We start from the raw sequence: 144,179 nt of genomic DNA on the forward strand, positions 1-144,179 counted from the left end.
ATTGCAGGCAGACTGACACTAAATATAAGCTATGTAAATCTTAGATCTAATAGGTAGAGTACCCATTTCCAGATGCCAATAGACGCCATCTAACTCAGCCCCTACCCTTATATTTAAATATATATAATGTATTTATATATATGTATATATTCCAAAAGCTAAGGAAAGTCTGCAAACATTATTACAAGCAGACCCAATCACATAAACATAGTTGCTCCTTACCTACAGACCATATACCCTAAAGGTGCGATTAAGTAAAAGATAATAGGTGACTTAGAAATTTACATAGTTAAAAAAAACAAAAAAAAACAACAATATCAATAATATCATAGCATTTGCATACAGTGAACCCCAAACATAAAGTTGTATAGAAACATTTAAAAGTAATATAACTATGGGTGTAACTGAAAAAAAAAACCTTTATATCTATGAGCATAAGTCTCAGTATAGTGTCCAAAAGTCCCAGTCATCCAACAACCTGGTACGGGGATAAGGAAGCAGGGCCTCATCTGTATGTCATCCAGAATTAGCCCATTTAGGGGATAAATGATATTCTATTTGAATTGCTCTCCAACCTGGAACATAGACCCCTAGTCCAGCACTAACTCTGAGATGACGTCTAAGGGGTGAATAGAGTAGTGACCGGACCGCTGTACCTCCAGAGGCACACGCACTTGCAAATCGCATAGCTGACTCAAAGCTCATCTGCTTTCCCGGCAAAAACTCCTCACCTTCGTTCCTCTTCACATTGCTGGCCGATAAGGTCAGTGCTGCTGGCTGCGCATATATTGCCGAAAGGCTCCTTTTCTGGATGTCAGTGTCGTCCTCATTACCCCTGCAGGGACCGGTCGCATCCCCTCCCAGGGGGGCCGAGGACACCAAGGAGCAGTCTGTGTATAGGTTCTTATACATTTGGCCCTTGAAAGCTTGAAGATGAGGCGTTAGGTCAGGTCTGTGCAATGCCGTGCTCGTGTATGGGCTTGTCAGATTATCAGTCCATTCCTCCACTCCACCCACCACACTGTATCTCTGCGTCTTAGAAAGCAGACTCTCCGGTCGTGTGACTTGGCATTCAGCCCTCAGATTCATAAACCTGCAATCAATTAAGCGTTCCAATGCTTCTAGCGTAGATAGAATCGCAGCACAGGAGTCCTCCATAGTGACAACTTTATGCGTTGTTCTGGTTAGTTTAGCAAAAAGTAGCAGATGAATACTGCACTACTCGAGTAAAGTGTGTACTCGAGGAGGGGGGTGATGTTTGCGTATGATGAAAGTGCAGCCTACCTACCAGGTCCTTACCGTGAAGACCTAGTATAAGATATCCTGCATATTAAAGCATCTTTCAGCTCCTTGTCTTCTCCAGTGTGTGCTCTTTGGGTTCCAATGTAAGAAGTCCAATTTGAGAGAATAAATTCAATAGATATTTATATGAGTTTGAGGAGCTCCATAAGATTGCTTCTGATCATGGCCGTCTCCAAGTCACGCCCCCCCCCCCCCCCGCAATTAATACATATTTTAACCACTTTTGGAATAAGGATTACTGTATGTAGCAATGATTAAAGGACTTGTTTTTATATCATTGTTTGTGAATCCTTAAAACAAGTGAGCAATCTCATTACCATTCCATTGGGGGAAACAATTTGTAAGCCGAGTATCCCTGACCGCTGCTTGGAGGAGCACTATTGGAGGAAGCAAGCTACCAGGAGAGTGTTCACCGCTGCAGGGAGAGTGTTAAACTGAGAGAGCAAGCTGGTTTGCTCCGATAACCAGTCCGTTTCTACCAGCACATTGGTGTGCTCAGCAAGAGTGTGAGTACCCTGGGCATAGAATACTGGTGCTTGTTTGGGCTATTATTGCTGTGGATACACACATTGGTCGCTTCTGTTTGTCTCCCACCTCCACAGATTTATCTGCTGCTTGAGAGGGAAAGAATGAGTCTGCAGAGATCTGTTTTCCATCGTTGTCGACAGGGATTTCTTTGACTAATTATGGACTGGTCCTTCTAGATCACATTTTTGTGGACTGATTTATAATGAGATATTAAAATTTAGTGAGGGGCCACCATCCATTCCCACATTGCACTTACTAATTTAGACGGGTACTGGATATTCCATGGTAATCTGTTGTATACCTGTTTTAATCAGTATATATCTAGCGTCCTCTTGTTGTGTTTACACATTCTTTTGTATTATCTCATAGCTTTTCTAGAGCTTATGGTTTAAGAGGAGCAGCTTCTTATTTTTAATATTATTTATTTTTAATTCATATATCGATAGCAATAGCGCTATTAATTTTTTGATCCCATTAAGGGGGCATATTGTTCTATATTAGTTATTTGAATGTGTGGAATATTACATACTATTGTAAATATTTATTGTGAGTTCTACCTTAGGGATGTTTCAACATTTTAAAGTAGCATATATTGTCCTATAGCACCCTCTAGTGACTACTGTCACATCTATTAATAAAGACACAGGGTAAGCTCCTATCAGACGCGTTTCGCACATGCTTACATGCGCTTCACTGATTATGGGTGAATTCCTAGATTAAAAAGGTTAGCGAGTGCTGAATGAAAAAATGACAAAAAGTTACACAAAGTAATGCAAAATATCTGCCTTCTTGGACCTAGGGTGAATCTTAAAGAGACAATAAATAGAGTAAAATGAAAATCAACAAATACATTAAAAAATACAATGCAAAAGCACTTAAGGCCCGATTATCTACAGGTCTCTGGGCTGGCAAGATTATTTAAGAATGCTCGTCAGTACTTCTTTTTCCTTGGCGGAAATTCTCTAAAACCCCTTTTTAACCTGAAAACAGAGTCACGCTAAGGGGTGATACTGCATTTTCATAAGGGAAGGAGATGCAACATTGCAAAAATACAAATACAATGAAAATTGTAAATTAAAAATCTTACAAAACGAATAATTGAACCATTCAGTCATAAATACGCAGGAGAAAATTGTATTGTTAAGGTGCATCAAAAAGTGTAACAAAATTGTTCACCAAAAATCGTATTTTTTTTTGTTTTTTTTTTGTTTTTGTTTTTTTTGTTTTCAAAACAGCTTTATTGAACAAAAAAAAAGGTCAAATTACAACTTGAGTATTACCATGCACAGAAAATAGAAATGGGTAAAGAAGATTACAAACAAATTCACGTACATAGCAAAGTCCAAGTGATTGTATCTCCTGATGCTGTTGGGTTTCACATTGATAAACATAGTTTCATATAACATTAAGTCAGAATTTTGAACAATTTTACAATTTTACAAATCAACAGGTAGCTGCCTCTCCCTATTGTTACGCGCAGAGTGGAAAAAACGTCAAAGGCGTCACATGACCCATATAGCTCGCAGAATCCTACTGGGATGAGAGAGTTGGTGTTTAAGTTTGTGTTATGTTGTTAGTGTATGACTCCCATAATATCTTCATCTGAATGTATTTGTCTGCTCTTTTGTGTTTCATGTAAGCATATTCTTCTAGTTCTAGTACATGATGCATCTTATGATGCCATTGAGCTAATGTGGGGATTTCCCTACTCTTCCAGTTCCTAGCCACTAAAGATTTGAAGCTATTACTTGCAATATATAATAGGTTCCTCTTATAACCCTGAAATCTCCCATACACAATGTTAAATAACCATATAGTTGGCTCTGCCAATACCTCCATTTCCAACAGAGTTGAAGTTTCCCTAGCTATTCTCCCCCACATTTCCTGTAAGGGCGGGCATGTCCACCATATATGTGTCATGTTCCCTGGAGTGGCCCCACATCTCCAACATCTATCATTGCTGGCTGGAAAAATCTTATGTATTTTTGAGGGTGTGAGATACCATCTCTGAATAATTTTGAGATTTAATTCCACCAGCTTGCTGGATGCTGAGGTTTTATTTATGGATGCGAACATGTATGTCTTGTCTTTGTGTGAAAGCTCAATGTTAAGCTCTCTCTCCCAGCTATCAATGTAATGTGGTGTATTAGAGGTCGCTTGTAGAATGGAATATGTGAGTGAGAGAGTTCTCCTGGTTGGAGAAGCTGTTGCACACAATGTCTCAAATGGAGTGAGTGTACGTAGCAGATTTCTTTTATCTTTGTGTTTGTATATGTAGGAATGACATTGTCCCAATAAGAACCAATCACCAAAGACCGTGTATCCCTCCTCTATCAGATCACTCGGGGGTTTCAAGCTCTGTTCATTTCCTAGGTGTAACATCATTATAGCTCTCTGGTTATTCACGGCTTGGGGATCTCTTAGAATTTTTGCCCCTGGTATGAAGTCTGTATTGTCAGTAAGTGGTGTCAGTGGAGAAAATCTAGACGTTACATGTGGGTATTCTATGATGAGTTTGTCCCATATTTTAATGGTTTCTGAGATAATTGCGTTTTGGGAAATGTGCGCTGGCAAACCCACTCGCCGTTGCCAGCACAATGTCCCCAGATGTCTCTGCTCAGAGATATCATGTTCTAATTTTACCCAGGCCTTGTTATCGTAATTTGTGAACCAGTCTACCACCCTTTGCATAAAGACTGCTTGTCTGTATTTTTTGAGGTTAGGAACCCCCAGCCCTCCATTTTTAATATGTAAGAACATGAGTTTTTTGTTAATTCTGGCCTTGTGTCTGTCCCAGATGTATTCAAATATGTTGTTTTGGAGGGTCGTCAAGTAGTTAATTGGCAATGGGATGGGTAATGATTGTAATAGGTATAACAACCGCGGCAGAATGTTCATCTTTATTGCGTGAACTCTACCCAGCCAGGTGATGTGCTGGGAGCGCCATGAGGACAAATCATTAACAATGATCTTTTGTAAGGATTGATAGTTAAGTAGAAACATTTCCCGTATGGAAGGGGCCAACATAATTCCCAAGTATTTTAGACTAGACTTCTGTATCCTGAAGGAGCATATCTCCTGTATATGTGTTTTAAGATCTTCGTCGCCTTGCAGTATTAACATTTCAGATTTGTTTTTGTTCACTAAAAAATTGGAGGCTAGGTGATAGTGATCTAATTCTTGCAATAAATAGGGGATTGACACTAGTGGGTTTGTGAGGAAAAATAGGATGTCATCTGCATATAGCAATGTCTTGTGTACTGTATCTTTTATGTAGATCCCTGAGATGTCTGTGTTAGTTCTTATTTTTGAGGCTAGGACCTCCACCGCACAGGCAAACAGCAGGGGTGACAGGGGGCACCCCTGTCTGGTCCCATTGGAGATGTGGAATATGTTTGATAGGACACCATTCACTCTCACCCTTGCCGAAGGGGCAGAGTATAGGGCAAAAATCCTGGATATGAAGACATCATCTATCCCAAATTTTTGGAGAGTCTGACGTAGGAAAGCCCAACCGACGCGGTCGAAAGCTTTCTCCGCGTCGGTTGAGACCACCACTGTTGGCATATTGTGTGTTTGTATATAGTTAATTAGGTGAAAAGCCCGGACCGTGTTGTCTTTCGCCTCTCTTGAGTGTATGAAGCCAACTTGGTCATTGGATATTATGTGGGGAAGTATTAATTTAAGTCTGTTTGCAAGCATTTTCGCATAGATCTTTATGTCTACATTCAGCAGAGAAATAGGGCGGAAATTTTCAGGTCTATCGGGGGGTTTTCCTTGTTTAGGGAGAACTGTTATGTGGGCTTCTAATCCCAGCGGTGTGAAAGGTGAATCTTCTGTTATGTTATTAAAGAGGGATAACATATAGGGAATCAAAAGGTCTTTAAATTTTTTAAAATATTGGGCAGTGAATCCGTCAGGTCCCGGGGCTTTGTTGGATGGGAGTTGGGTTATGACATTTTTGATTTCGTTGAATGTAAATGGTTCAAGAAGTGTTTGGTTTTGTTCTGTGGATAGCTGTGGAAGGATTATATTTTTTAGGTAATCTCGAATACTTTTATCTTTGTTTGCTGGATGTATTTCTTCCCTGTGTAGGTTATAAAGTTGTTCATAGTATGTCCGAAAGGATTCTGCTATTTGCTCAGACGTATGTACTGCTTTGTTTTGTTTATTATAAAGTGTCAGGATATAATTTTTATTAATCCTCCTTTTCAGTTTCCTAGCTAGTATGGGGCCACTTTTATTATCTCCCTCGTAGTATTTTTGATTTAACTTTAAAGCCCGTTGTTTACATTCTTTGCCTAATAACAGATTAACCCGTGTTCTACCCTCTGTGATTTTTTGCAAGATATCTACTGATGTGGGGTGTTCCTTAAGTTGGCCTTCTAATAGTGCTAGTGAGTTAAGAGTATCATTTAGTAATTTGTTAGCCTGCTTGATTTGATAGGAGTGAATACTGATAAATTCACCTCTAATAACTGTTTTGTGGGCATCCCAGAGAGTTCTACTATCTATAGCAGGCTGGGGGGAGGCATTAATAGAAAAGTATTCTTTAATGGATTTTTCAATCCTTTGGAAGTGTATAGGATCTTCTAAAATACTGTCCTCCAGTCTCCATACATATTGTCGGTTAGGGATATATGGCCATTTAAATTCGCATCTAACCACAGAGTGGTCAGACCAAGAATTAGGAAGGATCTTCATGTGTGTGACCCAAGCTAAGCTTGTGACGTCCACCATGAAATAATCAATGCGGGAGAGTCGATTATGTGGATTGGAATAAAAAGTAAACTCCCTACTGTCAGGGTAAAGTATTCTCCAAGCGTCATGCAAGGTCATATCCCTCATGTGTGTCTTAATAGAGTTGATAATCCTATGCGGTACAGAGGAAGTTTGTGTGGAATTGTCCAGTGCAGGATTTAGTGTTAAATTAAAGTCCCCTCCCATTATTACTGCCCCTTTTGACATCTCTAAGACCAAGTTGGATAAATGTTTAAAGAATTTATCTTGTTTTGTGTTTGGGGCATATATATTTATTAGTGTAACCATGGAGTTGTAAAGCTTTCCTATCAAGATGAGGTATCGCCCATCTTTGTCAGTGATCTTCTTAATTAAAGTGAATGGTAACCTTCTGTTAATGAGGATGCCCACCCCGTTCGTCTTAGTAATATTGGATGCATAATATGTAGGGCCAAATTTGTATTCAAAAGTTTTGGGTTCCCTTCCCCTCATGAAGTGAGTCTCCTGTATAAAAATCACATCACCTTTCTTTTGTTTAAAGTCCCTCAATGCTAAATTTCGTTTATATTGGTTATTGAGTCCCTTTGTATTGGCTGTAATAAAATTCAGATTACCTGTATGTTGTGCCTGCATTCTACATTACTGTAAAACGTACATAATATGTGAAAAGGAATATTATTACCTGAAAAGCGGAGTGAGTAACAAACCCTATAACCATCTTTTGTGTAGAGAGGGCCCAGCGGGTCATGATGACGCCCTTGCAGAGAAGGCCGCACCTGCGTTGATATGGAGGCATGAATTTGCTCATATTCTGACAATACACATAAGCTAGTGAGAAAATAAAACAAAGAACAAAGAAAACAAAGAACATACAAAAACATAACAAAACATAGAACCTCTTGGTCATATCCACCAAGTGAGGTAAGCATCGTACTGAGGAGTTTGCTCAATACCTATTCCCTTATTATAATAACATTTTCTTTGTTGTGAAACAGTGAGTATAACGAATATTAACCTAAAGCTGTTGTAGCAGCTCATAAGAACATGGCTAAATTTAAACTTAAATCTATACTTCAAACTAACAACTTCCCCTCTCTCCAACCTCTTCCTATAGTCAAGAAAAGCTTCAACTTAAACTAAACAAGTCCTGAAGAAGTAAGTTTTATGGGACTCAACTTAAAGGACATCATATTCATTTTGTCCCTAATGCATTACCACCAGGGAGGACGGTGCATCACCGGAAATATCCCCTGCAGTATCATTGTTGTGGCATCCCCGGCCTGTCCCAAGGCTAGAAATTAATGTCATATGTTGACTTTATCTCCAATTCAGATCGAGACTGCTGGGGTTTTTTGTTGTTTTCTCTGTGGGGGAACTTTTGTCCAGCTCTGAGATGAACCTTTGGCTAGTTGGTGCTGTTTATGTGATTCTGAGCCCTCCAGTCGGACATCCGATGGATGGGGTTGTTGGAAAGAAAGGCCCAAAGTCTCAGAGAGGAGTGGTAAGTCCTGTTCGTTTCTGTAAGTAATAGAGCGTCCTTCATGGGTCACATTCAGGCTGAACGGGAATCCCCATCTGTATCTAATGTGTTTGTCTTGCAAGACTTTAGTGATGTATCGTACTTCTTTTCTCCTCTGGACAGTAGCAGGACTTAAGTCCATGTAAATCTGTAAGCTATGGTCCAGGTATTGAATAGTAGGTGTCGAGCGGGCCGCCTGCCACACCTTCTCCTTATCAGTGTAGCGCAGGTATCTTAATATAATGTCCCTGGGGGGAGCGTTGGGAGGAGGAGGTGGTCTTAAAGCCCTATGTGCCCTATCAAGTTCCATATCTGGAGCCTGTGGATCCTTTAGTAAAAACTTGAAAAGGCCCTGTAGATAGTCAATCATATCCTGTTGTAACACTGACTCTGGGACCCCTCTGATCCGCAAATTGTTACGGCGCCCCCTGTTGTCTAACTCTTCGACTTTGTCCTGTAGTGTTTCTATTTGGGCGTACTGAACATTGGCTTGAGTGGAAATATTATCAATTATGGAGTTTACAGTGTTTTGCGTTTCCTCCACACACTCAATCCTCTGCCCTATTTCATTTATGTCCCTCTTCATATTTGCCAGATCTGAGGTAATAATGTCCTTGAGGGCGTCAAAATCTGCCTTTGTGGGAAGATTGGCAATATCTGCTTTAATCTGAGCTGCATAGTCTGTGGGAAGATCATTCAAGTTAGAGGGTGATGAAGCAATGTTGTTAGATTGCTGTGAGCAAGTGTCTGTATCATTGCTATTGTTAGATGAACTCTGGAAAAAGCTGCTGACCGAAGTTGGCAATAAGGTCTGGTTTTTAGTAACTTTGTCCCCTTTCGCCCTTGATTTGGTAGTCATTTTTATGCTGTAGTAGTGTCTGTGACACTTGTAAGGTTAGGTGAGGGAGTAAAGGCCCAAAAAAAGGGATTTAAGTGGCCCAGCACGACAAATTAATTCTGTTTCCAAAAACTCTGATCGTAATTGCAGAGCGTAGCATTTGTATCACTCAGGTATGCCCCCAACCTCCATTACTATAGTTATCGTGTATCAGGGCCTGTTGCGATGACCTCTCCTCTTAAAAAGTTGCGTTTCATCTCTTATTATATAGGAGTGCCTGTTCTGAGTAACGTGTTTGACAGACCCGGTTTACTTTAATAAGCCCTGGTACCTCATATTTGTGCTCCGTGCCTGAGGATGTTGTGTACTGCCGGCCACGTGGGTTGTAATGGCGTTGAGCTACAGCGGGTAAAGTGATTTAGAGAGCTTGCCGCCTCCCGCTCTGATAGTCGATCCGAAATTCACCTCCTTGCGTCTGTTGTTTCCACTCGTGGTCACATAGGTGCAGAGGAGCTCCGATGATCACCGCCAGTCGAGCCCGGTCTCGCGCCGTAAGTTACATGCGCTCGTGGGCCCAGGTCTGCATATTATAAAAGCCTCGGGTGCCTCTGTATCTGTAAATCTGCGGTAATGCTTTCACCCAGGCGTGCCCAGCCTGTTGACGAGTGTTAAACAGCACAAAGCAGGGTTGTTATGCTCTGTTTCACCGTATCTTTTAACTCGGGAATGGTAATTGTGCCCGGAGCTTTAGTCACCAGCAGCCATTCCTCTGCCTGGCCAGGCTCCGCCCTCACCAAAAATCGTATTTTATTAAAATAAAATTGTTTGTAAATTATACAGGAATATAATTGTATTAAATATGCACAGTGTAAATCATCATTTAAGTATGTGCAAAAAACACATTGAAATGTGTACTTATCGTCGTGTATGAAATGATATCTCAATCCAAGCGTTTTGTGTTATGTATATGTATGATACCATAAAATACTATAATATGTATTTAAAGTCATTTCATGATTTAACCCCTTCACTACCAGGACTTTCAGAGAAGAACTTGCCCAAAATAGTGGAGATTTTTTAGCATTTTTGCCATCACTCTATTTAAACAGAAATAGAGCTTTGGGGTAGATTTATTATGCTGTGGATGCAGCTGTTTCCGCCCGAGTCTTCAGGCCGGAAAGAAAAGTTAAGAAGCAGCGGTCTCACCCACCACCTCTGAGATGGTGGACTGATACCCCCTGCTAGAGGCTGATTGGCTGCAAATGTGCAGGGGGGGCATTGCACAAGCATTTCACCAGAAATGCTTGTGCAATGTTAAATGCCGACAGCGTATGCTGTCTGCATTTAGCGATGTCAGGCGGACATGTTTGCCACATCGAATCTAGTCCGTCCGAAATGTCATAAATCTACCCCTTGTTTGTTTTTTATTTCGCTGTCAAAACTATATATTTTTTTTAAGTAGACAACCCAAGGTATTGATCTATGCCCATTTTGGTATATTTCATGACACCATTTAACCGCTAAATGCGATCATAAATAAAAACTTTTTCACAAACTTTGGGTTTCTCACTGAAATTTATTTACATACCACTTGTGCAATCATGGCACAAATGATTGTAAAAGCTTCTCTGGGATCCCCTTTATTCAAAAATAGAAAATATATATGGCTTTACCATATATATATATATATATATATATATATACACATCCATTTGGGTGAAGAGGTTAAAATACCACAGCTAAAGCCTGCATGTCAATCTGTAACAGCCTATTTTCCAATGACAACTGCAGGGAGAGCACTGGTAATCACTTTCTTCATTATCCTTAAGAAAGGAGGAGAGAAAGAAACAGCGATACTAACAGAATCAATTGTGGTTCTCACTGAAAGTCGTCCATATTCATAGAGATCTTAATCTCAGCTGATCCGTGTAAACCACTCAGCTCTTCTCTCTTCATGCAACGTTACTCCCCCGTCGCTGGCTGATGACTCATACAGTCAGGCTCGGTGATAAAACAAGAACTGTATTCCATGAGAAGGGACTAACAGGTCAACAAGTAAAGGGCTTAAATGTAATTACCTTATCTGGAAATACCTTAACTGATGATTAGATATCTGTATTCAAGATAGGTTTAAATTTTGTTCCATCAGTGCAATTTAACATTTTTTATACCATTATGAATGTTTATAGGTTTGTGAGATAATTCACCCTTAGGAAATATTTTAAATCAAAAGGTGAATGAAGAATATTTGATCGAACAACAACAGATAAAAGTCCCAGTTAAGACTATTTTGACTTTAGGGATGCTAGTGACTTTCTCAATTTGTACTCCTTGGTACGGGAGAGCCACTTAAACAGTCTAAAGCATCCCATGTAATTTTTAAAACAAAGTCCATTTTCTATCCTACCCTGGTGAGGGTATCAATTTTCAAATCCTTCTATAAGCGCATGAAAGAGGATTTACTCCTGTAACAAAAACAAAAGAGTAGGACAAAGGATAATTTAACCCCTCAACTGAAAGTACCTTTGAAAAAATTGCAGAGAAGTAGTAGTGATGAAACAATTTGATAAAGGGGGGATCAGTTGTTCTAGATAAGGATCAATATATTTGTGAGGCACTAAGACAGCTTAGTGATACTGAAGTATATATCATGTCACCTAGAGATCCTACCAATGAGTTTAAATTGAAACTTAAAGACCTTCTAGATGAAGGTGTTTTGTATTCACCAACATTTGATTACCTCTATTTTGGCCAAGCTTTAGCTGTTGGACAGATGGCTCTAGAATACGTTGGTATACAGAGGAGTTCATGGTTGACTCAATGACTGCAAATTGCCCAGGTCCTGTGACTACAAAACAAGCCCAAATCATCACTCCTCCACCACCATCCTTGACAGTTGGTATGACATGTTTGGCCATAATGCACAGTGCCCTGTTTGGCAAAAACCAAACACAGCATATCAGCACAAACATCTCCACTTTGGTCTCATCTGTCCAAAGGACATTGCTCCAGAAGTCTTGTAGTTTGTTCAGATACAACTTTGCAAACCTAAGCCATGCTGCCATGTTCTTTTTAGAGAGAAGAAGATTTCTCCTGGCAACCCTTCCATACAAACCACACTTGTTCAGTCTTTTTCTAATTGTACTGTCATGAACTTTAACATTTAACATGCTAACTGAGGCCTGTAGAGTCTGAGATTTAACTCTAAGGTTTTTCTGAATTTTAAGGTGAATTTACTGGGACGATTGGCAACTGCCTTGAATATTTTCCACTTGTGAATAATCTTTCTCACTGTAGAATGATGTACTTTAAATTGTTTGGAAATGCCCCTATAACCCTTCCAAAATTGATGGTTAGCAACAGTTGCTTCTCTAAGATCATTGCTGATGTCTTTCCTCCTATGGAAGCAGTAAGGGTGTAGTTAGTTTTTCACACATGGCTTCTCCAGTTTGGCTTGTCTTGTTTTAAATAAATCATGACACTGTGTAATATGTCATGTGTTGTTGTTCATCTGAGGTTATATTTACCTAATTTTAAGACCTGCTAAGAACCAGATGATTATTATGTCCTTATACGTAAAACCATAAGATTCAAAGTGGGTGTACTTTCTTTTTCACTTGAGATATATATATTTAGACAGTGGGTATTGAAAAGAATCACCCCCCCCCCTTGAAAATAATCACATTTTGTTGCTTTGCAACCTGATATAAAGACTTATCTTTATCCAGTTGTATTTACTCAGTGCAACTAATAACATCCAAGGGAAAGATATAACACGAACATGTCAGGAAAAAATGAAGACAATTCAAAAACAGAATCACTGAGTTGGAAAAAGCATCACCACCTCCTAAAATTACTTGTAAACTCAATCAGATGTAGCTAATCACCTTCTCAACGTCACGCACAAAGCCATTTGACCTTCAACTGTGATAAGCTTTGGGCATATTGTTTAGCTCAGCAGGAAAAGCGCTTTCCTGGAGCATCTCAGTCCCTGGTAGTGCAAATGAAGCAAACAATCAACTATGGGTGGCAAGGCACTGTTAAAAGATGCAAAACAGGGGGGCGGAGCTTAGCCGCTCTGGAAAATGGCTGTGTGAAAAGACAACTCCCAGGCCCATGCCACCTAAGCCCATGATATAAAGCCAGCCAGCAACTTTTAATACCCCTCGGTGAGCTACTATACACTGCTGGCCCTGGAGAAGTGGAGAACAGCTGCCGGGAGGGAAAATAGTGTGCAGCAAACACCACAGGGAATCGGCAGGCCGACACCCCGAGCATAGGCCGCAAGCGGAGGTACAGTGACACTGCAGCAACGGCCGCAAAAGAGGCCGAAACACACGCAGAGGCTAAAATTGAACAGCCACACAACAACAGGTCAGTGGTAACAGAGGGCTGTAACGCCCAGACTAAAACTGCAGCGTACAGATTCCAGAGCTAAGGGAGGCAATAAATTGCAAAAGGTAACAGTATAAAGACCTGAGATAAAGGTCACAAACAGAGATAAGCACCCTCCGGTACAGTTGACCAGGCCACGGACGGCTGGCATAGCTATCAGCCACATATTAGGAGTGACGCAGCACACAAATCCAAGCACAGCATTCAGTGAGCTCAGGAAGGCAACTGAGCTGAAGTATATAGAGAGAGACTGCAGGTTACAAGAGGGATATATTAAACTGACAAACACCAAGCCCTAAATAACTTAATACCCCCACTGGGGGAATACAGCCTACAAACCAGCATAAAACTCCTCAATAAGCCTTTCATAATAAGACTTTCTACACAGGGTGAATAGGACTCAAAAGAAAAGTGCGCAGTCACTGCTGGCTGCACAGCAGTAAATACATACGGCTAGATTTAGAGTTTTGTCGGTAACGACCCGAGTAGCTAACGCTGGCTTTTTTCTGGCCGCACCTTTAAAATAACTCTGGTATTAAGAGTCCACAGAATGGCTGCGTTAGGCTCCAAAAAGGGAGCGTACAGGCATATTTAACGCCACTGCAACTCTCGATACCAGAGTTGCTTACGGAAGTGGCCAGCTTCAAAAACGTGCTCGTGCACGATTCCCCCATAGGAAACAATGGGGCTGTTTGAGCTGAAAAAGAACCTAACACCTGCAAAAAAGCCGCGTTCAGCTCCTAACGCAGCCTCATTGTTTCCTATGGGGAAACACTTCCTACGTCTGCACCTAACACTCTAACATGTACCCCGAGTCTAAAGACCCCTAACCTTACACTTATTAACCCCTAATCTGCCGCCCCCGCTATCGCTGACCCCTGCATATTATTATTAACCCCTAATCTGCCGCTCCGTACACCGCCGCTACTTACATTATCCCTATGTACCCCTAATCTGCTGCCCTAACATCGCCGACCCCTATATTATATTTATTAACCCCTAATCTGCCACCCACAACGTCGCCTCCACCTGCCTACACTTATTAACCCCTAATCTGCCGACCGGACCGCACCGCTATTATAATAAAGTTATTAACCCCTAATCCGCCTCACTAACCCTATAATAAATAGTATTAACCCCTAATCTGCCCTCCCTAACATCACCGACACCTAACTTCAAACATTAACCCCTAATCTGCCGACTGGAGCTCACTGCTATTCTAATAAATGTATTAACCCCTAAAGCTAAGTCTAACCCTAACACTAACACCCCCCTAAGTTAAATATAATTTTCATCTAACGAAATAAATTAACTCTTATTAAATAAATTATTCCTATTTAAAGCTAAATACTTACCTGTAAAATAAATCCTAATATAGCTACAATATAAATTATAATTATATTATAGCTATTTTAGGATTTATATTTATTTTACAGGTAACTTTGTATTTATTTTAACCAGGTATAATAGCTATTAAATAGTTAAGAACTATTTAATAGCTAAAATAGTTAAAATAATTACAAATTTACCTGTAAAATAAATCCTAACCTAAGTTACAATTAAACCTAACACTACACTATCACTAAATAAATTAAATAAAATACCTATAATTATCTACAATTAAACCTAACACTACACTATCAATAAATAAATTAAATACAATTCCTACAAATAAATACAATTAAATAAACTAACTAAAGTACAAAAAATAAAAAAGAACTAAGTTACAAAAAATAAAAAAATATTTACAAACATTAGAAAAATATTACAACAATTTTAAACTAATTACACCTACTCTAAGCCCCCTAATAAAATAACAAAGCCCCCCAAAATAAAAAAATGCCCTACCCTATTCTAAATTACAAAGGTTCAAAGCTCTTTTACCTTACCAGCCCTGAACAGGGCCCTTTGCGGGGCATGCCCCAAGAAATTCAGCTCTTTTGCCTGTAAAAAAAAACAAACAATACCCCCCCCCCAACATTACAACCCACCACCCACATACCCCTAATCTAACCCAAACCCCCCTTAAATAAACCTAACACTAAGCCCCTGAAGATCTTCCTACCTTATCTTCACCATACCAGGTTCACCGATCGATCCAGAAGAGCTCCTCCAATGTCCTGATCTAAGCCCAAGCAGGGGGCTGAAGAGGTCCATGATCCGGCTGAAGTCATCATCCAAGCGGGAGCTGAAGAGGGCCATGATCCGGCTGAAGTCATCATCCAAGCGGGAGCTGAAGAGGTCCATGACCCGGCTGAAGTCTTCTATCAACGGCATCTTCAATCTTCTTTCTTCCGGATCCATCTGGCAGACCTCCAACGCGGAACATCCTGCTCGCCCGACGGACTACCGACGAATGAAGGCTCCTTTAAGGGACGTCATCCAAGATGGCGTCCCTCGAAATCCGATTGGCTGATAGGATTCTATCAGCCAATCGGAATTAAGGTAGGAAAATTCTGATTGGCTGATGGAATCAGCCAATCAGAATCAAGTTCAATCCGATTGGATGATCCGATCAGCCAATCAGATTGAGGTCGCATTCTATTGGCTGTTCCGATCAGCCAATAGAATGCGACGGACTACCGACGAATGAAGGCTCCTTTAAGGGACGTCATCCAAGATGGCGTCCCTCGAAATCCGATTGGCTGATAGGATTCTATCAGCCAATCGGAATTAAGGTAGGAAAATTCTGATTGGCTGATGGAATCAGCCAATCAGAATCAAGTTCAATCCGATTGGCTGATCCGATCAGCCAATCAGATTGAGCTCGCATTCTATTGGCTGTTCCGATCAGCCAATCAGAATTTTCCTACCTTAATTCCGATTGGCTGATAGAATACTATCAGCCAATCGGAATTCGAGGGACGCCATCTTGGATGACGTCCCTTAAAGGAGCCTTCATTCGTCGGTAGTCCGTCGGGCGAGCAGGATGTTCCTCGTCGGAGGTCTGCAAGATGGATCCGGAAGAAAGAAGATTGAAGATGCCGTTGATAGAAGACTTCAGCCGGATCATGGACCTCTTCAGCTCCCGCTTGGATGATGACTTCAGCCGGATCATGGACCTCTTCAGCTCCCGCTTGGATGATGACTTCAGCCGGATCATGGACCTCTTCAGCCCCCTGCTTGGGCTTGGATCAGGACATCGGAGGAGCTCTTCTGGATCGATCGGTGAACCTGGTATGGTGAAGATAAGGTAGGAAGATCTTCAGGGGCTTAGTGTTAGGTTTATTTAAGGGGGGTTTGGGTTAGATTAGGGGTACGTGGGTGGTGGGTTGTAATGTTGGGGGGGGGTATTGTATGTTTTTTTTTACAGGCAAAATAGCTGAATTTCTTGGGGCATGCCCCGCAAAGGGCCCTGTTCAGGGCTGGTAAGGTAAAAGAGCTTTGAACCTTTGTAATTTAGAATAGGGTAGGGCATTTTTTTATTTTGGGGGCTTTGTTATTTTATTAGGGGGCTTAGAGTAGGTGTAATTAGTTTAAAATTGTTGTAATATTTTTCTAATGTTTGTAAATATTTTTTTATTTTTTGTACTTTAGTTAGTTTATTTAATTGTATTTATTTGTAGGAATTGTATTTAATTTATTTATTGATAGTGTAGTGTTAGGTTTAATTGTAGATAATTATAGGTATTTTATTTAATTTATTTATTGATAGTGTAGTGTTAGGTTTAATTGTAACTTAGGTTAGGATTTATTTTACAGGTAAATTTGTAATTATTTTAACTATTTTAGCTATTAAATAGTTCTTAACTATTTAATAGCTATTGTACCTGGTTAAAATAAATACAAAGTTACCTGTAAAATAAATATAAATCCTAAAATAGCTATAATATAATTATAATTTATATTGTAGCTATATTAGGATTTATTTTACAGGTAAGTATTTAGCTTTAAATAGGAATAATTTATTTAATAAGAGTTAATTTATTTTGTTAGATGAAAATTATATTTAACTTAGGGGGGTGTTAGTGTTAGGGTTAGACTTAGCTTTAGGGGTTAATACATTTATTAGAATAGCGGTGAGCTCCAGTCGGTAGATTAGGGGTTAATGTTTGAAGTTAGGTGTCAGCGATGTTAGGGAGGGCAGATTAGGGGTTAATACTATTTATTATAGGGTTAGTGAGGCGGATTAGGGGTTAATAACTTTATTATAATAGCGGTGCAGTCCGGTCAGCAGATTAGGGGTTAATAAGTGTAGGCAGGTGGAGGCGATGTTGTGGGGGGCAGATTAGGGGTTAATAAATATAATATTGGGGTCGGCGGTGTTAGGGGCAGCAGATTAGGGGTACATAAGTATAACGTAAATAGCGGCGCTTTGCGGTCGGCAGATTAGGGGTTAATAAGTGTAGGCAGGTGGAGGCGACGTTGTGGGGGGCAGATTAGGGGTTAATAAATATAATATAGGGGTCGGCAGTGTTAGGGGCAGCAGATTAGGGGTACATAAGTATAACGTAGGTGGCGGTCGGCAGATTAGGGGTTAAAAATATTTAATCGCGTGGCGGCGATGTGGGGGGACCTCGGTTTAGGGGTACATAGGTAGTTTATGGCTGTTAGTGTACTTTAGAGTACAGTAGTTAAGAGCTTTATAAACCGGCGTTAGCCCAGAAAGCTTTTAACTACTGACTTTTTTCTGCGGCTGGAGTTTTGTCGTTAGATTTCTAACGCTCACTTCAGACACGACTCTAAATACCGGAGTTAGGAAGATCCCATTGAAAAGATAGGATACGCAATTGACGTAAGGGGATCTGCGGTATGGAAAAGTCGCGGCTGAAAAGTGAGCGTTAGACCCTTTCCTGACTGTTTTCACGGCTACCGCCAAACTCCAAATCTAGTCCATTGTTAACTCCATAGCTGCAGTATACCCCAAGCATTAGGGGCAACGCACAGAAAGGGCAGAGGGAAAACGCAATACAATACCCTGCTAGTCCAAACAGCCCTACTCACAAATTATTAGGCCAGATAAGCCCACGCTGGGTATATATAACCTGAGATCCTCACTCCCACAAACAGGTCAGCTCACTGCACCGCCACACCAACCATTAAAGTATGCCAGCTCGCAAACAAAGCAAATCAGACGGAGCTACAAACTCCAAAATGCTGCAACAGTAGACTCACACACACCTCCAGCTACAACCACTCCTAATGCCCCTATATCAGCTGAGGGGCCGCAGGTCACACAGCAAACATTGCCCAGGCTCTCAGGCCTCACAAAGGAAGATTTACGATCTCTCTGTACCACAGATGATGTCAAAGAGATCATGTCAGAAGTTAAAACTTGGTACACTGATCTGAAGTGGGACCTGTCCTGAGTGGCTCAAAGAGTAACAAATCTAGAGGAGAACCACAATACAACCTATACTGATATTCAACATATGTCACATTTGGCATATGAGCAGGAGGAGACTATATACCATCTCTTGGAAAAGGTGGAAGATTTAGACAACAGGGGTAGGAGGAACAACCTCCAGATACGTGGCATCTCTGAGACTATACAACCGGCAGCCCTGGAGGGCTGCGTACAAGACCTATTCCGGACCCTCAAGGGAGACAGCAGTGCACCTGATGTGTTTGTTGAAAGAGCACACCGAGCTTTGAGAGCTAAACCACCACCTAAAGCACCCCCCAGAGACGTTATCCTTAAACTCCTTCATTTTAAAGACAAGGAAGAAATCCTCAAATATGCCAGGCAGAAGCAGGACTTCACTCACGCAGGTAACCGCATTCAGATCTTTGCTGACCTGAACCCAGCAACCCTACAAAAAAGGAGAGAGCTCAACCACATTACCACTGCCTTACGAGCACAGAAAATACCATACAGATGGGGATTCCCAGTCAGTATTATAGCAACAAGAGAAGGAACCACTGCTGTTTACAGGGTCAGGGAAGATCTACCATGCTTCTGTGAATCACTGCGGATCACCATCCAACATCCAGAAAACACAGGACATGTGAACATGGAAACACAGAGACCGCGCAACAGGCACTTCCTGCCCTCAGAGGAAAGAACAAGACCAGACTCTGAAAAACAAGTTGCCGCAAGAAAAACACACAAATCAAGCAGACTCTTGTAGGCTCCTAGACAGTGTGTAATTATTAGCTCAAGGGGACTCACAATCATCCTAGATGACTACAGGTCATATGATATGTATTTATACTTAAGTTAACGGGCTTAGGGCGGGGATACTGCCCTAAATTGTTACATTTTCCTTTTTCTCCATTTGTTTGTTGACATTGTTATTTTGTTATTGTATTGCAATCCTTTTTAACCCCTGGTTGGGCCCTTTGCTCTCTGGTCACCTAGTCACAGCACACATCCTCAATCCGACAGTCTCCTCACCACATACACCTACTAACCACACCTGAGCCTCTGATAGGGGACCGGGGACAGATACTCTTCTTAGTAAGACGCACCACATGCTTAAGGCATAGGAGAGCATTGACCACATTCCAACACCTCAAACAATTTAGAACAGGGAAAATATTGCCATGGCAGGCCAGAAGGAACCGCAGGGGCAACCCCTCAAACTTATATCAATCAATGCCAAAGGACTTAACAGTCCTGAAAAAAGGTTGGTAGCATTCCGCCAGTTACACAAAGCATCAAGGGACTTAATCTTTGTACAAGAGACTCATTTCAAAATGGGAACGGAACCTAAGTTTATAAATAATAAGTACAAGACATTTTTCCTGGCCTCCGGGCCATCAAAGAGAGGGGGAGTAGGCATATTCTTAAAAAAACTCTGTCCATTTTCAACCAAAACATGTCATAAAGGACCCCAAAGGAGCATACTTAATAGTCATAGGGCTCCTTTTCAATACATACGTTACACTGGTAAACGTGTATCTGCCCAATCAGGGACAACATATAGTCTTTAAACAAGTGACTCAGTTACTACTAGAACAAATGAAAGGAGTGATGTTTATGGCAGACGATCTTAACTTGCCACTGGACCCCACACGCAACACCTCAATAGGGCGGACAAGCACACCACTGAAAGTCATAAAATCTATAAATTCTCAATTACAGCTCCTAAAATTACACAATATCTAGAGAACCAAAAATCCAAACACCTCAGATTTTACATTCTACTCACACCCACATCATACATATACTAGGATTGATTATATTATAACAGACCAGATAGGACTATCCATGAAAGAGTCAGCCAACATTCTACCAATAACATGGTCTGACCATGCCCCCACACGCCTTCTTGTGGAGATTGGACGAAGCCGACCTAATCAACCCATTAGTTAAACTGGACATCGATAAGACTTTAGGGAATTATTTTAGGGAAAACACTTCAGCTGACACATCAGCATCCATATCATGGGAGGCACAAAAATGCGTGACACGGGGGGAGTTCATCAAAAAAAAAAAAGGGAGGAAAATTAAAACTGACCGACAGTTTGTGAACTCTACTCTTTCACAAATACGATACTGGGAGACGCAACACAAACAAGCACCAACATCTCCAATTTTCTTAAAGAATCTAACCAAAGCAAGAAATTAACTCAATAATCATTACATCAGGGGATATCAACACAAAGCTACGATGTTGAAGCAAAAGTATTTTGATGTAAACAATAAATCGGGCTCCTCACTGGCCAAGGCTTTGAAACGCCAACAATTAACCACACATGTACATGTTAGCAGATGCAACAGGAGATATACACAGGGACAGCACTAAAATAGTGGAGACATTCAGACAATATTATGAAAAATTATATAACATCCAAAATGACTGCTGTCAACACGAGATAGGCAGTTACTTGGAGGGGGTGACCTTACGCACACTTGATACAGAGGACATTGAAGCATTAGAATCACCGATCACACATGACGAAATTACAGCTGCCATCAAATCCATGCCAAACGGTAAGAGCCCAGGACCAGATGGGCTGGGCATCAGCTACTACAAAACCTTCACCCACCACCTGCGTACACCGCTAGCATTACTATTCAATTCATTATTAAGGGATGGGGGCTTTACAGAACATATGTTGGAGGCCAAAATCACAGTATTACCCAAACAGGGAAAATGCCCAAATAAACCAGAAAATGTTCACCCCATTTCTCTCCTGAACTCAGACATCAAGATCTTTGCTAAGATCTTGGCCACCAGAATTAACAAGTACTTACCCAAGCTGATACACCCGGATCAGGTGGGTTTCGTCCCTGGGAGGGAGGCGAGGGACAACACATTAAAAGCTCTGCAATTGATGACTTACACCCAACAACATAACATCCCGTCAATCTTTGTGTTGACAGACGCAGAGAAAGCCTTTGACAGGGTTCACTGGCATTTTCTAAAGGCGGTCTTGCACAAAATTAAATTTAGTGACACCTTCATAGCCCAAATCTTCACACTATACAGACATCCAATGACACGGGTCAGGGTCAACGGCCTATTATATGATAAGCTATACATCCGAAACGGCACAAGACAGGGATGCCCCCTTTTGCCGATCCTCTTTGCTATAACCATAGAGGCACTGGCCCAAAAAATAAGAGAGGATTTCAGGGATTCCTGTAAAATCAAGTGAGCACAAGCTTGCGCTTTACGTGGATGATGTGCTACTTACACTGACTAAAATAGAAACCTCCTTGCCCAGAATCCTAGCCACATTCAGGGAATATGGCCGGGTTTCCAATTTTCACCTTAACATAACTAAATCCGAGTTACTGAACATCACATATGGTCCTGACAACTCCCAGAGATCCTACAAGACTGTCCACTCAGAACACAACAGACCAAAATGAAATATCTGGGTATATACATATCTCCAGACCCACAGGTTTTATTCCGAGCTAATTACAAAGCATTAGAACATACACTGGTCTCAGACCTCTCTAGCTGGAAAAAGAAAATGATATCGTGGGTAGGGAGAATCAATGTTATTAAAATGAACGTAGTCCCAAGGTTACTATACCTACTCCAGACTACTCCTATACCGTTACCGATGAACTACTTACATAAGATACAATACGTAATGGAACAATACATATGGGGGATATCAGGCCTAGGATAGCAAAAAGAACTCTGTCTCTTCCCAGGGATAGGGGGGGCCTTGGGGTTCCCCACATTACAAACAGAGATAGATAACAGAGAATGGCAGGTTGCATTCCAGATCACCAAAAAGGCCTCAATTTCCGTGAGAGTGCAGGAAGCAAGTTACAAGTTTTATCAAGGTGGTACCTTACGCCCAGCAGGCTACACCGAATATACAAGACAGCGTCAGGAAAGTGCTGGAGGGACTGTGGGGTTCGAGGGCACTCCAGCGCACATTTGGTGGCTCTGCCCCAAACTAGATTTATATTGGGTGGATGTACTCCGCCACATAGAACACACGATAGGGAAAACACTGCAAAACAGCCCCAATCACTATACCTATCACTACCCAAACTAGAGACCAAACAGAGCAGGGCCCTGTTGCTGATTATGTTGAACAGTGCTAAAATGCTGATCCCAAAACACTGGAAGACAAGGACAATACCAACTATAGCGGCATGGAGGAAACATGTAGATACACTACTGCAACTAGAAAGGTACCATCATTTTCAACAGGGCACAGCAGACATACACAACCTTATGTTGCAGCAATGGGCAGAGAGAAATAATAATCATCAATAATAACACACTCTAGATTGTAACACTAGAAAAGGGAGGCACGACTGTTGACGCAATACAATCCACTACATAACTAACGTAGGACTGAGGAGTCTGATACACACGACTATCTGTTAGGGGAAGGGGGAGCACTTACTTACTCACCATTAGCGAATTGGGACATTGTAGTACTAAGAGAACCTACGATCCTTTCCTTGTTAATTCTGCTTTATAGATATTTATATTGTATCCTAAACGGATTTGATTCAAATGTTTCTTGATCTTGTTTTTTTGTTTTTTTTTAATGTTAAATGTTACTGATTATACTTGAAAGGCCGTAGAGCCTAGATGGACATGGACTGACTACAGAAGCTGTGTGCACAATGTATTAAGTTTTTCAATAAAATAAGATTTAAAAAAAACAAAAAAGATGCAAAACAGAAAGAGAAGCAGTCTGCCAGGAACGAACAGCAGCATCAATAGCTTGTTCTATGGCTCGGTTACCACCTGGAAGTAGCTTCTTTCTGCCCAATTGTGCTTTTCACAGAGGAAAACTTTCCTGTAGTATATCAGTCTGATCCCGCCGACATGGTCAGTCAAGCCCCGAAATACCAGGCAATTCTCCTTTGAATAAGGAAAAGGCCTGGTATTTCGGGGCTGGACTGTACTGTGAAGTCAGGATCAGACTGATATGCTTCAGGAAAGTTCTTCTCTGTGAAAGGCACATGTTGAGCAAAAAGAGGCTGCTTCTTGGGTGGTAACTAGCCATAGAACAAGCTATTATGCTATTGTTCGTTCCCTGGTTGAGCGCTTCTCTCTTTTTATTTATGCAAGTTATGACACTTTGGGAAGTCTCCCTAAGTGTGATGTAGGAATCCAGACGTGGACCCATTGCTCAGTGTGTCTAGAGGGATAGGGCTACACCTCACTGACGAGGCCCACAATAGGCCAAAACGTACATCTGGGGTTTTGCTGTTTCTCTCGTTCAGAGAGGGATTGCCTGGTATTTCAGGGCTTGACGGTACTGTGAAGTCAGGATCAGAATGATATGCTTCAGGAAAGTTCTTCTCTGTGAAAGGCACACGTTGAGCAAAAAGAGGCTGCTTCTTGGATGGTAACTAGCCATAGAACAAGCTATTATGCTAATGTTCGTTCCCTGGTTGAGCGCTTCTCTCCTTTTATTTATGCAAGTTATGACACTTTGGGAAGTCTCCCTAAGTGTGATAAAAAATACCCAAACTGAGTATAGTATAGGGGCGCTATAATAAAGAGTATGTAGTAAATATGACTCAATATATATATATACAAAAAAATTGTTCGCCACAGGTAGAGTTAAACCAATGGTAACCTATAAATGAGTTTTGCAGGGTTATATACACACATTAATATATGAGTACAAAAAGTCCCAAATATACAAAAATGGTCACAATAGTATCCAAGATGAGGTTATAACGATATCTGGCAGCTCTCCTCGAGGTATAAGGCCATCCACATCAAGAAATTTCTATAAAGAAGCAGAGAAGGCGCCACATAGCATAATTCTGTGAGATAAACCAAGTAAAAATAGATAACTCAGATGCACTCACGTTTAGTAAAGCATCAAGATGTGATGCAGGCTGGGTATGCCGGAACCTTAGAGTTGTCCGGTAAAACTCTCCTCTCAGGCAAGATCTCCCCCAATGCCAGATGGTAATCACAGGATAATGGTGCTGTTTGATTCAGGTGTATTATCAACTCCAGCAATATCAGGTGTAGATACCATTCAGGAATGTCCAGACAAACAAAGTAGCAAGTAGTATAAAATAAAAGTGTTTATTTTAACACATTTAAAAACACAGCAACGCGTTTCTCAGTATCCAGTACTGTTTCCTCAGGCTGATAAAACTATACAATACTTGCTACTAAATATACACAAATGAGGCCAATCAGAAAGTTGTTGAACAGACACGCCCTCATTCTCCTTAATTGGTCACATGATTTCACAGGTATAAACAAAACCTTTGTTAGTATTTCCCATATGTATATATGGGTTAACATCATAAATATATAATAAGTTAAAAAACATGTCTATTCATATGTATAATAACAGTATGTTATCTAGATGTATGTATAGACATCACCTTGTTGTTATCTATATATCTATTGATGTCACTTGATATGGATAATCTCTATTAGGCTATTCCTACGATTAAACTCTCAACTTTAATATAATTGACACTCCTCTATGTTAACTACTCGAAATATATGGCGGATCATATATCTATATAAAAAACTCTAAGCACATCAGTACATGTCAGCATCAGCTTCGATAAAATATTTGTATTCTGATGTTTGTGTTATAATATACTTTTGGTGCTTCTTGGTAGACATTACCTTAGTATCCTTAATGCAGGGCTAGAATTTGCATGTGAAATGTAGTTATTTTAAATAGTGCTTTTTATCTGATGGCAGTGAGCCGTGACAGAATACACACAGACTACAAGTTAGCCAATAAGGGAGGTGCTCGTGACGTATTGGTTTCCTATGGGCCGTGATCGCAAAGGTAATACATGCCCTCGACACTACCTGCCAATCACACAACACCTTATGTGTTAAACGATATTTTCTGAACAATATCCGGCTAGTTGGATATGATAGCGAACTATCAATATACAATAAATGAAAGTTATACGCTATTCATATTGGATGTGCATATGTTTAAAGATTATTTAATAGATTGTGATTATTTAGAACTAATGTTGTTTTGTGCGTGTCATAAAAACATAGGAGTTGGCCTTTTCAGCCAATCAAATTATAGTACCATATTTATGTGATAAATTACTAAAGTGAATAAAGTGTAAGATTTCATAACCACTGTGGTGAACTTTGTGATATCACAATGTGTTGTGATTTAAGGCAAGGATTAAGATATCCTTGAAACTTGTGATCTATTTGTTATAAGTGTGCCAGAATAAATGGCGATATGTAAATTGCCATATAAAGTTACTGGTAATTATTAGAATATTAATAATTAATAGAAGTGCAATGATATTGCTATACTCCTATTTATAATATATGTAATTAGTGTGTATGACATAAAACGTGAGTACTTAACGTTAGTGATTGTGCTTACTTATATAGAAGTGCATAACATAAGTGAACATATAATTTGTATTTCATAAATGTATTTATTGGTTGAATGCTACTAAATCCATATTCATGTTAAGGCCATTAGGATATAAAGTACCCAATTGGTATATCCAGAATGTTTCACGTTGGCGCAATCTATTGTATCTGTTATATGAATGAGAGGGGGGAATGTGCTCAATGGGAGTAATTTGGAATATATTCAGGTTGCCTTGATGGGCGGAATGGCAATGTTTAGGAACACTATGATTTTTTAGATTATTTTTCATGTTCCTATAGTGTTCATTCCATCTCGTCCTAACTATGCGGCAGGTACGCCCTACATATTGGATTTTACAAAATTGACAAGTCAGCAGATATACTATATATGATGATGCACATGTAAGATGGTCTTGTATGGGGAAGCTAAGCCCCTTTGATTGGGATGTAAAGTTGGTGGCTCCTACTGTACTATATTTGCACATTCTGCAATTTTTCTTTAAACATTTAAACACCCCTTTTTTATTATTATTAATTACTCTCTTTTTGATGTGTGTAAGAGATCCCTGCACTCTTCTAAGAGTCGGGGGTTTGGTATTATTCTTATTAATGACTATTTTACTAGGGGCTAATAGATTCCTTAATGTTGGAGCTCGTCTAAACACACACTTTGGAGACTTGTCCAAATTTGTTTTAAGTATTGGGTCTCTCATTAGTATACTCCAATGTTTTTTCATTATATTATTAATTAATTTGTGATTAGTGTTGTATTGAGTTATGAACATACTAGTGTTGTTTGCATTTTTATTTTCATTCACTGTGTCCTCCAAAGGCTTTTTTTGAAAATAGTTTTCCCTATTATCAGTTCTTGCTCTATTAAAACTTCCCCTAATTAACTCTCTAGGGTATCCTTTTTCTAAAAATCTTTCTACCAATATTTGGCTTTGCGTATCGAAGTCTGACAAATTATTACAATTTATTCTTAGTCGCTTGAACTGTCCATAAGGGACATTTCTCTTCCATGGTAAATAATGGTTACTAGAAAATTCTAAATAACTGTTGCAATCAACATTTTTAAAATGATTTTTGGACTCTATATGTCCAGTTTCTGAAAATGTTAATTGCAAATCCAAAAATATAACAGATTCTTTTTCAATTGAACTGAGAAAGGATAGCCCCATATTATTGCTATTGAGATGTTGTATAAAGGAACCGGCTGAAATAGCATCACCCTTCCATAAAATAATAAGGTCGTCTATGTACCGTCCGTAGAACACCAGGTTTGCCCCATATTCAGAGTTGTAGATATAGTCACTCTCAAATTTGCCCATGTACAGATTGGCAAAACTTGGGGCAAACCTGGTGCCCATGGCGGTACCCCGTGTCTGAAGATAATATTCATCTTGAAACAAAAAATAATTGTGTTCTAATATGAAAGATATTAATTGCAAAATAAATTGTTTTTGTAAGTATGGCATATAAACATCACTTTCGAGGACTTCCTGTATTGCTTTTAAGCCTTTGTTATGTGGTATATTAGAATACAATGAGTTAACATCACTTGTTATCCATAACCAGTTTTTTGGTTTAACTCTACCTGTGGCAAACAATTATTTTGTATATATATATATTGAGTCATATTTACTACATACTCTTTATGATAGCGCCCCTATACTATACTCAGTTTGGGTATTTTTTATTTTGTTTTTAAGCTCATTAGGCCTTGCTTATAGGGTGCAGCAATCATTATGTTATCTAATAGTGAAAGACACAACCAAAGAATGTTATTAACATCTAGTTTGCCTAAACAAGTGAATAATGAATCACAACAACAAACTCAGAGTGCTAATAACCCCACAATTTACAATTTATTTTCTAATCTGGAAGAACTAATTAACACTGAATGTAGGCATTGGTGGGATTTAGACACTTTAAAGAAATATGTGAACAAAAAACAGGTCGCAAGGGGACTTCGCATTTTTTAAAAATTGTTCCTTTAAAAATGATATAGAATTGTTGTCTAAATGGGAAGATATCCTAACAAATTGTTCTCTGAAACTAATAGATTTATTGATTTCACATAGAGAAAATAAGTGCAGAAATTGAAAATACACAAATTCTCCTCAATGAATTTAAATCCCACAAAGAATATGAAGAACTAAATAAAATGGTTCTAGAAAAAACAGAAAAATTCCAACAAGACATTATAGCCAGAAAATTGAAAAAAATGGCTAGGGATGATGAGGATTATTTGAATAATATAGTATACACTTACAACAAAGAAAAAACAAAACAATTGTTACAAAATACCAGTGAACATCGAAATGGTAATACATTAGATACTGAATCTGCCAATCACATTGAATCTGCCAATCACACTAATAACCAAGAGTGGATATTGGTTGAGAATAAAAATAAAAATAGACATAAAAATAAAAACAAACATCATAACAATGGCAACAAAAACCACTACTATAAGGGGAATTATGCTCACAATAACAAAATGTCAAGCTCAGAACATTATCCTTATGACTATGATTTGAGACAGAAATTAACAGATAGTAGGAATTACCATAAGAGTGGTGAAAATCAATTCTCAAATAGATATAGAGCATTAGAACAACTCCCCTTACGACAGAAAGACAACCAAATTGCTACCACTTCTTCGTATTCAGAAAGAAGTAGGAATACTAATACATATCATGATGACTATTATCAGACCCCTGAAAGACCATCATATTCTGACAAAACAAGAAATACCAACACACATAACGAACCCCAACATCATTTTTTAGACAGACGCCCAGCCCCAAGATATTCACAAACCAACATAGCACATTATCTGGAACCCCTTACCACACATACCCCGAAAACCAAATCAAAAAGGGTACACGTAGAAGAGGATCTAGAGGACATAATAGAGCCTCCAAAGAAAAGAGATTACAGACATTAAAACAAGGGATCTTTAATTTATCGTCCCATAAATTAAGTGACGATGAAATAAGAGTCCTAGGAAAAGGGCTTTCATTTAGCCCTTCCAACAAACATAATCTATTTAATTTGTTCGTAGATTTGAATAGTTTTACGAGGAAACTCTCTTTGCAAAAATATTTTGCCAACAAAAAACTTAAGGAAACAAATGCTATACCAATCCTTACAGACCAAATGGATAGTAGAATAAAAACGAACATTATATATAGTGAGCCTGACCTTTTGGCTGAACATTTATTAGATGACTATGTACATACCTCTTTCAAAAAAAGATCTAATTTTACACCAATACTATCAGAAAATACACACATTGAATTGTTTAAAGAGCTAGTTTTGGAAGATTTTTCCAAGTTACCCAAAAGAATATATGGAAGACATAATTTGAATCTAGGGGAAAAGATTGCACTAAATAACCTTAAAGATAACCGTGAATTAGTCATCCGCCAGGCGGATAAGGGGGGGGCATTGTTTTACAGAATATCACTGATTATTTGATGGAAGCCAAACGTATCTTAGACGACAAAGATTATTATAAGAAACTAATTTCAGATCCCACTGAGAAATACACTAAAACATTGAGGGGCATTGTTGAGTTTGGATTTAAGGAGGGAATCATTAATAAAAATGAAAAAGAATATTTAATTCCTATCAAACCCAATTCAGCCTTTTACTATCATCTCCCAAAAATCCACAAAGACCAACAAAACCCACCTGGTCGTCCCATTATTGCAGGGATTGGGAGTTTAACTGATAATGTCTCAGCATATGTGGATTCATTTTTACAAAAATATGTTATTAATTTAGAATCATATATACGTGATTCCACAGACCTTCTATCCAAGCTCAACAATTTACCCTCCAATAATAAAAACTGGTTATGGATAACAAGTGATGTTAACTCATTGTATTCTAATATACCACATAACAAAGGCTTAAAAGCAATACAGGAAGTCCTCGAAAGTGATGTTTATATGCCATACTTACAAAAACAATTTATTTTGCAATTAATATCTTTCATATTAGAACACAATTATTTTTTGTTTCAAGATGAATATTATCTTCAGACACGGGGTACCGCCATGGGCACCAGGTTTGCCCCAAGTTTTGCCAATCTGTACATGGGCAAATTTGAGAGTGACTATATCTACAACTCTGAATATGGGGCAAACCTGGTGTTCTACGGATGGTACATAGACGACCTTATTATTTTATGGAAGGGTGATGCTATTTCAGCCGGTTCCTTTATACAACATCTCAATAGCAATAATATGGGGCTATCCTTTGTCAGTTCAATTGAAAAAGAATCTGTTATATTTTTGGATTTGCAATTAACATTTTCAGAAACTGGACATATAGAGTCCAAAAATCATTTTAAAAATGTTGATTGCAACAGTTATTTAGAATTTTCTAGTAACCATTATTTACCATGGAAGAGAAATGTCCCTTATGGACAGTTCAAGCGACTAAGAAGAAATTGTAATAATTTGTCAGACTTCGATACGCAAAGCCAAATATTGGTAGAAAGATTTTTAGAAAAAGGATACCCTAGAGAGTTAATTAGGGGAAGTTTTAATAGAGCAAGAACTGATAATAGGGAAAACTATTTTCAAAAAAAGCCTTTGGAGGACAGAGTGAATGAAAATAAAAATGCAAACAACACTAGTATGTTCATAACTCAATACAACACTAATCACAAATTAATTAATAATATAATGAAAAAACATTGGAGTATAATGAGAGACCCAATACTTAAAACAAATTTGGACAAGTCTCCAAAGTAATAAAAAAGGGGTGTTTAAATGTTTAAAGAAAAATTGCAGAATGTGCAAATATAGTACAGTAGGAGCCACCAACTTTACATCCCAATCAAAGGGGTTTAGCTTCCTCATACAAGACCATCTTACATGTGCATCATCATATATAGTATATCTGCTGACTTGTCAATTTTGTAAAATCCAATATGTAGGGCGTACCTGCCGCATAGTTAGGACGAGATGGAATGAACACTATAGGAACATGAAAAATAATCTAAAAAATCATAGTGTTCCTAAACATTGCCATTCCGCCCATCAAGGCAACCTGAATATATTCCAAATTACTCCCATTGAGCACATTCCCCCCTCTCATTCATATAACAGATACAATAGATTGCGCCAACGTGAAACATTCTGGATATACCAATTGGGTACTTTATATCCTAATGGCCTTAACATGAATATGGATTTAGTAGCATTCAACCAATAAATACATTTATGAAATACAAATTATATGTTCACTTATGTTATGCACTTCTATATAAGTAAGCACAATCACTAACGTTAAGTACTCACGTTTTATGTCATACACACTAATTACATATATTATAAATAGGAGTATAGCAATATCATTGCACTTCTATTAATTATTAATATTCTAATAATTACCAGTAACTTTATATGGCAATTTACATATCGCCATTTATTCTGGCACACTTATAACAAATAGATCACAAGTTTCAAGGATATCTTAATCCTTGCCTTAAATCACAACACATTGTGATATCACAAAGTTCACCACAGTGGTTATGAAATCTTACACTTTATTCACTTTAGTAATTTATCACATAAATATGGTACTATAATTTGATTGGCTGAAAAGGCCAACTCCTATGTTTTTATGACACGCACAAAACAACATTAGTTCTAAATAATCACAATCTATTAAATAATCTTTAAACATATGCACATCCAATATGAATAGCGTATAACTTTCATTTATTGTATATTGATAGTTCGCTATCATATCCAACTAGCCGGATATTGTTCAGAAAATATCGTTTAACACATAAGGTGTTGTGTGATTGGCAGGTAGTGTCGAGGGCGTGTATTACCTTTGCGATCACGGCCCATAGGAAACCAATACGTCACGAGCACCTCCCTTATTGGCTAACTTGTAGTCTGTGTGTATTCTGTCACGGCTCACTGCCATCAGATAAACTACGATCGAGAAAAAGCACTATTTAAAATAACTACATTTCACATGCAAATTCTAGCCCTGCATTAAGGATACTAAGGTAATGTCTACCAAGAAGCACCAAAAGTATATTATAACACAAACATCAGAATACAAATATTTTATCGAAGCTGATGCTGACATGTACTGATGTGCTTAGAGTTTTTTATATAGATATATGATCCGCCATATATTTCGAGTAGTTAACATAGAGGAGTGTCAATTATATTAAAGTTGAGAGTTTAATCGTAGGAATAGCCTAATAGAGATTATCCATATCAAGTGACATCAATAGATATATAGATAACAACAAGGTGATGTCTATACATACATCTAGATAACATACTGTTATTATACATATGAATAGACATGTTTTTTAACTTATTATATATTTATGATGTTAACCCATATATACATATGGGAAATACTAACAAAGGTTTTGTTTATACCTGTGAAATCATGTGACCAATTAAGGAGAATGAGGGTGTGTCTGTTCAACAACTTTCTGATTGGCCTCCTTTGTGTATATTTAGTAGCAAGTATTGTATAGTTTTATCAGCCTGAGGAAATAGTACTGGATACTGAGAAACGCGTTGCTGTGTTTTTAAATGTGTTAAAATAAACACTTTTATTTTATACTACTTGCTACTTTGTTTGTCTGGACATTCTTGCATGGTATCTACACCTGATACTCCCTAAGTGTGATGCAGGAATCCAGACGTTTAACCATTGCTCAGTGTGTCTAGAGGGATAGGGCTGCACCTCACTGACGAGGCCCACAATAGGGCGAAATGTACGTCTGGGGTTTTGCTGTTTCTCTCGTTCAGAGAGGGATTGCCTGGTATTTCGGGGCTGGACTGTACTGTGAAGTCAGGATCAGAATGATATACTTCAGGAAAGTTCTTCTCTGTGAAAGGCACACGTTGAGCAAAAAGAGGCTGCTTCTTGGATGGTAACTAGCCATAGAACAAGCTATTATGCTATTGTTCGTTCCCTGGTTGAGCGCTTCTCTCTTTTTATTTATGCAAGTTATGACACTTTGGGAAGTGCCAGTATCCCCAAACTATTGTAGAATATCTAAAATCATAGGAAGAAATTTAATATAATATATATCAGATATATAGTTAGGGTAATGCAGGGTTTGGTTCAAGATTAAGATTTCATCCTCACATCAATGATATGAATCACTGCAACACTATAGAGAATTGCTCATATGATATAACAATGGTAACCGTTTGTTATAACACACTTATGAACGACTTAACCAACAAATACAGGATTGGTCCTTTATTTATGATGGTGAGTACATCCGGACACTCAAACTGTGTGATTGATTTTTACTAAAAATCTTCCAATACTCTGTATGTATTGAAAGAAATTATAGCAACACAACACGATATTGCCGAAAAACAACATGAAAAGCTCATTGATATAGTATACATACTTTAATTCAAATATGAAAGTATATATGCAATAAGGAATCCGGTAATATCTGTATGTAATTAAAAGTGAGCGTATAGGCTAATTAACTAAGCATAGAAAATACCTTACTCTTTAAATTACAATCCCTCAAAATAGTACCTATAAAAACGTGCAACTGTGTACAATGAATAAAGCGGACGGGTTTCCTGTATAACTATGGTAAAGTTACAGCAGTGATGATTCATATGATCAGCCAATAGTATGCATTTGAGATGACAGAATTAAGAACGTCATTATTTTCCAATCCGGGATTGGCTGATTATTTAGGATGCAAGATACAATCCCTATCTAGTAACAAGCATTTGTTATCTGGAAATTATTGTCATTTGGATTAACACCAGAGAGGGCTGTACATTCAATTTACCAAGGGTGTTTGCTCAATACTATGCTCCCAGGAATAACATCATTGATAATACAGGATCCACAATTCACTTGTCATAACGAGTGTATACACTCACTATTGCAGATTTACACCTTAGGTCTCTCATCGTTCCGGATGTATTGTGACAACATGAGGCAACATGAATAAGTCTCTGTTCAAGTGCGGTAATTGATACTACATACATACTTTAATTTACATAAGAGGGTATAAGGGAACAAGACATCTGATGATAACGGTATTTAGTCCGGAGTTTGTGTGTAACTAATGAATCGTATACAACACTTTACTGCTTATACAGCACTTACAATGGATATGCAACTATATATAATTAATACACACAGACGGATGTTACATATAATCTTATCAATATTAGGATTCTCGGCAATATCTGTTTACATGATCAGCCAATCGTGCTTGCACAGGAAAACACACCCATGATCGTCATTGTCTTGAGTTTCTGGATTGGCCCCTCACACAGGATGATGAATCTGTCCAGACACACCCATGATCTGACAACAAGCTCCGGTGTTGTAGAAATGACAGACACCTCGATCATCCAATCAGGCGCTCTGAATATCGATCGCCTCAACCAATTATGTGCTAGAGGTGGGGATTAAGCAGCAATAAAGCACGCTGTGTAGCAGCGGCCCGCACCCCCTCTGAGGAAGCATTCGTGAAACGTGCGTCAGGGGTCCGGTAGGAGTAGCTTGGTCTCTCCTGTTTGTTTCTTTTAATATGCTGACTCTTGTGGTTTAAAAATATACATAACTTTATACTTACCTATATAGCCTTTGGTCTCTTATGTGCAATAGATTAAAAGTTAATACAGCCCTCGGATTGTAAGGGCTTAGCTTACTATATATTTCCTAGACCAAGGCTGTTAGATATTATTCATTTTTGCTTCTATATTTGATTGCTCAAAGCAAATTAAAGACATTACTTGATACTTTATTTAACTCTGGTTAACACTTTCACCCCCAAATTCATTTAAATTCTAACACACGACTATCTGTTAGGGGAAGGGGGAGCACTTACTTACTCACCATTAGCGAATTGGGTCATTGTAGTACTAAGAGAACCTACGATCCTTTCATTATTAATTCTACTTTATACATATTTATAATGTATCCTAAAAGGATTTGATTCATATGTTTCTTGATCTTGTTTTTTTTTTTTTTTTTAATGTTAAATGTTACTGATTTTACTTGAAAGGCCGTAGAGCCTAGATGGACATGGACTGACTACAGAAGCTGTGAGGCTACGCAGTAGCCCCAAACACGGCACTAGCTGCCAGAAAACCATTTGAAAACTGGAAAACGTGATGTTTTGTATGTTATGCACAATGTATTAAGTTTTTCAATAAAATAAGATTTAAAAAAAAAAAGACAGAAAAAAAAAAAAGATGCAAAACAGAAAAAGAAGCAGTATGCAAGGAACGAACAGCAGCATCAATAGTTTGTTCTATGGCTCGGTTACCACCTGGAAGTAGCTTCTTTCTGCCCAATTGTGCTTTTCACAGAGGAAAACTTTCCTGTATTATATCAGTCTGATCCCGCTGAAAAGGTCAGTCCAGCCCCAAAATACCAGGCAATTCTCCTCTGAACAAGGAAAAGGCAACCCCAGACGATCGTTTCGGCCTTCTGTTGGCCTCGTTAGTGAGGTGCAGCCATATTTCTCTAAGCACATTGGGCAAGGAGTCCACGTCTGGTTTCCCCCATCACCCATAGGGAGACTATTCTCAGGGTCATATTTACATATGCAAAACAGAAGTGTGATGAAGGAATCCAGACGTGGACCCATTGCTCGGGTGTCTAGAGGGATATGGCTGCACCTCACTGATGAGGCCCACAATAGGCCGAAACGTACGTCTGGGGTTTTGCTGTTTCTCTCGTTCCGAGAGGGATTACCTGGTATTTCGGGGCTGGACTGTACTGTGAAGTCAGGATCAGACCGATATGCTTCAGGAAAGTTCTTCTCTGTGAAAGGCACATGTTGAGCAAAAAGAGGCTGCTTCTTGGGTGGTAACTAGCCATAGAACAAGCTATTATGCTATTGTTCGTTCCCTGGTTGAGCGCTTCTCTCCTTTTATTTATGAAAGTTATGACACTTTGGGAAGTCTCCCTAAGTGTGATGCGGGAATCCAGACGTGGACTTATTGCTCAGTGTGTCTAGAGGGATATGGCTGCACCTCACTGACGAAGCCCACAATAGGCCAAAACGTACATCTGGGGTTTTGCTGTTTCTCTCGTTCAGAGAGGGATTGCCTGGTATTTCGGGGCTGGACTGTACTGTGAAGTCAGGATCAGACTGATATGCTTCAGGAAAGTTCTTCTCTGTGAAAGGCACATGTTGAGCAAAAAGAGGCTGCTTCTTGGGTGGTAACTAGCCATAGAACAAGCTATTATGCTATTGTTCGTTCCCTGGTTGAGCGCTTCTCTCTTTTTATTTATTCAAGTTAAGACATTTTGGGAAGTCTCCCTAAGTGTGATGCAGGAATCCAGACGTAGACCCATTGCTCAGTGTGTCTAGAGGGATATGGCTGCACCTCACTGACGAGGCCCACAATAGGCCGAAATGTACATCTGGGGTTTTGCTGTTTCTCTCGTTCAGAGAGGGATTGCCTGGTATTTCGGGGCTGGACTGTACTGTGAAGTCAGGATCAGACTGATATGCTTCAGGAAAGTTCTTCTCTGTGAAAGGCACATGTTGAGCAAAAAGAGGCTGCTTCTAGGGTGGTAACTAGCCATAGAACAAGCTATTATGCTATTGTTCATTCCCTGGTTGAGCGCTTCTCTCTTTTTATTTACACTGTTAAAAGATCTCCGGGATAAAGTTGTCGACAGGCAGAAGTCAGGAGATAGATAAAATAAATCAAAGGCTTTATGAATGCTTAGAAGCACAGTGAAGTCTATTATTAAGAAGTGGAAGGTATTTGGTACAACACGAAGTGGATGAAGGAGCCAGGAGGAAACTGGTCAGAAAGGCTACCAAGAGGCCCACAGCAACTCTGAAGCACTTGCAGGAATTTATGAAAAAGAGTGGTCATTGTGTGCATGTGACAACAATATCACAAATTCTACACAAATGTTGCTTGTATGGGAGGGTTGCAATAAAAAAGCCATACACCCAGGAAATTATGACGCCACATGGAAAAAGATGTTATGGTCAGATGAGACTAAAATTTAATTATTTTACCTCAACACCAAATGATATTTCTGGAGGATATCCAATGAAGGTCACCATCCAAATAACACCATACCTACAGTAAAGCATGGAGGTGGTAATATCCTGTTATGGGGGTGTTTCTCCGTGCATGGCCCAGTCAGAGCTCAGACTTAAACCCATTAAATATCTGTGGCATGACTTGAAGACTGCAGTCCACAAACGGTCACCATCAAATGTAACGGAACTGGAGCAGTTCTGCAAAGAAGAGTGGCTAAATATTGCACAGTCTAAATGTGCAAAGTTAGTAGAGACATATCTCAACAGACTAAAGGCTGTAATTAAAGCAAAAGGTGGTTCAACAAAATACTGACTCAAGGGGGTGATCCTTTTTTCCAACTCCGTGATTCTGTTTTTGAATTTTCTATTTTTGTCTGACATGTTGGTGTTATATCTTTCACTTGGATGTTATAAGTTGCACTGAGTAAATACAACTGGATGAACAAAAACTGTATTTTGTCTTTATTTTAGGCTGCAAAGCAACAAAATGTGATTATTTTCAAGGAGGTGATTCTTTTTAATACCCACTGTATATATATATATATATATATATATATATATATATATATATTTATATATATATATATATATATATATATATATGTGTGTGTTGCGGGTAAAGTCTGAAATTGGGTAACCCTAGCATTACCTGGGTAAGCCTAGGATTACCCAAACAGCTCTGGGTAAAAGCCGAAGTAACATCGTAAATCTTCTCTCAAACATATTCACATCTTCTATATATTTGATAAAAAAAAATACATTTATTAAACATATATACGATGCACTGTAATTCCCACATCTTCACTATCTATTTTTGCCTCCGCCTGGGGAGTTCAAGGGGGGCAAAGCCAGGTTCACTTGGGTGGATGCCAAAGGATCGGCGGGCCGTCTTCCTTGAACCCCCAGCAAAAAAACTTTCTGTATATTGGTAATTACACTACTTTGGGCTTTACCCAGAGCTGCTTGGGTAATCCTAGGGCTTTACTCGTAACAAATATATATATGGTCACGATATTCTAACTCTGGTTTGGTTAGCGTGTGACCAAAAATTTGTACTTTCATCTTGTAATACGTGAGCTACCAGACACACGCAAAAAAGTTGAGTGGAGTTAACCTATGAGCGGGAGAGCGATCCACTCATAATCTATCTTATTATGTGGGTTGTAACTCCACAAATGTGCGGGTGCTTATTAGGGAACATTTTAAATATATTGAGCATGGTAACGAAGCCACTGGAGCTGCTAAACAAACTTACAAAATGGTAAGTATAGTAGCAGCTTCAATTGGATAGTCATTGACTTTCTAAGGAATAAATCTAAAGGAGGTGATAAGCTTAGGGTTTTCTGTAAGAAATAAAGGAAAAAAGCTGAAGAAATAGAGGAAGAAAACTGTTAGCTGAGAAACACTTGTTTTCAACTTTGTCTGAGGTTTCTTTGTTCATACCTCATCTTTTATTATGTTTTAACGTTTTAACATTTTAATAAACAAATTGTATTGTATACAAGAGAAGCCAGAAAGTTCTCAATATTGGAAGCAGCTGTGGGTATGATACATGGATCAGTGGGCTGGGTCATTGCAAACACCAGCCTGCGTCTACCAGGCTTTTGTTACAAGCCAAACCTTTCAGAGTTAACTTTTTCTGTGCCACTTCTTCAGGTTCTTTTCATCTCTGCCACATGTTGTTGTTTTAGTTCAACTAACTCTTCATTTGCTAGTTCTTCATGAACAATTTCTATCAGCTGCTTCACATTATCTTGATCCACTTCAAGCTGCAAACTTTTGGACAACTGTAGAATTTTTTAATTCATTTTTCAGACGTCCTCGTCTCTTGCCAATCCTTTGAAAGTGTGCAAATTCCTTTTTTTTAATGTATGTTTCCAAATGCCATCCATACACTATTCAGTCACTTCATTCCAAGCAGCAACTATGTTTTTCATAGATGTTGTACTCTTTTTAAAACTCTTTTAAACTCTTCCCATTGTCTTCATCAGTTACTTCAATGACCTAAGCAAAGTTCTTCACAGGTAAAAGGCCTTGATCCATTGGTTGGATTAGATTCATTGGTTGGTTTAGATCCATTGGTTGGATTACATCCATTGGTTGGATTAGATCCATTGGTTGGATCAGTAAAGTGGCATCTGGAGGCAAATATACCACTTTCAAATGATGATGGAGGTCACCAATATAGGGAGGATACCCAGGCACATTATCAAAAATTAATAAGATTTTGAAAGGAACCGGCTTTTCCATACAATCAGAATCTAAGTGACGCCATCTTGGATGACTCATTCGGAAGAAGACGTTGTTTGAAGAGGATGCTCTGCGCCGGATGTCTTGAAGATGGAGCCGCTCCGCGTCCGAAGGGTGAAGATAGAAGATGCCGTCTGGATGAAGACCTCTGCCCGTCTGGAGGACCACATCTGCCGGCTTTGTTGAGGACATTTTGCCGCTTGGATGAAGACTTCTCCCAGTAAGTGAATCTTCGGGGGTTAGTGTTAGGATTTTTTTAAGGGTGTATTGGTTAGGTTAGGGACTTTGGGCCTGCAAAAGAGCTAAATGCCCTTTTAAGGGCAATGCCCATCCAAATGCCCTTTTCAGGGCAATGGGGAGCTTAGGTTTTTTTAGTTAGCTTTTTATTTGGGGGGTTGTTTGTGTGGGTGGTGGGTTTTACTGTTTGGGGGGTTGTTTGTATTTTTTTTACATGTAAAAGAGCTGATTTCTTTGGGGCAATGCCCCGCAAAAGGCCCTTTTAAGGGCTATTGATAGTTTAGTCTAGGCTAGGGTTTTTTATTTGGGGGGGGGGGCTTTTTTTTATTTTGATAGGGCTAGTAGATTAGGTGTAATTAGTTTAAAGAGCTGTAATTTGATTTTTATTTTCTGTAATTTAGTGTTTTGTTTTTTTTGTGATTTAGTTAATTTAATGTATTTAATTGTATTTAATTTAGTTAATTTATTTAATTGTAGTGTAGTGTTAGTGTAACTTAGGTTAGGTTTTAACAGGTAAATTTGTCTTTATTTTAGCTAGGTAGTTATTAAATAGTTAATAACTATTTACTAACTATTCTACCTAGTTAAAATAAATAGAAACTTGCCTGTAAAATAAAAATAAACCCTAAGCTAGCTACAATGTAACTATTAGTTATATTGTAGCTAGCTTAGGGTTTATTTTATAGGTAAGTATTTAGTTTTAAATAGGAATAATGTAGTTAATGATAGTAATTTTATTTAGATTTATTTAAATTATATTAAATTTAGGGGGTGTTAGGGTTAGGGTTAGACTTAGATTTAGGGGTTAATTCATTTAATATAGTGGCGGCGACGTTGGGGACGGCAGATTAGGGGTTAATAAATATAATGTAGGTTGCGGCGATGTTAGGGGTGGAAGATTAGGGGTTAATATTATTTAACTAGTGTTTGCGAGGCGGGGGGTGCGGCGGTTTAGGGGTTAATATGTTTATTATAGTGGCGGCTATTTCCAGAGCGGCAGATTAGGGTTTAAAAATTTTATTTTAGTATTTGCAATGCGGGAGGGCCTCGGTTTAGAGGTTAATAGGTAGTTTATGGGTGTTAGTGTACTTTTTAGCACTTTAGCTATGAGTTTTATGCTACGGCGTTGTACCCTAAAACTCTTAACTACTGACTTTAGAATGCGTTACGGATCTTGGAGGTAGTGTACCGCTCACTTTTTGGCCTCCCAGGACAGACTCGTAATACCGGCGCTATGGAAGTCCCATAGAAAAAAGGGTTTACGAAGTTTACGTAAGTCATTTTGCAATAAGGCCAAAAAAGTGTGCGGGGGCCCTAACCTTGCAAGACTCGTAATAGCAGAGGTAGTGAAAAAGCAGCGTTAGGACCTTTTAACGCTGCTTTTTCAGCTTGACGCACAACTCGTAATCTAGCCGATAGTTATTATTATTATAATTTATTTGAATAGCGCCGCCAAATTCTGTAGCACTGGGTACAATGATAGCGGTATACCATGACAAGGATTTGCGATAAAATACAAAACGTAACAAAACTAAACAAATCTAGTACAGGAGGAAGAGGGCCCTGCTCTGGAGAGCTCACAGTCTATAGGTTTAGGGTGAAGAGACATACGATTGGGGTAGCTTGTTATATCGGTTGTAGTTGCAGCAGTAAGTCAGGCAGTTCATGTATTAGTTTGGTTCGGATGAGAGATGGAGGAGAGATGGTAAGCCTCTCTGAATAGGTGGGATTTTAAGGAACATCTGAAGCTATACAAGGTTGGAGACAGTCTTATGGAGCGGGCTAGAGAGTTCCAGAGGACAGGAGCAGCACGTGCAAAGTCTTGGAGGCGGGAGTGGGACGTAGAGATAACACAAGTGGAGAGACGTAGGTCAGAGGTTGATCGAAGAGGAGGGAATGGGGAATATTTCACGATGAGAGAGGAAATATAGTTGGGAGTTAGACTTTTGAGTGCTTTGTAAGTTAGGGTTAATACTTTAAAAACATAATTTATGCTTACCTGATAAATTTATTTCTCTTGTAGTGTATCCAGTCCACGGATGATCCATTACTTGTGGGATATTCTCCTTCCCAACAGGAAGTTGCAAGAGGATCACCCACAGCAGAGCTGCTATATAGCTCCTCCCCTAACTGCCATATCCAGTCATTCGACCGAAACAAGCCGAGAAAGGAGAAACCATAGGGCGCAGTGGTGACTGAAGTTTAATTAAAATTTAGACCTGCCTTAAAAGGACAGGGCGGGCCGTGGACTGGATACACTACAAGAGAAATAAATTTATCAGGTAAGCATAAATTATGTTTTCTCTTGTTAAGTGTATCCAGTCCACGGATCATCCATTACTTGTGGGATACCAATACCAAAGCTTAATGGGAGGGACAAGGCAGGAACGTAAACGGAAGGAACCACTGCCTGTAGAACCTTTCTCCCAAAAACAGCCTCCGAAGAAGCAAAAGTATCAAATGTGTAACATTTTGAAAAGGTATGAAGCGAAGACCAAGTCGCAGCCTTGCAAATCTGTTCAACAGAGGCCTCATTTTAAAAGGCCCAGGTGGAAGCCACAGCTCTAGTAGAATGAGCTGTAATTCTTTCAGGGGGCTGCTGTCCAGCAGTCTCATATGCTAAACGGATTATACTCCGAAGCCAAAAAGAAAGAGAAGTTGCCGAGGCCTTTTGACCTCTCCTCTGTCCAGAGTAAATAACAAACAGGTGAGATGTTTGTCGAAAATCTTTAGTAGCCTGCAAGTAAAACTTCAATGCACGGACTACGTCTAGATTATGCAAAAGACGTTCCTTCTTTGAAGAAGGATTAGGGCATAATGATGGAAAAACAATCTCTTGATTGATATTCTTGTTAGAAACCACCTTAGGTAAAAACCCAGGTTTTGTACGCAGAACTACTTTATCTGAATGAAAGATCAGATAAGGAGAATCACAATGTAAGGCAGATAACTCCGAGACTCTTCGAGCCGAGGAAATAGCCATCAGAAAAAGAACTTTCCATGATAGAAGTTTGATATCAATAGAATGAAGGGGTTCAAACGGAACCCCTTGAAGAACTTTAAGAACCAAGTTTAAGCTCCATGGGGGAGCAACAGGTTTAAACACAGGCTTAATTCTAACTAAAGCCTGACAAAATGCCTGAACGTCTGGAACTTCTGCCAAACGCTTGTGTAAAAGAATAGACAGAGCAGAAATCTGTCCCTTTAAAGAACTAGCTGATAGTCCTTTGTCCAAACCCTCTTGGAGGAAGGACAATATCCTAGGAATCCTAACCCTACTCTATGAGTAATTCTTGGATTCACACCAATGAAGATATTTACGCCAAATCTTGTGGTAAATTTTCCTGGTGACAGGCTTTCGTGCCTGTATTAAGGTATCAATTACTGACTCGGAGAAGCCACACTTTGATAGGATCAAGCGTTCAATCTCCATGCAGTCAGTCTCAGAGAAAGTAGATTTGGATGATTGAAAGGACCTTGTATTAGAAGGTCTTGTCTCAGAGGCAGAGTCCATGGTGGAAAGGATGACATGTCCACTAGGTCTGCATACCAGGTCCTGCGTGGCCACGCAGGTGCTATCAATATCACAGATGCTCTCTCCTGTTTGATTTTGGCAATCAGACGAGGAAGCAGAGGAAACGGTGGAAACACATAAGCCAGGTTGAAGAACCAAGGCGCTGCTAGAGCATCTAGTAGTGCCGCTTCTGGGTCCCTGGACATGGATCCGTAACAAGGAAGCTTGGCGTTCTGGCGAGACACCATGAGATCCAGTTCTGGTTTGCCCCAACGGAGAACCAATTGAGCAAACACCTCCGGATGGAGTTCCCACTCCCCTGGATGAAAAGTCTGACGACTTAGAAAATCCGCCTCCCAGTTCTCTACCCCTGGGATATGGATCGCTGACAGGTGGCAAGAGTGAGTCTCTGCCCAGCGAATTATCTTGGAGACTTCTGACATCGCTAGGGAACTCCTGGTCCCCCCTTGATGGTTGATGTAAGCCACAGTCGTGATGTTGTCCGACTGAAATCTGATGAACCTCAGTGTTGCTAGAAGAGCACCGAATATTGCTCTTAACTCCAGAATATTTATTGGGAGGAGTTTCTCCTCCTGAGTCCATGAACCCTGAGCCTTCAGGGAGTTCCAGACTGCACCCCAACCTAGAAGGCTTGCGTTTGTTTTTACAATGGTCCAATCTGGCCTGCGAAAGGTCATTCCTTTGGACAGATGGACCCGAGATAACCACCAGAGAAGAGAATCTCTGGTTTCCTGATCCAGATTTAGTAGAGGGGACAAATCTGTGTAATCCCCATTCCACTGACTGAGCATGCATAATTGCAGCGGTCTGAGATGCAGGCGCGCAAATGGCACTATGTCCATCGCCGCTACCATTAAGCAGATTACTTCCATGCACTGAGCCACCGTGGGGCGCGGAATGGAGTGAAGAACACAGCAAGCATTTAGAAGTTTTGATAACCTGGACTCCGTCAGGTAAATTTTCATTTCTATAGAATCTATCAGAGTCCCTAGGAAGGAAACCCTTGTGAGAGGAGATAGAGAACTCTTTTCTTCATTCACTTTCCACCCATGCGACCTCAGAAATGCCAGAACTATCTCTGTATGAGACTTGGCAATTTGAAAGCTTGATGCCTGTATCAGGATGTCGTCTAGGTAAGGAGCCACCGCTATGCCTCGCGGTCTTAGAACAGCCAGAAGTGAGCCCAGAACCTTTGTAAAAATTCTTGGGGCTGTAGCCAACCCGAATGGAAGAGCTACAAACTGGTAATGTCTGTCTAGAAAGGCAAACCTCAGGAACCGATGATGATTCTTGTGAATCGGAATGTGAAGGTAGGCATCCTTTAAGTCCACTGTGGTCATGTACTGACCCTCTTGGATCATGGGTAAAATGGTTCGAATAGTTTCCATCTTGAATGATGGAACTCTGAGGAATTTGTTTAGGATCTTTAGATCCAAAATTGGTCTGAAGGTTCCCTCTTTTTTGGGAACCACAAACAGATTTAAATAAAACCCATGTCCTTGTTCCGTCCGCGGAACTGGATGGATCACTCCCATTACAAGGAGGTCTTGCACGCAGCTTAGGAATGCCTCTTTCTTTATCTGGTTTGTAGATAATCTTGAAAGGTGAAATCTCCCTTGTGGGGGAGAAGCTTGGAAGTCCAGAAGATATCCCTGAGATATGATCTCCAACGCCCAGGGATCCTGAACATCTCTTGCCCATGCCTGGGTGAATAGAGAGAGTCTGCCCCCTACTAGATCCGTTGTCGGATAGGGGGCCGCTCCTTCATGCTGTCTTGGAGGCAGCAGCAGGCTTTCTGGCCTGCTTGCCCTTGTTCCAGGACTGGGTAGGTTTCCAGGCCTGCTTAGATTAAGCAAAAGTTCCCTCTTGTTTTGAAGTAGAGGGAGCTGATCCTGCACCTGCCTTGAAATTTCAAAAGGCACGAAAATTAGACTGTTTGGCCCTTGATTTGGCCCTGTCCTGAGGAAGGGTATGACCCTTACCTCCAGTAATGTCAGCAATAATTTCTTTCAAACCAGGCCCGAATAAGGTCTGCCCCTTGAAAGGAATGTTGAGTAATTTAGACTTTGAAGTCACATCAGCTGACCAGGATTTAAGCCATAGCGCCCTACGCACCTGGATGGCGAATTCAGAATTCTTAGCCGTTAGTTTAGTCAAATGAACAATGGCATCAGAAACAAATGAGTTAGCTAGCTTAAGTGTTCTAAGCTTGCCAATAATTTCAGTCAATGGAGCTGTATGGATGGCCTCTTCCAGGGCCTCAAACCAGAACGCCGCCGCAGCAGTGACAGGCACAATGCATGCAAGGGACTGTAAAATAAAACCTTGTTGAATAAACATTTTCTTAAGGTAACACTCTAATTTTTTATCCATTGGATCTGAAAAAGCACAACTGTCCTCAATCGGGATAGTGGTACGCTTTGCTAAAGTAGAAACTGCTCCCTCCACCTTAGGGACTGTCTGCCATAAGTACCGTGCAGTGGCATCTATTGGAAAGATTTTTCTAAATATAGGAGGTGGGGAAAAGGGCACACCAGGTCTATCCCCCTCCTTACTAATAATTTCTGTAAGCCTTTTAGATATTGGAAAAACATCAGTACTCACCGGCACTGCATAGTATTTATCCAGCCTACACAATTTCTATGGCACTGCAATTGTGTCACAGTCATTCAGAGCAGCTAATACCTCCCCAAGCAATACACGGAGGTTCTCAAGCTTAAATTTAAAATGAGAAATCTCTGAATCAGGTCTCCCCGATTCAGAGACGTCACCCACAGACTGAAGCTCTCCGTCCTCAGGTTCTACATATTGTGACGCAGTATCAGACATGGCTCTTACAGCATCTACGCGCTCTGTATCTCGTCTAACCCCAGAGCTATCGCGCTTGCCTCTCAATTCAGGCAATCTGGCTAATACCTGTGACAGGGTCTTATTCATGATTGCAGCCATGTCCTGCAAAGTAATCGCTATGGGCATCCCTGATGTACTTGGCGCCATATTAGCGTGCGTCCCTCGAATGGGAGGTGATGGGTCCGACACGTGGGGAGAGTTAGTCGGCATAACTTCCCCCTTGACAGACCCCTCTGGTGACAATTCTTTTATAGATAAAGACTGATCTTTTAAGGTGAAATCAATACATTTAGTACACATTCTCCTATGGGGCTCCACCATGGCTTTTAAACATAATGAACAAGTAGTTTCCTCTGTGTCAGACATGTTTGTACAGACTAGCAATGAGACTAGCAAGCTTGGAAAACACTTTAAACCAAGTTAACAAGCAATATAAAAAACGTTACTGTGCCTTTAAGAGAAACAAATGTTGGCAAAATTTGAAATAACAGTGAAAAAAGGCAGTTACACTAACGAAATTTTTGCAGTGTATGTAACAAGTTTGCACCCACTTGCAAATGGATGATTAACCCCTTAATACCAAAAACGGAATAATAAATGACAAAAACGTTTTTAAACACAGTCACAACAACTGCCACAGGTCTACTGTGGTTGTTACCCTCCTCAAACACGACTTTTGAAGCCTTTTGAGCCCTTCAGAGATGTCCTGTATCATGCAGAAGGAAGCTGAGTGTCTCTGTCTGTAATTTTAGCTGCGCAGAAAAGCGCTAAAATAGGCCCCTCCCACTCATATTACAACAGTGGAAAGCCTCAGGAAACTGTTTCTAGGCAAAAATCAAGCCAGCCATGTGGAGAAAAAACTAGGCCCCAATAAGTTTTGTCACCAAACATATATAAAAACGATTAACATGCCAGCAAACGTTTTATATTACACTTTTATAAGAGTATGTATCTCTGTTAATAAGCCTGATACCAGTCGCTATTAAATCACTGCATTTAGGCTTAATTTACATTAATCCAGTATCAGCAGCATTTTTCTAGCAAATTCCATCCCTAGAAATATGTTAACTGCACATACCTTATTGCAGGAAAACCTGCACGCCATTCCCCCTCTGAAGTTACCTCACTCCTCAGAATATGTGAGAACGGCAATGGATCTTAGTTACTTCTGCTAAGATCATAGAAATCACAGGCAGATTCTTCTTCTAATGCTGCCTTTGATAAAACAGTACACTCCGGTACCATTTAAAAATAACAAACTTTTGATTGAAGTTAAGAAACTAACTATAATACACCACTCTCCTCTTACTACGTCCATCTTTGTTGAGAATTGCAAGAGAATGACTGGATATGGCAGTTAGGGGAGGAGCTATATAGCAGCTCTGCTGTGGGTGATCCTCTTGCAACTTCCTGTTGGGAAGGAGAATATCCCACAAGTAATGGATGATACACTTAACAAGAGAAATGGTATTCTGGAGTGAATGGGGAGCCAGTGTAGAGACTGACAGAGCGGAGCAACTGATGTAGATCGTTGACTTAGGTGGATGAGTTTAGCTGAAGCATTTATAATAGATTGGAGGGAGGAGAGGCGGTGTTTAGGAAGGCCATTTAGGAGTAGATTGCAATAACCAATGCATGACAAAATGAGGGAATGAGTAAGTATTTTTGTAGTTTTTTGATTAAGGAAGGGAAGAATTCTGGAAATGTTACGTAGGTGTGAACAGCAGGATTTGGTAAGTGCTTGTATATGTGGGTTGAATGTGAGTTCTGAGTCTAGTGTGACCCCCAAGACAGTGGACTTGGGCTAAGGTGTTGAGAATAGAGTCTCCAACCATCAGAGAAATGTCAGGTGTTGGATGTATCGAAGATGGGGAAATAAGAAGCAGGTCAGTTTTAGACAGATTGAGTTGGAGGTAGTGTGAAGACATCCAAGAGTAAATTGCAGAGAGGCAGTTGGAAATCTGGTTGAGTAAAGAGGGAGAGATATCAGGAGAGGAAAGATAGATTTGGGTATCATCAGCATATAAGTGGTACTGGAATCCAAAGGAGGCTATAAGTTTTCCAAGGGAGGATGTATAGAGAGAGAAAAGCAAGGGGCCCAAGACAGAGCCTTGCGGTACTCCAACTGAGAGGCATAGGATCACAAGATATGTTGTTAAAGGAAATTAAAAATGAGCGGTTTGAGAGATATGAGGCAAACCAGGAGAGAGCTGTGTCTCAGATGCCAAATTAATGTAGTATTTTTAGGAGGAGAGGATGGTAGACTGTGTCAAAAGCAGCGGATAGGTCAAGAAGAATTAGTAAGGAGTAGTGGCCTTTTGCTTTAGCTGATAACAGGTCATTTGTTACTTTAGCAAGAGCGACTTCTGTTGAGTGTTTAGGGCGGAAACCAGATTGAAGTGGATCAAGAATGGAGTTAGTTGTGAGAAATTGAGTTACCCGATTATAGACCAGTCGTTCCAATAATTTTGAGACCGGTCGATAGTTAGAAGGCGTGGAGGTGTCAAGCGAGGGCTTTTTTAGGATTGGTATGATTGATGCATGCTTGAATTTACCAGGAAATGTGCCATCAGTGAGATATTTGTTAAAAAGATGAGTTAGGGTGGGGTTTATAAAGCAGAGAGAGAGGGAAGAAGTCATGAAGGAATAGGGTCAAGTGGGCAGGTTGTGAGATGAGTTAAGGATAGGAGTACAGACACTTCTTCCTCTGTTACAGGAGGGAAGTAGCATAGAGTTTTGTTAATGGAAGGGGTGGGTAGGATTGCTGGGTTTGAAGGGTGTGAGGAGCAGATATCTTTTCTAATGGTTTCAATTTCATTTTTGAAGTGATCAGCAAAAATCTTAGCAGTGAGGTTGGTAGTGGGCGGGGGTGATGGCGGACGTAGAAGGGAGTTAAAAGTTGAGAACAGATTTCTGGGGTTGGATGCGTGAGATGACAGGGAGGAGAAATAGACTTGTTTGGCCAGGCTGAGCGCACAGTTGTAGGACTTAAGGATGAATTTATAATGCTGGAAATTATCACAGGTGCGTGATTTCCTTCACTGCTGTTCAGCAGCCCGTGAACATCGCTGAAGATATATGGTCTGTTTGGTGTGCCATGGTTGCCGTTGAGTGATTGATGTACAGCAAACAGTGGAGGGTGCAGCTTTGTCAAGGGTTGATTTTAGTGCTGAATTATACTGTAAAGCCACAAGGTTTGGGCAAGAGAGGGATGAAATGTCGAAGAGCATAGGATTCAGTTGAGTGGAAAAGTCTGTGAGATCCAAGTCATTTAAATTTAGCAGTTTTTTGGGGGCTTGCAAAGATATAGAAGGAAGAGTAAGAGAGAAAGTTAGTAGATGGTGATCAGAGAGAGGAAAGGGGGAGTTAAGGAAGTTGGAAACGGCACAGAGATTAGTGAAGACCAGGTCTATGGAGTTGCCTTCACAGTGGGTTGGAGATGTTGTCCACTGGGACAGGCCAAAAGAGGTGGTAAGGGATAGAAGTTTAGATGCAGCAGGCATGTTAGGATTATCAATGGGTATGTTGAAGTCCCCTAAGATGAGAGAAGGGACATTACATGGGAGAAAATGTAGAAGCCAGGCTTCAAAGTGGTCCAGAAATTGTGATGCTGGGCCAGGGGGCCGAAAGATAACTGCAACACAAAGAGCTAGAGGGGAGAAGAGGCTTATAGCATGAACTTTAAAAGATGAGAAGGATAGAGAGGGGGGTGAAGGAATGCAGTGAAAGGTACAGTGTGGAGACAGGAAAATTCCTATTCCCAGTCCTTGTTTGTCTCCTGGCCTGGGAGTGTGACTGAAGTGCAGGCCGCCATAGTACAGAGAGGCTACAACATTTGTGTTAGAAGAGGAAAGCCAAGTTTCAGTTAGGGCTAACAGGTTAAGTTACAGAGCGAGCATTCCAAACGGCACAGGAGAATTGAGGTGTACTAACTGAGGTGCAGTTAATGAGGTTTGAAGATGATGCCTGAGGAAACAGCCAGTTTGGCTAAGAACACGTTGCAATCTGTCTTAATACTTGTTTTTATAATTTGGGTGAAGTTCATACACCCTTTGTTTTTAACAACCATTTAAATAAATATGTTGTACTACATGGAAGCCTGAGCCTTTTTCCTACCACATCACCTGGATTTCCTGAATCCCATCATCCTGTTGCAGGATCAATGTAGCTGGGTCACTGTGATTCCCCAGCTTGTATCAATTAGCACACTGGTGCTGCTCCGTTTGTGAGTATTATTTTATCACAAGATTTGCTATATCACTACTCTTGCAGTGTTGCACTAGGAGGCACCCTTTTTCTTTGTGATTTTATTCACAGATTTCTGTTTTCTGCATTATATTCTATGAGAGGAGCTGCCCATCACATCTGAACAGTTTCTCACTGGCCACATTTGGATTACTACATACAGATGAGTCATTACCACTGATGAATACACCAGGACAATTCTGATTATTGGAATTTGTCTTCTAACCTCTGTCAAAGACTCAGCTAAGTTTTCAATCAACTATGGTTATATGACTGTTGATTAGAATTGTATATTTGGCATATGTATCTTACTTATATAGGTCATACTATGAACACTTAATTATTCCTATTTTATCATACCCACAGATTGTCACACACGTGATAGATCTATATGCTCTGTATTTAGAATTTGCTCATTACATTATCAGTTATATTCTAGTGCCCCCTAAAGTTGGACACCTAGGTGTTATCGACTGTTTTTGAGTTAATGAGGTTTAGAGTGTTAGGTGGGAAAGGTGTATGAGGTGTCATTTGGGGTAGTGAGCTGAGGGAAGCAAAGGGTGGACCTGGGTTAGGTGAGACATCCCCAGCTGCAAGAAGAAGAAAGATGGTGAGCGAAAAGAGATGAGAATGTGTCTTAAGTGAGTGTTTAAGTTTAGATAGTTTACATACACATTGACTTTTAGTAAAGACACATTATTTGTTGTGTAAACATACTTTGCATACATGCCCCCTCCACACCGCTTAGATCTGAGTTTACTGGCGGTGTGAGCAGATTGTTGAACAGGCAGCAAACTCTATTGTTTCCTATGAAAGGCAGATCACTACTCGTTGGTACAGAGGGTCAGCCCACTTTTTTATAAAATATTGCCAGACGCATAAATTGCTAGACTGGCAAGACAAAAATAGACATTTCTTACAGGTCTGATGATTACATTGGATGAGAGCATTTAAAATAACCATGTTTACTAATCTGCTGATTATTTCACCTGTGCTCTAGTTCAGATATCCTTAAAATCTGATTTGTTAGCTAGGCCTGGAGACAGCTTTGAAAACCAGGGTAATAGACATTTGCATTTGTTTTGTTACAAATCTTCAAAAACCTTTGTATTTTGAATATTCATTGTCCGTTCTAATCAGTTTTTGTTAAACAAATGTAAATGTTCCTTTGCTACAGGTGAAAACGTTAATATGTAGAGTAAAATACTTATATTTAGCATGCTAGAGAGCCACGCTAATTCAAATTCTTCTTCACAGACCCCTGGGCTTAGTGCGGCCCTTAGGGCCTGCACTAAATTACTTTCTTCTTTAGTGCAGGCCCTGGGATCCACCACGCTAATATGAGGCTTAGCCAGGATCTACACTAAAGAAGAAGGTCCTTTATTGCAGGCCCTAGGGCAGCTGCGCTAAGCCCGGAGCTCTGTGAAGAAGACGACAGGATTAGCAAGGCTCTCCAGCACGCTAAAGGTAAGTATTTTAACTATTTAAATGAAACTAATGAATTTCGTATTAGTCATTAGTTTCCTTTAAAGTTCATTCTGCATTCTTTCAGATATTTGTTTTGTGAAAACGAGATGAATATCCATGTTTCGTTAACAAATGATTTGGAGGACCTAGCCTGCTAAATGACTGACTTTCCTAGAAGCTCCTAGAAGCTGCAAATAGGAGGTTCAGTTTCAGTGGGAGATTGTGAGGTTCCAGTCTTCATGCTGTAGGTCGCAGCCTAACTTTTTTAGTATGTGAGGTACTAAAGAAGCAATTACACTATGACACCCTTGTCTGTTCTTGTTGTTTCAGAATTATCTGTGAGATGGCGAGACTTCTGTCCAAAGATCTGCCTAGGGCCCCCATGTACTAAAAGGCGAGCGGATAAGCTTCTTAACTCGAGAAGTTGTCCGATTGCCTTCACTACGTATGTATCATTACACTTTCAAGTGACCATCGCTTAAGAGAAGGGACTGTCAATCACCAAGAGCGAGCAAGCTCTCGCTGAGTTCTCTTCTCCACCTCTAATGACCGCTGCTTCTTACATTGCGGAAATCAGGCTCACATATGCAAACCTGCCCTGCAAGGGCTTCGGGGCAGCTTTTGCCGCTTATTACGTGGAGCCCTAGGTGTTTGTTACATAAACTGTTTATTCTCTTTTGTATCAACGATATATTTTAACTCTCTCTTTATTTTTGTCTTGTAGGAATATTTTAATTTGCACCATTAATGTAAATAATGTGCTTTGAAGTGTATATATCCACATATATATTGTAATTTATAAGCTGAGGTTAGAGCATGCCCTAGTGGGACGTGTTATACAGGTTTCCTTGTTTTACAAACGATAACTGTTTAATGAGTTTGGATGAAATGTTGTATCTCTTGCCCAATAAACTCAATTGCTGATGCGTGCAATTAACAATGTCATATTTTACAACCTTAACAGTCATAAACTATTGTTCTGGTGATTAACTTTAGCTTTGTACTTTTATAGTTCAAAACTTTGACTTTAGAAGTATTTTTAATGTTTTATTAAACATATATATATATCTATATATATATAGATATATATATAGATATATATATATATATATTTAAAAAGAGAGAGAGATTAGAAGTTCTATATCTCCCTTCTGCTTATAATGTGTAGGTTTGTATCTAACAAAAAATTATTAGTTGATCACCTGCAATAGACTTAGCTCCCAAAATCTTTTCTCCTATAAAGGAGAATGACTTCTTCTATAGTCAGAAATAATTAAATGTCGGGAGGAGATGATCCGCTGTAGATTCAGTTCTACTGCGTCACCTTTAAGTGATATGCGGACTGGGTTGCAATTCAGTAGGCCCAATTCACCAAACATGTCTTCTGAAATCTCATTCACTCTGGCGACCAGACCCAAACCACAGGCTGCTTTTCTGCTCAGTAGGTTGTTAACACACTGACCTCTAATCACATGTACCCACATGGTGAATTTCCTCTGCTTGTACTCGCAGCTGGCAAGAAATTTCCCCGCACAATTGATGCGGCCACCAGGACTATGAACTTGAGCTGAGGCTGTCGAGGCAGTTTTATGAATGTTGCAGGGGACATAACAGTGATAACTGCTCCATTGTCAATCTTAAAGGCAACTTTGGCTCCCATTACAGTAAGAGTAACCCCCCAATCTTCATCTGAACCAGACCGTTCAACAACGAACCCTACAAAGGACACTTCTTGACCCTCCTGGTCACTATCCACCTGCATCTCCTTAATGTATTCAGTTTTACACGCCACTTCAAAATGGCCCATTCGGTTACATTTTCTACATCTTTTGTCTTTAGCAGGGCATACAACACTCTGATCATGGTACAGTAACACCGCGTGCAGCGAGCATGCTGCGCCCATCCACTTCTAGGCCTATCTGTTGCCCTTGGTCTACCGCTCACACTGTGCCTTTCACTAGCAGCTCTCCTGAACTGCTGCACTTCATCCACAATACTCTCGGACCTCAGATCAGCACTTTGCTTTTTCACCAGTTCACTCTGGCGGGCCATCCTAATAGCCCCATCTAATGTTAAATCAGACTCTAACTGTAGCTTCAGTGAGACTTCAGCATCTGCAATTCCTATGACTATTCTGTCTCTGATTTGCTCCTCTTTAGCAACACCAAACTCACAGAATTCAGCTAGTTCATACAGGCTGCGCTCAAATGACTCTGCAGATTTTCCCACACGCTGGGCACGTTTGTGAAAACAAGCCCTCTCATGAATCACATTTCTTTTGGGCACAAAGTGAGCACTAAGTTTGTTCATAAATATTTCAAAGTCAATTTCTTCCCCTTCTTGGAAAGTAAAGGCATTGAACAATGGCTCCACATCTTTCCCCATAGAGTATAAAAGAGAATTAACTTGTACTTCACCACTCTCCTTGTCCAGCTTGGAAGCAATCCTTAAGCGTTGAAACCGCTGACGCCAAGTGGGCCAAGCTGCAGGCTGAGAGAAATCAAAAGGCTCAGGTGGGGTAAACTTCGACATCGTCATCGATCAGGAAACAGAAGCGCAGGCAAAAACTTCTGACACCATGTCATGAGATGCAGGACACAGCAGAGAGGGTACAACACTATTTTATTGCAGAGCATAGAAGTAAACAGCTTGTACAACACATCTAACTTGGTAACTGCGACATAGACAATCAATTCCCTAAACCCCGCCCTCATCCGGTGACGTCACTTCCCACTCTCATCACAGACATGTTCAGGTTAAATTTTCTTGTCAGCTTTTTACAGTTATGCTGCATCACTTTCAAGTTATTTAGCATATGAGTATTATGTCCCTTTAACTAATTTTGGTAAATGAATAAAAAAGTATAAGAAACATTTTTTTTATGTTTTCTAGTGAGGGTATAGCATATGCAAACCTTTAAATATATAGAATAAAATACATGGCCAATGGAAAGAAAGAAATTTAAACTCACTCAGTATTGATAATAACTAATTTGTTTGATGTAAGATTTCCCACCTCACATATGGGGGCCGATTTAACATTGTGCGCCGCACATCGATACGCTGTCGGCATTTATCATTGCACAAGCATTTTTAGTGCAGGGAGTGTCGATCATCCCAATCGTATCCGATATGGATGATTGCTGCCCGCCACCTCCGAGGTGGCGGACGAGTTACGAAGCAGCGGTCTTATGACCACTGCTTGTTAACTTATGTTTCCGGCGAGCCTGAAGGCTCACGCAGAAAATTCTGCATTTGCAACATAATAAATTGGCCCCATGGTATTACTTTATGAATATTCAAATGAAAATGTTGTATATTAAAATATAAACTGAGCATGTGCAGAACTTTAAACATTTAAAAAGAAAAAACAAACAAAAAAACAATTAACTTCTGGTGAAGTGGTGAAGTGCTTGTGCATAGATAAATGCCGACAGTGTATGCTGTCGGCATTTATCGATGTGTGGCGGACATGATACGCTACTTCGTATCATGTCCGCTCGCACATTTATAAATATGCCCCTGTGTCTCAAAGGTCAAAATTTAATGTGTTTGAAAAGTTAGCGAGGAACAAATGAAAGCTGGTAATTTATAGGAAACTTGAAGATTCCGGTCATTTTGGGGGTGACATCTGATTCTGTATATTGGATCTTTGAGGTCAGGGTGAAGTTCTGTAGGATTGAGGTGAGGAACAGGAAGAGTTCCATACGGGCCAACGACTCACCAAGACAACTGCGCTTCCCTGGACAAACAAAAAGGTTGTTAATACAAGGATTCTGCAATATTTTTATACTTAAAGTGATGGTAAATTGAGGGCAATTTGAAGGTAAAATCGTATTACTTAAGTCTCTATCACCAAAATCGCTAGTTTTTTTTATTTAAAATTCAATTGTTTTTTTTTTTAAATAATATTTTACTTACTGAGCGTTATCGCTCCTTGCTCCGCCCCCAGGATTACTTCCTGATCTGTGTATGAGTTGTAGTAGAGAGCGGAACAACCCACTCTGTACGTCATTATATAAGGAATATTGTTCTTCAACTATTCACTTTGCGCATGCGTTAATTGCTTAATACATGTTTTCAGACAATCAGTCTGAGATCTAACATGTAGCGCATGCGCATAGCTAACGAGGGGCATGTTAGTGTGTTTTACAGTCGCCGACTGGCCAGGATTCTGATTGCAAGTTGAAAACACGTGATTTTTAAAATCTATGGCGGCGATTGTACAGGTGGAGGAACGGAGCTGAAATGGAAGCATCTAAAAAGTAAATATTTACAAATACTGACAGTTTTCGGCGTTTTGGTGATTGAAAGTGCATTTTTTTTTTTTGTTATCTATACTATCGCAAGTTGAAGTTTGCAATAGTTTACCATCACTTTAAGGTGACTAAAGGGTTATAAAAAATAATCTTTGTTTTTTTTTTATTTCGATTGAATAATACTCAAACTACTAATACAATTGATCCAATATGTTTGTGAAAGACAACAGAAATTTAGGCTGTTTTTAACTGTTATAATATTAATAATCTAATATTTTTTACCCCTTTAGGACCAGCGAGTTTTTTAATGGGGATTGTGTTATTTAAACCACGCTATTTCCAGGGACCAGAAGGAAGGAGGGAGAGTATAATATATATATATGTATATACATTTTTATATATGTGTTTATATATGTATATACATTTTTATATATGTGTTTATATATGTGTATATATATATATATATATATATATATATATATACACACGCACAAAACTCCTCTGAGTGAATCCACCCTCATGGGTTAACTGCCTGGGTGCAAATATGTAGAAAATATAAAACGAAAAAATGCACTCTCAGGGCTTGTTCCAAATAGTGTGTCAAAAGTTTATTGACGTTTTGGGGATTAAACCATCCCCTTCATCAGAATAACAAAATGTGTAAAACACCACTCTTAAATAGTGTATAAAGTGATAAAAATTAATTCAAACCTGCTGTGAATAGATAATCATAACTCGTTGTGTTTGTCATTGGAACGCACGCAATGCGTTTCACAATCCCGGAAGTGAGCTCACTTCCGGTTATAGATACATGAAAATAACAGCAATATGTATAATGGATTGCTAAAACTATGATCGCAAAAAAAATGGTAAACACCTATGTGTACCATGTAATAACTAAAAGACACAACAAAACTAAGGTAGAAAAAATGTAAAAGGTTAATATGTTCGTGACAGGCCGATCTGAGACTGCTGTTAACGAACTTGGTTACCACAATAACGACATAAACAAATATTTGAGGTTGCTAATAGAAACATATGCAACTTAGCAGTCCTTCTATCAAAACCTAGTGCAAAACCTAGTGTATATATTACATCCAAAATGATCATATACTACAGTTATAAGGTAGCAGTGTTGTGTAACAAAAAAACTGGCTAGAGTACTATTTGACGTAATGTACATCACATTAATAATCATGTGTGTTACCCTTAATAACATCAATTTTTTTTTTTTTTTTAAATCAAAGTTTTTATTGAGGTATTTCGTAAAATAAACACATTCTGTTGACATAGGTTGGATCATCAAATAGTACATACAGGTTCACAAAATTATGCTCAACTGGTTATATCAAACTAAACAACAAAGTATGACGGAGCATTATTCTTCACTTAAAAACTGTCACAAAAGCTACTTATAATTTACACCAACACACTGTCAAATCATGTATTCTCAACCATTCTTACTTGACTGTAATGTGCACATAATAGTATGATACCTATTTTTTCTAAAGTTATGAAATTAAACTTTATACCCTGATGAATGAAGTCGTCTTGTAGTGTGATATTTTGCAGGAAATTGTGAAAAATGAAAAGTCGAGATTATTTGAATAGGAAGGGAATATTGACAAGTTGCAACTATAATTGCCCATAATTCAAGGTTGCTCAGATCAATTATACCGTATTCGAGACAATAATATCCTGACTGTAATGATGGAGGATGGAAGGAGAGTTAAGCTTTATTCACAATTAAGTGATTTCTCTACTATGAGTATTATATCAGTTTAAAGTTAATACACACCCTGGAGGGCGGAGCTATCCTTCCTACAGAGCAGTCGACAATTCATAGAGCTTCTGCATAAAATAAGTTTCCAAACCTTTTGGAACCCAATCAAATATCTCCTTGGTGAACAATTCATAAACCTTTACCCCCCTCTAGGTTTGTGAAGGATGGTTCATCCCCAAAAAGCTGCAATCTAACATATTTGGGTAAGTCAGCCTCGACACAGAGGGCCCATCAGCCGCAACCTCTCGCATACCCGGCTCTTGCAGACTAGCTCCCAAGCTACATCTCTCAGTCCACCTACTTCCTCCTGCTCCAGAGTGACGGGGAATCGCTCCGGAGCCCAGCCACACTCCCTGTATTCACAGAGGCGGAGACTGATCGAGCCACATCACATTTTCCACCCCGGAGGCGACTTTCACAGGACCGGAGCATCGGCAACATAACTGTGAGTAATTGCAGCCTACATGCTGACTAACTCACTCCTAGCCCCCACAAGAACGACTCCTATAAACCGCAATCAACTGCCAATATAGCGGTTCACCTTACCAGCCTTTCTCCTTACCGGGCACTCCTCTGTTAAGGCGCGAAACCGCCATTACCCTCCTCCTCCAGCTGGCTCATTCTCCCCACGAGCGCACAGCAGCACGCCGTATCCTCAGCTGCTGCATTCAACTTATACGCTCACTTGGTCCCCCCTACACAATCTAAACGGCTTAAAGGGCCCTCTGTCTCCCACACCTAACCTTCTATTAGGCTGGATGTTCAGCTTTTAGCCTTGTCACATTCTCTAACTAACTTTATAAACATCCATAGCCCTGCTACTCATACCTGTTATATACAGGGAGTGCAGAATTATTAGGCAAATGAGTATTTTGACCACATCATCCTCTTTATGCATGTTGTCTTACTCCAAGCTGTATAGGCTCGAAAGCATACTACCAATTAAGCATATTAGGTGATGTGCATCTCTGTAATGAGAAGGGGTGTGGTCTAATGACATCAACACCCTATATCAGGTGTGCATAATTATTAGGCAACTTCCTTTCCTTTGGCAAAATGGGTCAAAAGAAGGACTTGACAGGCTCAGAAAAGTCAAAAATAGTGAGATATCTTGCAGAGGGATGCAGCACTCTTAAAATTGCAAAGCTTCCGAAGCGTGATCATCGAACAATCAAGCGTTTCATTCAAAATAGTCAACAGGGTTGCAAGAAGCGTGTGGAAAAACCAAGGCGCAAAATAACTGCCCATGAACTGAGAAAAGTCAAGCGTGCAGCTGCCAAGATGCCACTTGCCACCAGTTTGGCCATATTTCAGAGCTGCAACATCACTGGAGTGCCCAAAAGCACAAGGTGTGCAATACTCAGAGACATGGCCAAGGTAAGAAAGGCTGAAAGACGACCACCACTGAACAAGACACACAAGCTGAAACATCAAGACTGGGCAAAGAAATATCTCAAGACTGATTTTTCTAAGGTTTTATGGACTGATGAAATGAGAGTGAGTCTTGATGGGCCAGATGGATGGGCCCGTGGCTGGATTGGTAAAGGGCAGAGAGCTCCAGTCCGACTCAGACGCCAGCAAGGTGGAGGTGGAGTACTGTTTTGGGCTGGTATCATCAAAGATGAGCTTGTGGGGCCTTTTCGGGTTGAGGATGGAGTCAAGCTCAACTCCCAGTCCTACTGCCAGTTTCTGGAAGACACCTTCTTCAAGCAGTGGTACAGGAAGAAGTCTGCATCCTTCAAGAAAAACATGATTTTCATGCAGGACAATGCTCCATCACACGCGTCCAAGTACTCCACAGCGTGGCTGGCAAGAAAGGGTATAAAAGAAGAAAATCTAATGACATGGCCTCCTTGTTCACCTGATCTGAACCCCATTGAGAACCTGTGGTCCATCATCAAATGTGAAATTTACAAGGAGGGAAAACAGTACACCTCTCTGAACAGTGTCTGGGGGCTGTGGTTGCTGCTGCACGCAATGTTGATGGTGAACAGATCAAAACACTGACAGAATCCATGGATGGCAGGCTTTTGAGTGTCCTTGCAAAGAAAGGTGGCTATATTGGTCACTGATTTGTTTTTGTTTTGTTTTTGAATGTCAGAAATGTATATTTGTGAATGTTGAGATGTTATATTGGTTTCACTGGTAAAAATAAATAATTGAAATGGGTATATATTTGTTTTTTGTTAAGTTGCCTAATAATTATGCACAGTAATAGTCACCTGCACACACAGATATCCCCCTAAAATAGCTATAACTAAAAACAAACTAAAAACTACTTCCAAAACTATTCAGCTTTGATATTAATGAGTTTTTTTGGGTTCATTGAGAACATGGTTGTTGTTCAATAATAAAATGAATCCTCAAAAATACAACTTGCCTAATAATTCTGCACTCCCTGTACACTCCCAAGCAGACAAGAAGTTACTTTTCTGAGATCCCAGGGTCAGAAGAGACAATTTGAGCCCAAAAGCCCTCACCATTATATCTCTCCTGTATTGACAAGAGGAATCTCACTTTTTTACACTATTGCTGCAGTCCTACATTAAACAACTGCAATAACACAGGGCTACAGAAGTCTCCATTCCTGCTGCCTTAACTTGGGCACTTCCCCAGATAAACATATATATTCAGAAGGGCTAGTACCTATCCCAGCTCAAATAGCTACCAAGAAGCTGATTGAGGGTCTCTCATTGATCACATATTCCCCAAACGTTGGGGCTCCCACACGCCCTTGAGCACGGGTCTATCTGAAAGCCGTCCTTTTATCTAAAGCTACAATCTCAGCAACAAGGCTTGAACTACACTCACAGGTGGTTTAGGAGGAGTGGAAGGCCAGATATTTCCCTTCCAAAGTACTGGAGATTTCACAACACCCCTTCATCGCTATCTCATAGGAACCCCTCTCCTCCCTTTCCCGCAGGCTTATAACCGTGCGGGTCATATCCATAACCCTTTTTCCGGACTCCCCCAGAGGTGGCACTGCCCCAGGAGAGGGGCCACAGTGATACTCCTGTTTGCCTACATAGCTCACACCTACACCAATAATTGAACCCGGATAACCCTGAGTTTCTTCTTGTCATTTCCTGAAGCAGAAATGGAGGGCTAGGGCACTATGATATAGAGGCGCTGGGTTGCTAACCCCCCAGTCTCAATTCTAACAAGGAGGCAATCGACCTAGATATTTTTCTCTTTTTTTTTTTTTTCCTGAAGTCCTGCAACCGGCTCTAGTTACAATGGTGCATTCAATGAAGAGAAAACCAAAGCACCAAGATAATCCTAAAAGGACCCTGACAGATCACTTTCATAGCAAACACATGTCAGACCCAGATCTCTCAGGAGAAGATTCCAGGGACTCAACAGTCCTCAGCTCCGAACATACTAAATCTGAAGTCCCTTGCAAAGACAAAACTATGCTTTCACAAGCTACTTTCCTAGAATCCATTAAGATCCTAACCGACAAGATGGATACCCACTATGCGTCACTCAGGCAAGACCTCCGCCAGTCAGTAAGCGAATTAAAACAAGATATTTCCTCACTGGGAGAGAGGACAGAGATCTTGGAAAGAAAGCATGAAGATCTAGCTACTGACCATTCCAATCTTCTATCTTATTCCCAATCCCTCGCGGAGCAGATCTCAGAGTTAGAGACCAAGCTAGCGGACATTGAGGATAGATCCCGCAGAAAGAATCTCAGAATCAGAGGTATCCCTAAAGACATCTCTATACCTGAACTTCATAACTACCTGTCTACCCTATTTAAAGATCTCCTAGGCACGACAACAGAACAAGATCTCCTGATTGACAGGGCTCATAGGGCAACTCGCCCTCGCAATTCTACTGCTGACACCCCTAGGGACATTATCCTACGGTTGCATTATTATACCACCAAAGAGAGGATCATGAGAGCCTCTTTTACTAACAAACCACTCAAAGATCCCTATCAAAAGCTACAAATCTTCCCAGATCTATCTCCTCATACATTGGCTAAAAGGAGAACCTTTCTTCAATTCACCTTAGCTCTGAGGCACCACAAGATCAAATATAGATGGGGCTTTCCTGTAAAGATCTTTGTACAGCACCAGGACCGCTCCTATGTGATTTTGTCTGTAGACCAGGGGATGAAAGTTTTGAGCTCTTTTGGTCTCCATGGGGTGTCTGAACCCTCCACCGGGAATCAAAGAAAAACAACCGCACTCAATATGTCAGCCCCAGAGTGGCGCCCACGGAACCCCACTTCCCCACTTCAGGAGATAGAATAGTTTCCGGGGACTCACAGGTACTCACAGTCAACACCACTACCTGTCAGGTCATCCTCTCCTTATTCCCCCTCCCACGGAGTATTTGGGAAACACTACTGTGGATTGAAAGGACAATCCCCAGAAAAGAATGCCAAAGAATAGAGTGTACAAACGGGTACTTATCTTACTCTCCTACCACTCTTTATTATTCAACATCCCTGAAGTAAGTTTTGTCTGTTGATCTTCCTCACCATAGGACAGCATGGAGAACTTTTCTGTTGTTTCTGAAGAAAAATCTTGGGCAAAGACCTCCGAAGAATAGAGTACTTACCTTACTCTCCTAACACTCTTCTACATCCAGCCCCTCTAAAGAAAGCTCATCTGCCAGACATTCTCAACACAGGTAAGCCTAGAGCTCATAGACGGGTACTTACTCACCTTACCCTCCTTTAGCTCACGGCTCTCCTTTCCTTGGGGTTCCTCTTGCCTTTGTTGATCATTTAAGGTACCGTTTCTGTATTGACTCATACAGTCTATATAATATAGGCTATTTCAGTACAAAAGGGACTTTGTCATCCCAACTCCCCCATCACCTAACCTAACTAAAGACTAATCCTGCTATATGTTAAAATTTTACTCTAGGTTTACAGGTTTATACTTATATTCCTAGCATGTTATGTTTTAGGTTGAAAGTAATTTCACAAAATTGTTGACTATTATTGTTTCACACACATGACTTTTTCTCTTTCTTCTCCTTGCATTTTGTCTAGTGGTAAAATTTCACTTTGCATTTCCAGGATTGTATTTATATGCCCTAACATATATGCTCTTGATGATACACTATTATATAAATGCTGTTGTTTATTGTTGCTTTATCCACACGTGCATTTTTATTTCCCTTATATCTCCCTTCGAGGTAAACCCTCCCACAACCTACACAAAACCACCCAAATTATCCACACTTAGAATCCCCTTTAGTTCCAGCCTACGCAACACACTGGTTCACAGGCCACTTGCCTTCACTCATCTAATTTGCCCCCCCTAGACTGGGGGAGTGTCTTCCCTAGTGCCTTCACATCGCTCCGGTTACTTGATATTCACACTCCCCTTTCCTGGCCCACATATTCCATCCCCTCCTTTCTTTACTAATATCTTCTACCATTTACACTTAAGACTGCTCTCATACAAATCAAACTAAACCCTTGTAGGGCTTGCGTGCCCGTCTCTGCCCCCCCCCCCTTCTCCTATTCCATAACTTACACTTCTATTATTGCAGACAATCTCCCTTAACCCCCTACCATTATTTTTTTTTTTTAACCAAAGCGTCTCTGGACCGCTGTCTCCCCCCCCCCCCCCTTTTTTCTCCTCCTGAGAAAGGTTAATCTAGCAAACACTCAGTTATATCTACACTTATACCAGATCTTTACCATACAAAAAATAGCTCCCTTCATCCCTTCAAACATATCAGCAACGGAAAGTATTTCTGGGTTATATCTTTACCCCTCCCCCCCCCCCTTTTTTTTTCTCTCCTCTTCTTCTTCTTCTTACATTTTCATGGAGGGACTTTGCCTACTTACGCTAAATGTCCAGGGACTGAATTCCCCAACTAAACGTAGTCTATTGTTCTCTTATTTACGCAAACATCATACAGATGTTGCGTTCATACAGGAGACTCATTGGACCCCGACACTAGGATTAACCCGTAGCTCCAGACATTTCCCCACACTCATTGAAGCCACGTTTCCCTCCAAAGCTAGGGGGGTAGCTATTTATATAGGGAAAAACGTCACTTATGATCCAATCTATGTTGAATCTGACCCCCAGGCCAGATTTATCATTGTCATCTGTAAACTAAATGCTCATTTGGTGACACTCGTCAATGTTTATGCCCCGAACGTCAAACAGATAAAATTCCTTAAAACACTCCTCACATCAGTGTCAGAACTTAAACAAGGGGATCTTATTCTCGGAGGAGATTGTAATCTGATTTGGGACACAAGACTTGATAGAATTGGCCCCCACTATCCAGTGGAGATAGATCTACTCATTCTCTCTCCTCTGCCTTTCAAAATCTGATGGCACAACACGAATTATATGACACGTGGCGAGCCTTTCACCCGCAAGATAGAGAATACACCTTCTATTCCTCCCCTCACAAATCACATACACGTATAGACTATTTCTTCACTGGCGCCAAATTCTTAGACAACATACACTCCACTTCTATTCTACCCGTTTCATGGTCGGATCATGACTCCCTTCACCTACACTTAGGCCCATATCTAAAACCTCCCTCCCCCCTATGTGGCGTTTACAAGATTGGACTCTAACAGACCCCCTACTTAAGACAACCCTACAGAATAAGATCACTGACTTCCTCGACATTAATGACGACAACCAGACGACTACACACAACTTATCGGCCACTCTGAAGGCAGTGATGAGAGGACACCTCATGCAGTTTGAAGCAGAAGCCCGCTCCAAGAGCAAAACCACTTTATCTTCTCTGGTCATCCAACTTCGAAAACTTAGATCTGAATTATCCCATAACTATTCCCCAGCTCTAAATAGTGAGATAGCAGATTTAACTAAACAAATCCAAGCCTTGGAACTCAAGAAAGTACAAAACATGTTAGAAAAATTTAAAAGGGTTTATTATTATCAGGGAAATAAACCATCCACTCTCCTTGCCTCTAAACTAAAGCACCAAACAGCCCAAGCCAGAATAATGTCTATACAAAACGCAGCTGGGAGAACTGTCTTTGCTCCTACAGAGATAGGAGATGTCTTTAGGCAATATTATCATGCTTTATATAACATAGAAAATAGTTTAGAATCCCCTCCATATACCCTAGAGGAAATAGCTACTTTCCTTAACTCTCTCTCTCTTTCCTTATTGAACACAGAAGATGCCATTTACCTAACTTACCCGATAACAACGGATGAAATTATAAAGGTCATCCGGAACATGAAAGTAGGAAAATTTCCTGGCCCAGATGGCTTCACAGCCAGGTTTTACAAAGCCTTTCATCCCCTTCTTGCTCCCATCCTCTGCAGGTTCTTTCAGGAGATAATCTCAGGGCAACCTTTTAATCCAGAATTTTTGGAAGCAGTGATAATTACGATTTTAAAACCAGGTAAACCCCCAGACCTTTGTAGTAGCTATCGCCCCATCTCATTGATTAACCTTGACACAAAGATTTACGCCAAACTCCTAGCCAATAGAATCTCAAAGATTATTCCCCCCCTGATAGGGAATGATCAGGTAGGCTTTATCCCAAACAGAGAGGGTGCTGATGCGACCAGAAGAATTCTTGATGTCCTCTATGAGGCTTCTCACAAGGGTACCCCCTTCCTGGCCCTGTCACTTGATGCTGAAAAAGCATTCGACAGGGTCAGGTGGGATTATCTATGGGAAACCATGAGAGCTTTCCGATTTCCCAACACTTTTATCTCCGCGGAAAAAGTCATTTATAAAGATCCCTTGGCTATAGTCAAGGGTGTTGGATTTCAGTCCACCAGATTTTCGGTGACGAACGGCACCAGACAAGGCTGCCCTCTGTCACCCCTCTTATTTGCGCATGCCATAGAACCCCTCTATTAGACATGACTCCCATATCACGGGCCTCACAGTAGGCTCCCACACTCACAAACTCTCCCTCTATGCAGATGACATCACCTTGTTCCTGACGTCCCCCAAAGAATCCCTTCTTGCAGTATTTACCATCCTGAAGCAGTTCGGTAGGCTTAGCTTTTATAAGCTCAATATTTCTAAAACAGAAGCCCTTCCTATAAATATCCCTCCTACAGACCTCAACCTTCTACAGACAAGTCACCACTTTCAGTGGCGAAAAACCTCTTTAAAAATCTTAGGCATCTTTCTTAGCCCGGATCCCTCTATAACAATAACTCAGAACTACTCCGACCGCCTCTCGGAATTCGGGAGGATACTTGAATCTTGGGAGTTCCAAGAGATTTCCTGGACAGGGCGTATCTCAACGGTTAAGATGTCCTTCCTCCCAAGATCACATATCTTTTCAGATCTATTCCCTACAATATTCCTAGGACTCTCCTTAATAGATTTCAGAGCCTGATCACCACGTATGTGTGGAAAAATAAGAGACCCAGAACCTCGGGTCGTACTTGCCTTACCAAATGTAATTGCCTATTACAACGCTGCCATTTATAACGCATGTTATAACGCATGTTATAAGATGGAATGATCCCGAAAGGCAACTAAAGTGGTATGCTCTGGAGACTTCACTGTTACCTCCAGGTATACACTTGCCAGACCTCCTTTGGATTCCTATCCATCATAGACAGGACATTGACAGGCGACACCCAATTTTCAAACACGCGCTCCAATTTTGGGATCAGTTAAGACACAACACAGTCATTTCCCCTCAACCATCTCCCATGCTCACTATCTCAGGGGCGCTTTTTTGTCTCCCAGACTCCCATCCAGACCTCTGGCCACAACTCCAATCACTTCAAGTGACAGACCTCTACGACAATGACATGTGGCTCTCCCATCCTGCTATATGCACCAAACTCCAACTTCCCCCTAGACTAGCCTTTGAAGGTTTTCGTTTGAGCACACGACTACGTACATGGGGTTATCCTAAATGGTCACTCCAACCTATGACAACCTGGGAAACGGCATGGCAGGGGGCGCACAACATCAAACATCTCCTTTCCTTTCACTATAGTCTCCTTACCAATTCACACTCCCCCTATAAAATACCACAACATCAGGCATGGGAGAGAGAAATTGGGTTTACCTCTGCTATAGATGTGTGGCAGAGTAGAATTCTGATAACTAAAAAACTCCTTCACTGCACCACCTTATGGGAACTTCATTATAAAATCCTAGTGCGTTGGCACCTTGTCCCAATCACACTACATAGGATTTTCCCGACACAGTCCCCTGAATGTTGGAGAAACTGTGGAGCTATTGGTACAGCCCTTCACATATGGTGGACCTGCCCAGTAATCCAACCGTTATGGAGGAAAGTTTACGCACTCCTTCAATCAATTGGTCTCACTCATCCCTTTACCCCAGAAGTATCTCTTTTACACATGCAGATTCCCTGCCTCACCCCACCCAATGAAGCCCTCACAATATATGTCCTCATGGCCACGAAACTTACTCTTGCAAGAGCCTGGAAAGAAGAGAGACTGCCCCCTTTCCCACAAATTATCTCCACTGTGCACTATATTGGACAAATGGAACAGCACTCTTATAGAGTCCTGGATAAGGCTGATACCTTCCAAGAGATTTGGTCCCCATGGCTCTTAAAATTCCCGAATTGGGACACTAGCCCCAAACCTCCTACCTAAACTTACTTCTTTTCACCTCTCCCTTTTCCTCCTTTCCCTTTTTTTTTTTCTCCTCCCCCTTCAGCAAATACTCAGTCACTCTACACATCGCACATCCCCGGATACACCAACCTGTACATTCCTAACAGTAGATATAACTACCACATCTGTTTTTTATCTAAACTACCTATATAAAAGAGACACTTATGTAGGCACTGTTTTCTCTTTATCTCGTCTCCCCTCCCGTGAACAGTTCCATCTGTTCTCCTCATTTCATATCCAATAACATTATGGCTGCTTTTCTTTATTGGTTTGGTAAACACATGTATTTTAGCTCTTTTATTGTTTGACGATTTTTTTATGTAACCCTGACCAGTGCAGCTCTTGTTATCCTTTTCTTTGTCTCAATAAAAAAATTTATTTAAAAAAAAAAAAGTTAATACACACCCTGATATGGTCTTAAACCTTAGCTTGATAGTTTTAACTGACTCCATAAGCCATGTCTCTGTTGTGACAACTTGTATCAATTAAAACAACGTAGCAGATTAATACCGCTAAGATATTCACCAAAGTGGGTGAATAAAGACTAAATGATAAAGAGTATTGTCTCTATTTTATGGAAAATTTTATTCTGTTGGGGGGGGGTGTAACACTGTAGTAACTATATAATGATAAACACAGAGCATAAATTAATTGTAACTATAGTAATTAGAGGATTAACTGAGCAAAAATAAGGAGTTCCGAATATATATACAGTCACTTTAGAATCTGAATGTACTAGAGAGAACATTCAACTAGTATGTAAAACTTAGCTATGCACAAGCTTACTGCATCAGACTATTTAGGAGGAACGGTGGGTGAAAATTGGTGAATGAGGAGTAATTGATAAATAGCATTATGTTTGATTAAGGGAAATCTTAGTCAATAGGGGGGGGGGTGGTGGAGGTGGGAGAATAATGTAAACTGCAATCTGTCGGATTATACTTGGGTATCTAAGATCTCCCAAACTGTGTGAGGCTATTCTTGGAACCCAATGTGGATATAGGGTACATGGGAGGAACACAACCAATACAGACGGTCACTCCTGGACCAATGTTGATAAAAGTTAACTAGTATCATGAACTTGATAAGTTGAAGAAACAAAAACTTTAGACTATAGCGATGTGAAGTATCTCTTAGCAGCAGAATTTTTTTTTTACAGCTTTATGATATTTGACATGATAATTCTGTTTTGAATGTATAACTTATGTGAAATTGTTCATACTAACACTAACAGGAGGAGTCTATATCCTATCTCTATAAATATCTTTACCATAAATGTTTACCACTAAGTAAAACACATCCTAATCTGTAGGTCACGAGTAATAGAATTATGATGGTGGAGGCCTGAACAAATAGGTTTCACTTCTTCAACCGTCAGGAGCCAGTGCATGTTGCCGTGACCGCACACTTGACTATAATGAAAGGGAGTATGAGGTTATATGGGAATGTAGTCAGAGACATCTGTGCACTCTCTAGAAAACATCTTTACCATAAATGTTTACCACTAAGTAAAACACATCCTAATCTGTAGGTCACGAGTAATAGAATTATGATGGTGGAGGCCTGAACAAATAGGTTTCACTTCTTCAACCGTCAGGAGCCAGTGCATGTCGCCGTGACCGCACACTTGACTATAATGAAAGGGAGTATGAGGCTATATGGGAATGAAGTCGGAGACATCTGTGCACTCTCTAGAAAACATGGAGACTACATATATAATAATATGATCAGAATGATAGTCTTGCTTTGTAGAAGAAGCAGTCTCCAGCAATATACATAATGAGTGGATCCACAACAGAGCCACCCGTTTCCTCACTAGAGCCGTAGGTGCTAGAGACTTCAATTTCTTACCTTGGAGGCCGGCCGTTCCTCCTTGGTGTGGTATGTGGAATGTATTAATGTCTCTCTCAGGATGTTCATTGACTGTGGAGTCAATAGATTCTGCTTGGTCTGGAATGGCTCCATGCCGCAGTTTATGTCGGATTTCAGGTGGTAGCCTCCCCATACCTCACTATTAACATAAAAAAGGGCATCAGGATATTTAGGCCCTATGCAGGTATTATATATTCTCCATTCTCATGCCTTATTCGTGGGGCAAGGTATTTCTGACTTTGCAATGGCAAAGACTCCACTTCAGGAATGGTAGATAGCTTGTCATTTTCCTCCCAAACTGTGATTCTCACTGTAGCAATAAGGTCAGTGATACAGCGGTCATATTTGTTGTCAAGCTCTTGTATAAGTGCTTGTAATAATATAAGAGATTCCTCCATATTGAGATATTTTCACTCCATCTGAGTGTATTTCCTAACCTCAGCTCCCGGTGTAGTATCGTAGACTGAGAGGTGCAGTGTTTCCCCAAGGGCCTTAACAATGGCAGATTTTCACACCAATTTGTCCCACTTCTGGATGTTGCCAACAATATATCCCTCTTGTAAATCTCATCTTTAGCTGTCTTCACACTAGGTGCATCCAACACAGGGACCTGTCTGTACCTTGCCCCAATAGGGTCTCCTAGCTCCGTGAAATCTGAAGCCATAAATGAAGCTTGGTGTATTATTGGCTCTGTTCCGGTCAGCTCGACATCAAGGTTCAAGTCCTAGTAATAGCTGACACCACTTATGAGTTCCTCCAATGAAATTTGTGTGTCTGTCACTCTGATAATGTAAATCCAAACAAAGGTAGTGGAACAGCACTATATGGAATGGAGTGCTCGTGAAGACTGGTGAACTGCCAATTCACCCCGTAATAATCCAAGACAGAATAGATGTCCACAGCTCTCCAAATATAAAAGAATCGTTATTAGGACTTTGTAAAAATAAGCGACGTTTCGAGGTCAATACCTCTTAATCATGCATAGGGTTACACACTAATGGTCAAACTTTTATACCTTGTATTTTGGCGCCACCTGGCCCACTTTCTGGGAAAGGTGCAGCTCTATCGCCATCTACTGGTGAAAATATATATTACAATGTTATTTAAAAACTTCATTTATATATACACACATTTTTTGTATACAGAAGGGAGCAAATAGAATATTATGCATATACCTTCCTGCAGAATACTTGCATTAACGTTTATCAGAATACACTTTACCATATACTAAATTCATTGATTAATATTAGCAACAAAAAATAAAACTTTGCTTATAAATTGATCAAATTCATCAAGGAAAACCATTTAAGAAATACATTTAAGAAAACTCATTTAAGAAAATTCATTTGAGGAAATTCATTTGAGAAAATTCATTTAAGAAAATTAATTTACAGTCATGAAGTGAATAAGTAAAGAATGATTATAAATATACAGACATATCTAATTCCCTGTTTAACCCCTTAGGGATCATGGTCTCTAATTTATAAATCCACCAGGTTTCTTTTTGTTTTAATAACCTTTCTCTGTCTTGACCATTTCTTTGTGTTTTTATATGGTCAATGATTTGCCATCTCATTTGGCTGATGCTGTGGCCCTTTTCAATGAAATGGCTGGAAACAGGGGCTTCTTTGTTTTTGCATCGTATATTAGAACGATGCTGACTCATTCTATCTTTTACCTTACGGGTGGTCTCACCCAAATAAATTAAAGAACAAGGACACTTGATTAAATATACCACATGTGTGGTATCACAAGTGTAAAAACCATTGATTTCATACTTTGTGCCATTGTGTGGATGATGGAAAAATTTCCCTTTGATTATAGAGCTGCAACTCATGCAGTTAAGGCAAGGGTATGAGCCAAAGTTTTTCTTGCTAATATATGTTTGTATATTGCTTTTACTGGGTCCTACATCTGACTTAACAAGATGGTCCCTTAAATTCCTTACTCGTCTGTGTGCCATTAGTGGAGGGTTCTTAAATATAGATATTTTATCATTACAGTCACTCAGTATATGCCAGTGTTTCCGTATGCTTTTTGATATCTCTTTACTGAGGTGACTGTACTGAGAAATACAAAACATTCTGTCTTATTTCCTTTTGGGGCCATTGCCCCTAGTGTCATGTTTAAATATATCATTCTTTTTCTCTTCTATAAGTTTTTTTGGATAACCTCTTTTTAAAAACTTATTTGACATGTCCTCTATTCGTTGATTACAATTTCCTTCACTGCAGACTATTCTTTCTCTGAGGAGTTGACTTTTTGGGAGTGATTCTACCAGAGCCCTTGGGTGAAAGCTATCAAACCTAAGAAGAGTATTTTTGTCTGTACTCTTGGTATATAAGTCAAATTCTAGGACATTACCTGCCTTACTGATTTTAGTATCCAAAAAGGTTACACTTTCTTCACTAAAAGTGATGGCGAGTTCCAAACCATGAACTGCTGAATTGACCTCCTTGACAAATTCTTCCAAGGACCCAATGTCACTCCACCATATGCCAAAGACATCATCTATATATGTCCACCATACGGAGCCATATTGTTTAAATTTGATGTTCTCATAGATGACCCTTTCCTCAATCTCATTCATAAAGAGGTTGGCATATGATGGGGCGACATTGGATCCCATGGCTGTACCCTTCAGCTGAACATACCACTCCTCTTCAAAAAGAAAGTAATTCCAGAAGAGAATCAATCTTATTATATCCTCAATAAACATGCCTTGCCTCTCTGTACATATATTGTTGCTTAATACATTTTTCATAATGATGGAAATGCCTGTCTCATGTTTGATACATGTGTACAGGCTTTTCACATCCATGGTAAAAAGTATGTATCTGCTTGAGGGAAATTCTAAGTTTTTTGCTTTTTCAAGGAAATGGTTAGTGTCTTTAACATAAGATGACATTTTGTTAACTTCTGGCTGTAATGTCATAGATTTCAGCAGCTCCTCTCGGCTTTCCTTGATCTTGGTATCCTGCAATGCCATCTCCTTCAGAAGCGATTCTACGGTAAGTACCATAAGGTCGTAGGAACATTTATTATCCAAATATAAAAGAATTTATTTATTAGGACTTTATTAGGACTTAGTCCTAATAAAGATTCTTTTATAATTGGAGAGCTGTGGACATCTATTCTGTCTTGGATTATTACGGGGTGAATTGGCAGTTCACCAGTCTTCACAAGCACTCCATTCCATATAGTGCTGTTCCACTACCTTTGTTTGTTCAGTTACTTACTGCTGAGGAACAAGCACATTGGAACACTAAAAATGCAAACTGAAAAGGACAAAAACATGGGAACTGATGGCAACAAAATGTTTGCATATACTGAATTTGATGCAGCCCGGATCACCACCTTAGTAAAAGGTTCCAGGGGACTTTCCGAGGACAATACCCAGTGAAAGTCTGGGGAAAGAATATGAACAACTTAAACTCAAGCAGATGAAATGGGATCTGCACACCACCACACTAGCTGAATATTATCGTGTAAAGAAGATCCCTAGAGGGCTACGGAGGAGCACCTGTCCTACTCTGCTACGTGATAATCAAGAGTACTGCAATACATTCGAAGTGATACTTAATAAATGTTCCTACGACCTTATGGTACTTACCGTAGAATCGCTTCTGAAGGAGATGGCATTGCAGGATACCAAGATCAAGGAAAGCCGAGAGGAGCTGCTGAAATCTATGACACCGGAAGAGTTGACTACATTAGAGGCACAGATTGATGAAAAGATCAAGTCATCACAAATTGAGATTAAAGAGATCAAGCGTGTAAAATTCCTCAGAGATAAGGACGATTATTGCAAAGGCTTTGTTTACAAATGGCGATCCAACTCCAATGGCAACAGATCGACCAATAGAGGAAGGGGAAGACGCATTACTAATGCACAATGAGCACACCAGCAGCGTCATCAGAAGGGAGGAGTTACCGGATCGTCATCACAAGACAGCTCATCGGAACAATCCTCCTCCCCTTTGGAGCAGAGTGGAGAAGAAAACATCGCAGAGGAGGCAGAAAACTCAGCAAGTGGAGGCGGGAGCCGGGGAATTACAAGGAAAACTCTGAACAAAGAGAAAGCACAGAACCGCAAGTAGACTGTAATGTGCAGAGAGACAGTACTGTCATTAACATATCAGGACATGAGTTAACTATGCATGAGAAGAACCTTTTAGACAAGGGTCTTTCTTTCTGTCCATTTACTAATATAAATTTTTTTGAGCTTGAAAAGGATCTGTATACATTTTTTAGAAGCATTAAGTTAAAATACTGGTTTGCTAATAACAATTGTGACTATGGTACAACACAGAAAGAGTGCTGTAGTGATTGGTCACTTACTAAGTTAGGACTTACTAAAAAGAACAGCTCCTTTAACCCCGCTGTCAACGAACATAGTATAAATACATATATAAAGTTGGTGGAACAGGATATTCAAAAATTGAAAAGAACACAAAAATTTAAAAAAATCCACAACACCAATTTTACAATTAATGATCAAACAGCATTGAAATCTTTAAAGGGTCACACAGATCTTATATTTAAAGGGGCGGATAAGGGAGGAGCCACTGTACTCATGGACAAAAGTTACTATGTAGGAGAAATAAAGGGCCAGGTACAAGACTATACCACATATAGGAAATTGAGCTATAACCCAGTTAATCTACTACAAAAAGAAATCACTCATATTTTGGAAAACACGTTTAGTCATAATATCATTGATAAAAAATTAAAGGAATATCTTTATATACAAAATCCACGCACACCAATATTTTATTCAGTTCCAAAAGTCCATAAAGACAGCAAAAGACCCCCTGGTAGACCCATAGTCTCAAGCATACAGTCAGTATTCTCTAACATTTCTATATTTTTAGACAAGATCTTACAGCCAGAAGTTAACAAAATGTCATCTTATTTTAAAGACACTAACCATTTCCTTGAAAAAGCAAAAAACTTAGAATTTCCCTCAAGCAGATACATACTTTTTACCATGGATGTGAAAAGCCTGTACACATGTATCAAACATGAGAAAGGCATTTCCATCATTATGAAAAATTTATTAAGCAACAATATATGTACAGAGAGGCAAGGCATGTTTATTGAGGATATATTAAGATTGATTCTCTTCTGGAATTACTTTCTTTTTGAAGATGAGTGGTATGTTCAGCTGCGGGGTACAGCCATGGGATCCAGTGTCGCCCCATAATATTCCAACCTCTTTATGAATGAGATTGAGAAAAGGGTCATCTATGAGAACATCAAATTCAAACACTATAGCTCCGTATGGTTGAGATATATAGATGATGTCTTTGGCATATGGTGGGGTGACATTGGGTCCTTGGAAGAATTTGTCAAGGAGGTCAATTTAGCAGTTCATGGTTTGGAACTCACCATCACTTTTAGTGAAGAAAGTGTAACCTTTTTGGATACTAAAATCAGTAAGGCAGGTAATGTCCTAGAATTTGACTTATATACCAAGAGTACAGACAAAAATACTCTTCTTAGGTTTGATAGCTTTCACCCAAGGGCAAAGAGATATCAAAAAGCATACGGAAACACTGGCATATACTGAGTGACTGTAATGATAAAATATCTATATTTAAGAACCCTCCACTAATGGCACACAGACGAGTAAGGAATTTAAGGGACCATCTTGTTAAGTCAGATGTAGGACCCAGTAAAAGCAATATACAAACATATATTAGCAAGAAAAACTTTGGCTCATACCCTTGCCTTAACTGCATGAGTTGCAGCTCTATAATCAAAGGGAAATTTTTCCATCATCCACACAATGGCACAAAGTATGAAATCAATGGTTTTTACACTTGTGATACCACACATGTGGTATATTTAATCAAGTGTCCTTGTTCTTTAATTTATTTGGGTGAGACCACCCGTAAGGTAAAAGATAGAATGAGTCAGCATCGTTCTAATATACGATGCAAAAACAAAGAAGCCCCTGTTTCCAGCCATTTCATTGAAAAGGGCCACATCATCAGCCAAATGAGATGGCAAATCATTGACCATATAAAAACACAAAGAAATGGTCAAGACAGAGAAAGGTTTTTAAAAGAAAAAGAAACCTGGTGGATTTATAAATTAGAGACCATGATCCCTAAGGGGTTAAACAGGGAATTAGATATGTCTGTATATTTATAATCATTCTTTACTTATTCACTTCATGACTGTAAATTAATTTTCTTAAATGAATTTTCTCAAATGAATTTCCTCAAATTAATTTTCTTAAATGATTTATCTTAAATGTATTTCTTAAATGGTTTTCCTTGATGAATTTGATCAATTTATTAGCAAAGTTTTATTTTTTGTTGCTAATATTAAACAATGAATTTAGTATATGGTAAAGTGTATTCTGATAAACGTTAATTCAAGTATTCTGCAGGAAGGTATATGCATAATATTCTATTTGCTCCCTTCTGTATATAAAAAATGTGTGTATATATAAATTAAGTTTTTAAATAACACTGTAATATATATTTTCACCAGTAGATAGTGATAGAGCTGCACCTTTCCCAGAAAGTGGGCCAGGTGGCGCCAAAATACAAGGTATAAAAGTTTGACCATTAGTGTGTAACCCTATGCATGATTAAGAGGTATTGACCTCGAAACGTCGCTTATTTTTACAAAGTCCTAATAAAGATTCTTTTATATTTTGAGAGCTGTGGACATCTATTCTGTCTTGGTAATGTAAATCCGCCGTAAGCTATAGCTGGTCTTTCAGGTCGATATCCAGGCAGTTTCAGCAACTCCGTTACGATGACTTCCGTAAGGATACTGCAATGTTAGGGATACCCCTCAAATTTAGAGCCTTTCCTACATATGATTATAGCTTCTTGTGAAGGTTTTTAGCTATAAAACAATAACATATTTAAAATCCCTCACAGAGCTCCATCAAGATGCGACTGTTCCTGATCGTCACTGGCTCTGCCCCATAACATCAATCTTAAGTGACTCATTTACAGAGAGCTTAGTGTGTCAATTCATTTAACTTTTGTTCTAAGTTTGGACTTACACCCATAGTTTTCTAATAGAAGAAGAGAAGCGCCAAATGTATCTTTCAATCTATATATATATATATATATATATATATATATACATCCTTACACATATTTATACTGTATGTATAGAATATAGCCCTTTCCAATCATATACCATGTACCTTTGAACCCATATAAAAAGTTTTAATAATATTTATATGAATAAGTTGTATAAGAAACTGTATATATGAGTGTAACACTTTATTTTAATGTATTTTTGTGTTTGGTGCACACTTTACATGAGGTCTTTCATTGCACTAACGAGCATACATTTAGTTTGTGCTCAAGCAAAATGTTTACTTTCAACTTGTAATGCAGAAGCAAGTTAGCGCAGGCGTACAACTTGTAATGTGGCCGTTTATTTTTATACATATATAATTTCTATATTGAACAATATTTTTGAGTGCCATTAACTGTCTTTGTTGCTATTTTGTTATTTTTATTTTTTGTTTACTAAGAAGACTTGCAGTTTTAACAAGTAAAATTACTGCTACTTTGAGTATCATGTTTATTCTCCACCCCCCCCCCCAAAATTTATATATATATATATATATATATATATATATATATATATATACATATATATTATATATATATATATATATATATATATATATATATATATATATATTTCTAGTTGTTGTAAAGAAAATGATGCATTATTCACTTTTGGTTAATTTGAGAAGAAATAAAAGTCAAATTAAATATTTTATGATGCAACTGCTCTAGGTTTGTGATTGGCTGTGATTGGATAAGAAATGCACAGGATCTATTAAATGAATCTATTCTCTGATTGGCAGATCTCTATGTGCTATTGGGGTATGTTAAAGATTATATGAGTGGGGTGAGTATCCACATGGCAGTTTAATTACATTTATGAAACAGCCTCCTAGTAATAGGTGATAGCAGGGATCATCATTTGTGGACCTCTAGAGGTTTTGGAAATATATTTCCCATGATGCTCAGCCAGCATTTCCACCGGATGAGCATCATGGGAAATGTAGTTTCAGAACCTATGGAGGCCAACAATTGATGACCCCTGGAATAATGCATGTTGACAAAGTGTTTTCTCCTCTTAGTTTTCAAAGTTCTCTTTGACAATGAAACATATATTACCTGCAGAAAAAACCATACTTGCTTCATTTTTCTTGAACATTCCATTCTCATCCAAAAAGTGGTTTGGGTTAAACTTGTATGGTGTAGAGAACTGGCTTGGATCACGGAGAACGGTGCATAGTAATGTGTAGATAGTAGTGCCCTGACCAAAGACAAATAACCCAAAGCACAAATTATGAATTTAGGACAAATTCACATTGAGTTAGAAAAGAATGTTTAAAGGGACACTAAACCCAAATTTATTCTTCCACGATTCAGATAGAGCATGAAATTTTAAACAACTTTTCTATTTACTCTTATTATCAATTTTTCTTTGTTCTCTTGCTATCTTTATTTAAAAGGCAGGAATGTAAATTTCAAGAGCCAGCCCATTTTTGGTTCAGAACCTGAGTTATGCTTGCTTATTGGTTTGCTAAATGTAGCAACCAATAAGCAAGTGCTATCCAGAGTGCTGAACCTAAAATGGTCTGGCTTCCAAAGTTTACATTCCTGTAAAGCTTAGAAGCCAGCCCAGAAAAAAATGATAATAGGAGTAAATTAGAAAGTTGCTTAAAATTACATGCTCTATCTGAACCATGAAAGAAAAAAATGTGGGCTTAGTATCCCTTTAAACAATGTCTAGATTTAAGTCATCAATCAATAATCTAGAACTAGTACTCTAATTTATAAATTACAATAACCTCATAATTTTCCCACTGAAATTAATACCCCAAAAATATAAAATGTATAAAATCTTTTGGAGATAATAAAGGTCATTCAGAAAAAGCAAGAAAGAAAGTTAAAACAGGAAATAGGCACAAGAATCCTGGAAAGTAGGATCAATTTTAATTATCTTTAAAGGGACAGTACACTGTAAAATTGTTTTTATATTAAAGGGACATGAAACCCAATTTTTTTCTTTCATGATATAGAAAGAGCATGCAATTTTAAACAACTTTCTAATTTACTTATATTATCTAATTTGTTTTATTCTCTTGATATTCTTTGCTGAAAAGCATATCTAGATAGGCTCAGTAGCTGTTGATTGGTTGCTGCACTTAGAAGCCTCATGTGATTGGCTTACCCATGTGCATTGCTTTTTTTTCCCAATATCTAAAAAAATGAAGCAAAATAAACAATGGAAGTAAATTGGAAAATTGTTTAAATTTGTATTCTCTTTCTGAATCATGAAAGAAACATTTGGGTTTAGTGTTCCTTTAATGTATTTTAATGACTTGTTATACCAGCTGCAGAGAATAAAATGTATGAGAATTTGCATTTTGAAGTTTATTTGTGTATATAAAGTAGCTGTTTTTTTGCTTTTAAACCACAGCCTATCACAATGGATTGAGCTTCAGGTAATATCAGATCGTATTATGTTATCACTTTGTGTACACACACTTGCTTCATTATCTTATATATATATTTGTCTGGAAAACTAAAGCTCAATAAGTAGAGAGAACAATGGAAAAATTATAATTGTATTACTTAACTATCCTGCACCCCACTAAGAGTGTAATTTCTTCTGCTGGCTGTGTTTACTTAGTCTTGTCAATAGCATATACTCCAGTATCAAAACTTTCAGTATAGGTTGGGATACCACAGGGTAAATTAGCTATTTCAAAGGGCAAAATAGGGGTAAAGGAGCTACTTGTAACCAATTTAATACACTCCAGCGGGTAAAATTGAACATTGGGAACAATTTAAATGGGAGAACATTTTTGGGTGAACTGTCCCTTTAAGTATTATAAAATCAAATAATTATTCTAAATTTATGTATTAAAGTTAAAGGCATATGCCACCCAAACATTTTCTTTTGTGAATACGCCAGAGCATACAATTGTTAAAAAGGCTCCCAATTTCTATTATTTCTATAATATATTCTATTTTCAAAATTGCTTTGTTCGCATGGTATTCTTTGTTGAAGAGATACTTAGATAGCTGTCCGGAGAACTAGGAAATAGTGCTGCCATCCAATGGATAACATTTTTGCAAAACTTCTATCATATAGTGCTCCAGACCTATGCATAACACTGAGCTTTACATCCCTGATTTTCAACAAAATAAAAAAAAGAGAATGAAGAAAATTTGATAATAGAATTTAATTAGAAATTTGTTTTGTCTACCTAAAACATGACATTTTTTAAAAAATATATATAAAATATACTAAATTGAGTTGTCTTCTGAAAAGTAATTAAAAATAATTTTGGAAAAAAAAGAAAAATTCACTTGTTTATAATTGATGGTGAAGGAGGATACTATATTTTAAGTTCCCATAGGAATAGAACCCTCAATTACTCATGTATTTGTCCACATTTTGTATCATTGTTTTATTTAAATAAATTGTACCCATGGACAGCGCTGCAGTATATGTTGGCGATAAATAAATAATAAGAATAATAATAATACTAGCTGTATTATGTCTTCGGAGTGTTTCAGGTAGATTTTTATTATGATTTGCAACTCAATACCAAGATGTCTGTCCAGATGGCACTACGGGGCCTATGTATTAAATGCCTGTCCGACATGATCCGATCAGCGGATCATGTCCGACAGACATCGCTGAATACGGAGAGCAATACGCTCTCTGCATTCAGCATTGCACCAGCAGCTTTTGTAAACTACTGGTGCAACGCCGCCCCCTGCAGGTTCTCGCCCAATCAGCCACCAGCAGGGGGTGTCAATCAACCCGATCGTATTCGATCGGGTTGATTTCACGCAAGTTCTGTCCGCCTCCTCAGAGAAGGCGGACGGTTATGGAGCAGCGGTCATTACTGGTCATAACTGGTGTTTCTGGCGAGTCTGAAGGCTCCATACGAAACTTGATAAATGAGCCCCTTTAGCTTAAATGGATGGCCAGATTGAAACAGTCTATCCTTTACACTTTTTTTTCATTTTTCCCCCTTTTTTTTTAATCTGAAAAAATAATAATATCATGCCCATTATTTCACATCATTACCTACTTGGATTTATATTATGGTGCTTGTATCTTTTTAGTCTTTAAATGAAAAATATTTTTTTTTTTTTACCTTGCAGAGATAATAACCTTTGAAATGAGTGTCTTTTGTAACAGAATGAGGGACACTCATTGGAGTGATATCAGCAAACCTCTGGATTTCATGGATCACAGCAGCCATATAGGGCATGTTGATTTTGTCGTCCATATTTGGCAATCTGTTTTGTCCAATGACTCGATCAATTTCATCATGAAGTTTGGCTGTTGATTTTAAAAAAAACTTTAGCTCTTATTGCACTTTATTTTCATTTTTCTAAGAAGACTTTTAATACCAGAATAAGTAACATTGTACATGCCCTGTTGTTTTCTGAAGATTAAGACCCAGATTTAACAAAGAGCGGCCGGACAAGGGCGGACACCTTTGCCGCTGTCCACCCAAAATTGTGTGCACAGCCAATCACATGCGAGCAGGAGCTGTCAATCTCTATTGCCTGTAAAGTTCAGGGAAATTGAGATACGCCACATAGCAGTTGGTGTAAAGGGTTAAGAAACAGCAGTCTGATGCACGCTGCTTCCTAACTCAGAGCCTGCAGCCAACGGGCCTTCGAAACTGCTGTCGTAGCCTCATAAATAGAGCTCCTTATATGCAAATATTGTCGAACACATTAAACTTCCACTTACTTACTTTCCTCAACCAGTGAAACATTTACACAACATTTAAAAGATCAAAGATTGAATTAGGTTTGATGCAAAAGAACTAAAAAAACAATTCAAACAGTGTGGCCAATTTTATTATTATTTAGTTTAAAAAAAAAAAAAGTATGCAATAGGCTAGACTATGAGTGGGGCACAAATTAACGATTGCGTGTTAAATTTATTAGAAGTAAGCTTGTTTTGCGCATCTGGTAGCACACGTATCACAAGTAGAAAGTAAAAAGTTGAATATTGCAAACATGTTAACGTATTCCATTGTGAACTTCAATGGACCCTTACTCATGCGCAAACCAGATCGTGTTTACTCAAGGGTGCTTACCCGACATGAACTATGAATATTTCACATTCCAATGTTCTTCACATAGAAGAATATGTTTTATTTATTCATAAATACATATTTCTTTATATAGCTGATTCATTTTTGGTAAAATATATATCTATATGCAATATTTTTGAATAAAAAGTGTTATAAGACAGTGTTATTATGATTGTAACTGTACTAGTAAAAGTATTTTTGATGTTTTTTGTCTTGCATAACAGTTAACCACAGCTCTGAAGTCGTGCTAACTCAATGCACCTTAAATTTCATTGCGCTCAAGAGAACGTGTTTACTTTCTTTTTTTTTTTTTTTTTAAGGTTCTGAATAAGGCAACCATGAAAAATATAAAGAAAAACCGAAACAGTGATAATAAAATGTAGAGATCATATAGTACAATTATGTATGACAATATAGTACATTTCTAAAAAGAAAATTCAAAAGCATAGTATGCAAATATAATGCCTAATATTCTGTGTGCCCCCTAGATGACGGAAGAGGCCACTCTTGAACCTCATTTATAAACTTACAACCATAGGTAGGGGGCTATTTCTAGTGGAGAGACCACTTTTGGATCTCTAAATGAGAACCTCTTTTTAAAAAAAAAAAATTTTTATAAGTGTAATAAAGTCCTATATAGCGATTATATCAACAATCTAGGTTTATATAGAGAACTAAAATAAAGGAAGACACCATGCATAGGGTGCGCATACCTACAAGTCTGTGGAGGAATAGTGATAACATAAAACTTACTGACAAAAATTCTAGCATCTATTCAGGAGAGTTCCCCAAAGGATATAAAATGTAAATAAAGCACAAAAGTTGATTGTTTATGTAACTAAAAGGGTAAGCCTTATGATGGGATGTCTCAAACTGTGCATTATAAACCGGTATAACTGCAATTTTGTATAATGCAAAATGTACCCCCCACCGCTATACTGAAATAACTTGAAACTTGAGTACTGATCTCAATTAAATACTATAAATAAGGCAGGATGCAGCGGTTCAACTAGCAATACAATAACAAAATAAACACAATTAGCAAATTGTACCCTTTATGTGTTACCTACAAGATGAGAGTGTTCCTTGTCCCTAGAATATGACACATATGGCATTGTAAGATGGGAATCTAGTGGACAACAACACTAGAGCAGGTCCAGCCTGCACAGAATTCCTCAACAGTGTGAATGCAGGGCAACATATTACTCTTCGATATAAATAATATGAAATATTAGTAGTTAAGATGGTTGCTTAATGGTAATAATATATTAATACTTCAACAAGGGAACCTCAGGGTAGGGTACAAGATGAAAGCTCAGAGTTAGTACATGTAAATTCAATATGGCGAGTACTAAAAGTTAAGTTAAACTGATAAATGTCTAACAGATGGGAAGCCCAAAGTACACTTTTGAGAACTGCAAGTTAACCTTTGCATAGATAAATGTGCTTGCAGGTGGTGTGTATAATACACACTGGCTCAGTAGTCCGCCGGTGGGGAGCTAAGAGTCAAGCTGGTAATAGAAGGCATCTCCGGCGATTACCCTTGTTGGGCTCCTTCTCGACTCCTTATAATATATTTTCAAAATCCCAATGCAAAAGTAAGAGGGTCACATTTAGTATGATGAGCATATGTTGAGTACCTTGGTTTACCCACAGTGTTCAGTCAGCCGCCATAGCCCTATCAGGACACAGAGAACAAACAGGCCACCCGGATCCCACCTCTGGGGAAATGAGATTAAGGGAAGGAGTGGGCAAAACAGAGCTAGCCAGGGCCGTCCGGTATCACCTGGTAGCATAAGTGGCTTTAACGTAGTTACAGAAGGGAGCACAGCATGTAATCCCTGGCCATCATAAGCATAATCCTGTTTCTGGGCTGGAAACGCCGGAGAGCACCCCCCCGATCCTCCCCGGTTTTGTGATATGTCCGACCAGGGCTCTTCCAGGGTGCCGTTAAGGGCTTGAGAAAATTCAGTAGGGCTCTCCAGTGTGATTGCGTGTCTTTTCTCCCATACTATAACGGGTTGCACAGCCAAATCTGCGGCTCGTGACTCCCAGGCTCTTACTGATACTTCAGGGGTAGGGCGTGGACGCTGGGGCCCCAAAGCGTCACCGCCACTACCACCTCCTGGGTAGGTCCGTGGGCTAGCCGGGCGCTGCTGTGTTTAAAAGTTGTGGAAAGTTTATCTTCCAAGGCCGCATGGTGGGAAGCAATCAGGCCACGTAGCTCTTCCAAAATGTTTGGGAGAATCTCCATGCCGAAGGTCTGGTAGCAAGCTTTAGTTAGGAGTAAGGTATGCAATGTTCATTGTGGTTAAATATTGCGTCGTACTGATAAAAAAAACATATGCAGTGTCTTGCGGGATATCACTGCTCACTAACGACAGGGCCAGATGGAGCCCTGCCGGGGGGTAAGGATGGTAGGCCGCAACCTCTGTAGTGTTCCGGTGGGTTAAATAGTGTCTCAAATCTGGAAAGAGTGGCATCATACGAAAGAGTATGTTTTGTTGCAGAGTCTCACTCAAAAATATAATGTGGATGAGTTGATGTGGAGTAGCTTTCATATAGATACGCAGCAGCAGGTGAAGGAGCTGTAGATCATACAACCTGCCATGGCCGCCACCCGGAAGTTCCCCCTGTGTTTACTTTCAACTTGTAATGTGCTCACTACTTCTGACACGCACAAAGAGCCACGATAAAACCCCTTTCAATCACGCGCAACAGTTAGCATGCCACGCATAATCTAGTCCAATATTAGGATAGATTACGATTGGAGCACAAAATTTAGTTTTCACAAGTGCGACATTTGCACTCCACTCAGTAATACCAGTGCACACAAATGTGCACTGGTATTACAGGTTCAGGGAAGTTTTGCGGTCATGAGGGCAGGCTTCCATAGGCTCCAATAGGAGCCTCGTTCTCATGCTGTCAGACACTGTAGAGAAACTAGCACAGCGAAGGGGTTAAGTTGCACAGTTATTGGCAGCAAATTTAAAATATATATGTATATAATTATATATATATGTGTTTATGTATATATATATATTTTTTTTATGTGTTTATATGTGTATATATATATATATATATATATATGTGTGTGTTTATATGTGTGTGTATATATATATATATATATATATATATATACATATGTGTGTGTGTGTTTATGTGTCTATATGTGTATATACTGTATATATATATATATATATATATATATGTGTGTGTTTATATGTGTATGTATATATATATATATATATATATGTATATTTTAATTATGCAGACCCCATAGACCGCAATGTAAAGGAACTTTTCAGTGATGTTTTTTTTCCAACACCCCACATCCGCTCACTTTAAACCCTTAAAACTGCTTTGTGCAGTTATTATTACAAAACAAAAATGCTACTATTTTTTAATTTAAAAAAAAAACAAAAAAAAAAACACTTTTAATTTTGGGGGCAATTGGGGGATATTTATAAAATTAACCAAAGATCTGATCTCTGTTTAATTTTCGAATGAGCTAATTGCTACTGCGAGCAATATCATTAATGGTAGCATTAGCCAGCCACTTTTAATAGCTGATTATTTATTGTGCATCTATAAGTGGGCAAATTTGCCCATTTACAGGAGTGTAATAAATTAGCGCTCCACTTGTAATCAAGCCCATAGTTTAACAATTGACATTGTAATTAGAATGTTGACATTTAATTGTTTTGATTCATTTTACATTTTATTTACTGAGAAAGTAAAAGTGAATTTTTATTATTTTTTTTTTTATTTTTTTTTAAAAGAAAAAACAATTGTTAAATACCTTGTATCTCAGGGTATGTCAAGAGAATTAGGAGTCCGTGTCTTAAAGTAGTGCTGATTGTTTCTGTTCCTCCAATAAATAATGAGTGAGCTGTTGCTAAGAGATTTTTCATGTTGAATTCAGTATTTGGGTTCTGTTTTTCCTGTAGAGATAGATTAGGAGTATTTCATATTAAAGGGACATTAAACACTAAATAAATGTTAGATAGAATGATACATTCAAAGAAAAGATTAGTCTAAAATTAACATGTAGATGCATTTTTTTAAGTTTTCTTAGATGTGTAAATATTGACAAAATAAGTGTAAAGTGTTACAGGCCCATTTATCAAGCTCCGTACGGAGCTTGAAGGGCCGTGTTTCTGGCGAGTCTTCAGACTCGACAGAAACACAAGTTATGAAGCAGCGGTCTAAAGACCGCTGCTTCATAACCCTGTCCGCCTGCTCTGAGCAGGCGGACAGGAATCACCGGAAATCAACCCGATCGAATACGATCGGGTTGATTGACACCTCCCTGCTGGCGGCCGATTGGCCGCGAGTCAGCAGGGGGCGGCGTTGCACCAGCAGCTCTTGTGAGCTGCTGGTGCAATGTTAAATGCAGAGAGCGTATTGCTCTCCGCATTTAGCGAGGTCTTGCGGACCTGATCCGCAGTGTCGGATCAGGTCCGCAAGCCCTTTGATAAATGGGCCCCTTAGTGTCTATAAAGCAATGGGAGCTGCCATGTTGTAACTTAGGTTACCTTCTCTGCTGTGGCCAATTAGAGACAGTTATAAATAGGTCACTAGAGTGTGCAGCCAATGGCTGTGCAGAATATAACAGTGTTCTGCACTATTACATCTAACAGGACTGAAAAGCTCACAATTTCAGAAAGGAATTACAGGTAAAGGGGACAAAATAAATAATGAAAGTACTGTATAGTTGTTTTTATATATATGATTTATCTTTTTATATTACAATCTCAAGGTGTTTAATGTCCTTTTAAACCAAGATCCTAGGTCAGATGATATCAATTGTGGACCTCCAGAGGTTTTGGAAATAAATTTCCAATGATGCTCAGCCAGCATTTCAGCTGGCTCAGCATCATGGGAAATGTAGTTCCAAACCTCTGGAGGCCAACCATGGATGGACCCTGTCCTAGTTTATTTAAAAAAAAAAAAAAAAATACAGATCATGCAATTTTATACCAGTTTGTCTTAGGTACTCCATGGCAGCAGTTTGCAATAATATATAACACTGCTACAAACAATGTTGCCAAACACTGCTGTCATTAATTAATAAAAACATGTGAACGCTCCAGAGTTCCTATGAGACTACATAGATTTACTCTTCAACTAAGGATCCAAATGGAACAAAGCAACTTTGATTATAAAAGTAAATTTGAAAGTTGTTTAAAAATACATGCTCTATCTAAACCATCAAAGTTTTATATTGACTTTACTGTCCCTTTAAGTTGTCCAGATTGTATCAACAAGATTTTATGTTAATGTTTCACTGAACATAATCTATCTGTGTTTATCATTTATTTATTTGTTTGCCTCTTAAATATAACAGGATAACCCTTAAATGACAATTATCTAAAGTTCCCCGGGCTTGTGAGATTCTATAAGAATGCTTGTCTGTCCCTCTATTTCCCTGGTGGAATTATGTAAAGCCATTTTTAAGATTGAAAACAGGGGGTCTCACTAGGGGGCTTATACTGCGTTTTCATATGGGAAGGAGATACATACATTATAAAAGTGCACAATGAAAATCATAATTTAAAAATCCTACAAAACAAATAATTGAACAAGTCACACAAATATACACGGACAAAAATTATATTGTTAAGTTGCATCAAAAATCGTAACAAAATTGTCCAACATTTTATAAAAAAAATATAAAATTTGTATTTAAAATTACACAGGAATAATAAATTGTATTAATTATGCACAGCGTTAATCATCATTTAAGTACACTGGGTGTGCAAAAAACACACGCCTAGATTACGAGTCTTGCGTTAGGGTTAAAAAGCAGCGTTGAGAGGTCCCAATGCTGCTTTTTAACGCCCGCTGGTATTACGAGTCTTGCAGGTACAGGTGTACTGCTCACTTTTTTGGCCAGACTCGGAAATACCGCAAATCCACTTACGTCAATTGCGTATCCTATATTTTCAATGGGACTTGCATAGCGCCGGTATTACGAGTCTGACAAAAAGTGAGCGGTAGACCCTCTCCTGTCAAGACTGGTACCACATTTTAAAGTCAGTAGATAAGAGTTTTACACTACAACGCCGTAGCATAAAACTCTTAACTAAAGTGCTAAAAAAGTACACTAACACCCATAAACTACCTATTAACCCCTAAACCGAGGCCATCGCAAACACTATAATAAATATTTTAACCCCTAATCTGCCGAACCGGACATCGACGCCACTATAATAAATATATTAACCCCTAAACCGCCGCACTCCCACATCGCAAACATTAGTTAAATATTATTAACCCCTAATCTGCCATCCCTAACATCGCCGCCACCTACATACATTTATTAACCCCTAATCTGCCACCTCCAACGTTGCCGCCACTATATTAAAGTTATTAACCCCTAAACCTAAGTCTAACCCTAACACACCCTAACAAATATAATTTAAATAAATATTAATAAAATTACTATAATTAACTAAATTATTCCTATTTAAAACTAAATACTTACCTATAAAATAAACCCTAAGATAGCTACAATATAACTAATAGTTACATTGCAGCTATCTTAGGGTTTATTTTTATTTTACAGGCAACGTTGTATTTATTTTAACTAGGTAGAATAGTTATTAAATAGTTATTAACTATTTAATAACTACCTAGTTAAAATAAGTACAAAAGTACCTTTAAAATAAAACCTAACCTAAGTTACAATTACACCTAACACTACACTATCTATCTTACATCATCCTCTAATAAATCAAAAGATCATCTCCTATTCGCTCTAAAGTTTAAATTACTCATAATTGCTAGATAGTTATGCAGCTGATATAAACAATATCTATCTTACATCATCCTCTAATAAATCAAAAGATCTCCTATTCGCTCTAAAGTTTAAATTAAATTAGATTCCTCTTGAAAAAGCGCCCAGTAGGTGGCAAGAAACGCGTTGAGGCCGAGATCCTGTGAGCCCTGTGAGTCAGTGTGTGCAGACGGAGTGTGAAACAGAATCAGCTGTTGTCGGGTGCTGACGTCACACGCCGACCGGGTACATCGCTGTTTGCTTCTAAAGCATGTACTGACTACAAAAGAGCTCGATTTTGTGTGAAAACCAAAAAAGATACCTTTATGTGATTTTAACTTCGCCAGATATTGTGAGTATTTGGCTTACCTTGATGTAAATAAAGAGTGCTTATTATATACAATATTGCACTATTGGAGTTCTTCTTTTCTTCACAGACTGCGCTGTTTTGTTGGGAGAAAATTAACACTACACTATAATTAAATAAAATAAATAAATAAAATACAATTAAATTAAATTATAGTTTTAAAGTAGTTTTAAAGTACTTTATAGTATTAAAGTACAAAAAAAACCCACTAAATTACAGAAAATAATAAAATAATTTTTTAAACTAATTATAAATAATCTAATCCCCCTAACAAAATAAAAAAGCCCCCCAAAATAAAAAAAAAGCCCTACCCTACACTAAATTACAAATATCCCTTAAAATGGCCTTTTGCAGGGCATTGCCCCAAAGTAATCAGATCTTTTACCTGTAAAAAAAATTACAAACCCCCCCAACATTAAATCCCACCCCCACAAAACCAATCCTACTCTAAAACCCACCCAATACCCCCTTAATAAAACCTAACACTAACACCTTTTAAGGGCTATTTGTAATTTAGTGCAGGGTAGGGCTTTTTTATTTTGGGGGGGGGGCTTTTTTATTTTGTTAGGGGGATTAGATTAGGTGTAATTAGTTTAAAAATCATGTAATTATTTTATTATTTTTTGTAATGAAGTGTTTGTTTTTTTTTGTACTTTAGATACTTTAATTGTATTTAATTTATTTAATTATAGTGTAGTGTTAGGTGTAATTGTAACTTAGGTTAGGTTTCATTTTACAGGTACTTTTGTATGTATTTTAACTAGGTAGTTATTAAATAGTTAATAACTATTTAATAACTATTGTACCTAGGTAAAATAAATACAAACTTGCCTGTAAAATAAAAATAAACCCTAAGCTAGCTACAATGTAACTATTAGTTATATTGTAGCTAGCTTAGGGTTTATTTTATAGGTAAGTATTTAGTTTTAAATAGGAATAATTTAGTTAATGATAGTAATTTTATTTAGATTTATTTAAATTATATTTAAGTTAGGGGGTGTTAGGGTTAGACTTAGGTTTAGGGGTTAATAACTTTAATATAGTGGTGGCGACATTGAGGGCGCCAGATTAGGGGTTAATAAATATAATGTAGGTGTCGGCGATGTTGGGGGCAGCAGATTAGGGGTTCATAAGTATAATGTAGGTGGCGGTGGTGTCCGGAGCGGCAGATTAGGGGTTAATATAATGTAGGTGTCGGTGATGTCAGGGCGGCCGATTAGGGGTTAATAAGTGTAAGATTAGGGGTGTTTAGACTCTGGGTTAATGTTAGGGTGTTAGGCAGGGCTGCCATCAGGGCGTGACAGGGGTGACTCCTGTCAGGGGCCCAATGGGCCAGGGAGGGCCCATGAGGCAAGAACTTTAAAAATATATATATATATTTTTTTTTTTTTTTTTTTTACATTTTGTCAGCCACCAGTGGGTACTACAGCAGAGTGCTAATTTAGCATGGGAGATGTTAGTACAAGGAGTAAAGTATTAGCATTTGAGAGGATTTCTGAGTGTGCACTAAACCACTATGCACAGTGTGAGACAGACTTGGCACTTTGTTTGTACAGTGTGCGCGTACTACAGCTTATGGTTCTACCAAGACCATATAGAGTACAGCATTTTCAAAATCCATAAGTACAGCTGACAGATGGGAACATTTGTACACTATATTTGAAGTGGTGCTCTTGGTTGGGGAAAACTGTTGATTTAGGGGATGCAAGGTGCATAAATGTTTCTTCCTGTGAGTGTTTCTGTGGGTGTCTGTGTTTATGTCTTTGTGCTTTGGTTTGTGTCTCTATGAGTGTGTATGTATTTTTTTTCTGTGGGTCTCTCTGTGAGGATGGGGGTGTATGTCTTTGTGCATTTTCTGTGGATGTCTGTGAGGGTGTGTGCATGCATATGTCTTTGAGATTTTCATATGGGTGTCTCTGTGAGGGTGTGTGTATGTTTGTCTTTGTGTATTTTCTCTGGATGCCTCTGTGAGGGTGGGTGTGTATGTCTGTGTTTTCTGTAAATGTCTCTGTGAGGGTGTGTGTTTTCTGTGGGTGTCTCTGTGAGGGTGTGTATATGTCTTTGTGTGTTTTCTTGGATGTCTCAGTGAGGTTGTGTGTATGTATGTCTTTATGTGTTTTATGTGGTTGTCTCTCTGTGTGTGTATGTCTTTGTGTGTTTTCTGTGGGTGTCTCTGTGTGTGAGTATGTCTTTGTGTGTTTTCTGAGGCTGTCTCTGTCAGTGTTTCCTTGGGTGTATGTGGAAGTTTGAGTTTGCGTGTGTGTGTCCATTGTCTGTTCCTTTTTAGGACATTTTGACCTTACTACTGATTATTCACATCTTTCTACAGACTTTACGACTAATTAGACCTTTCCGGAAGTCACCAATCTACCATTTAACCTTTAAATTATTGTTTAGGCAGTTCAGGGCCCTTCCTTTCAGCCACTGCATTCTGTTGTCATCATTTAGTTGGCATCTTCCTTTACAAAAAGATAATCAGAACTCCATATTTTTTTTTCTAAATCTCCTTTTTTTACAAAACTGTAGTTTACCTCATTACTTGTCAGGTCAATGTAAACAAGTGCTAAGCGTCTGTTTGGGTGTCTGAGTGTGTTTCTTTGCTTGTCTGCTAGAGTGTCTATATGTGAATCCTTATGTGTGAGTGTGTGTGTTTCAGTGTATGAGTGTGTCTGTGTGTTTGTATGCTACTACCTTTACACCATTTCCAAGTTTAAATAGACATTTAAGAATAAAGTGCATATACATTTTAGTCACTTGGTCAAAAATTGCACATGTCAAAGGAGGGGGGGGGGCTGATCAATGGTTAAGTCAGGGGCCCCAAAATTTCTAGTGGCGGCCCTGGTGTTAGGTGTAGACAAAAATGTATTTTCCCCATAGGAATCAATGGGGCTGCGTTAGGAGCTTTACGCTGCTTTTTTGCAAGTGTTAGGTTTTTTTCAACCGGCTATCCCCATTGATTCCTATGGGGAAATCGTGTACGAGCATGTTTAGCCAGCTCACCGCTAACGTAAGCAGCGCTGGTATTGAGGTGAAATGTGGAGCTAAATTTTGCTCTACGCTCACTTTTTTACAGTTAACGCCGGGTTTCTAAAAACCCGTAATACCAGCGCTGTCTGTAAGTGAGCGGTGAGCATAAACTGCTTGTTAGCACCGCATAGCCTCTAACGCAAAACTCGTAATCTAGGCGACATGCAAATTTGTACTTATAAGTAAAAAATACAAAGTGTAACTGTTGTTTTTTTTTGTAAAATGGGCTGATCAGGGACGTTCCATAGGAGTGTATGAAATTTTCTCTCAAATCTTAGCGTAAATCTTACGTAAGCGTAATTTTCTAAACATTTCCGCCCTACAGACCTCAGTTTTTTCTCGCAAATAAAAAGGTGGCGAAGTTGTGTCAAAATACTTCAAATACTTAATTGCCTAAAACAGAAGCACATGCATATGAAAATATAGGCGATTGTAAGAGCCTATGGGACTGATTTATTAAGCTGCAGAAACCAAAGTTAAAAAGCAGTGTTCATATGACCGCTACTCCTTAACTCATCCGCCATACGATCGGGATGATTGACACCCCATGCTAGCACTGATTAACCACGAATGTGCAGGGGGCAGCATTTAGCGATGTCGGGCGGACATGATTCTCCATAGCGCTTAATAAATCGGCCCCCTTATGTGATTTATATTGGCTCCAGGATTTCATTTTTAAATTGCGCCCCTGCTCACTGCTAACTGCCCTATGCAGCAAAGTCTCCTTTTCCAGCGAGCTCCATTAATTTCAACAGGAGACATCTCACCACTCACAGGGACTGGCCCTTTATTAATATAATTCCACGTCTGATCTGGAGGGGTTTAGATAATCAGCCCCTTGGTGTTTTACTCATGAGATTAGGAAAAACGTAAATGTAAAATATTTTAAATAACTAATTAAAGGGACAGTCAACACCAGAATTTGTTTGGTTTAAAAAGATAGATAATCCCTTAATTACCAATTCCCCAGTTTTGCATAACCAACACATTATAATTATACACGTTTTACCTCTGTAATTACCTTGTATCTAAGCCTCAGCAGACTGCCCCCTTATTTCAGTTCTTTTGACAGACTTGCAGTTTAGCCAATCAGAACTGTCTCCATGGTAAATTCACGTGCATGGGCTCAATGTTATCTATATGAAACACATGAACTAATGCCCTCTAGTGGTGAAAAACTATCAAAATGCACTTAGATTAGAGACGGCCTTCAAGGTCTAAGAAATTAGCATATGAACCTAAGTTTAGCTATCAACTAAGAATACCAAGAGAACAAAGCAAAATTGATGATAAAAGTAAATTGGAAAGTTGCTTAAAATTGCATGCCCTATATGAATCAAGAAATTTTTTTTGGACTTTACTGTAACTTTAAGAATAAATTATTTAGTTTTAATTAAAAGATCCACAAAATACTCCTTTTTAACAGTATGTTACATGCCCCTCTCAGTTGATGGTTCGAGCCTACTTGGAAAGCCTGACATCCTGATTGAGAATCAATTAAAATAAAATAGTAAATACCTGTTGCATTTTAATGAGGAAGCAATCAATAAAGTCTCTCGGTGCATTTTGGTCCAATGTGTCTTGGTGAACTTTTACGTTTTCTTCTATCACAGCCAACAGTTCGTCGGTGAGGCTGAATATTTTTTTATGAGGTCCTGGAATACAGTTCATCAACTTTGGAAGAATGTTGTACAGCTGTGAGAATGCAAGAACCAAAACAGCAATTCAGTAATGGTTGACAGTAAGATAATAAAAATTCATAACCCAAAACTTGTTTCTGACTGATCAATTATTTTTAATTAAACATTTCAGATCTTTTTTTTAATCATTGATGTGCTCCTTGTACCATCTAATATAAACAACCTTATGAATAGGATTTTTAAATACTGTATGAGTCATAGTAAGCTGAGCATGCGTGCCTGTTTACTGCAATGTTAGAAGCTGCGGTCATTAGACTACTGCTTCTTAAATTCTGTTGCCACCTCTGAGGTGGTGAAGAGAAATCACCCCAGACTCTCTCACTCGGGGTGATTGACAGACCCTTCTCTCGCACAAGAGAAGCGGGTGAGAATTACACACTTATCTGAGTGCTGGCCCGTTTGCATCATTACACAGACAAACAGAACCACTGCCTGTATGCAGGGAACGCGTGCTGACAACTTCTTAAGTTGAGAAGCTTGTCTACACACTGCTTAAAGGGATACTAAACCCAATTTTTTTTCTTTAATGATTCAGATAGAGCATGCAATTTTAAGCAACTTTCTAATTTACTCCTACTGTCAAATTGTCTTCGTTCTCTTGCTATCTTTATTTAAAAAGACCATGACCAGACCATGTTTTTCCGTGCTTTTTACCTGTCCCAAAGTGTTGCTAAGATGGTGCAATGTTTCCTCTAGGATGTTAAGCAGCTTGTTAAAAGGTTTTTCATTGTACTCAAAGCGATTTCCAAACAGGATGGAACAAAGTATATTGGAAACAGCTTTCATAAGAATCATGGTTGGGTCAATGGGTTTCTCTGGAGAAAGAATCAGAAGTAAAGACTAGTGTTGTTCTTGAGTATTTTGTCTTTAAACTACAGAAATATTGAAATATTTTTTTTATTATGAAAGATACATTTCTATATTCTCTTTTGATAGTTCTTACAATCTAAAAAAACTGTTCTCTCCAACCAAAAGTGATCAAAAGTCTTAAAGGGACAGTCTAGTCAGAATTAAACTTTTATGATTCAGATAGGTCATGTAATTTTTAACAACATTCCAATTCACTTTTATCATCAAATTTTCTTATTTCAAGCTAAACCTAGGTAGGCTCATATGGTAATTTCTAAGCCCTTGAAGGCCGCCTATAATCTGAATGCATTGTGAAAGTGTTTTACAGCTAGATGGCGTTAGTTCATGTGTGCCATACAGAAAATATAGTGCTCATGCCCGTGGAGTTACATGGCTAAAATGCAAGTCTGTCAAACAAATTGAAATAATGAGGCAGTCTGCAGAGGCTTAGATACAAGGTAATTACAGATGTAAAAAGTATATTAATATAACTGTGTTGGTTATGCAAAACAAGGGAATGGGTAATAAAAGGGATTATCTATCTTTTTAAACAATAACAATTCTGGAGTAGACTGTCCCTTTAATGAAACAAAGTACAACGTACATTGATGTTTATTGACAGTCATTGCCTCTACACTCTTCTGAAAAAAGGCGGGTGCCAAGAGATTGGTGTGTCCACTCAGAGCACCAACCATAGATTATCAAAAATCCACAATTCTACTGCTTCTAAAAACCCATGGTATTGTCAAAAAACAAGGTATCACATAACAAAATCCATCTCCATTAACAAATATATTAAGAAATAAACTGTCAGGCCATGGTAAAAAGGGTAAAAAAAACCTACCACATGGAAGGAGACCCACATACAATTTGTAAGTGGAAAAGATCTTTGGCATCATTTTACCATGGTCTGTTTGGTTTTAATATATTTTCTAGTTAACACTGATTTTTTTTTGTGTGTGGACATTTAAGGAACATGCAAGTAGTCTTAATGAAAATGGGCCAAGTATCTGTTCCACAGCCTTGTCTTATAAGAAACGTTTTTATTATGACATAGTACAGACCTTTCAATTTTCTCATTTCATCCAGCATAAACTGTGTCTCCTCTTGTATTTTCTCTTCAATACTTTTCTTCCCCATCCCAAAATTCTTCAGTGTCTTCAAGGTGAAGGTACGCATTTGCTTCCATATTTCTCCATTGGCAAAGCCCAACCCTTAAAATGTAAGTATATTACAGTATATTGAATAGGGATAAGGATGTAGGTCTTAGAATTTTAATCAATTTTTTTATATTTGTTAGAATTCACTGGTATTTGTGCTAAGGGGCCAATTTATCATGTGTCTGGAGGAGATGATCCGCTGTTGCGATCATGTCCGCCAGACATCGATAAATACAGACAGCATACGCTGTCGACATTTGTCAAAGCACAAGCAGTTCTGGTGAACTGCTTGTGCAATGCCGCCCCCTGCAGATTCGTGGCCACTAGCAGGGGGTGTCAATCTACCCGATCGAATGCGATCGGGCGGATTGTACGAGTTAAGCGGCGTACGAGTTAAGGAGCAGTGGTCTTAAGACCGTTGCTTTTTAACTCCTGTTTCCGGCGAGCCAGTTCTAGACCATGTGATTGCCAAGTTTTGTCGTGATTACAAGTTACAAAACCAGATTGTTCCTGGCAACAAGATGAATAAGTCTTCTTATGCTTTTGGGTTGGAAACCCAGTTATGAAATGACTAATTACTGGTTTACTATCAAGAGGTTGACACAGTCTAATTCAATGAAAACCCTAAGCCCTATTCAGTCTGATTTATTTGCTACTTTATTCATGTACGGAATTTTAAAAATGAAGCTACAATTTATTTGCTAATGGTAACACATTATTTTAACTTTCATGTATGTTATATATACTCTCTCAAAGAAAAGGGTAATATTTATATACTTTCCAATAACAACTCCCTAATTTACCAAACTTTCCGATCTAATTAACTTCAACCCTTACGGAGCTTTTTTATTTAAATAGGTAAAAGCAGAGTACAATACCTGATCATAAATAATAAATAATAATAATACAATCTATAAACAGCCCCACAAGGTAAGTAAACACTATTATAAAAATGTTGTTTGCTCTATAAGCCCCCATTCAAATTCATATGAATTCTAGTAAAAAGGCATTGTACTTTTTAAAAGCCATTTCAACTGATGACATGTAATATAACTTGATTTTGTTACTAATACAACACCAAATTCATGAAAAGTAACCAACAAAAATATATAAAAATAGGGTTATCATAGACTTATCATGCTTGTTTCCACTAGGATTGTCATAGATCTTCATGGAAGCAAAATAGCTGCAGTTAAAGTAAAAACATAGCCACTAATTTATTCAATATTGGTGATAACATTCTAAGGCCACATTTTATGAGCAACCCAGCTGTGAAACAGTTAATAAGAGATTGATACCTTTCAGTCTGCATTATGTAGGGTATGTTTCATTAATTAAGGGCCAGATCAGCTAAACTGAGCTAACTCAGAAGTAAGGTTTTTGCATGTGCCGAGTAGCGCTCATCATACAAGTTAAAAGTAAAACGTTTTGCTCACACGCTACCCCGATGCGCACAAAAAGCCGAACTTCGAATATTGTGCGCTTGATAACGTATTCCCCCATAGACGTCAATGGAGCAAAAAAGTGCAGAAAAACCTTACACCTTACTCACACATAAACCCAATATTCTCATGTGCTGTAAACCGACATGAAAATATTAATAATACACATTCCAATGTTCCTCACATAGAAGAATAGGTTCTATTTATTCATAAATACATATTTCTACATATATCTGATGGTATTTTGGTACAATATATATCTATACCTATATATATATATATATATATATATATATATTAAATGGACTTTCTAAAGATACCATTATTTTCATCATATCTTATAATTTACTATAAAAAAATTATAAAATATGAGGAAAAAATGAAAAAAACACACTTTTTCTAACTTTGACCCCCAAAATCTGTTACACATCTGCAACCACCAAAAAACACCCATGCTACATAGTTTCTAAATTTTGTCCTGAGTTTAGAAATACCCAATGTTTACATGTTCTTTGCTTTTTGTGCAAGTTATAGGGCCATAAATACAAGTAGCACTTTGCTATTTCCAAACCACTTTTTTTTTTCAAAATTAGCGCTAGTTACATTGGGACACTGATATCTTTCAGGAATCCCTGAATATCCCTTGACATGTATATATTTTTTTTTAGAAGACATCCCAAAGTATGGATCTAGGCCCATTTTGGTATATTTCATGCCACCATTTCACCGCCAAATGCGATCAAATACAAAAAATCATTCACTTTTTCACAAATATTTTCACAAACTTTCGGTTTCTCACTGAAATTATTTACAAACAGCTTGTGCAATTATGGCATAAATGGTTGTAAATGCTTCTCTGGGATCCCCTTTGTTCAGAAATAGCAGACATATATGGCTTTGGTGTTGATTTTTGGTAATTAGAAGGCTGTTAAATGCCTCTGCACACCACACGCGTATTCTGTCCAGCAGTGCAGGGGTTAATCAGGGAGCTTGTAGGGAATGTGTAGGGTTAATTTTAGCTTTAGTGTAGTGTAGTAGACAACCCAAAGTATTGATCTAGGCCCATTTTGGTATATTTCATGCCACCATTTCACCGCCAAATGCGATCAAATAAAAATAAATTGTTTCCTTTTTCACAAACTTTAGGTTTCTCACTGAAATTATTTACACACAGCTTGTGCAATTATGGCACAAATGGTTGTAAATGCTTCTTTGGGATCCCCTTTGTTCAGAAATAGCAGACATATATGGCTTTGGTGTTGCTTTTGATAATTAGAAGGCCGCTAAATGCATCACACGTGTATTATGGCTAGCAGTGAAGGGGTTAATTAGGTAGCTTGTAGGGAGTTTGCAGGGTTAATTTTAGCTTTAGTGTAAAGATCAGCCTCCCACCTGAAACATCAGACCCCCTGATCCCTCCCAAACAGATCTCTTCCCTCCCCCACCCCACAATTGTTCTTGCCATCTTAAGTACTGGCAGAAAGTCTGCCAGTACTAATATAAAAGGTATATTTGTTTTTTGTTTTGTTTTTTTGGGGGGGGGTTAATAGCATATTTACATATGCTGCTATGTAGAATCCCCCCTTAGCCCCCAATATCATGGATCCCCCATCAAACAGTTATCTAACCCTCCCCCTCTAGCCTAATGGGCGCCATCTTGGTTACTGGCAGCTGTCTGCCAGTACCCAGTTTAGTAAAAAAAAAAGATTCTTTAATTTTAAGCTACTTTCTGTAGTGTAGCTACCCCACCCCCCCTCCCAGAACCCTTTGATTACTTTATAAATAAAATCCCCCCCCCCCTTTTCTCCCAATGTATTATTTTACTTTTCTGTAGGGTAGCGGTTCCCACCCGCTCCCGCCCGTGCCCGCCACCCCCGTGCACATGCGTGCATCCGCGTGCACCCCCGGGTACTCCCGCCTTCGATCCCGCCCCCCTTCACATGATCACGAGCCCATTGCAGGCCGCCCACCTGCCTCCCTGTTTTGCTCCTACTCACCAATGATGCTCCGGTGCAGAGAGGGCCACAAAGTGGCTCTCTCTGCATCGGAGGCTTGTAAAGGGGTATTGCAGGATGCCTCCATATCGAGGCATCACTGCAATACCCTCAGAGCTGCTGGAAGCGATCGCAATCGCTTCCAGCACTCTGTTAGACAACTGACGTACCAGGTACGTCTATTGTCATTAACTGCTTGTTAATGCATGACGTACCTGGTACGTCAGTTGTCATTAAGGGGTTAAAGGGACACTGAACCCAATTTTTTTCTTTTGTGATTCAGATAGAGCATGCAATTTTAAACAACTTTCTAATTTACTCCTACTATCAATTTTCGTTCTCTTGCTTTCTTTATTTTAAAAAGAAGGCATCTAAGCTATGTTTTTGGTTCAGAACCATGGAAATCACTTGTTTATTGGTAGGTGAATTTAACCACCAATGAGCAAGAACAACACAGTGTGTTCACCAGAAATGGGCCGGCATCTAAACTTGCATTCTTGCATTTCAAATAAAGATGTCAAGAGAATGAAAAGAATTTGATAATAGGAGTAAATTAGAAAGTTGCTTAAAATTGCATGCTCTATCTTAATAACGATAGAATAAAATTGGGTTCAGTGTCCCTTTAACTGCAAAGGGCTCCAATGTAATTTATTTATATGTCTATATGTGTATACATATGTACTTATGTGTTTATATATGTCTTTAAATACATAAATACACATATAAATACATAGATACATATATAAATACACATATAAATACATAAATACACATATAAACACATAAACATATATACACTTGCAATGTGGCCCTAACTGCTGGGCCGCTCACAAAATGTGGCCTTAGAGGGAACACTGGTGATAAATGGCTCATATACATGAATGTAGGTTTCTTCACTAAACTATTTATATTAGTTTATGATATGAGCAATTAATAGATTCATATAATTTGGAATAAATTTATCATTTACATTTTAGACCTAGAAATACTTAATTGCAATCATTAAAATATATTTTGATCTTATTTAAATTGTGTAAAAGTTTAATTAGCCATATATAATATATATCTATATTTATTATACATTTATATAATAAATTATATCACAGTGATAATACACTTCTTGCTCACCCCATGTATGAGGGCAGGGGGTTGTTGAGGGCCTATCTACATATGGTCTAACTGATGCCTTAATGTTCCAGATCAGTAAAGCAGGTTTGGCCTGTAAATAGACATGAAAATAATTTTTCTTTTATGATTCAGAAAAAGCATACAGTTTTAAACAACTTTCCTATTTACTTTAATTATCTAATTTGCTTCATTCTCTTGGTATCCTTTTTTGAATATCTTACCTACTGTAGGTAAGATCAGGTGCAGCAATTCACTAGATCTAGCTGCACATATATGCTTCTTGTCATTGACTAAGTGTTTGTTAGCTCAAATTAGTTAATTGCTGCTCCTGATCAATGTAATATTCAGCTAGATTACGAGTTTTGCGTTATGGTAAAAAAGCAGTGTTATCAGGTTATAACGCTGCTATTACGAGTCTTGCAGGTTTAGGCCTTAACGCTTTTTTGGCCTTAAGTCTTTTTTCAATGGGACTTCCATAGCGCCGGTATTATAAGCTTGTCCTGGGAGGCCAAAATGTGAGCTGTACACCTGTCAGGATCTGACTATCACAGGACGCTTCCCCTTTAAGTCACAAGTCATGTGACCAACACTTGCTATTTAAGCCTAGCTGTGATCTCCTATTTTGCTAGGTAATTTGACTCCATTGAGGATTCTACTCTAGCCTCAATCCGGATTGCTCCTGTGACTGGTTAATTCCTCTGCTCCTTCATTGGATCTGCCCGCAGCCTCTCTGACCAAATCTTACACTGCATGCACCTCTTGGTGTTCCTGGCAAGCAGCGTGGCCGACTTCACTTCCTGCTTCACACTCTCTCTCGACCTGCAAATACGCTGGAGCGTGTGACGTCACTCTGCAGAGCGACGTACCCAGACTCAGACTCGGATCTTCCAGCAGCTGCACGCTTCTCTCCTAAACAGCATCGGAGCTCCAATTGGTAGTACGGTATAGTCAACTTGTGTTTTGCTTAAATTTCCTAAAACCCTCTCTCTTGTTGCAACTACATTATCCTGTGCATTACCTGTTTGTTATATGTAATTGGAACTTGCTAATTACTTTTTCTCTGATTAACCCAGCAAAGCATGTTATGCTCACTATCTCTTGATATTACATATCCCTAATTTATACTCTGAGTATCTTATGCTCTCAAATATATTGTACTCTGAATATCCTAATTACAGTGACTCCTAATTAATTTAGATACTTTCAGCTACACAGTATTAGTTATAGATAGTGCAGGTTGTTCTTTGTTTTCCTTGCTGAATTGTATCTTCTTGTGTATAGGTACTTATCAGTACTGTTCCACAATAAACTGACCTATTACAGGTCACCCTCAGTTCAATGAGCAAACCAGGGTTTATCCTTGTGATAAGACCCGCAGTGGGGTGTGAGACAGTGGTTGAAGATATATATATATTTATGTAATGGAATTAATGCTGTATCCTCACATATTACCTATATACATATATACTCTTATTCACAGAAAATGGATATTGATGAACTGACTAATCGTGTTGGAACTCTCGCACAAAATATGGATCTCATGATCCAGGGTCTTAGAGATATTCAAGCCGAAAATCAGGAGCTACGCAAATTTATATGTGACCAAGCACAGCACAAAACTATAAATGCTGAGGTCCCACCACCTGAGCCTTTGCTTTGTCCTCCTGAAAAGGTCTCTGGCGAAAGGTTGCAATTTCATGATTTTAAGAATTCCTGTACCCTCTACTTCTCACTCAAACCACGCAGCTATCTGACTGATAGGATAAAGGTTCTTACAGTCAATCATCTCCTATCTAAGGGGTGAACCAAAGAGCTGGGCAAACACTTATTACGAGAATGATGATCTTATACTGGATTCACTAGATTCCTTTTTCACAGCTATGTCACTCCTATATGAGGATCATGATAAACAGAACACTGCAGAAACAGCTATGAGATCACTGAAACAAGCACAACGCCCGGTTGAGGAATACATAGCTGAGATTAAAAGGTAGGCACCGGATACCTTGTGGAATACCCCAGCCCTAAAAAAACAATTCTGTATTGGCTTGTCCGACTCACTGATAGATGAACTCGCCCGTACGGAGATGCCCGATAATCTTAAAGCTTTGATGTCCCTCACTATCACCATAGACCGCCGGCTCAGGGAGAGGAAACATGAAAAAGGTACCTCAGATCATACCTATAAGAAATTTTATACCCCCTACAACATCTTATCCTGCTAAGACCCAGGATGAACCTATGGACATAGCCTTTGTTCGTGGTCCCCTCAAACCTGAGGAGAAGACTCGGCGCAGGTTAAACAACCTATGCCTTTATTGTGCTTCCAAAGACCATACTGTGAAGGAATGCCCAACCCTGCTAAAGTCTAAACAGGGTAAGCATGATAGCGTTAATCAAGTAGATAATACTGCATTACGAAATTCTTCACATTTTAACCATTCTGTTTCTCTGCAGTGGGATCATCAAGTAGTATCCTCGGAGGCGGTGATTGACTCAGGAGCCACAAACAACTTTATAGATTCCACTTTTGTTCACTTGTATAACATACCTCTAATAAAGAAACACGTGTCACTAGCAATCCGAGTCGTAGATGATTCTTTAATCAATTCAGGTTCTATAACGCACCACACCACTCCTATACAGCTAGTTTTCCCTAATGGTCATTCTGAACTCTGTACTTTTGAGGTTATACACTCCCCACTTTTTCCTATAATTCTTGGGTTTAATTAGCTAAAACAACACCAACCTACTGTACAGTGGCTCCAAGGTTCTCTTACCTTTGACTCTCCTTACTGTTTGTCAAACTGCATGCCTATACCTATTCTGTTTCATTCCTCTTCGCATCCGGTCCCAGACTCTTACTTAGAATTCGTAGATGTTTTTGACAAAAAACAAGCTCAGGCCTTGCCACCTCATAGGTCATTCGATTGTCCTATAGATCTTATACCCGGGTCAAAAATACCTGTAGGACATGTTTATCCTCTCTCACAACCTGAACTCACCCATCTTAAACAATATTTCGATGAAAATTTGGAGAAAGGCTTTATTAGGCCATCTACTTCACCAGCTGGTGCCGGAATGTTTTTCATTCGAAACAAGGACGATACCCTAAGACCAATTATAGACTATAGGGAACTGAATAAATGTACAATAAAAAACAGGTACCCCCTCCCTCTCATTCCGGAGTTGATCGAACGCCTACAAGGTGCTAAGATATACACTAAGCTTGATTTAAGAGGTGCATACAACTTAGTAAGAATGAGAAAGGGAGATGAGTGGCTCACAGCATTCCGCACCCGATATGGCCTGTATGAATATCTTGTAATGCCATTCGGTTTGTGCAATGCACCCGCTACATTTCAATATTTCATTAACCATCTATTCAGGGATCTTCTTGATATCTGTATCGTCATCTATTTGGATGATATCCTCATTTATTCTGATACTTTGGAAAATCACATTAACCATGTACAGACTGTTTTGCTGAGACTTAGAGAGAACCAGTTATTTGCCAAACTGGAAAAGTGTATCTTCCATACGGATTCTATTTCCTTCCTTGGCTACCACATATCCCCTTTGGGCATTCAAATGGAGACGAAGAAAATTGACGCCATAACCAAGTGGCCTGCTCTACTTCTAAAAAGGAGGTTCAGAGGTTTTTAGGATTTTCGAACTTTTATAGGAAGTTCATAAAAGACTTCTCGGCTATAGTTAAGCCCCTCACTGCTCTCACAAGAAAATCCTCTAAATTTCTGTGGTCCCCCCAAGCTGATCTCTCCTTCAAGATACTCAAAGATAAATTTATTACGGCTCCCGTTCTCCAGTTTCGGGATCCTGGGAAACAGTTCTTCCTCGAAGTGGATGCCTCAGATTATGCTCTTGGGGCAATCCTCTCACAGAGGCTATCAGTAGAAGAACCTCTTCACCCAGTAGCCTATTATTCTAGAACAATGAACACAGCTGAACTCAATTACTCTATTGGCGAAAAAGAGTTGTTGGCTATCAAGGCAGCCCTTGAATTCTCGAGGCATCTCTTGGAAGGAGCCAACTACCCTATCATCATCTACACGGACCACAGGAATTTGCAATATCTAAAAACCGGTCACTATAATTCCACCCCACAAATTCATCGGTCTCACTTTGGATCAAGTAACCTGTTTTCATGACCATCAAAAGACTGATCCTGGTCTACAAAACTTAAAGCCAACTAAGAAATCGGATGGACTCTTTTACTCAAAAGAAAGACTATATGTTCCTAAGTCTCTCAGAGATAAGGTTCTTCGTAATGCTCACAAATCTATCTGGACATCCAGGGTTTCGTGAAACCTTACACCTCCTTTAAAGGGATTTCTGGTGGCATGGCATTGCAAGTTGCGTTAAACGTTACCTATAGACCTGCCCTATTTGTACTACTTGCAAACCTTCTCATATCCATCCTTATGGTCATCTTCTATCCCTTCCAATAGCAGACAGACCTTGGCGACACATCGCTATGGATTTCATTGTTGATCTCCCCACATCCTCCAACCACAACACCATTCTTGTTGTGGTCGATCAATTTTCTAAGATGGCCCACTTTATACCTCTGCTATGTCTTCCAACTGCTCCAGAAACAGCAGAAGCTTTTCTGAAAAACGTTGTTCGTCTCCACGGACTCCCTGATTCCATAACAACTGACAGGGGTTCCCAATTCACCTCCAAGTTCTGGACTCATCTTTGCAAAAGTCTGAACATTGAAAGACAGTTGTCATCGGCCTACCATCCCCAGACGAATGGACAGACTGAGAGGATGAACCAAACTCTTGAGCAGTACATCAGATGTTTTTGTAATTTTCAAAAAGATGATTGGTTTTCCCTCATACCTACCGCAGAGTTTTCTTTTAATAACACCGTGAATTCCTCAACAAAGTTAACTCCTTTCTATGTGAACTACGGTTATCACCCTTCTTACCATCTTCTTCACAAGGAAGACAACAGATCTCCTTTAGTTACAGATACTGTAAACACTCTTAACCAAACTTTTAAGTTACTAAGGAAACTTTAAGCTTAGCTCAGGCTAAGCAAAAGTACTATTATGATTTGAGAAGGCCCAAGCCTCCACAATACAAACCTGGTGATTTAGTTTGGCTATCCTCCAAAAACCTCAAGCTACAAATACCTAGCAAGAAATTGGGAAGTCTATTTATCGGCCCGTATAAAATTCTTAGGGTCATTAATGAGAATGCTGTGACTTTGGAACTGCCTCCTTCCATTAAAATACATCCCACCTTCCATGTCTCGTTGCTCAAAACGTATTACCCTGTTAGAACTTCACCTGGTTTGAAAACTACTCCTATACCGGTGCCGGATGTCGTTAGCTATGAGGTTGCTGACATTCTTGATTCTAGGATTTACAGACGAACCTTGCAGTATCTTATCAGCTGGAAAGGATATGGTCCTGAGGAAGATTCCTGGGAACCTGACTCCAACATCTCTGCTCCCAGGTTGGTCTCCCTTTTCCATCAACGCCATCTGGGCCATCCCCGGCCCTGATCTCGGGGGGGTCTTTTGAGGGGGGTATACTGTCAGGATCTGACTATCACAGGACGCTTCCCCTTTAAGTCACAAGTCATGTGACCAACACTTGCTATTTAAGCCTAGCTGTGATCTCCAAACATTCCTAGGTAATTTGACTCCATTGAGGATTCTACTCTAGCCTCAATCCGGATTGCTCCTGTGACTGGTTAATTCCTCTGCTCCTTCATTGGATCTGCCCGCAGCCTCTCTGACCAAATCTTACACTGCATGCACCTCTTGGTGTTCCTGGCAAGCTGCGTGGCCAACTTCGCTTCCTGCTTCACACTCTCTCTCGACCTGCAAATACGCTGGAGCGTGTGACGTCACTCTGCAGAGCGACGTACCCAGACTCAGACTCGGATCTTCCAGCAGCTGCACCGCTTCTCTCCCAAACAGCACCGGAGCTCCAATTGGTAGTACGGTATAGTCAACGTGTGTTTTGCTTAAATTTCCTAAAACCCTCTCTCTTGTTGCAACTACATTATCCTGTGCATTACCTGTTTGTTATATGTACTTGGAACTTGCTAATTACTTTTTCTCTGATTAACCCAGCAAAGAATGTTATGCTCACTATCTCTTGATATTACATATCCCTAATTTATACTCTGAGTATCTTATGCTCTCAAATATATTGTACTCTGAATATCCTAATTACAGTGACTCCTAATTACTTTAGATACTTTCAGCTACACAGTATTAGTTATAGATAGTGCAGGTCTTTGTTTTCCTTGCTGAATTGTATCTTCTTATGTATAGGTATTTATCAGTACTGTTCCACAATAAACTGACCTATTACAGGTCACCCTCAGTTCAATGAGCAAACCAGGGTTTATCCTTGAGATAAGACCCGCAGTGGGGTGTGAGACTGAGTGGTTGAAGATATATATATATATGCAATGGTATTAATGCTGTATCCTCACAACACCCTATACCGCCAAGATTTCTAATGCATTCTAAAGTCAGTAGTTATGAGTTTTACACTACAAAGCTGTAGCATAAAACTCATAACTAAAGTGCTAAAAAGTACTCTAACACCCATAAACTACCTATTAACCCCTAAACTGAGGCCCTCCCGCATCGCAAACACTATAATAAAATTAGTAACCCCTAATTTGCCACTTCGGACATCGCTGCCACTATAATAAATTAACCCCTAAACCGCCGCACTCCCGTATCGCAAACACTAGTTAATTATTATTAACCCATAATCTGCCGTCCCCAACGTCGCTGCCACTATACTAAAGTTATTAACCCCTAAGTCTAACCCTAACCCCCACTAACTTAAATAGAATTAAAATAAATATAAAAAAAACCTACTATTAATAAATAAATAATTCCTATTTAACCCTTTAAGGACACAGCTTTCAGTTTGCTCAATTGTTTTATGACGGAAAAATTCCGTCATATGTCCTTAAAAGGTTAAAACTAAACACTTACCTATAAAATAAACCCTAAGCTAGCTTCAATATAACTAATAGTCTGATCAAGGTATCTTTTGGTCATAAACTAAACATAAAGGAAGATCAAGGAACATGCATCAGATAAGCTAAGTTATTTGGGTATATAGAAGCCAACACATGGGTGATTGATAGAACTTACATTTCATCTAAGATATAATTTATGTATATAGCTAGTATACAGGTGGGTCAGAGGCCATGCATCATATTAGAGGCACAATTTGGACATGAAACAGGCATCAAAGGGACCAGAATCTATGCACCTTATCTGGGGTACCACTTGGAAATCTAACGTATTAAATGTAATATGATATATGATTTTGGCTCTTTCTTATGCTTAAAACTGAAAAAATTGTGTAACTTTTTCAGTAAGTAAATACAATTCTTGTAGTAGTTTTGATGTGACACAGAAACTTCTTGTTCCATATAAGGGGTGGAACAAGACATTTTAAGCACATGGAAACTTTATTTATTCTTTTGACCAATGGATTATTATACAGGATAATTGTCTTAAAGTGACATAAAACAAATTGGGATAGAGACAAAATATAATTATATGTACTTTAATTACCTTACCTGCAAATTTATACTGCAGTGCTTTGCCATTAACCCCTTCTTTTTAGTTTCTGAATTGTAAAGCTCTAACTCCCTCCCCCCCCCCCCCATTTCCTTCTATGGCTGTATCTATATCTATAGTTGTTTTTGTAGAATGCAGAAGTGCACAGTGATTATCTGCTGGAGCATGCCTAGAAGCTGTAAACTCATTTGAAATACAATGCCTGTGTCTAAACACTGATAAGAGGGGTGGTGTTAGCTGCTCCAGGCAGTTAGCTATGTAATTAATTCTGCTTATTTTGAAAATTATTTTAAAATACTTGCCAGCAATTTTTAAACATTTTATTAATTAGCACTTTTAGGATATGCACAGATCTCAACCTGTTTTATGTCCCTTTAACTACATAATTGCCCATTTTTGTCTTACCATATCCCTGGATACACATGTCCATCACAGGAAGATTTCCTCGTGCACCAAACTCTTCTGCATGATCTACCAGAGCTTCCTTAACTGTTTGATATCCACAGAGAACAATTACTGGTTTAGGGCCAAAATACAGGGTGAAAATGGAGCCATACTGCTCCCACATCTGTAATATAGAGTATCAAAGCATCAGTAGCGCACTTTTATATAAACAACACATTATTTTATATAAAGTACGTATGACTTGACTAATTCTCTTTAAATTTATCTGAATCCCTCCCTAACTGGCTCATAGCTTCCATTCATTTGAGAAACATAATTGCTATATTTTAAAAAAATATTTTCCCAACTCTATTTTACAGTTAATATGAAAATATATACTTTTCTAATTAACTGACCCTTTAACCCTTTAAATATGTCACTTTCATGGGTCACTGTTGCAAGGTCACTTTGCTCCTAAAGGGGACGGACCCGTTAAACCATTAAACATGTCACTTTTATAATATATATTAACATTTTAAAAACAAATACTGCCTTAGTGGAAGAAGTTGTGGAGTGGAGGCGGCGGAAGAAGCGACCGAAGTCTGCTTCCGGCGCCGCAAAAAAGGGCCCCTGGCGCCTAGACCCGGGATTAAAAGGGCCCAACATTGGATCAAGAGGAGCTGGATTATCTTTAGGTACGTTAGCTAGTTTTTTTTTTGGAGTGGGCTTTTTTATTTTAAATTTAATCTTTTAGGATAGATTTTTTAGGTAGACGTTACTATTTTGGGGGGGGGTGAGGTTACTTGTATTGTAGAGGGGGGTCTTGTAATTTGGTCTTGTAATTTGGGGGGTTGGGTATAAAAAATGTTATGGTGCATATAGTGTTAGGTATAATGTTTTTAATATTACAACTGTATTATTACATAACAGGCATGCAGTTATGTAATACTATCATTATTATGTAACTGTCTTTTATAACATAAATATATATTTTAATAATATATTTATATTTAAAATAATAAACACAAGCAAGAAAATCTACATTTTAATTGATATCCAATACTTAAACGAATATGCATTATACATGACCATGAATTTTATTTAAAAAATTGTAGATATAATGTAGTCTGGCCTTGCAATGATATTCAATGTTTAAAATGGTCATATATATTGCATATTGCTTTAAGTAATGCATATTCATTAAAATGTATTTATGTTAGTTTGTGTTTATTAGTGATAACATATATATATATATATATATATATATATATATATATATATATATATATATATATATATATATATATATATATATATATATATATATATATATATATATATATATATATATATATATGTTAAAGGGATAGTAAACACCAAAAATGTTATTGTTTAAAAATATAGATGTTCTTTTTATTTACCATTCCCCAGTTTTGTATAACCAACACTGTTATAGAAATATACTTTTTACCTCTGTAATTAACTTGTATCTAAGTTTCTGTTGACCATCTCCTTATCTCAGATCTTTTGGCAGACTTGCATTTCAGGCAATTAGTGCTGACTCTTAAATAACTTCAGGTGCACAAGCACAATGTTAACTATATAAATTACATGAACTAGTGCACTCTAGCTGTGAAAAACTGTCAAATGCATTCAGATAAGAGGTTGGCCTTCAAGGACTTAGAAATTAGCATATGAGCCTACCTAGGTTTATCTTTCAACTAAGAATAACAAGAGAACAAAGCAAATTTGAAGATAAAAGTAAATTAGAAAGTTGTTTAAAATGATGTGCCCTATCTGAATCACAAAAGTTTAATTTGGACTTTACTATTCCTTTAAGTTATAGTAGTCAGTATCATTATATTATGTTTTTACATAACAGGCATGCAGTTATGTAGGACTATATCTGCATTATACTGTCTTTATTAACAAACACAACACGCAACATTAATTACATTTTAATTTATATGCAAATATTTAAATAATATTTATTCTAAATAACAATGCATCTTTTTAAATATGGAATATTTATGTGTAGGGCCTTAGCTTCTACAGTTAGTGTTAGGTTATGGTAGTATAGGGGACAATGTTTAAATTATATGCAGTCATGTACAATGCATACTGTTTAAAATATATGTATATATATATCTATAGCCTAAATGGTATTTAATGATGCTTTCTATTATTCTAAACATTATCATATATTTTCATATATATATATATATATATATATATATATATATATATATATATATTTATGTTTGAAATAATAGCAAGCAACAATAAATCATTTTTAAGATATCTACAATACTTTAAATAATATAAATTGTACATGACAATGCATATTTTTTCAAGGAGATGTGGTAAACACCGGAGGGCCGGCAAAACCTTTTTGAGTCCCAGTCCGGCGCTTCTTGAAAAGAGTCCAGATCAAGCAGGGTACAGGGGATCAAGTCGCCTTTTTAGTATGTTGTCGGCAATTTGAATAAGGGCACCTGGGGATACCACATGTTTTGGGGTGCTACCTTCTGGGAGAAATGGGGGGCACTTTAATTCCAGTCCCCCATTCCTTCACAAAGGTAGCACCCCCAAACAAATGGTATCCCTAATGCGATATGTTCGAATCAGTGAATTGCAGGTTGCGAGGAATGTAGCGGCCATGTTTGTCACACCAGCATCGCCTGAGGTAGTTAGTGAAGTTGTGGTAAAACTTAGGTCCCACCGACAATATTTGGAGTGTGCCTGAGCGCTCCTATTAACTTCTATGAGAGAGACATCATCACTTGCCGGCACTGCTGGGCCAGGCCCCTTTTCTTTGAAAATCTCAACAGATCAACGAGAAATTGCCTTACTGGCCTCGTCGGCCTCGCAGCCTGTCAGTCTGTCGAGATTTTAAGAGAAAAGGGGCATAAGAGCAGTGCAAAAAAAGTAAATGTTTTTATTTTGCCACAACCTGCAGACATATTCAGGATTCATTTGACACACGCATAAACAAATGAAAAAATGTACACATAGCTACTGAAAACTAATGTGCTGACAGCATACTAATAGTTTGTCAAATATATTTTGGGTTCAGAAAAATCTACCTCTGCTCAGGCCAGTTTTGGAGAGATATGACTGTCGGCATTTAACATTGCACAAGAAGTTCTGGAGAAGAATATGCACAGATACTGATTTAAAAATCCAGAAAAAAACCTTTTAAAATCTTACTTAAAACGTAGGATGACCCTATTGCTTCTTTAAAAAGGGACACATATGAAAAATACATATGCCAGGGCTGTTTAAATAAATGTTTGTTATGAGAACTCTAAGATATGTATTTTTCATATGTGTCCCTTTTTAAAGCGGCAATATGGTCACCCTACTTAAAAGCTCCCAGTTTAGCACTGTTGATGAGGTTAGGCTGGGGCAGCCAGTGAAATTGGCTTGGAAAGCTGGAAGAGCAGCATATGAAAAGAAATATAACACAAACAGGAGCAGCAGAAATCTGTAGACGTCAGTATACATCTGATACTTTGGGGCTTGGTTAGGAGTCTGAAAACCAGCACATTAAACCCAAATTTTTTCTTTCATGATTCAGATAGAGAATACCATTTTAAACAACTTTCTAATTTACTTCTATTATCTAATTGGCTTCATTTTCCTGATATTCTTTCCTGAAAAGCATATCTAGATAGGCTCAGTAGCTTCTGATTGGTGGCTGCACAGATACCTCATGTGATTGGCTCACCCATCTTCATTGCTATTTCTTTAACTAAGAATATCTAAAGAATGAAGCAAATTAAATAATTAGAATATTGTTTAAAATGGTATTCTCTGTCTGAATTATGAAAAAAATTTGTGTCTTTAATGAGCTGTTAAAAATAAGCAAAACTATACATTATTACAAAAACGCTCCCAGATTGACTATATAAATAGATCATGTACAAAACATATATGCAAAGAAAAATCTAGTGTACGTCTCTTTACGTTTCTATATTTTAACATGGGAAAAACCTTTGGGATTTGAGATAGGTTATCACTAACCTTCATTAGAGAAGCAACCATCTCTCCCCTCATTATTTGTAGAAGGTTTCCAATTAGTGGTAAGGGTATTGGTCCTGGGGGCAATTTCTGTTTTGTTGATATCATGTTCCACAGAGAAAATATAAAGATACATGAGATGAGGATAAGAGGTAATATTCCAAGCCCGGCAAGATCCATAACTGTTGCAACACGTACTGACTGGCAGTCTGCTGATTTTGTTTATTTCTAAGATGCAATGAAGTATTATAATTTATGGGTGGAGTGAAAGGAAATTTACCAAACAAATAAAAAAGAAATGAACAGCCAATAGTTGCACTTCTGAGACGAGTTTAACTGTGTAGCATGAATAAGCAATTCTATTAGGACCAATACATATACACTTCAGCTGACACAGCCTTTTGCAACAGCTGAATCTTAAAGTATCTTGCCACAGCCTTAAAGAAAATTCACAGACCCACTCACTTAGGCTGACATCCTTTTGCAACAGCTGAATTTTAAAGTATCTTGCCACAGTCTTAAAGAAAATTCACAAACCCACTCACTTCAGCTGACACAGCCTTTTGCAACAGCTGAATTTTAAAGTATCTTGCCACAGTCTTAAAGGGACACTGTACCCAAAAATTTAATTTCGTGATTCAGATTGAGCATGAAATTTTAAGCAAATTTCGAATTTACTCCTATTATCAAATTTTCTTCATTCTCTTGGTATCTTTAGTTGAAATGCAAGAATGTAAGTTTAGATGCCGGCCCATTTTTGGTGAACAACCTGGGTTGTCCTTGCTGATTGGTGGATAAATTCATCCACCAATAAAAAAAGTGCTGTCCAGAGTACTGAAACAAAAAAAGCTTATATGCCTTCTTTTTCAAATAATGATAGCAAGAGAACAAAGAAAAATTGATAATAGGAGTAAATTAGAAAGTTGCTTAAAATTGCATGCTCTTTCTGAATTACAAATGGAAAAATTTGGGTTCAGTGTCCCTTTAAAGAAAATTCACAGACCCACTCCCTTCAGCTGACACAGCCTTTTGCAACAGGTAGCCTCTGGAAGATAATTATCTCATTATATTTCTACCCTGTTATTACTAATGTTTGTGTTGTAATATGTATTGGCTATTCTTTTTACTCTTTATTTTAAATACATATTGGAGCACATTGATGGACCATATATCTTGCTTGTTTAATGGTTTTATTTTCCTCAATGGATGCCTCTCTTATCTCTTTAATTTGTGAACTTTCCCTGTGTTTTTTGCCTGTATGACCCCTAGCTCCAATGTCTACCCCCTCCCTTAACTTTTTCTCTCTCTCCCCCAGCTGAATTTTAAAGTATCTAGCTTTGTGGCCCTTTTCTGAACTTTTTCTAGGTCTGCAACGTCTTTTGAGATCGGTCCCAAGAACTGCACTCCATACTCAAGGTGAGGTCTTACCGGGGATTTATATAGTGACAGAATTATGCTTTCCTCCCTTGCATCAATGCCTCTTTTAATGCATGTGAAGCAGCTGCCCTGCATTGTGCATCCATCTTTAGCTTGTTATCTATTACTACTCACAAATCCCTTTCCACCTCTGTTTGGCTAAGTCTATTCCCATTTAAATAATAATTTGCCTTCTTATTTTTACTTCCAAAATGTTGAACCATGCATTTTCCCTTATTAAATCTAATTTTCCATTTACCTGCCCATGTACTATGGGAACTCTGAGTTCTGCGGATGGCTATCTAGCTACCTTTGGAAAACGCTGCCTGAAATATTTAACCTCTCTGCTGCCGATGCCCAGAAGGATGATTCCCTAATAGACCTCAATGTTAGGCAATATATCTCTGGAGTCTCAGGACAATCCACTCATTGTCTAAGCCTATGCAAAGGTGATCAAGCTACAGCATCTGACCTTTGATGAACCTCACAGAGAAAGATAGAGAGGCTGAGATCAAGTCAGGTAGTGAAGCAGAACTTTTACCAGTCCCAGCAATGCTTGAAGGGAGCTCAGAAAACACAGACATAAAGGACACTGTATCAAGATTTTAAGGATTACTTGAGAGCTGCTGTGTTGGAATATACTTGCAGTTATTTAGCACTCTCCATACACCTCTGCTAGAAAACCTGAAGTGGAACAGGTTGACCAGAGAGGAGGTAGGCACAAGGTCATTTACTGATAGACAGTCTGCCAGGTTATAATCGAAATGAAGTCAAAAGAGAGTCAGAGTCCAAACTAAGGTCACTACCATGTAGACAGTCCAGGAATGTGTCAGGGCAGATGGAGTCTCTCTCTCTCATTAAAGGGACAATCAACACTAGAATTTTTCTCGTTTTAAAAGATAGATAATCCCTTAATTACCCATTCCCGGGTTTTACATAACCAACACTGTTATATTAATAGACTTTGTATCTCTGTGATTACCTTATATCTAAGCCTCTGCAGACTGCCCCCTTATTTCAGTTATTTTGACAAACTTGCATTTTAGCCAATCATTACTCACTCCTCTGTAAATTCATGTGCATGAGCTCAATGTTATCTATATAAAACACATGAACTAATGTCCTCTAGAGGTGAAAAACTGTCAAAATTCATTTAGATTAGATTTAGCATATGAACCTCCTATGTTTAGCTTTCATCTAAGAATACCAAGAGAACAAAGCAAAATTGGTGATAAAAGTAAATTGGAAAGTTGTTTAAAATTACATGCTCTATCGGAATCATTAATATTTTTTTTTGGACTTGACTGTCCCTTTAAAGTCATACTGAAATTTTTATGATAACACAGTGGGCTACTGGTATGAAGCAGCATAAGCTGCTCCGGGGCCCTTGACGGCTTGCTTCCCGCAATGTAAGAAGTAGTGGTCACTCGCTAGGGGTGATTGACATGCCCTTATCTCTTGCGATTGGTCTTGCAAGAAAAGGGACGGGCTTGGGCCGCAGACAAACAGAATCTGCTGCCCGTATGCCGCAAGGCAAGCAGACAACTTGTCAAGCTGACAAGCTCATCCGCTTGACCTTTAATACATTTACTTATATAACCTAATTTGTTTTGTTCTCTTGGTATCCTTAGTTAAAAAAACATACCTTAGTAGGCTCAATAGCAGCAATGTACTGCTGGGAGCTAAGTGCTTATTGGTGGCTGCATATATATGTCTCTTGTCATTGGTTCACCTGCTGTGTTGAGCTAACTCCCAGTAGTTCATTGTTGCTCCCTCATACAAAGTGAACAAGGCAAATTTGAAGTTGTTTAAAAAAAGGTTTTATGCTCTATATTAATTCTGAAAAAAATGTTTGCATTTGATGTCCCTTTAAATACTGGGGGGGGGGGGGGGATTAGTAAACAGATTTAATGTCCTTGAGGTATATCATACCTTAGGTCTCTTTCTCTTAGGATGTCAGTTAAGGACAGTTATAAATGGGTCACTTACTTAATTATGCACCCAATGACTGTATGAAATATGTCACTGTTAAAGGGACAGCGAGCAGCTTAAATTTTTTTTTTAATATAAAATGTTTAGTTATGTATAGTAAAACAACTTTGTAATATACTTACCTTATTTATTTTGCCCCTTTTAATGTAATTTAACACTGAAAATAGAGGATTTTCTAATTATCAGAACTTGAAATGCACCCTGCTCAATTCTTAATTCTCTAGTAAATACAGTAGATTTGCATAAACAAATGCACGATAAAAAGACAATACAATAGCACTTAGTCTGAACTTCAAATGAGTAGTAGATTTTTTGCTGACGAATTTCAGTTCTGTCTATTTCCACTCCTCCTGTATCATGTGACAGCCATCAGCCAATCACACATGCATTATCGTATATTCTGTGAATTCTTGCACATGCTCAGTAGGATCTGGTGACTCAAAAAGTGTAAATATAAAAAGACTGCACATTTTGTTAATGGAAGTTAATTAGAGAGTTTTTTTAAATTGCTGCTCTATCTGAATCATAAAAGTTTAATTTTGACTTGAGTGTCTCTTAAGTTTGCTACATTTCTTTCCCTAATTGGCTTTAACAAAAAACAATGTAGTTTATACCAACATTCTTCTGCAGACTCAAGCCCAAATAGACTCCTCTAAATAAAGCAAAATCTGGGTGGACTTTGGCTGTTGAAAAACAGCTGCAGCAAACAAACGGGTTAATTGGTTACAAATGTTTAGACATAGCTGATATGATATTCTATAACTAGACAACGGAAATGTCTGCTAATTACTAGTTATTTACTGCCCCTTTAACATTCCCACTTTTAACATGAACTGAAAAGTCTACATTTTTCAATATTAAAGGGGTAGAAAAGTCAAAACTGGAATTTTAATGGGTACATTTCAATTTGAATTAGACACATTTTGTAATAGACTTTGCACAAATGCTTTGCGGGAGTTAAACACATAGTAGTGCAGGGTGGCTTACAAATTACAGCATGTCATTTTTCTAATGCTATGGTCTTTTAACTCTTTACTGACACAGCACATACCACGGCCAGCTTTTTTTGATCTGGCACAGTGTTTGAATCCTAATCCACTAGTCACAGGTAGCATATGTGCATATGCTGCTGAAACAACTTTTATTAGAAACATTTTTGATAATGGAAGAATATTACAAAAAAGATTCTATTATAACAATGAAATGCACATTTCAGTTCCTTTAAATGACAGGGAAATGTGGCAACACAAACTATGTATATTGGAGAGGTTTTTTTTACTACATACAATTAAACAAGTGTTTAATGTCCTTTTGAAATTAAAATATAAACTGTATAGCTTAGTTTTTTTTTAAAAAAAAAAAAAAGAAAGAAAAATATTATATACTAGTCCTAAAGCCCGTGTACACGGGCCAATTTTTTAGGTACCGCGGTTCCAACCCTTGCTCCCTCTCTCTCCCCCCTCTCTTTTGCGCTCTCTCTCTCTCCCCCCCTCTCTTTTGAGTTCTCTCTCCCCCTTATTTTGCACTCTCCCCCCTCTTTTGCTCTCTCTCTCTCCCCTTTTTTGCTCTCTCTCTCCCCTCTTGTGCTCTCTCTCCCCCCTCTTTTGCTCTCTCTCTCCCACCTCTTTTGCTCTCTCTCTCTCTTCCCCCGCTCATCTGCTCTCTCCCCCTCTTGCTCTCTCTCTCTCCCCTATTTTGCTCTCTCTCTCCCCTATTTTGCTCTCTCTCTCCCCCCTCTTTTGCTCTCTCTCTCCCCCCTCTTTTGCTCTCTCTCTCCCCCCTCTTTTGCTCTCTCTCTCCCCCCTCTTTTGCGCTCTCTCTCTCTCCCCCCCTCTCTTTTGCTCTCTCTCCCCCCTCTTTTGCGCTCTCTCTCTCTCCCCCCTCTCTTTTGCTCTCTCTCCCCCTCTCTTTTGCTCTCTCTCCCCCCTCTCTTTTGCTCTCTCTTCCCCTCTCTTTTGCTCTCTCTCTCCCCCTCTCTTTTGCTCTCTCTCCCCCTCTTTTGCACTCTCTCTACCCCTCTTTTGCGCTCTCTCCCCCTTCTCTTTTGTGCTCTCTCTCCCTCTCTTTTGCACTCTCTCCCCCTCTTTTGTGCACTCTCTCTCCCCCCTCTCATTTAAACTCTCTCTCCCCCCCTCTCTTTTGAGCTCTCTCTCCCCCCCTCTCTTTTGAGCTCTCTCTCCCCCTCTCTTTTCTTTTCTTTTCTATGTGCTGACTCTCCCCCCTCTTTTGCTCTCTCTCTCTCCCCTCTTGTGCTCTCTCTCTCTCCCCTCTTGTGCTCTCTCTCCCCCCTATTTTGCTCTCTCACACCTCTTTTGCTCTCTCTCCCCTCTTTTGCTCGCTCTCTCTCTTCCCCCCCTCATCTGCTCTCTCCCCCCTCTTGCTCTCTCTCGCCCTCTTTTGCTCTCTCTCTCTCCCCTATTTTGCTCTCTCCCCCCCTCTTTTGCTCTCTCTCTCCCCCCTCTTTTGCGCTCTCTCTCTCTCCCCCCCCTCTCTTTTGCTCTCTCTCCCCCCTCTTTTGCGCTCTCTCTCTCTCCCCCCCCCTCTCTTTTGCTCTCTTTTGCTCTCTCTTCCCCTCTCTTTTGCTCTCTCTCCCCTCTCTCTTTTGCTCTCTCTTCCCCTCTCTTTTGCTCTCTCTCTCTCCCCCTCTCTTTTGCTCTCTCTTCCCCTCTTTTGCACTCTCTCTTCCCCTCTTTTGCGCTCTCTCCCCCTTCTCTTTTGCGCTCTCTCCCCCTCTCTTTTGCACTCTCTCTCCCCCTCTTTTGTGCACTCTCTCTCCCCCTCTCTTTTAAACTCTCTCTTCCCCCCTCTCTTTTGAGCTCTCTCTCCCCCCCTCTCTTTTCTTTTCTATGTGCTGTGTAGCACAGTGTTGGGCTCTTTTATGAGCCTATTGAGTTTACATAAGTAGTGAGCTTTCAATTGATGTGTGAGGTATAGCCGAGCATTGCGCTCTTTTATTAACTTTTTAAAGCCTCGCGACGCTTGTAACCGATCCTCATGCGACTACTTGCGCCGGTCTGGAGTCAGCTGTCTCGCGCTGCTGTTTACGGAGGTACGCGTGCGAGGTCTACGCTGAGGCCAAGTGTGTGGGTGCGCATGCGAGGTGAGGTGCGCGTGCGAGGAGGTCAATCTAAGGCCAAGTTTGTGGGTGCGCGGGTGCGCGTGCGAGGTCTATTGTCAGCTGTGCGCTGAGGCCAAGTGTGTGGGTGCGCATGCGAGGTCTATTGTCAGCTGTGCGCTGAGGCCAAGTGTGTGGGTACGCGTGCAAGGTGTATTCTCAGCTGTGCGCTGCTGCTGCACGGAGGTGCGCGTGCGAGGAGGTCAATCTAAGGCCAAGTGTGTTTGTCTCTACTGCGCATGACGGCTTCAGACAAACACACTTGGCCTTTTATGATATAGGATAGTGAGGATTTAAACTTCTTTAACCCCTTGAGTGCTAACGACGGCTCTGAGCTGTCGCAGAGTTTCCCACTCTGGTGCTAACGACGGCTCAGAGCCGTCGCTAGCACTCTCCCCCCTTGAGGGAGATCTGGGGGCTCCCACCCGCTCCTACCCCAGCGATCGTGCCTGTATAGTGACAGGCATTGCCGGGGCTTTCCATTTTGCGTGGTGACGTCACACGCAATGACGTGACGATGTCACTGCGCAACTTTATTTATACTTAACAATGTTAAGTATAGGAGCAGGGGGCATGCTGCTTAGAAGCCTGTATCTCAAGACCCACCATTGGAAAGGTAATCGCCTAACCTTTCCAACAGTGTAAGTCTTGTGGGTCTGAAAAAAAATAAAAAAAAGTTAAAAAAAATTGTTCAAAATATAAAAAAATATTAGCACCTAGGTGGCAAAGTGCTTAGCACTCAAAGGGTTAAAACAGCTCTACATTATTTAACATTCTATTTAGTAAACAAATATATATATCTGCACATTGTTCCTCTTTTATTTTACTTTTTTTGAAAAAAAAAAAATACATTTTAAAAAAAATGCATAACCCAGTGGGGATTTGACTATTGAAGTAGCCTGGGCTGTTAAAAAAGTATTTATTTTTTATAAAAAATAAAAATATCTTGTATGACTTCCTCCTCCTCAATTCATTACCCACTACCAGTGAGAGGAAAATAAATAAATTGTAGGCATTAATATACAGTATGTCTGACAGCCCCCCATATAAAACTATTAGTAACAAGATATTGCAGTTGCAGCAAATGTTTGTCTGTGACTCTATAATCAGCAATGCAGGTGGGGAGAGGGGAAGTAAGAAAGCATAGACATAGAGCACTGAATGTTGATGTGCAAGCAGCAAAGATTAACAGCACCATCTGCTGGTGAGGAGGATAAATACAAGCCAAATTTATTTATGTTCAGATTTATTAAAGGGCTATGAAAAACCCCAAAAATGTAATTTGTGAATCAGCCAGAGCATACAATTTTAACAAAAAACTTTCCAATTTACTTCTTTTATTACATTTGCTTTGTATTCTTTGTTGAAGAGGCAGGAAATAGTGCTGGCATCTAGTACTCTTGAAAATTGAAAATATTCTTTCAAATCTGTTACCATATAGTGCCCCAGGCATGTGCACACTCCTGAGTTTAGGTCCATGTTTTTCAAAAAAAGATACCAGGAATACAAAGCAACTTTGATAATAGAAGTCAATTAGAAAGTTGTTTAAAATTGCATGCTGCTGTTTTAAATGTTGGGTTTCACGTCCCTTTCAAAAAGAAGAGGATTTCTTATACTGTAGCCTTTAAAAGTAATCAAAAAGGCATCAAATAAAATGCAATTTTTATATATATATATATATATATATATATATATATACAGTATATATACAGTATATATATATATATATATATATATATATATATATATATATATATATATATATATATATATATATATATATATATATATATATATATATATATATATATATATAGGCTTACCAGAAGTCCCACTCTTACTGGGATTGTCCCTGTTTGGAGGCGCTGTCCCAGTGTCCCACCCAGTTGTTCATTCTGTCCCAGTAGGGTTGCCACCTCCGGGTTTCAAATCATGTGTCTGGGTTTCAGCCTACCTGAAACTCAGACACATTATTCAGAATGACTGGACTGTGACTCTCCAGCATAGTTAGATGCTGGTACTTTGTTACATACAGCGTTGCTTAGCTTAACGTTCGTGTCCTTCAAAGTTTATATTTAGAGTGAGCAGCATAGGGTTTTCTTAATTTTGTAGTACTACTTTGTTTATTTTTCTAAGAATTTAACCCCCCCCCCCCCGACCCCTGGTGACATCACCGGTAATACACCTTTAGGGGAATCATATGAGTATGTACAGGAAGTGCAGACAGGCAGGATTTGTGGCGTGGATCTTGCTTTACTTCATGCAGGATAGCATTTTGGCTGTAATCTTCCTGCATTATGGTATAGCGTAGCCTCTTAAACAGCTTTAGCAGGCACAGTACGTGTTTCTTTTTTACTTTCATTCAATGTTGTATTTATGCCTTATCAGTATTTGGCTCTGTTCCTTAATTAAACACATAAAACACATATTACACTGCAGATATTAAATTGTAAAATTGATAATTATGCAGCTATATATTATAAGAAAAAAGAGCAATCAATGATGGTTATAAGGCGCTCTGCTAAGGCAAAGTATGTAAAAGTTCTTCTTAAAACAAAACAGTTCCTAGTAAATTGCAGTACAGGTGAAACTCGAAAAATTAGAATATTGTGCAAAAGGTCATTTATCACTAATGCAACTTAAAAGGTGAAACTAATATATGAGATAAACTCATTACATACAAAGCAAGATAGTTCAAGCCGTGATTTGTCATAATTGTGATGATTATGGCTTACAGCTCATGAAAACCCCAAATCCACAATCTCAGAAAATTAGATTACATGCAATCAATAAAACAAGGATTGTACATACCTGTAGAACAATATCGGACCTCTGAAAAGTATAAGCATGCATACTGTATGTACTCAGTACTTGGTTTGGGCCCCTTTTGCAGCAATTACTGCCTCAATGCGGTGTGGCATGGAAGCTATCAGCCTGTGGCACTGCTGAGTTGTTATGGAAGACCAGGATGCTTCAATAGCTGCTTTCAACTCTTCTGCATTGTTCGGTCTCATGTCTCTCATCTTTCTCTTGGCAATGCCCCATAGATTCTCTATGGGGTTCAGGTCAGGCGAGTTTGCTGGCCAATCAAGCACAGTAGTCCCACGGTCATTGAACCAGGTTTTAGTGCTTTTGGCTGTGTGGGCAGGTGCCAAGTCCTGCTGGAAAACGAAGTCAGGAACCCACATAGAGCTTGTCTGTGGAAGGAAGCATGAAGTGCTCCAAAATCTCCTGGTAGACGGCTGCTTTGACCCTGGATTTAATGAAGCACAGTGGACCAACACCAGCAGATGACATGGCTCCCCAAATCAACACAGACTGTGGAAACTTCACACTGGACTTCAAGCATCTTGCAGTGTGTGCCTCTCCATTCTTCCCCCATACTCTGGGTCCTTGGTTTCCAAATGAGATACAAACTTTGCTCTCATCAGAAAAGAGGACTTTGGACCACTGAGCAACAGACCAGGTCTGTTTTTCTTTAGCCCAGGTAAGATGCTTCTGACGTTTGTTGTTCAGAAGTGGCTTGACAAGAGGAATACGACATTTTGAAGCCCATGTCCAAGATCTGTCTGTGTGTGGTGGCTCTTGTGAAAGTCCCCAAAACTTTTGAATGGCCTTTTCCTGACAATCCTCTCCAGGCTGCGGTCATCCCTGCTGCTTGTGCACCTTTTTCTTCCACACTTTTCCCTTCAACATAACTTTCTATTAATGTGCTTTGATACAGCACTTTGGGAACATCCAACTTCTTTTGCAATTACCTTTTGAGGCTTTCCCTCCTTATGGAGGGTGTCAATGATGGTTTTCTGCACAACTGTCAGGTCAGCAGTCTTTCCCATGATTGTGATTCCTACTGAACCAGACTGAGAGACCATTTAAAGGCTCAGGAACCCTTTGCAGGTGTTATGGCTTAATTAGCTTATTAGAGTGGGACACTTTGAGCCTAGAATATTGCACCTTTTCACAATATTCTAATTTTCTGAGATTGTGGATTTGGGGTTTTCATGAGCTGTAAGCCATAATCATCACAGTTATTACAAATCACGGCTTGAACTATCTTGCTTTGTATGTAATGAGTCTATCTCATATATTAGTTTCACCTTTTAAGTTGCATTAGTGAAATAAATTAACTTTTGCACGATATTCTAATTTTTCGAGTTTCACCTGTATGTTGTTATTAAGATTTTCTTTTGTTGTTAATTCCTTCAGTATGTAAAATGAAGAAAGGATTTCCTGCTTACCAGCTCTAACCTCAATCTTATGAGGTAAAGGTGTCTGCTCTGCGTGATTTAAAGATAGTTCTGTCTTTCAACCCCGGTATCCTTAAAGGGACATGAAACTCTAAATTTCTCTTTCATCATTCAGATAGAGAATACAATTTAAAACAATTTTCCAATTTACTTCTTATATTTAATTTGCTTCATTCTTCAGATATCCTTTGTTGAAGAAATAGCAATGCACATGGGTGAGCCAATAACACGAGGCCTCTATGTGCAGCCACCAATCAGCAGCTACTTGAGCCTATCTAGATATGCTTTTTAACTAAGGATATCAAGAGAATGAAGCAAATTAGATAATAGAAGTAAATTGGAAAGTTGATTAAAACTGCATGCTCTTTCTAAACCATGAAAGAAAAATTTGGGTTTCATGTCGACACCCAGAGCTTCGTGTAAGTGCACGACTTGCAGATCAGAAGACAGCAGATGTCTCCACCAGTGTCAACCAATGACCAGGACCATCACTCACAGAATATTAATGGATGTATAGATTCTTAAGACAGAGAAAGCCCAAGCAGAGCGAGGGCCTGGTCATTGGTTGACACCGGTTGAGACATCTGCTGTCTTCTGATCTGCAAGCCGTGCACTTACACAAAGCTCTGGGTGTCGCCAGTGACATAGCGACTGACATATCCTGCGGTCGATTGTTGGAGCTCCAGCTACAGGAGTGAGTCTGCCGAGCTGCTCTGAAGCCTCGGTCTGCTCTGCATAACTTTATGTGCCCCCTCAATTGGTACCTGGGCCCATCACTCCTAATACACCTGAGGGGATAAAAAGATTCTCACCAGCTCATGAAAGAACAGCAGAGAGTCCAGGATTACCATGGAATACAAAGACTACTGCCAACAGAAAGAAAAATAAAGTGGACCAAGAAAACTTAAGGATACCGGGGTTGAAAGACAAAACCATCTTTAAATCACACAGAGCAGACACCTTACCTCGTAAGATTGAGGTTGGAGCTGGTAAGCAGGAAATCCTTACTTCATTTTACATACTGAAGGAATTAAAAACAAAAGAAAATCTTAACAACAACATACTTCAATTTACTAGGAACTGTTTTGTTTTAAGAAGAACTTTTACATACTGTGGCAAACCTCGTCACTTATGAACTATGCAGAAATTGTTATTTAGGCTAATGGTTAAAATGTATGTTAAACTGTATGTTACTGTTCAAAACCCCTGCTATTTCAGTTGGAAAACCCCTTGTAGGGGAGACTGTTTAAAAAGTTTGTTGTGCTTCCGGTAAAAGTCGTTGTTGACTCCCAAGCTATGTGTTGTCTAGTTCTTGGGGGAAAGGGGTTATTATAACGCTACCAAGATTAGTTACTTGCTTGTCTCTGCCTACCAAAAAGATATTACAGATCCTACTGCCTCTCTGCTACAGTTACGTGCTTGTCTCTGCCTACCAAAAATATATTACAGATCCTACTGCTTCTCTTATACAGTTACTTGATTGTCTCTGCCTACCAAAAAGATATTACAGATCCTACTGCCTCTCTGTTACAATTGGTGGCAAGCGACGGGATTCAAAAACGGACGGTGAATGGGGACAGATTATACCAGACTAAAGTGAACTGCATTGAAGGAATTACTGTAGGCGAGAGGAATTATTGCCAGCAATAAAACCAAAGCAAGGCTGATTGCGGAGCTGATGGAGGGAGAACGGGTAGCAGGTGCGGCCGTACCCATGGCAAACAACGAAACCAAATTCCAAAAAGAGATGTAGACCCGGTTGGCTTTTTTCCGCTACCCCATTTGGAGGAGCTCCTGACACGGACATCAGCAGACGTACAGGAGTACTTGATGGTGACCCGACAAACCACCCTGAGACCCGGAGAGGGGCTACCAGTACACTCCAGTGCTGGTACAGGGAAAGGTAAGATTCCCTACCACGCATTCAAGGATCATACTGACACGGAGGATATCGATGGGTACCTACAGGACTTTGAGCGATTATGCCAACTGCATAATATTAGTACCGCTGACCAAGTTCCCATATTGGCTGGCAAGTTATCCAGGCGGGCCGCTGAAGCCTACCGCACCATGACAGATGAGGACAGCAGGGACTACCAGAAGGTAAAACAGGCCATCCTGACTAGGTATGCTATTACCCCGGAGGCATACCGACAGCGGTTCCGAGACCTGAAGAAGCTGGAGAAAGATACCCACACTGAGTGGGCGCATCGGCTAACCAGGGCCGCTAAAGGTTGGTTGCAGGCAGCCCAAGTCACCCAGTTGGAAGACCTTTTACAACTCCTGTTGATGGAGCAATTCTTCCAAGGGGTGTCCACTGAATTGCAAAACTGGCTGAGAGATCGGAAACCGTGCACGGTACATACCGCAGCGACCTTGGCCGACGAATACCAAGACGCCCACAGAGCTCAACGAACACAGCAACAAGGGAACATTCAGAGAGACTGTCCCAAGAACAAGAACCGATCCACCTGGAACAACCAGAACAACTTGTCAAACAAACGGGCAGCTGTGCACTGCCTACCAAAAAGATATTACAGATCCTACTGCCTCTCTGCTACAGTTACTTGCTTGTCTCTGCCTACCAAAAATATATTACAGATCCTACTGCCTCTCTGTTATAGTTACTTGCTTGTCTCTGCCTATCAAAAAAGATATTACAGATCCTACTGCCTCTCTTCTACAGTTACTTGCTTGTCTCTGCCTACCAAAAATATATTACAGATCCTACTGCCTCTCTGCTACAGTTACTTGCTTGTCTCTGCCTACCAAAAAGATATTACAGATCCTACTGCCTCTCTGCTACAGTTACTTGCTTGTCTCTGCCTACCAAAAAGATATTACAGATCCTACTGCCTCTCTATTGCACATACTTTGCCTTGAAAATAGGGGCCATAGCAGAGCGCCTTATAACCATCATTGATTGCTCTTTTTCTTATATTTCTAACAGTGACATGGGTACACTGTGTCAATACTAAGGCAGCACGCTATTTATATTGGGTGTTCGGTACAAACGTAGATGGATTAAGACATATTCTTTAGCTAATTCTGTCATTGCAATATGCACACTATATACAATAGAGAATCTCACCCACAAGGAGATTGATAAACCTTAAGGCAGCCTATAGCCTTATGCAACAACAAAAATAACACAATATCAAAAACTACGATATAGGTTTAACGCTGGTGATTTTTCTTGTCTTTCACATCATATATATATATATATATATATATATATATATATATATATATATATATACATATATATATATATATATATATATATATATATATATATATATATATATATATATATATATATATATATAAAACAGTTTAAATATGACAGATGAAAAATCACATAAATAATAATACAGTAGACAAATTAACCAATGGAAAATATGTATTGGACACTGCAGAAGCAGAGAGCCAATCAGACGTAACTGGTAGTCCCTTAAAAGGACATTAAACACTAACAGCCAGATAATAAGTTGAGCACAAAATATTGCTTTGTAAGCAATATATATTTGCGCTCAACTTAGTAATACCAGCGCACGCAAATATGTGCGGGTATTACAAGTGCGGTGCAATGCGAACGGCATGAGAACTAGTGTAGCGAAGGGGGTAAGTCATGCAGCGATAGGCAGCAAAGTTTAAATGTATATTTATATGACTATATGTATATATATTTATGTGTTTATATGTGTATATACACATATTAATCCATAAATATATATGTATATAAGCATATATATATATGCATGCAAAGAAAACAGCATCTGTTATTCCTCAAGCCAGACAAATCCAAACAACATAAGCATGATGGGTGGAATGGTGTAAAGGGAGCCATCAAGCAAAGCAAGAGCAGGCATGTACACACACCGAGAATATAGCAAGCCTAGCAATAAGCGTGTCAAGCATCGCTCAACATGCAGAGTGCGGTGAACAGTCTAACGCCTTCTGACATAACGACAATAAGGAAAACAAGGAAAATTCAAGCTGGTTGCTTACCGCCCCAATGCCCGGCAACACGCCGGTCACACGGGAGTAGCTTAGCCTTGGTTCCTGGTTCTATCTCCTCCTCATACTTAACAAAAAAATTTCTAGCACTCAAGGCAGGTAATGCAAGTCACCTAAGGGCAACCGCCCAGGGACCAAGCATGTAGTACAGCAATAACAAGAAGGTGATAGCAAATTCCAATTTATTTCAGTGAAGACAAAAGTACATAGGCGACGTTTCAGGACCTTATCCCTTAATCATGCCATGCCAAACAAACATACAAAAGTGACTTATATACTAATGTACCACTAGATGGCGCTCAAGAACATTTAACTCTTACCTTGATCAAATCTAATACATTGTATTCATCTATTGCTTTACCTATCATTAGTAGTACAAATTTGAAAGAATAAAGGTTTTTACTCCCAACACTTTAAATTTTGAGCAGCAAACAGCTACAATTGCATATTAGAGTATAATAAATTAGCAATAAAAACTATCCGTATTTCACAAAAACACTGTTACATAGCATTCTTTATTTAACCCTTTTGGTTCTAGGCATTCTAATCCAATAGAACTCCCTTTGCTTAAGCAGTAACTCCCTATTTCCACCTCTATGCGGTTTATCAACAAAATATATAATTTGAAACTTCAATTGACTAATTGAGTGGCCAGCTTTCAAAAAGTGAGAGGCAAGAGGGGCTTTTTACATTACCCGTACGTATATTGCTCTTGATTTCAATAATACAGTCCTTAGCAGACCTTGTGGACTCTCCTATGTAAACACCCCCACATGGACATTTAATCATATAAATTATAAATATAGTTAAACATGTAAAAAACCTTTTATATTATATTTCTTTCCCGTGTGAGGATGATAGAACACAGCCCCTTTGGTCATATTGCAACCATGTTCCTACTCCTACTCCTGCAACCTTGTTCCAATAGGCCAAAAACCCTCATGTGACCTCTGTTGCTTCAATAGGAGTGACCTCTGTTCTGATCCAGTGTAGATAGGGGTTGGAGGTGCCAGGCAAGGAGGAAGTTCATAGTTTAGAAGTAAGACAGCCAGCAACCATTCCAATCAGTAAAAGCATAAACTGTATTCGTCACAGTTTAAAACAACGGCCAGGTATCATCTGACATGTTTTAGCTGGAAAGCCTTAATCATAGACGTACCCAGTAAAAAAGACATCTGCTATTTAAAATAAATGCCGTAAGCTCATTGGGTAAAAAAAAACATACATGCAACCTACAGCAACAATCCCCGAGTGGTGACCACTCCCACTTAACCCCTTACTCCTAAACATATACATCAAGACTAAATGATAGTCATAATTTGTAAACAACAAATAAATGTGTTTGAGTCAACATTTGAAACATTGTGAATATACGTACGTATATATAAACATTTAGCAATATCGTTCTTAATAGTATGACAGCTTGCATATTCCAATACCTAATACTTTATACATTGCGTGCAACAATTCTTATTAATATAACAGCTTATTTCATTGACTGGATCCTCTTGCTTTACACATCAAACCAAACATATTTTCACACTCTTAACACATGTATTGAAAAGCTTAGTGATCAAGGAATGTAGAACAAAAGTGATTAGATGCAGAAATACTTAAGGCAACGTGCAAAATGACAAACTGAACTAGAAAAACTGAGCTGTTAAAGGATATATATATTGTCACAGATACCAGACCACCAAGTCTACCCCCACTCCACCCCCCTACTGCCTGTCTAACTCCTTTTTTCACCAGATTTGACCTTTTCCTGGCTTACCGGATCTCCCAGACTCTTCATATTGCCTGTTCTGCTGTTTGTACTTTGTCAGAAAAGAGCTGATCTCTGATCGGGAAAACCCTTCTCTGCTGGCCGGGCTCTTGGAACTGCCGGTCAGCCGCATTCACGCCGGACACTCGCCTAACCCCTCTCCGGCTTGCCTGGCTCCTGAAACTGCCGGTCAACCGCATCAACACGGTCACCCGCTAACCTTTACCCCAGGTCGCTCCAGCGGCCCTTTGCCCCAGAGCTCTGCTCTTTTGGGGATTGGTAGTCCCTAGGGAGGACCAGAGGTGGGGTGATTGCCGGAAGGGAGCTCCCTTGGGAAACAGGGGTTTTGGACAACACAACAACAAGTATTGGCACACATCCAAACACTTAAGTCCACATATTTATAACATATTTATATATACTTCAAAACATATATTTGTCTGCTAAATATTCTTTAAATTGTTAAAATAAAATTGGGATCATTGTCTCATAATATTATTAACATATATTTATGCTGCAAAACGTTTTGCCTGTTAAATATGCTTTTAAATAAAAATGGGATCTTAGTCACACAATATGGCCATATTCTGCTAAGCCAGTCACCACTTACAAGGTGTCCCAAAATAGACTGATCCTAACACTAATCAGTTTAGCTTTGCTGGGCTGAGTCATTCGATTCTAATATTCAAATACAGAATTCCAATACTGCAGTCTCCCCCGCCAACCCCTCTCGCTAGAAGAAATCTATACCTCAAACGCATCCAATCGAGATACATGTCTACGGGCTTATTCATATTTGTCATTATGCAACGCAACTAGCATATTGGTTTCTAATGCGCTTGCACAAAAATTATTCATTATGGCGAGCAAATCAAAAACAAGCAGTTAGAAACTATGCGCATGCACATTTTTTTGTGCATGTGTAGATCTAAGAATAGCAATTGTCTAGCTATGCCAGAGTAAACATTGAATCATTTTATACACATTGATTCATTGTTTACCTGGATCAGAGCCAGTAAGTATTCATGTTGCTTTTTTTTTTCTAACTCCGAATTTTGGTATTTTGGTTGCTCATTTGTGCTAGGGGTACGAGACAGAAATCAGCGTTCTTTTTCTCTATCCATGAACCAAGTAAACAATTAATCTTGAGATCCAAGGTTTACTTGGTTCATTGACAATTTAGAATTTGCGCAGGCGCTATTTCTTATCGATATCGGGAGCACTCTTCTAGAGTGACGTATACAGTGGGTGGAACCTCTGCACATGTCACGGAGGAGAACTGGCACAATTTTATGGGACGGAGTTGTAAAGTGTAACAGATCAAGATTATAATATAACAAATGAAGAAAATGCTAGTATAAAAAAAAATACATTAGCGTTTCAACTTGTATAAATATATTAATGTGATTTATGCATGTCACATTACATAGTGTTTACAATCACTTTAAGTAAATCTTTAACTTACAAAATAATAGATAAAATAATAGATATTGATGGCCGATTTCAGATGTTAACGATAGAAATAGATAAAACTATCTTTATTTTATGCAATGTGTATGGTCCAAATTTAGTGGATTTCAATTTTTGGGACTCGTTAGCTTTAAAATGAATGGAATTTAGAGGGAAAAATCTGATAATAGGGGGAGACCTTAATTTAATATCAACTAACTCCCAACCTGGACAGGTTGAAGAAGGCTTTTTTCCATGTTAGATATAGAAAAACACGTATTTTTCATAGATTCTGTAACAAAGTTGGGGTCCGAGATATCTGGCGTATTAACAAACCAGACACAAAAGCATTCACATGCATGTCTAAATGTCATCAATCACTCTCATGAATAGACATGTTCCTGGTGTCAGATGGATTGGGGGGATTGGAGATAAAATCCGATATTGAAGACATATTGCTGTCAGATCACGCAATCATTTCATTAGAACTCGTAACCAAAAATTTACAACCTTGTGAGTCCAATTATTCTATTTTCCCAAATATTTACTACACAATGTCAAATTTCAGAATTGGCTTAAAGTCAAATGGCAGGAATTTGCAGAACTTAACCAAAATTACAGAGATAAGATAGAAATATTTTGGGAAACTGGGAAAGCGGTCTTACGGGGGAGTATCAAAGCATATTTAAGCAATCTTAAAAAAATATAAACAGCAAGAAACTCAATTATCAAACAGTGTGAAAAATAGCTACAATATCTATCTTGCGCATCAATCTAAAAGTAATTGGGACAGATATATTAATCTTAAAACACAAAGGGATCTATCTGTTCCTTAAACAGAAAATGACGCAAGAAGATATTGGACAAAAAGCCCTATATGGGGGTTTTAAAGGGAGGACAGCAAAATATTTAGCAAGTACAACAAGACAACAATCTAACAATCACATTGTAGCAAACAAATCGTAATTACTATTGTTAAAAAAAGTAGGTAAGGGGGGCGTGTCCGACCACCGTCCAAGATGGTTGCTTGTTAAACCTCATCTGACTGTGGGAGCTGATAAAACTGCTGTTTGTCTCTCCAAAAGCTTTCAGTCCTTATCCTTTTTTACGAGAACTGTGACAAGCATTACTACTGGAACAGATACATGTGACATTTGTACATCAATAAGAATAAGCAGCCCGGAATAGAGAAGGTACGCAGCAGAGGTCTGGGAGCGGCCTATACTTTTCTCTACCCCCCCATCACTCTAATTAATCAGTATATCCAGCCAGTTGTGCTGAAGTAAGAACAACTACTAAATAGGGGCTATTTGCCTAATCCTTCTATCGCTCATCATGGAAGACATCTCACAGACAATGCTGACCATTTTTGAAGATTTTAAAGAAGCAGTGATTGGGGCCTTGGATTGCATACTCCAGCTTCCTCAATCTGAAAAGATGAGATATCCGGAGCTCACGACACTACCTCCAGAAGAATCGATACTTGTGGAGTCACACCGGCAAGTCAGAAGTTGCACTGAGCTGGCTAGCTCTGGCCTGACCCTGGGGGCTGCAGCCATCCCTCAGGCGCGGGCCACTATACATCTTCCACACAGAAGTACCGAGTCAATGGATCTACAAATGCAAGCTCTCCCAACATGCACATTTACATTACTGGAATTGAGAGTGCAGGAATTTTGTTGTGAGCCGATTTTCGACCATCATTTATCTGCCTGGAAGGCAGTCATGGAGGTGGCACTTATGCGGGGCTCTGAATCTGAGACAGATGCTACTGCAATTTCATTACTGAAGCCCTGTTGTCAGGAGGTGGAGAAGTCAGAGGACATGCCTATAATTTTCACTGCCTGTTGCCTCAGGATCGGAGTGGGGTGAGAATGCTTTGACGCAGTATGATGGGCTTGGGACATCCAGAGCTTATTGTTACAGCTAGCCCATTTGCATTACTATACATGGCTGCCAACTCAGCATGTGTCCCTGCTTAACGTGGTCTTTAATTTGTGTTTATGTGTCTAGGGAGCTGGGAGTTTACAGTATTGTTTGTGCCTATCACAGCTTCATAAGCACGCAGCTCTTTCTCTTTCTTCCCGGACTTATGATACCTTAGCTGGTGGAAGATCTCTGGGAAAAATGTTAATATGTTTTATATGTTCTCATCTATGCTGTTTACTTACAAGCCCTCTGTAACGTTAACACTGTAGTTAAGCCCACATATAGATGCCTTGTATAATGGTATACACTAGATTACACTGCTATAGGGGACTGAGGATACCTACAGATTTGGTGTAAGTTGACAAGTGCAATACATAATATTTGAAAGATGAAAGATGAAGTCACAGGGGCGTCTTTATAATCACTTTACATTTGAATTGTCCCAAAAACCTTGCTACACAATTCACTATATATATTCTTGATAAAAGATCCCTAAAATATTAGTATAAATGATTCAACTATTGATTACCCAGACCTATGAGAGCCTTCAGTTGGATAATTGTATGGATTTTTTTATAAATGTGGGTACATAAGTGGGAATTCACTGCTATCCTTCCCCGCTCTAGGTACCTTCTGATATAAGCTGAAAACTGGACCATGCAGTCTAATAGTTTCTGAATGGGAATTAAGGGCATGTTTAGAGTGTGGAGCCACATAATGATTAGACAGTATTGCCTATATATATTCAAATAAGCTCTCTCCCTATTCAGTGTTTCAATTAGTTGAAGCCATATTTCCAGCTACTAGACGGACTAATAAGTAAATCTACACATGGTCTCCTGTCGATACCAGATACCTCCACTAGAGGGGAGTAGTAATTTAAAAATGATTACACTGATCAAACAAGTTTCTCATAGCTTTACTTAAATTAGGGACAGATTTAAAGATGGCAAGAGATCCCTACAATAGATTGCGAAACAGCCCCTACCGATTTATATTTATATAATAAAAACAGAAACATATATAAATATATCTATCAATAAACTGTTAAGGATCCAAGAGTGATCCTATAGTTTTATTTAGGATCCAAGAGTGATCCTATAGTTTACTAGAATTGTGTGCAAATACAGACCTGAGGGTCAGGAAACGGTCCTATAAACCCATTTACTTTTCTTTCCCCTACTAGTCCCAGAAATATTTTTTTCTTTCATGGTTCTAGCAGTCCAAGAGAGACTGCTGGAGTTGATCTGGGGAATCACGTGTTACATTGCATATCATTTTAAGGGGAACTTCTGTATACTAAAAGAAAAGGGCTAAGTTGTTTAGAATTTGCTCTATATGTTCATAGTCAAATTTTGTGTCCTTACCACCCACGCTTGAAATGTTTGTTATGTATCCATAGTGGTCATATTACCCTGTCTTCACTACTTTTTGTGATTATGTTAGTTACTGTGCTTTGAAGCAAATGACGCTTACAACTGTACTTTCTTTAAGCCTCAATAAAAAAATTATATAAAAAAATAAAAGTAGGTAATTTAAGCATAAAACATCCATTTCGGGAAGTTCACCAAATAAAATATTTAGAAGTAATCCTAACTAGGGATTCACAGGAATGGTATGGTTTAAATTTCCCTATTTTTTTTTCTAGAATGTAAAATGAAGACCTTGGAATGGATGAACCTAACAATCTCTATCACCGCCCGTGTTATGTTAATTAAAAGTATCCTCTTTTCTAAACTATTATATTTGATGTAAAATATTCCCATTCTGTTGCGTAGAGGAGATATAATGAAATTTAATCAGAGTTGTATATTATTCATCTGGAAAGGGAAAAGGCAACGGATTTCCTTAAACAAATTGATGCACCCTAAAGATGTTGCAGGATTAGCGTTTCCCAATATTAAGTACTACAATTTAGCTGCTCTAGTTAAATTTGCCCTAGACTGGATCATGGAAAAGGAATATGTGACATTTTGATTATGTGAAACTATGATAATAGCACCATATGATTTAAAAACTATTCTGCACTGTCCTATATCAAAGCTTTCAAAGGTAGTCTCTATCTACTACTGCTGTCATACCTAAATATCCAGCTGAGGTAAAGGTAGTCTCAAGTATATTGTCCATTAAAAACATAGTGGTTGCATGGCAAAAATATTGTCTTGAAATAGACATCAGTCCCTCTTGTACAAAGTTTCTCATAAAAGGTGTTCAAACAATGGGAAAGTAAAGGTTTAACCCTGATTACACAATTATTAATACCAGACTTAGCAGTTAATACGTTTCAAAATATCTCTAATCAATATGGGATCCCCAAAAAGGATTTTTTTGCCTTCTTGCAGGTTAGGCATTATATTAATGGATTACAAAATAAATATAATCCAGACTGGTCATTAGGCTCTTTTAGTACTAGAATTTACACATATATCAGGAGGGAATATATTATATCTCATAAATCTATAATTTAGTCAATACACATACAAATCTCAAAAAGATAGAATAAATGGCAAAAAGATTTCCCAGACATTAGTGTCATAGATATACAGATTACAATTAAAAGATTAGATGCGCTAGGAGAGGGTACTAAACACTTATCTAAAGACACAATTCCTGTTATGTGTCAAGGAACCATACATACAAATTTTTAAGCTAAGCTTAAAGATAGAGAAGTGCGCCCGTAAAGGCTAAAAGTATCACAACACCAATATAAAAATAACCATATATATTTAATAAAATACAATGTGAATACAAAATAAAAAGGGACGTCTCCCTATACTGTAAACGTAGACAAGTGAACTATAGCTATTAAAGGCGGAATAGAGGGATAAAAGCAAATAAAAAGTTATTATTCTTTGAAAGTTCATAAAGCTTTAGAGGAATAAGAGCCAAGCAATCTTGCACAGTTCCTGCTAGATTATTGCTAGATCATGGGTCTGATAATCGTGCACAGTGTCCTGTTTGTGCAGCGTGTGTATCTTACACAGGGCGGTAATGGTATGAAGGCAAGGAGGAACACTCGTAGGTAAACCACTTAGGCACTTTATGAAATATAATAACCAGAGTTCATATACGGCATCTAGTTCATATATGGTGACAGTATGCGGACAGCCCTTCAGGGATTAGTGTGTGGTACTTTACCGTATTCCGATGGTAAGTCTCGGTCAAATCTTGGACCGTTGTTGCGGCTAGCAGCCGCTCTCCCACGCTGTTCTCTGCAAACCTACTCACGTGTCGGACGGCGTCTGACGTCACACCTCACTTCTCAAAATCAAAGAGGTGTTGCTTCACGTAATCCAACAGCTTTTTAAGGATTTCCACTTTGTAACTTTGTTGTCCAAAGAGATGTGTGTTCGGCCCTTAGAGGTATATTATGGGCTTACAGCATAGGATAGAATAAGCAGATTCTTCCTCACTTCCAATGAAGTAGTATGTCGATTAACCCGGGTTAAGAATGCTGTATCAAGGATGCTTCAGATAAAAGCTGCAATGTCACTTCAACAAGCGACGCGTTTCTCCCTCCCTTGGGCTTTATCAAGATGTTTGTGACATGCAGCTCAGACTCTTATATAGGATGTATTCTTTTGTGATAGGTTTGCAGGTTAATTGATAAATGACACCTTCTTTTTTCTTAAGGTGGTATGTGTTCCTTTAATCCTTTGTATTCCTCATTATACCTTTGACATACTGTTTTTTAAGGTGGAATTGTGTAGTCTTTGTCACCCATGATCTAAAATTCTTATTCACCTTGGCATATAAATAATTGAAAATAGGTTAATGAAGAAAATTATCCCTCATATGATATAAGGAATCACGGATCCTCTATATATTATTGTACATTTATTTAACATTCTTTCTATTCATATGATATCTACATACATATTGCTTAATTATTTTCACATATATATATATTTAAATAAAAGAAACAGTAGAAAGAAATAGACTAAAATTAAATTAAATAAGAAAAAAATATAAATTAAATAAGAAAAAAATATATAAAGAAAAAATATGAAAAAAAATATAAAAAATAAAAGGTGGGTTCGAATATACATATTAATCCTTATTCGTGTATATTAATATAGTGAAGTGTGCCTTATAAAAAAAGGGTGATAAATTATGTTATTCATTTAGAATTTATTTGAATAGTGTATTTATTTAGTCTTGCTTATACTATCTAGTTTATATTTATATATTAAACAATACAGAACTAGAGTTCGTATGAAAATGTGTGTAGTGTATTATTTCCTACTTAAATCCTAGTCACTTGTCGGGCCATAGATACTATACATAAGTGCAGGTGCATGTAAAGTGCATAACAGTGTGATTATTCAAATAAAAACGGTGAGAGGTCTAATTACGAATTAAGACCTTTTGGAAATAAAGTATCAAACTTATATATTAATTCTGCCTCTTTTATTAAAAGTGTCTTTTCTGTGTTTCCTCCTCTCCAATGTCCCCTAACTTTCTGTATTCCCCAATAATTAAGGTGTTTGGTGTTGCCCTGATGTACTTCTTTAAAGTGTTTGTATAATGATGTGTCTTCTCTGCCTTTTTCAATACTAAGGAGATGCTCCCTTATCCTGTCCTTGAGACACCTAGTGGTCTCACCAAAATAAAAAAGGTTACATGAGCATTTTAATGCGTAGATGATATTCTTGTGTGTACATCTTATTAGGTCCCTTATGATAAAGTTGTTTTCTGAACTATTTATATTTAGAGTCTTGAGTTTAGAGCTGTGTTTACACGCTTTGCATGTATAGCAGGGGAAGAAACCTGTTGGTATTTTACCTACCATATCTTGCTGGATTTTGTTCTTATGCCTCATTTTAAGTTCACTGGGAGCTAGCATACTCCTAAAATTTTTTGCTTTTTTAAAAATAAAAGTTGGTTTCTCTGCAAGTTTGTCCCCAATAATATTATCCTCCTTTAAGAGGTGCCAATGTTTTCTTATTATTTTTTTAATAAGATTATGGTCTGCACTAAAGTCAGTAATGAAGGGAACTTTAATCCTATCGTTTAAATCTTTTTCTTTGATTTTATATTTGAGCAAATCTTCCCTATTGGTCAAATGTGCTTTCTCAATTGCATTATCTATTTTTGTTTTTTCGTACCCTCTATCTTCAAATTTCTCTGCTAGAATGATTACTTGATTTTCATAATCCTCAATTCTCGAGCAATTTCTTTTTATTCGCAAAGTTTGTCCGTAAGGGATATTCTCTTTCCATACGTTTAAATGGCAACTGTCTGCGTGTATTAGATTGTTGCAATCGACTGGCTTGAAATATGTTTTTGTTTCTATTTTGTCTTCAATTATCATAATCTCTAGATCCAAGAAATTAACTTTAGTATAACTGTGGTTGCAGACGAATTTAAGTCCATAATTGTTAATATTCATTCTTTCAAAAAGCTGTATTAGTTCCCCTTCTGACCCTTTCCATATGATCACCAGGTCATCAATATACCGCTTATAGAGTACGAGGTTCGCACCGAGTGGGTCATTATGAAAGAAATTATCTTCCCAGACTCCCATAAAAAGATTTGCATAACTCGGTGCGAACCTCGTACCCATAGCAGTCCCTTCCACTTGTCTATAAAACTTGTTGTTCAAAGAGAAGAAATTATGCTCTAATATGTATTGGATGCCTTTTAGTAAAAATTCTTTTTGTTGGGATTCCATATTAGTGTCTTTATCTAAAAAGTGTTTGACTGCTGATATTCCCTGTTGGTGATTAATCACTGTGTACAGGGATGATACATCGCATGTGGCGATCATCATACCTTTTTCCCATTTTAGAGAGTTTAAAATATTTAATAATTGGGTGGAATCTTTTAAATGTGATTTCAGTTTGGTTACATAGGGTTGTAGAAATCGATCTATATACTGGGACAGATTAGCGGAGATTGAGTTAATGCCCGATATGATGGGCCTTCCTGTTGGATTTATTAGGCATTTGTGCACCTTTGGTAAAAAGTAGAAGATGGGGATTTTGGGATGCTTAGGTGTTAGATAGTGGAATTCCTTATCATTTAATATCCCTTTTTCTCTACCTTCAATCAGCATATTATTGAGAGTTTTTGTGAATTTCTCAGTGGGGTTCATAGATATTATTTCATAGGTGTTACTATCATTCAAAAGTCGATGTGCTTCAGCCAAGTATTTATCAGTATCCATTATCACTACCCCCCCCCCACCCTTATCTGCCGGTTTAATGGTTATTTTGAAGTCTTTCTGTAATTTACCTAAAATTTCTCTTTCTTTTTTGTTTATATTTTGTTTTCTTATTAGTGGGGGTTGACATTTCTTTATATCATTTGATACTATTTTCTCGAAGGTTTCTAAATAATTCCCTTTTGAGGATGTTGGGTAAAATCGGGATTTGGACTTGAGATCAGTATGTTGGTATTTATCAGTTTTTTTATTGGATGTTGTATTCTGTTTTTCTAATGGGCTTTTCATGAAAAACCTTTTTAGGGTTAAGTTTCTGACGAATTTCTTAATGTGTATGTGGGTATTAAATTTGTTCATTCGGAAGAAAAAAAAGGTGTAATTTATCAATTAACCTGCAAACCTATCACAAAAGAATACATCCTATATAAGAGTCTGAGCTGCATGTCACAAACATCTTGATAAAGCCCAAGGGAGGGCAAAACGCGTCGCTTGTTAAAGTGACATTGCAGCTTTTATCTGAAGCATCCTTGATACAGCATTCTTAACCCGGGTTAATCGACATACTACTTCATTGGAAGTGAGGAAGAATCTGCTTATTCTATCCTATGCTGTAAGCCCATAATATACCTCTAAGGGCCGAACACACATCTCTTTGGACAACAAAGTTACAAAGTGGAACAGCTGTTGGATTACGTGAAGCAACACCTCTTTGATTTTGAGAAGTGAGGTGTGACGTCAGACGCCGTCCGACACGTGAGTAGGTTTGCAGAGAACAGCGTGGGAGAGCGGCTGCTAGCCGCAACAACGGTCCAATATTTGACCGAGACTTACCATCGGAATACGGTAAAGTACCACACACTAATCCCTGAAGGGCTGTCACCATACTGTCACCATATATGAACTAGATGCCGTATATGAACTCTGGTTATTATATTTCATAAAGTGCCTAAGTGGTTTACCTACGAGTGTTCCTCCTTGCCTTCATACCATTACCGCCCTGTGTAAGATACACACGCTGCACAAACAGGATACTGTGCACGATTATCAGACCCATGATCTAGCAATAATCTAGCAGGAACTGTGCAAGATTGCTTGGCTCTTATTCCTCTAAAGCTTTATGAACGTTCAAAGAATAATAACTTTTTATTTGCTTTTATCCCTCTATTCCGCCTTTAATAGCTATAGTTCACTTGTCTACATTTACATTATAGGGAGACGTCCCTTTTTATTTTGTATTCACATTGTATTTTATTAAATAACCCCTTAACGACCAACGACGTATGGGGTACGTCCTGCAAAAAAATGCAGTTAATGACCAAGGACGTACCCCGTACGTCGTTGGTCTTTGAAAGCAGTGGAAGCGATCCTGATCACTTCCAACTGCTTTCATGTTATAGCAGTGATGCCTCGATATTGAGGCATCCTGCTATAACATTTTTTAGCCCACCGATGAAGAGAGAGCCACCCTGTGGCCCTCTCTGCATCGGCCATCAATGGCCATGTTCGTTGGTGGGTGGGAGCTGATCCAGGGAGGCGGGTGGGCGGCCATCGGTGGGGAAGGGGGCGAGATCGAGTGCGCACGCGTGTGCGCGGGTGCGCGCGCGTGCACGTGAGTGGGTGCGCGCGCGTGTGCACGGGAGCGGGTGCGCGGGCAGGTGGGAACACTACACTATGGAACAAAAGTTAAGTGTTACACGGTGGGAGAGAGGGTGGGAACATTAGAAATTAACTTGTTATTTAACGATCTGGGAGGGTGGGAGGTTGGGGGTTGAGGGGGGGCAGCTACACTACAGAAAATATAATTTTTAAAATAATAAAATATAATAAAAAAGATATTTGATTTCAAACTGGGTACTGGCAGACAGCTGCCAGTACCCAATATGGCGCATAATAAGGCAGAGAGGGGGGTTAGAGAGCTGTTTGGGGGGGATCAGGGAGGTTGGGGGCTAAGGGGGGATCCTACAGAGCAGAATTATCATTTTTTTTTTTTTTTTAAATCCCAAAAAAACTCTTATTTTAGTACTGGCAGACTTACTGCCAGACTTACTGCCAGTACTTAAGATGGCGGGGACAATTGTGGGGTGGGGGAGGGAAGAGAGCTGTTTGGGAGGGATCAGGGGGTGTGATGTGTCATGTGGGAGGTTGATACCTACACTAAAGCTAAAATTAACCCTGCAAGCTCCCTACAAGCTCCCTAATTAACCCCTTCAATGCTGGGCATTATACACGTGTGGTGCGCAACGGCATTTAGCTGCCTTCTAATTACCAAAAAGCAAAGCCAAAGCCATATATGTCTGCTATTTCTGAACAAAGGGGATCCCAGAGAAGCTTTTACAACCATTTATGCCATAATTGCACAAGCTGTTTGTAAATAATTTCAGTGAGAAACCTAAAATTTTGAAAAATTTAACGCTTTATTTTTATTTGTTAGCATTTGGCGGTGAAATGGTGGCATGAAATATACCAAAATGGGCCTAGAGCAATACTTTGGGTTGTCTACTACATTATACTAAAGCTAAAATTAACCCTAAAAGCTCCCTACAAGCTTCCTAATTAACCCCTTCAATGCTGGGCATAATACATGTGTGGTGCGCAGTGGCATTTTGCGGCCTTCTAAATACCAAAAAGCAATGCCAAAGCCATATATGTCTGGAATTTCTGAACAAAGGGGATCCCAGAGAAGCATTTACAACCATTTGTGCCATAATTGCACAAGTTGTTTGTAAATAATTTCAGTGAGAAACCTAAAGTTTGTGAAACAATTTGTGAAAAAGTGAACAATTTTTTTTATTTGATCGCATTTGGTAGTGAAATGGTGGCATGAAATATACCAAAATTGGCCTAGATCAATACTTTGGGATGTCTTCTAAAAAAAAATATATGCATGTCAAGGGATATTCAGGGATTCCTGAAAGATATCAGTGTCCCAATGTAACTAGCGCTAATTTTGAAAAAAAGTGGTTTGGAAATAGCAAAGTGCTACTTGTATTTATGGCCCTATAACTTGCAAAAAAAGCAAAGCACATGTAAATATTGGGTATTTCTAAACTCAGGACAAAATTTAGAAACTATTTAGCATGGGTGTTTTTTGGTGGTTGTAGATATGTAACAGATTTTGGGGGTCAAAGTTAGAAAAAGTGTGTTTTTTTCCATTTTTTCCTCATATTTTATAAATTTTTTTATAGTAAATTATAAGATATGATGAAAATAATGGTATCTTTAGAAAGTCCATTTAGTGGCAAGAAAAACGGTATATAATATGTGTGGGTACAGTAAATGAGTAAGAGGAAAATTACAGCTAAACACAAACACTGCAGAAATGTAAAAATAGCCTTGGTCCCAAACGGACAGAAAATGGAAAAGTGCTGTGGTCCTTAAGGGGATATATATGGTTATTTTTATATTGGTGTTGTGATACTTTTAGCCTTTACGGGCGCACTTCTCTATCTTTAAGCTTAGCTTAATCATAGATATACAGGACAGTCTTAAGATAATAAATAAAATTGAGGTGTCAATGTAATGGCGTGAATCCCACTTGAAACTGATAAATCGTGTATATATTACAGCACAGAGTATAAATAAATGGTATAAGAGTTGACAGATATGTCCAAAGTGTAGTTCAGAATCAGCAGATATTATACACCGCTTTTGGTCGTGTCCTAAAATTTTACAATTATGGACTCAAGTTAATTACTGGCTCAGAAAGATAAAAGTAACAGAATTAAAAATACTGTACTACCAAAACATGTTTTTTTTCCTAACTAAATATTCAAAACAATGTAAGAATAGTAATTTAATAAATACAATCATATTAATGATAAGAAATCTTATTCTCAAGAAAAGGAAAACACCTAGAGCCCCAAAATTTATTGAATGTAAAAAGGTTTTATTAGTACGGTACACAATGGAACAATATGCATTACAATATCCTACTAACCGGCAATTAAAAGGTTTCTTTAATAAATGGATACTAGTTATCCAATTGTTACCGGAAAACATACAAGTTCAATTAATAAATCCATTTAAGAACTCTGAGTATGTTCTACAGAACATCAATGCAGGTCACTTTCCAGATTTTTGGGCGGGATGACAGATCAGAGTGGTAGGATCTATGTAAATGAGGCAGATGGATGGGAGATGGGGGAGTGGAGGAGTCGGGAAGGCGGTGGAGAGTGGAATAGTTTTTGTTTTCCTTTGCCCCCCTCTTCAGTATGTATAAAATACTCAGGTATAAGAATTAATACATAGGAATTTGAGAAGTAAATATAAGAATAACATCAAATATTACAAAAATGTAAGTTATAAAGAGTTAATATATTATGATGTAACAAATTTTTTTCTTTTTTTTCTCTTGCCCTTTAAGATAATATGTATAAGGGATGGTAAAGATATATATATATAAAAGGGTTGTTTGTTGTTTTTCTTAACTATAATTTATGTGTATTTCTGGCGCTTCTTATTTAAATTTACAGTTTGCCCAATCTGGATATTGTATATTATGCATAGTGAAAAGGGAATTAAGGTATTTTCTCTTTTTTAGACAAGATGCTCTGTTACGAAATTACATATGGGGAAGTCTGAAGTGACTGCAAAATCAAGGTAAAATAATACAAGATTGTACGCAATAATTGTTAAGATTATATAGATCATGATGTAACAAACTTAACTTGCTATTAATGAAGGTAAATTCATTCATGTAGATAGATCTTATGATTGTCTCTTCATGCGTACGCCAGACTTTTTTTCTTTCTGTATTCTTACAGCCCATTTAAATATTGTACATCTTGTGCAAAATTTAATTAAAAAAAATAAACACATATATGAACCCGGTAGGGGTAGCTTAAATTTGCCTTTAAAATTTAAATCATACGGGGGCGGAACCAACAGCCAAAACAACAAGACGCATCTAAGGAGAGCTCCTGGCTCTAGCTTAACTTTTGGAGGCTTATTATACAGATTTTGCCTAAAATATTGTCTATCACTAGATACTTCGAAATATCCTGATGGCATCTTAAAATTGGGGAAAATTCTAAACAAATCTACGGACTGCCTAAGTTCATCAGTTAATCTACGGAGCGACTGCTATTGTGTGAGGGGCCATATGCGTTGCTGGAACTATTGCGTGACATCCTCCATGATCTTAAATGAGAAGGGGATAGATGAAGCTGTATTTTACAATCGTCCACATTGGTTGATTCATGCTGAATAATCATATCATGGCATCTGCGGTATACATCATAAGGGAGCTGAGCCGCCTCCTAGATGAACACCGAGCCAAGTTTGAACCAATGCTACAAATGGCACTACAACCTGACATAGCAGGTTCTGCAGAGCAAGCTTTTTCTACTCACAGCGCTTTGGTACCCCGGCGCTTAACAGTTATCTGGAACAGGAATGTGAAAGAACCGGAACTTGGTTCCATATCGCCCACAGTAGAGGGTGAGGAGATTGTGATTACAGGTGCCACAAAAAGCTCTGTCACTCCTTTGTAGATTAGTGAAAGCGGCATTGTTGTGGCCTGACCAGTATCTACATCAGACCAGACGATTAGGAGGGATTTAACTAGGGAAGCTCTCGCCGACAAGCTTCTTCATGACCCAGGAATATCTGTGCACTTTACCGCGATAGATAGATGTCAAAGCAGGAAGGTTGGAGTTGGATGACTCTCAAATATATATATTTTCCTCCTAGCCTTCAACACGCTTCTCACACTTTATGAAACGATTGAGGCTAAACTTATTTTAACATGTGAAATGACAGTCTTATCATACGGACTCGAAGAGACTGGTATAGGATGATTTACTCTTGTTGCAAGCTCATGTGTTGTTAAGTATATGGGACAATGCTAATGTTTCCTAATTTTAAGAAGTCACCTACATTAAGACTCTTTGTGACCTGCATGTTGGACTCAACAGGCTAATACAAAGTACATATTTTTCTCTATGTTATATTTGGTTGAGTTTATAAATATTCTTAGTGAATGACGTTATCTAGCAAAATCTGTTTACCAATGTATAAGTTTACCATGAAATATATTAGTTACAAGTGCTTCCTCTAAAGGAAATTTTTACAGCCCAGCATAAAATATGTTTTGTAGTATCTTCTTTGACCCAGCTAACTGTCTAACAATGATATGTGCTTGTCTGCTATACATATCTATTTCTTTACTCAATCTACATAGATAATAGACACAGACGGCTAAAACGATGCTTGACCTGGTCTCCCCAGTTATGTACTCATATACTGCTCTTATTTTTAAATGTGTCTAGGGGCTTAGATGTCTGCGGCCGA

General features: G+C 38.8%; 1 protein-coding gene across 1 annotated transcript; it reads right to left on the minus strand.

The window, feature by feature from the left end:
• Window positions 1-54,295: 54,295 nt before the first annotated feature.
• LOC128666877 (cytochrome P450 2G1-like) lies at window positions 54,296-111,978 on the minus strand. Its single transcript, XM_053721681.1, has 9 exons — window positions 111,793-111,978; window positions 107,788-107,950; window positions 95,130-95,279; window positions 93,871-94,031; window positions 93,035-93,211; window positions 85,144-85,285; window positions 80,385-80,572; window positions 77,377-77,518; window positions 54,296-55,431 (listed from the first exon to the last, which is right to left on the minus strand). The coding sequence occupies exons 1-9, from the start codon at window positions 111,967-111,969 to the stop codon at window positions 55,250-55,252; spliced, it is 1,482 nt and encodes a 493-aa protein (XP_053577656.1). The 5' UTR covers window positions 111,970-111,978; the 3' UTR covers window positions 54,296-55,249.
• Window positions 111,979-144,179: the final 32,201 nt, after the last annotated feature.

This window comes from Bombina bombina, chromosome 7, assembly GCF_027579735.1.
Source record: "Bombina bombina isolate aBomBom1 chromosome 7, aBomBom1.pri, whole genome shotgun sequence".
NCBI classification, from domain to species: Eukaryota; Metazoa; Chordata; class Amphibia; order Anura; family Bombinatoridae; genus Bombina; species Bombina bombina.

Excerpts from the sequence above, each read along its gene's own strand:
- LOC128666877 (XM_053721681.1), bottom strand. The coding sequence starts at position 111,969 with ATGGATCTTGCCGGGCTTGGAATATTACCTCTTATCCTCATCTCATGT. Across the intron at positions 95,280-107,787 it reads CATGTGTATCCAGGGATATG|GGTTGGGCTTTGCCAATGGA; the intron begins GTAAGACAAAAA and ends TTACATTTTAAG. Across the intron at positions 85,286-93,034 it reads TCCTCATTAAAATGCAACAG|GAAAAACAGAACCCAAATAC; the intron begins GTATTTACTATT and ends CTATCTCTACAG.